This window comes from Tiliqua scincoides, chromosome 2, assembly GCF_035046505.1.
Source record: "Tiliqua scincoides isolate rTilSci1 chromosome 2, rTilSci1.hap2, whole genome shotgun sequence".
In the NCBI taxonomy this organism is placed as follows: Eukaryota; Metazoa; Chordata; class Lepidosauria; order Squamata; family Scincidae; genus Tiliqua; species Tiliqua scincoides.
The window spans coordinates 50,682,215-50,810,631 of NC_089822.1; the positions used below are offsets into that span (position 1 = coordinate 50,682,215).

General features: G+C 43.0%; 4 protein-coding genes and 1 pseudogene across 6 annotated transcripts in view; 1 reads left to right on the plus strand and 4 right to left on the minus strand.

The window, feature by feature from the left end:
- The window catches only part of TMED7 (transmembrane p24 trafficking protein 7), a 13,583-nt gene extending 4,031 nt beyond the window's left edge, over positions 1–9,552 (minus strand). Inside the window, exons 1-3 of the mRNA XM_066613815.1 lie at positions 9,452–9,552; positions 9,150–9,343; positions 1,478–1,723 (exon numbers count right to left, since the gene is read on the minus strand). Of these exons, the coding sequence (XP_066469912.1) occupies positions 1,478–1,723; positions 9,150–9,314 (411 nt within the window). The 5' untranslated portion in view covers positions 9,315–9,343; positions 9,452–9,552. The remainder of the gene's footprint in view (positions 1–1,477; positions 1,724–9,149; positions 9,344–9,451) is intronic.
- Positions 9,553–35,526: 25,974 nt separating this feature from the next.
- Positions 35,527–55,868, minus strand: CDO1 (cysteine dioxygenase type 1). The gene is made up of 5 exons (XM_066617681.1): positions 55,462–55,868; positions 46,196–46,273; positions 41,533–41,690; positions 37,510–37,679; positions 35,527–36,213 (listed from the first exon to the last, which is right to left on the minus strand). The coding sequence occupies exons 1-5, from the start codon at positions 55,641–55,643 to the stop codon at positions 36,184–36,186; spliced, it is 618 nt and encodes a 205-aa protein (XP_066473778.1). The 5' UTR covers positions 55,644–55,868; the 3' UTR covers positions 35,527–36,183.
- A 580-nt stretch (positions 55,869–56,448) lies between these two features.
- Positions 56,449–56,568, minus strand: LOC136642509 (5S ribosomal RNA; annotated as a pseudogene).
- Positions 56,569–64,171: 7,603 nt separating this feature from the next.
- Positions 64,172–71,889, minus strand: ATG12 (autophagy related 12). The gene is made up of 4 exons (XM_066616949.1): positions 71,652–71,889; positions 69,856–69,992; positions 66,078–66,140; positions 64,172–65,350 (listed from the first exon to the last, which is right to left on the minus strand). Exons 1-4 carry the CDS (start codon positions 71,839–71,841, stop codon positions 65,291–65,293), a joined length of 450 nt encoding a protein of 149 aa, XP_066473046.1. The 5' UTR covers positions 71,842–71,889; the 3' UTR covers positions 64,172–65,290.
- Positions 71,890–73,216: 1,327 nt separating this feature from the next.
- Positions 73,217–99,899, plus strand: AP3S1 (adaptor related protein complex 3 subunit sigma 1). 3 transcript variants are annotated; one of them, XM_066615249.1, is made up of 7 exons: positions 73,217–73,469; positions 76,323–76,414; positions 78,269–78,380; positions 81,654–81,725; positions 86,619–86,726; positions 89,160–89,201; positions 99,386–99,474. In XM_066615249.1, the coding sequence occupies exons 1-6, from the start codon at positions 73,401–73,403 to the stop codon at positions 89,193–89,195; spliced, it is 489 nt and encodes a 162-aa protein (XP_066471346.1). In that variant the 5' UTR covers positions 73,217–73,400; the 3' UTR covers positions 89,196–89,201; positions 99,386–99,474. The 3 variants fall into 3 exon arrangements, with proteins under 3 accessions (XP_066471346.1, XP_066471347.1, XP_066471344.1); XM_066615250.1 differs by lacking the exon at positions 99,386–99,474 and adding an exon at positions 98,973–98,992; XM_066615247.1 differs by lacking the exon at positions 89,160–89,201 and having other exon boundaries at positions 99,386–99,899.
- The last annotated feature ends 28,518 nt before the right edge of the window (positions 99,900–128,417 follow it).

Genomic DNA, 128,417 nt, shown 5'->3' on the forward strand with positions numbered 1-128,417 from the left:
AACCATCCTGTTTTCTCACAGTGGCCCACCAGCAGCTTCTAGGAACCTCACAAGCAGCAGAGAAAGGCATATTTCACCCACCATTGCTCCTCTGCAATGGGCATTCAGAAGCATATTGTCACTGAATCTGGAAGAAACACAGTTATGTTTAATAGCCATTAACAGACCTGTCCTCCATGAATTTGTTCAATACCCTTCTAAAGCCTTCTGAACTAGTGGCCATCACTACATCTTGCCAAAATTAATTCCACATAATTCATCATGCACTGCGTGAAGTAGCATCTCTTTTTGTCCTACTGTAATTTCCTTTATCTCTTTTTAAATATTGATGTTACACTGCCTACATGCCACTCCTCTGGTAGCTTATTCAAAGGAGGAGTTATATACTTGTTAGAAAATCAGCAATTTCACATGTTCCTTAAGAATTCTTGATTGGACCCAGAGATTTGTTTTTAATTTGTCAGTATGCTCTGGAACAGTAGTGCTAACAGTTTATTAGCACCAGGACCCACTTTTTAGAAGGAGAATCTGTCAGGACCCACCTGAAGTGAGGTCATGACCAGAAGCGACATCATCAAGCAGGAAAATTTTTAGCAATCCAGGACTGCAATTCTACCCACATTCACCCAAGAGAAAGTCCCATTTACTATCACTGTTAAAAGCATATACATAGTAGCCTGTTAAAAGTACAGATGCTGTACAATTCCCCATATGCAGTCACATATCATGGTAGCATAAAGTCTAAAATATTAAAATGAATGGGGACCTGAAATTGGCATGCAACCCACCTGGTGGATCCCGACCCACAGTTTGAGAAACTTTGCCCTAGAACCTAGTCTCATGGTACTTCTATACAACATGGTCCTTCAGAATCCCTCCCCAAAGTCAGATTAGGCATGGGAATCTGCCCTACGTCTTCTGTAATGACGACAGATGCAAACAATTCATTCTACTTCTCTGCAATCTCCCTATCCTTTTCACTCCCTCATATGTTTCCCTGGCAGATTTTCTGATTCTGATGTAAAGAAGTTTTTATTGTTTACTTTGACTTTTTAACTATATATTCCTCATATTCTTCTTCTGCATTCCTTATTATCTACATTTATTTTGACAAGAGTTGGCGTTCCTTTTGTTCTCCTTATTTGGCCAAGATTTCTATTTACTGAAGGAATCCTTCCTGCCTTTTATAGCTTCCTTGACTCCACGTGTGAGCCATGCTGGCATTCTCCTGGAACTGGTGGTAACTTTCCCACTCTGTGGGATACATTCTAGCTGTTATTGTGGTTTTAAACAACCTCAGTACACTCTGAAGAGATCCAATTCACTTGACTTTCTCTTTCAATTTCCTTTATTACTAGCCCCTGCATTTTTGAGTAGTCCTCCCAAACTGAAGCAAATAACTTTAAAATCTGCAGATATCCATAATTGGTTTTTTAAATTCTTGGGTTTTGCAAGATATCACTTAAAGCAACTCTACCTGAGTAAGTGCAGTGACCCTGTTTTCACTAGGAAAGAGAGGAGGATCGTCTCCAACTTGAAAGTCGAAATACACTGTTTTGTGTGTGAAGGTAGAAAATTCATTGCTGAAACAGAATTTGTATGTTCCATTTCTGGAAGCAGTAAAGGTAAAACTATCATACTGTTTCTTCATCTCTTTATACAACACAATGCCATCTGGATCCTCTAAGCGGCAGTCAACATCATAGTGTCCTCCAGTGATCACCTGTGGAACAAAAAAAAATGGTACTTGAGCCAGCAGAAAGTCAGTATCACAATTCCTGGTAAATAAGGTAAGCATATCTACAGAACAGGGAGAAAAGCTCTAAGTTAAGCATAGCTGACTCACTGAAAACAACTACAGAAGGGAAGATAAAGTGAATTTACCTGTACCCAGCAGATGATTACTGTATTTCTTATGGCTGCATTAAATTACAGAAGAAAAACTGAAAATATTAAGGCTGCAATCCTAACCTCACTTTCCTAGGAGTAAGTTCCATTGAACACAATAGGCCTTACTTCTGAATAGACCTGCTCAGGATTGTGCCCTTGGTTACAGTTACATTTGAATAAGTTGCTTTCATTGAATTTCTTTCCTAAATTATGAAGTTTCAATATGACAGAGGTCCCAAACAGCCTGATCTTACATACTTGTAGTATAGGTTGTATTGTTACAGGCACCATCGCTGTTAGTCACTAGCACTATTAAAAATTTCCTTTTTAACATTTTACTAGTATGCCATGCCTTGAACACCAGTGTGCTGGCATATGAAAATTTCATATTAGCTTTTTTATAAAAAAAAACCTATTAAATCAAGAAAAAGGTTGCATTAATCTTATTTTTAAAAAAAGCAAAAGAGACACTTGTAGCCCCTGGTGCTATGAGGACATAGCACCCTTATTTTGAGGGTGCCCTGACACACGTGCCTGACTCAGAGCTCATGCCATAGCCAAAATTTGTGACTCAAAGTTGCAAATCCAATTCAAATGACAACATTTTTCCTTGTTCAGGCCTTCCTGTGTTGCACCACCCCCATCTGGTTTACATGGAGAGGGCTTTTGGAAATTTCCAACCAGTTATCCCTTGCTCAGAATCAACTTACCTGTCCTTGCAGGACAGAGCTGTCATGCCCAGTCATTTTGGCTCCTGATGCAGTCAAAGGCCCTTTCCAGTCACCTGCAGAGCTTAGTCATATGCAAAGCTCTTGCAAGAAGGGATACTTCACTCAAATCTTACCTGGGAGGGAAGACATCACCTTTCCTCCAAATCTCCTAAACCCTAACCAGTTCCCTAAACAAAAGAATTACCCTACTAAGCCCATGAAATACAGAAGGTGGCCACTGAAAGCAATCCACGCACAAAAGTCTAGGCAAGATAGAGTCTAAAAGCGAAAAGGAATTTCATGTTGGCCTATGGACAGAAAACACAGTAAGAGGTCTGCCCATAGCCTCCCCCCCAGAAAAGTGTGTATTCTCCTTCCACCGAACTTGGTGTGCTGGAGGATTACCTATTTATGCTATACTCTCATCTCCCATCGCCTGAATACTGTATTAAGAAACTCTGTACGTAAGTACCTGTATGCATCTCATGAGCAACCCAGGACAGGTAACCAACAGCTTTGCTCTTTTTTCTGCTCCCTTTCTTGTTCCTTCCTTCACATGCCTCCCCCTCTGAATTGGACAAGCTGTCACTCAGTAGCAGCTCCCTTGTGAACCTTCCCCTGAGAGAGTGCTCACTGCCCCCTTGCTTCTCTTAAACCACACAGTCTAATGCCTCTTGATTTTGCCTAGTAAATGCTTTTTGTTGCTCTTTTGGAATTTTTTTTTCTTAAATGGAAGCTCACTGAAGCTTGACTACCTAGTGTCACAGCTCTTCTTTACATCAACATTCCTGAGACACTGTTAGAGCAGATAAAGGAAAGCAGCCCCAGTATAATTGTTGGACCTTCTCAGTAGTGGCACCAACACTATGGAATTCCCTCCCCCTTGATTTACAAACTGCTCCCTTTCTTTTAAAACTTTCAGGCAAGGCCTGAAAACATTTCTTTTTAGACAAGACTTCTGAGTTCTTGGCTTTTTTAACATTAACATCTCCTAACACTTTTTAACATCCGGTCACAGGCTTGAGGCCTTTTATAAACTGCTACTGTTTTTTAAGATGTTTGCTGTCAATGTGTTTTTATCTTGTTTTTAAGTCATGTTTTTAATTGTGTTCTTATTAATTATTGTTGTAAGCCGCCTTGGGTCCCTTCAGGGAGAAAGGCAAGGAATAAATGAAGTAAACAAATAAAATACAAATAATTGTATACCTTGTATAATTGTACCTGGTATAATTGTATACCAGGCACCCCCTGGTATAATTGTAGCCCCTGGTGTTATGAGGAGAGGTGCAGGCAGGGGTTATCCCCCACCCCCTATGCACAGGCATACTGACACCAGTTTAGTGTTTGTTTCCCCTATCTCTTTGAAGAGTCTTTCTTTTTCAGTCCAGGGTGTGAGTTACTTCTTTGAAAGTGTATTTCTTAGATCAGTGTTTCTCAGCCAGTGGTATAGGAACCACCAGCTACTTGAGGTGGTGCCTGGTGGCACTTGTGGGGACCCCTGGACACCTGCCACCCGGCAGCGAGACCAGGCAAAACAAATGACAAAACAGCAGTAGGAGGCTTGGTGAGCAGAGTTCAAAGCATGCTTTTCCACACACAAAAAAGTCCTCCCATCCACCCTGAGCCTCTTACTGGTGTTTGTGATGTCATATCTGGCCTACCAACCCAGAAGTAACTGGCAATGATGTCATTGCCAGTTATTTCTGGTGGTACTTCAAACAGGTGGACCATGTAAAGTGGTATGGCAGAAGAAAAACGTTGAGGAACACTGTCTTAGATCACTGTCTCTAGGAACCTAAAGCAGGCATTTTCAACCACTGTGCCGTTGCACACTGGTGACTTGTGAATATGTAGGTGTACCGCAGGAGTTTGGGGAGAGTCATTTATTAGTAGGGCCATTGGGAGATGTGAGCCCCTCACTGGCAGCATGGTGCGCCTTGTCAATGGTCAAAAAGTGGATGGTGTGCCTTTACAATTTTAGTACCTTGTCAGTGTGCCACGAGACAAAAACGGTTGAAAAATCACTGGCCTAGTCTTGCTTCCAGACTCCCTTTAGTATGAGCCCCTTAATCATTCCATCAGGTGGGTAAAAGTACAAACAATGGAAAACTATGTGGCTTCCCTTTTTGACTGACTGATATATTGGTTAAGAGCACTATACAACAGGGAGCGACATCCCCCTCCCATGGATGATTTCTAGATGAATAGAATTGGCTTAGAACACTCTTTACAATTTGCCTCTCACCTAGAGAGAGTGCCAATGCAGTCATCTCAGCTTGATTTCCCACTTTTTTAGCTTAGAAGACACAGTTCTCCATTCAGTGCACCCTCTTTCACCCTCCTTTTCTCCTGGGTAATTTCTGAATTCCTTAGCGAGGAACCCACCTTCCCCGTCTTGATCTCCATTTTGCACTTGCACATTACCTTCTCCTTTTTAAGAAGTTGGGCATTCCCCTGCACTCATATTCTACCTAGTAACTGATGTCAGCTTTTAGTAGTTTGAAAATTAGATACTGATAGCTTTTAAATCACTACTTGTTTACTGCAGTTTACTCTGTCTATGAGTTAGGTTGGTCACGGATACATTCAATGTTGTTCAAGTTGGGATTAACTGACAGCACATTTAGTTTATTTATGATTTTCTTCTTTTTACATTATATTTTAAACATTCTACTTAACAACATTGTTTTAATCTCTTAAAGCCAATCCATCATGTCCTGGCTACAATACCACTTTTCTGCAAAGTGGCATCAAGAAGAGAGACAGAAAAGGGGTGCTTAATGGTGCTCCAGCAAGTGTCCTCCTACCCACTTCTCCACCACCACCACCACAAAGGTTTCAAACACTTGCTTCCAGCACAAATACAGGAACAAAGGTCTGTCTGGAAGGGGAAGAAAAAGAATGGGGAAGAAAAAGTCTGAGGAAGGGGTGGATCATGGCAGTAAGTCGATTATAAAATAACTCTTTCCCCTCCACAACATCTTCACTGCAGCTCGCCTCTCAGCTGCTTTGCTGAAAAGCACAATCTAGTATGTTAAATGCCATGTGACCGTGAAGTATGTAGTTGTAGGTGGAAAGACTCAAGTCAACATTAGGAAAAATGCAGAGTAAGTAAGTTAAATAATATCAGAATTTTACCCTTCAGACTTTTCAATTTATCGCTACCTGGGTTATGTTCATGGCAATCCATATGTAATCTGCCTGGCCCCAGCTGCACATTTCCACTGCAAGGACAAGAGCAGTAACTGTCCCTACTTTCAAATCTATCAACAGCATATGACTCAATTCCTGGACTACTTCACCACTCTGGGTAGATTACACAACTCACTTTTGCACCATCCATCCTCAGTACCATTAAAAACCTGTGAAATTTCTTACTTTTGGAGAAATCACATTTCAAATCCTCACTATTTTACGTCTGCAACTTGCTTTCCTAAACATTGTTACCATGAAACGTTAACTGAGTTTCAGTGGAGTACGTCTGTTTTATGTGGATAATGATCTCATATTGCTCAATTCAAGAGCAGTAGCATGGAATGCACAATGCAGAGAACCGCGATGCCATCAGGCTAACAGTGCATTCCTATGCATGCTTCTCTGCATGCTTCTCTGAACAGAGGGCTTACTCCCAGATAAGAGTGCATAGGAGTACAGTTTTCCGATAAGATGACAAAATGAGAAAACAACAATCTAGTGTTGCCAAATGGAACAGCACCATAATGGTGATGCTCAACATGATTGCATAAGTAGTGCTTCCTTTGTTTCAGTTTAACAATAAGATGATTCACCCTTCAAGTTGGGCGGCAAAGGCATTCTTTTGACGCTTTAAACCACACCTGGCAAAAGCCTTTTAGTAACACACAACTTGACAAGCAGAGACTAAAAACCATCTGGATTGGTATCACACAGAAAACATTACTAAGGCTACATATAAGGTGAGTTCACTTTTTTCTACCATTACCTTTCAGAAAAGTGGACAATAGTGATACCCAGTTGAATGTGTGCCCCCTTTCTAGAGCAGGGGTGCCCAAACCCCGGCCCTGGGGCCACATGCGGCCCTCGACGCCTCTCAATGCGGCCCTCAGGGAGCCCCCAGTCTCCAATGAGTCTCTGGCCCTCCAGAGATTTGTTGAAGCCCACACTGGCCCGACGCAACTGCTCTCAGCGTGAGACCTCTTCTGTGAGCTGTGGGATGAGGGCTTCCTCCACTGCTTGCTGTTTCACGCCTGTGATGCAGTAGTGGCAGCAAAGGAAAGGCCAGCCTTGCTTTGTGCAAGGCCTTTTATAGGCCTTGAGCTATTGCAAGACCTTCATTCATTCATTTAAGTTCATCTTTAATATATTCATTTATGTAAACTTATGTAAATTTATTCAAATTTTAAATGTAAATTAATTATTTTTTTTCCCTGGCCCCCGACACAGTGTCAGAGAGATGATGTGGCCCTCCTGCCAAAAACTTTGGACACCCCTGTTCTAGAGGATTAAATACAATGAGATGTTTTAATTGGGCTGTATGAATAACACTACTGGCCATATACATTTTTTCAGGTAAGTCAAACTGAGGAATTTAGAATTAACATTTTCTTTCCCATATATTGCATATGTTTCAAGACAGATCAGATCTTGGTTTGACATTAAAAGCAACCTGCTACTATTGAATGATGAACAATATTTTCTGAAACAACCCACTAACAAACATTCAGCAAGAATCACATGGTAACAGTTATGCTGGATTAAGCTAAAATACATGGACATTCAAATAGCAATAGCCAAGGGTATCTTAGAGAGTTCTGAGATCACTGCAGGATTCTTGACAGTGACCTGTACAAAGCAGTTAATGGGATAGTTCTCTATCCATAAGCATTTCTGCTTACATGTTTAAAGAGTCCTGAAATGCACACATATACACATGCACCTGTAAGCAATATATCTTCCAAATTTCAAACAAATTTTAAGAATTATTTCAAACAAATAGCACCACAAGATGAATAAAGAAAATACAAAGGCAGTGCTAGGAATACTGATGATGGAGGAGTACAGGAATGAGAATATAAAGCAACATCTCAATGTGAAACGTACTGATACACACACTGCATATTGGGTTATCCTTTACTCCTCCAACAGCTCACTGCATTTACAAGGTTAAGAGCTAAACAGTGTCTAAAACAGTGGTTCCCCACCATTAGGAGCCTGTGGACCACTGAGGCAAAAATTGGAATAGTCGTGGCATGCAATGCCAGTTGTTTGCGGTCTCCTCTCTCTCTCTAGTGGTCCATGCAGAAGCATCTCCCAAGTGAGCACTCCCCCATGGACCACCAGAGGGTGGAGAATGGACCATCCACAGCTGGACCACCTTCAGTGTTTTCACCCTTACTGGTGGTCCGTGGAGAAGCATCTCCCAAGTGAACATTCCCCACAGACTACCAGAGAAGGTGGAGAATGAAATACCCGCAGCTGGCACTTCAGTCGACAGTCCATTCTCCACTCTCTGATGGTCCGTGAGGGAGCGCTTGCTCCAGCAAGACACTGGAAGGGATAAAAAGTCATTTTTTTCCTGAGGTCTCGTAGACCACTTCTCAGGGTCTTGTGGACCATCTGTAGTCCACAAACCAGAGACTGGGAACCAGTGGTCTACAAGGATTATTTCTCCCACCTTTTCGATACTACTTTTGGGAATGAGAAAAGAGCTATACACCACAATGGAACCCCGCCAAGAGCACCTAGCGACACTATTATGCACATCCCAATCACTGCAAGCACACCATTTCACTTTCACAATTATCTTGCAGAGTAGATTACTTTTCTTCCTCCGCACACACCATTACAGAAGGTGGAACAATGTACTGGGAGTGGAGGGGGAAACACATGGGTGGATAGGGCCAGCTCAGAAGCATTGCCCAAAGAAGCCCACTATTCTCCACCTGAATTCAGCAGTTATTCCAGATTAATCAAGACACACAGGCACCCACTCCCTCCTCTCCCAACCAGGTATGTTTACACCAGGGATGTGGTGGGTGGGGAGGCAGAGCCTTTCCACTGGAGTCCTTTGAAAAGTGCCGCTGCTGTGTGATGCACCCATGCCCCCCCACCATCACATCTCTCTGCGTGTGGGTTGTGAGCGCCTCACAAGGCAGCAGAGCTTTTCGAACAACTCTGGTGGGGAGGCTCTGCCTCACCTGTCTCCCCATCGACCACATGTCCCTGCTGTGGGTTGCAAGTGCTTGAGCACCTCACACGGCAGAGGCGCTTTTTGAAGGGCTCAGGTGGGGAGGCTCTGCCTCACCCACCTCCCCAACCAGCCCACTTCCCTGCATGGGGGTTATGAGTGCTTGAGTGCCTCACACAGCATTGGCACTTTTCAAAGGACTTGGGTGAGAGGCTCTGCCTCACCTGCCTCCCCACCCACCCCAAATCCCTGCACGTGGGTTGTGAGTGCTTGAGCGCTCCAGTGGGACTCCAGTGGGGAAGCTCTGCCTCACCTGCCTCCCCACCCAGCCCTCGTCCCTGGTGCACACCCAGAAGGCGCTGAAGGCCAGACGATGCCCTCACCTGGAACTCCAGCGTGCACTTGGTGCCCTGCGCGATCTCCTCATAGAAGCACTGCTTGGCGTTGTCCGGCAGCTCGAAGGTGATCTCCGCAGCGTGCACGGCGCAGCCCAGGCGCAGCAGCAGCAGCAGCAACGCCGACAGGCCCTGCCAGCCCCTCAGCAGCATTGCCCTGACCGGGACTCAACCGCCAAGCCCTGGGAGGGAGAAAGAAGCGGGGGGGGGGGTGAGATGCGAGCGAGGAAGGGCGCGAGAGGCTCTGGGGACGCCCGGCACGCACAGGTAAGTCTCAGGCTGGAGCTCACCTTCGAAAGACCCGGATGTGGACGACGTCAGCAAAAGCCGGTCTCAACCGGCGGCGTGGCCAAGGGGAGAAACAAGTAAACGGACCCGACGACCCGGAAGCGCTCGTATACGCACAGAGACGACTTCCGGGTGAGTTGTAATTTGCAGACGTGGACCTGACGGGGAGAAGCGAGGGAGTGGGAGGGGGCGTGGCTAAGACAATGAGATGGGCGGGGCTCCGCAGTCTCTAGGCTGCGTTGTGTTGCGCTGCTCCCGCGAGGGGGTTTTCAGGCGAGGCGCTGATTGGACGTTGCTAGGCGACGGCTGTTAACGGCTCGTGGTGGCGGCCGTTAGGTCCTCGTTGTGGGGGAGGGGCGGGAAGGAGGAAGGCGTTGGCAGTGCGTTGCTGTATGCAGAGGGAAGGGCAGTTGGCTCAACAGGATTGCACCGTCTAGGAAAGATGGGGAGAATGCACACGTGTCCACACCAGGGACCTGCAGTGGGGGGGAGGAGGCAAGTGAGGCAGAGCGTCCCCACCAGAGTCCTTTGAAAAGTGCCGCCGCGGTGTGAGGCACCCAAGCACCCACGCGCACAGCTTGGAGCTCAGTCCTTTTCAAAGGGCTCCGGTGGGGAGGCTCTGCCTCACCATACAGTGGCGGCATTTTTCAAAGGACTCCAGTGGGGAGGCTCTGCCTCACCTGCCTCACCTCACAGTGGCGGTGCTTTTCAAAGGACTCCAGTGGGGAGGCTCTGCCTCACTTCACACAGTGGTGGTGCTTTTCAAAGGACTCCAGTGGAGAGGCTCTGCCTCACCTGCCTCACTTCACACAATGGTGGTGCTTTTCAAAGGACTCCAGTGGAGAGGCTCTGCTTCACCTGCCTCACCTCACACAGTGGCGCTGCTTTTCAAAGGACTCCAGTGGAGAGGCTCTGCCTCACCTGCCTCACTTCACACAGTGGTGGTGCTTTTCAAAAGACTACAGTGGAGAGGCTCTGCCTCACCTGCCTCCCCAGCCACTGCACGTCTCTGCTGTGGACGTGTATTAATGACAATGGCAAGACAAAATCTTTCCATCTCTGAATAATTTTTGTTTCCCTCCTCAGAAAATTGGCAAGGTTTTGTTACCGACATCAGTAACATAGACATTCCTGAAAACATGTCTTCATTTTAGAGTTGCACTAAGAACTGTTTGGGCCTATTAGCCATGCTCTATGAAGATTTTCATTTCGCAACGTTTCGCCCACAACTGTGTTGGGCGTTTTCAAGTGTTATGTGTAAAAAAGTTGAGTTTGACTGAGGAGGACCTGAGGGAAAACTGCTGCAGGAGAGGAGGCTGCAGTACCCGTAGAGGGAAGATAGAGGCTGCTGCGTGCAGAGGCCTATAAAAGGGGTTGCACAAGACTGGGCTTGTATAGACCACCAGGGAAGCCTTGCTGAGAGGAGCTTCAAGACTGAGCTGGGAGAGACCATGCTGCTGAGAGCTGAAACCTGAGCTGAGGAGAGAGTTGCAGCAAGGAGCCCCTGGAAGAGCCACACAGAGAACCAGGGAGCAATCACCCAACCCCTTTGCCTCAAGTCCTGCTGCCTCCTGCCTGCATAGTGCCTGCCTGCCTCAGGTCCTCAGGGAATTTGGAACTAGGTTGTGTTTTCATTTGGTTAAGGTTCCATTCCAAACAATAAAGGCCTTAAACCTTTCGTTGGTGTCAGTAGTCTCTTTGGTCCTGCATAACACAAAGGAACTCCACAGGCAAGAACCACAGACCGTTCGTCTCATCCCAGAGCAACTGACAATAACTATCCACTGATCTTGTTCACTGTGTGTTCCTGGAAGGACTGCAGGTGGAGCCTGTATATCCACAGATTTTGCCCAACCTGAGGCCTCTGAAGGTGACCAGAGCTGTTCACCAGTCATCTCCTGATGCTCTTTTGAGGTCCTTGGAGGCCGCATGTGGCCTCTACAGGCCTCAGAATGACCACCGGAGGTCCTAGAAGGGCACTTCTCAGCTGTAAACTGGAAGTTCCCTTCTAGGACCTTCAGTGGTCATTGTGAGGCCCATAGAGGCCATGCGCAGCCTCTAAAGGCTCTGAACGGCTCTGGATGCATTCAGACAGTTTTTGGCTGGAAACCAAAACCAGGATAAGCTGACGCGCACTGTTCAGGATTGGGCCCTCAGTATCAGTACCAAAGGGGATTGAGAACTCTGCCTGGTGACAACCCAACAACACCCAGAAAACAGGTATGTTAATGCAAGTAGCAGATTTATTGAAGACCAGCAATATACTGAGGTAGCATATATTACCAAGTCTGCAAGTTTCAGATGGAAAAAATACTCTCTTCCCTATTCTCCTCCAACTGCTCTCTGCCCTAACTGAACTTCCTAACCCCACCCCTTTATGGAACCTTACTGTTTTCCCCTTTATGGAATCTTATTATCTTTCTGGTATGCACGGAAAGATGACATAGTTTAGCAAACAAAAACTCTTCCAACACTGTTACATACATAAAGAATGTAACAGACAGCATAGGTAGATTCTGCAGAAGGCGAATTTGAGACCAATCTTTAAGCGCACTCAGAAAAAACAGCAGCAATTATGATCAGCGAAAGATGCAAGGGACCCCCTCTTCTTGGGAGGGGTTTATAGAATCCCATGTAGTTGTGGTCAAGTGTACATAGGCATCATCAGAAGGAGTGAATACCAGGATAAAAGAACATGAGAAGCAATGTCGGTTGCTACAGGTTGACAAATCAGCAGTGGCTGAACATGTGGCAAATGAAGGCCATAGGAAAGTGCATAGCCCTTTAAGGAACACACAGTGAACAAGATCAGTGAACAATTGTCAGACAGTGAACTGACAGAGCAATTGTCAGTTGCTCTGGGGTGAGATGAACGGTCTGTGGTTCTCACCTCTCGTTCTTTGAAAATGTCCACCATAGTTGTAATCAAAACATTAGGAAATGAAAATCTTCATAGCCCATGGCCAATAAGCCTGAACAGTTCTTACTGCAACACTGACGATACCAGCCATGAAAGTCTTGAATTACAGGTCTTCATTTTATTTGTGTTTAATCAGTGGCAATACTAAAATTATGGGAGGGTAGTGGGCATAGTAATGAATTCCATTTGTCCTATCCTCTGATGTCTTGCAATTTATACCATGCCTCCCCTTGTAGACTTGTAAAAACAATAGTTAAGGGGCCAGAACAAATAGTTGGAGGGCTACACCCCCCTCCCCTGGAATTTGAGCATTGTTTAGTTGACTGAGGGCACAATCCTAACCAGGTCTACTCATACATAAGTCCTATTTTGTTCAATGGGGCTTACTTTCAGGAAAGTGTGATTAGGATTACAGCCTGACTCTCCGTTACTATCATCTGTAAAACATTTTTGGGAAAAGGAAGGGTGTTAGTACTCTGTCTAGATCATAATGTTCTGTGATTTGTGAAGCATAAAGGATTAGCCACTAGACCTAAACCACTTAAAGTTCTGTCTACTTACTAACCATTACTTGTGGTTTTACATAGTTCAATGAGCACAGATTCTACGTGTTCCATGGTTAGGTTATTCAGACACTCTTCTCTTTGCTTGCTATCCCTTTAAAATACATAAGGAATGTGGAGGCAAGGAAAAATCTTCAAAATGCATATTCACTGTCCCAAATATTCATTTGGGAGCTGTTCATTTCCTTTTACTAATATTACAATCCTATATTTATGAACTGCAGCCTGACAGCTCAATCCCTAACCAACTTTCCAGCACCAATGCAACTTCAATGCAGCTCCAAGGTAAGGGAACAAATGTTCCTTTGCCTTAAGACTGCCCCCACACCACAGAATGCAGTGTGCACCCTGTTAGCATGGCTGTATCCAAGTTAGAAAGCTGGTTAGGATTGGGCTGGCAGTGGCATAGGATATGGCATATGCCCGGGGACACTGGCCAGTGGTGGACCTGCCATTAAATCAATGGGGCAAATGCCCCAAGCAGAGAGCCTTGCGCCCCTCTAGGACCACGTGGAAGCCTCTTTGAGGCTCCCGACATGGTCTGTGCTTCCGGTTTGCCAGTAGCACAGTTTAAAGCACCAGGGAAGCTCCAGGAGGCTTCTCGGAGACATTTGGAGTCGCACAAGGCTCCGTGCACTCCAGATAAGTGGGGGGTGGATTTGTGCATGGCGGGGCAGCGGCTTCCCACAGGGGGGCCATCATGAACCTTTGCCCTGGGGCACAGGGCAGGGGAGATCCACCACTGACACTGGCGCAATCATAGTCCCACCTTTGTAGCCTCAGTTTTGCCATAGGACACACCACAGACACTAGTGCAACTACATCTAGAGAGCTGAGGCTGAGAGGGAGTGGCTTGCCTAGGGTGACCTATTAAGGATTCATGGCAGAGGTGAGTTTTAAAGCATGAAAATCCTGGTTCACAGCTCAGTCTCTTAGCCATTATGCTTCACCAGCTCCCTTTGTTTGGCCTTACTTGGAAGGCTGGGTAATGCTATTCCAACTTTTTTGAAAGTAAATCCTTTTAAACAGTCCTCAAGTGAATACATGACATCCTGTATTGTATAATGCTACAAGTGTAATTCTTAAATACAGCAGTCAGATATTTTTCTCATGGTTTTTTTTTTACAAATAAAAGCAGATTTTAACTAAGAGTTTGGTAGCCATGGTTTAGTCTCAAGAGATTATAAGAATAGGGTTTAACATGCTTGTTTATATTAAAGTCACATTTCTTTTTAAAACAAATTTGTTTGTTTTAACAAGCTTGCTTATTATAATTGAATAATGTTCTCTTTTTAGATCTATTTTTATCCTCAGTGTATAATCTCAGGCATACAAATAAAATTACAGATAGCAAACCTGTTGTGCAGTGTCCTGGAAGCCACTATCCTGGAAATGTTTACTTCAACGTAATTTGAAGAATGGAAAAAGGGCTACTTACTGCAAAGTGAGGAGTGTCACAGCTGGAGCTGTAATTTCTATAACACACTAGAGGGCGCCCTTGAATGAGAATAGCTTTCAAGTCTTAATTTCCTTTTTGCGGTAGAAAGTGAAAGCCACATTCACTTACAGCTTTGATTATATTCAAATTCCTTGGTTCAGTCACAGTGAAATCCCACAGTATTATTAAGGATATCTAGCACACAGTTCCTCTCCTCTAGTGCAATCTGAATTTGACTTCAGTAGAATGTGAATTTGCACCTTCAGGTGATGCCTTGATTGAATGTAAGCCACATTAAAATAAAGTAGACTTTTAATTGAAACAGTTAGGGAACCTGTTATGGGCTTATGATGGAATATCCTTGTACCCCCTGCCCCCCAAATGATAACGGGTCTCTATTTGTTTCTTCATATGTTTCACTCAGTCCAATCTTGTATTGGGATTTCAGGGACTTCTATTACATAGTTAATTTTTTTTGTGATGTTAATTGTAATCCATGAGTTCATAACATTGTGTTTTAGGTGAAGTGCAATAACTGTACTGCACTCACTACCAATGCAAAAAGTTTTTGAATGCATCTATTTTGCATTGGATGAAAAGTTTGCAAATATTGTTGACATGTTGACAATCAGATCCTGGATCCATCTGTTCCAGCACTGCCTCCTGTCTCTGACAATAGCTCTTCAAGGCCTCAGGCAGAGTTCTCAAGGAGTTATAGCTATGATTTGAAAACATTTGCCATGCAAGTTTTCAGTATGGAAAATGGTAGAGAAAACAGGGAGAAAATACTAGAGATTTTAGAGCCACCATGTTTTATATAAATGACTTTGAACGTAATTCTAAACGTGTGCTTTCTCTTTTATGTTTTCTTCTGTGGTTTATAAAGACAAGAAAAATAACTTGGGGGTAAACTAAATATGTCGTCCTTAGTTGTCATTTTCTAAACTCAAAAAACCACAGGATTTTTAAATATACAGTATATATCACATTTAAAAAATTATTTTTAAAAATCACTTTTTTATATACAGTACATAATATGACTGCCTCCTTTTTGACTATATGTTGCTGTTTTTTGTCTGCCTCTTCACCTAGCACTACAATAAACTTGATAGTTTGGATTCAGAAAAAAGCATTTATATTTTAGTGAACCATAAAGGCCTGATGATCAATATGCTTGAATTCGGAGGGACTAACTTCCCGGTAGCACTCATAGGGCTAGGCTGCAAAAGTGAAGTTTGTAGCCAGTTCTATGTGTATTTACTCTGAAGTTCTACCAAATTAGCATCTCAATCCTATTGGGCACTGCCACTGGAGGAAGGAGCATTTTGCCAGCAGCGACTCCTTTATGGCAATCACAAAAGGGCCTCCAACAGCTCACAAAGCCACATGCTGCCACAGCGTTGGCTGGAAGTAGGGCAGTGGGGAAAGCAGGATGGGGCAGGGGAGGGCAGAACAGGGGCTAGGAGGAGGACAGATTGGATCCAGGGTGAGGACAGGTTTGGTGGCTGCCAAATTCAAACCCCTTCCTGGACCCAATCCTGCAGCCTGACTCCGCATGGACCCACTCCAGCAATTTTGCAGGCACAGGTTCAAATAGACTCCTCTGTGCCAGGGAGTCTTACCCAGAGGAGACCTCTGGGGCTGCCCCTCCCCCTACAGGATACACAGAAGCCATGGGAGGGGATGAAGTATAGGATTGGGCCCTGAGACTTACAAACAATGGGTTCTGCTGGGTCTTCCAGCAGCAATTTAATTGGGATTTTCCATTTCTACTTCTGTGCTTCTTCATTTGACTCCTTGCTCCAGACCTTGCTGGCAAGACCTTCCAGGCCTTTCTCATTGATTATCTCAGGATCAGTTCATGACCATTTAAGGCTTATTTCAAACTGTTGTCATTGTTATTCACTCAGCCCAATTCTGAATTCAGAGACTACTTCTGAAAATAGACTTGTCACATGAAAAATTATCAGTACCCTGACAATGGTTGTGTGTGAAAAAGTTACAGTTGCTCTAAATAGCCAAGCATAACACCTGAACATGACCCTTTAAGATCTCTATCCTATTTCCTGATTGTCCAGTTTTTCTAGCTTGCTGTCATTGCTCAGAGCCACTCTTAGGAGGAAACCTTAAGGTTAAATTATCCATACTTCAATGTTTAAAAAAAAATTTCTAAAGCACTTTCTGCCTTAACTTAAGCCAAATCACAGGACATTATCTTAATCAAGGAGAGAATCTGTGTTTCATTTGGAAGAACACGTTTCCATGATTAGCTGGGAATGGGTGTTTGTGCAATTCAGTGTTGTTTCTCTGTTTCTGTCAAAAGATGTTTTGTTTCTGCTGTGTTGCTTTCAAAGGCATGTACAAGAGAAACACAAAAGCTCCATTCATACCAGTATCTATTTAGCTACTAAGCAGTGTCCACTTTCCATGTAGCTCGATGAACCTGGCAGCCGTGTAACACTGACCCTGAGGAACCTGGTGAAACCAAAGCCACATTTCTTATATCTAAGCATCTCTCACTTCTAAACTGTAGGATGCATATCTTGCTCTCTGCTAGCTTTCTTAGGTGCAGCTAAACACCATCGCACTTGTTCTTTTATTACTTAAAAGACTCCTATCCAGTCCAAATGTAACAAATTATAATTTGATTCCTAATCCACTAGTTACTTAGGAAAGGAGAAAGTTATCAGTCCTTGTGCTTGTTTGTATCCATTACTGTAATACCATGTTTTTAAAAGGGCTATGGGTAAGTATGGATGTTACTAAACTGTTTGCTCGGTTTTTGTACTGCTAATTTGTACTGGAAAAAAACAACAACACTTTTAATCAGTGCTCCAGAGCACTGGAGCCTTAAAAACAGCTTCTACAAAACCTTAAAAAGGTCTTATGTTCCAGAGACAATAAAAGCAGAACTATATTATGACCACAGTCTTTGTGTTAAGTTTAAAACTGTTGATTGCTATGGTTTTAATGTGCTTTATTTGGTGTTGGACTATCGCCAAAGTAAAGAACTTGCTTGTTGAATCTTGTCTCTGGGCTGCCACATTTACTCAAATGAATGTATGAAAAACTCATGGAATTAAAAAAATATCCCTAGTACTTGGGCAATAAGATTTAAAACTGTGTAATTTTAAATTTAGGTACATATACAAACTGCAGATGGCAAGCATCATCTGTAGCTGTGGGGGCCTCATTCAAGGGGGCAGTTCTTAAGGGAGCTAGGGTGCAGAGAGAGAGAGAGAGAGAGAGAGATTGGACACCAGCTTCCTCCAAGTTTGGTTTATTTGGTGTTTAACAGAAGCCCAGGATAAGGTAACAGACAAAATGAGAGATTCCAGCATCTTCAGTTCTCTGCTCAACCCAGTAGCTGTGCCACACCAGGCCATCTAGTCCTTTAAGTCTTTAGGTAGGAACTCTTTGATTAACCCATTGGGCCAAGTGGGGTGGGGTAATGGAGGGCTCATCTTGCTTGTCAGCTGACCTGGGCTCCTAGGTGCATGGTGGCTTGGTCTTCTCAACCTTGGAGTAAGGTTCTGCCATGGAAGTGCCCTTAAAGTCTTCTCCCAAGGTCTTGGTTGTCACAGGATGTCCTGCTGTGCTGTCCCCTCATCCAGCCAAGTCCTAGGTGAGGAGGGGGGCTCTCTTCTATCTCCTCAAGTGACTTCACTTTCCAGCTGGTCAATCCTTTCCCCTTCTTGCACCACAGGAATTCCCAATTTCCCTTTTGTCTCTGGCTTCTTCCTTTCTTCCCTTACCTCCTTCCTTCACTCAACCCTCTCTGGCTTCCTCCTCCTTTTCTCCTTGCTCCTGTCTGTCACCTTTCTCCCAGTTTGTTTCCTTGCCTCTAATTCCCTTTGCCTCATCCAGTTCCTTCTACCCATCTCCACTCCACCCCTGCTCCTCACCACCAGCACTCCTTAAAAGCTGGTACCACCTGTGCTATCCAATGGCACCAGGCAATGATTTTATCACCAGACACCTCTGAGTGAGCTGGTCTCTGCAGCTGTGCTCAGCCAGCTCGGTAGGGCCTCGGTGGGGTAGTAAACCCCACACCATTTTAATTCCCCATTTTTTCTTATAAAGGATGAATGTCTTTTCTAAAATGCCTGCTGTGGCACATGCATGTGTCAGCTAAAACAAATACAGTAAAGACTTACTGTAAAGTATGCTACTTATTGTATTGCAAGCTATTGTTCTTTCTTGTAAGTATGTGCAAATTTAATTGCTAGATTAAAGCCATTTCTGCCCAGTGTTGCATATACACAACAGGGACTAAATGCACTATGGTTCACATCACCCAGTGCAGGATACCAGCGCGTTACCCCCCCCATGCAGTGGGTAGGGCAACACCCCAGGTTCACTTGGGAGTAAACGCGACCGTGAGGCTTAGTTTCGCTTTCCATAGGGCTCAATACATTCATCTGCTTGGAGGGAGGGACTTCCTTCTGAGGTGTTTTTGGGGGCTGCATTCATTGGAACAGGACCATTATGGTGTCATTGGATTCCTCTCAGCCTGCCCTTTCTGAAGGACTAAGGCAAGTTTGCCTACTCGCGAGTAAACATGCAATACAGCTCACTTTCACTTTCCATAGAGATCCATGCATTTTTTGTTCTCCAGTTTTTTGGCCATAACCTTTGATAGAAAGGAGATATTTCACTCTGGTTTTTTGCATTGCATTCCACTCAAAATTCCACATCCAACGGTATATAGTATGATGGGGTTACTCCTAACCACCGCAATTTTAGCATGTCACCACCCCAAGTGCACGTCAACCCCCAGGCGTGTCACCCAGTGCAGAACGCACCCCCCGCACCCCCCTAGCGATGCCACTGACTAAATGTGTACACCTGTGAGCAGGACAGAAATGGGTTTTAATCATAAGGTTTTAGTAGGCCAATTAGTGAAGATTTCTTTAAACGGATAATAGTCCTAGTGATGGCAAAGATGTAACAACCAATTCAGATGTGAAGTATTGTGTAACACAAGTATACTCCACTTTCTTTACATCAGGTGCCTTATCAAAAGAAACCCAGCTGACACAGAGCTTGTATTGCATAATGGACAAACAAGGCCACCAGTTTCCTGTGCCAAATCCACCCCCTAGGTCAACTGGGAATATGAACCATCATGTCTTGGGGCACAAGGCATTGGAGAGTTGACTGCTCCGCTGCTAGCAAAACCATTACTTAGCTTTGACTGCTACTGTGGATCAAGTGGCTGCTCATGCTAGTCTGAGGAGACAGTACTAAGGCAGATAAATGGTCAAAGTATAAGCAGGTTCATATGAAAGATATGTGACTCTTGAGATCACCCATTATGACACAATTGCTGTTGCGCAAATTATCAGTATTTGATTTTACGTCAACCAAGCCAGCTCGGTCATTAACTTTTCATGTCATGGAGCATTATTGTTTTGTCCATGTAACTACCAGTCTTCTTTTGTGTAGGAAGTTTAGAGCACATTGTCTTTGTAGGCCATCCTTCTGAGTTAACATTTAAATATGGTTGTGCTGTCAGTCTTCAAAATAATGATCTTGTTTGGCATCACTGCATGAGAAAGAACAGAAGTCAACAATTTCATAGTTGTTTCCCTTTGGTGATACAAATTCTATAGCAGTACAAAATGTATATGGGCTATATGAACAAATGTTTTGCATTCTATCCCTGTGTAGTATAGAAGCCGCATTTAATCTGTTTTTGCCCGAGCCACAGTATTACCAAATGGGCTGTTTTGTTTAGGGGAATTATTACACTGCCCTTATTGGAACATAAGGATCGTAGGCTAGATAACAAGACAGTGTAATGCAGAGAAATTCCCTTTTGCTTAAAAGAGTAGACTGAGAGAAAGATAACTTTCAATAAAAGATTATGGTTTATTGCAAAGGAACAAAGGTAAACATAATGCACATGGAGAAATGATAAGGGTATTTTTCTTGGTCCCAATGCTTGAATATAGTGTACCTAGCTTTCATGGTGGTTGCATGTGAAGAGTATTTGGTGCATCCGAGGAAATAAAAAAAAGATGGGGTTTGTAGGGAAGGATTTTAGGGGTCCCTGCTATGCCAATCCCAGCTGCTAACTAAAGATGGGGATAGAAGGTGAGGAAAAAGGGGGGGTAGAAAGGAAAGAGTTCCAGGCGCAAGATAGTTACCTGTCCTTTAGAGCAGTTGGGGGAGAGTCCTGTGGAGAGGACCCTCTGACGCAACACAAATGTATTGGGCCTTGGAGAGAAAGAGAGAGAGAGAGCCCTCTCTTATAAGGGGTTGGGAGACATTGCCTATGGGCTGGTAATTTGATTGCTAACACAATGCTGGGTGCTTGGAGTCCTGTTTTCATATGTATAAGTTTGAATAGGGATCAGGATGTAGGTATGAGTTATCAGCAAAATTCAATCAAGGGGTCCTCTTCCTCTACTGGCTTCCTCGAAAGGGGAACTTAACAAAGACTGTGTGGAAAAGATACAAAATGTAGGTACAATACAATGAAACAGAAACAGAATTTCAACACCAAAATCATGGAAGGCAGTTCAAGTTTGCATACAGTAATGTAGGAGATGCTTAAACAGTGATTGGATTAAGACAGAAGACTTCCTCCCATGATGTGTGACTATGGGGAGGGGGGTTGTGTAACCATGAGCTTGTGGCTTGACCAAAGTCCTGGAAATGTGGCCTGTATGCTGGGAGAACAGTTTAGCTTGCATGATATTATAGTCCATAATAGCATAACTAGATATAGAGAGAGAAAATCACAGCTAAAAGGCAAAAAGGGGGATTTTCACGTAACAGGTGCACACATTTGATTCCTGTTGCATATATGCAATGTTGGGCAGAAGTGGCTTAATTGCAAACAGATATGATTTAATTGTTACAACAGTTTGTATGCAATGCTTTTTCAGAAAATGAGTGAATTAGAAAACAGGAAATTGATATAAATCTGGAACAATGTCATCATTGTATAAGGGTGCTCATTTTCTACAGAAGCATGCTAAGAAAACATTTTAGATATGCAATAATTGTCTGAGCAAAAGGAAAGAGAAGGAAAAGCAGCAAAATTTTTGCCCTGACAAAGTTCAATGATTGAGCCTTGTTTGGTTTTTGGTGTCATGAGGGGAAACCACACATCAGTGCAGCAGAGGACAGTGTTTGAAAGACATTGCCAAATTTGACCTCAGCTAAACCTAGGTGTACTCCCAGTTACATCAGTAGCAGGTCAGTTTGTAAAGGGCAGCATTTTATCCTAAGTGATGAAACTTCATGCCATAAACTTCAATCACTTTTACCTGAAATTTGGAAGCAAAAGATCTTCATCTTTGATGCATAGAATAGTGTCAGTACTGTTTTCTTTCCCCCCAGAATGGCTTATAAAACAACTTGAAGATAATGTAAGGCAACTCTGGTAAATTGAATTAGATTTCAACATTCATTAAGTAGATCATTTCTGTTTATCCATTTAGGCAGGTAGCCACACTGGAGGATCAAAAAGGGTGTTTGGAGGTCTGTCTGGAACCCACACTGGTTAGTTCACATTGCTGCTTTCTAATCACTCAGCCACAGCAGGCAGCATGTAAAAAAGCACTGCATGGTGTAGTTCACATCCTGCAGTACCACAAGCAGACACACCTGGTATCAGGTTCTCAAACCTTTTAGCACTGGGACCCACTTTTTAGAATGACAATCTATCAGGATCCATCAGAAATGATGTCAATAACCTGGAAGTTTTGTCATGGCCGGAAGTGACGTCATCAAGCTGTAAAATTTTTAATACCTCCCATACGAAAAACTCAAATTCCCTACAACATCCCAAAGGCTGAAATCCTATCCACACTTACCCAAGAGTAAGCCCTACTGACTATCATTGTTAAAAGCATGTATGGTACATGTTACAGATCTGTAACATTTCCCCAAACCATGGTAGCATCAAGTCTAATATATTAAAAGTAAAATACATATTGAAATGAATGGGAACCCACCTGAAATTGGCTTGTGACCTATGTAGTGGGTTCCAACCCACAGTTTGAGAAATGCTGAGATAGGCCATCCTTCCTCTGTTTCAGGGTCCCACTCTGAGACCAGCTTAAGTAAAAAGTACTAGAGTAGGGAGAAGGGATCTCCGTCTGCTAACCAAGAAATATCACTAAGGCAAAGATTTTATTTGAAGTGTATTAGTAATAGAACAGATTCTGAAAGAGAAGTGCATAGGTGGGGTTGCAATCTTCTCGTCCCAGCAGGCCTCTTGTGCCTTTGCAAGTTGTACTGCAAACAGCAGGGTTGCAAGGTGTCAGGTCTAGCAGCACCATCTGTCATGGTGTTTGCAAAGCGACTGAGGTCTGTCCGGAACAAACCAGTACCTTGCTGGGGAACAGACAAAATCATGCTCATTATTGCCGCCAGACATGCTGAGAGCTTCCCTTCTGGTTTGCAAGGCTTGCGGTGTGGAGGTTCCAAGTGTCCTAGAAAGGTTGCCTATGGAGAGCAAAAGTACACAAACAGCATAGCAAAGAAATACTTTTAATGTGGAGATATCATGCAATGCAATATTCACAGAGAGAGAGAGAGGGAGAGAGAGAGAGAGCTAGTCTTCAAACACCAGTGGTTTCTAGGCAGATCAAAAGAGAAAGTAGAAATCCTTTCATGGAAAAAGAGTGCATCAGAGAACTGTGCATTGTTACTACTCTTGGTAACCTTCAGTCTCGAAAGACTATGGTATTGCGCTCTGGAGGGTGGTTCTGGCACAGCGTCTAGTGTGGCTGAAAAGACCGATTCGGAGTGACAATCCCTTCCACACCGGGAGCAAGTGCAGTCTGTCCCTGGTCTGTCTCCCTGGCTATGAGCCTTCCTTCTTTGCCTCTTAGCCTCAGACTGTTGGCCAAGTGTCTCTTCAAACTGGGAAAGGCCATGCTGCACAGCCTGCCTCCAAGCGGGCCGCTCAGAGGCCAGGGTTTCCCACTTGTTGAGGTCCACTCCTAAGGCCTTCAGATCCCTCTTGCAGATGTCCTTGTATCGCAGCTGTGGTCTACCTGTAGGGTGCTTTCCTTGCACAAGTTCTCCATAGAGGAGATCCTTTGGGATCCAGCCATCATCCATTCTCACGACATGAGCGAGCCAACGCAGGCATCTCTGTTTCAGCAGTGCATACATGCTAGGGATTCCAGCCTGAGGCTAAGCTCTAGGCCTCCCCTTTATATGGTAGAAGTTAGATAAAACTTCTACCATAAAACTGGACTTCAAAACACACTCACATCACACCAAACCAAAGGAGGAAGGGATAGAAACATGGCATATGTCATCAATTTGATGGTACATAAGATAAAGAAGATCAATGGGGTCAATGGTTGGGGTGCTAAAGGCCAGGATTACTTCTCTGTATCTGTTGCAATGAGTCTTGCAGGGATTGGGGAGCTTATTTGCCAAGAGATAGGAGATTAGAAGGAAATAGATTGAACCTAGCTATGGTGAAGGCTCGGCGTTCCTGGGGATTGGTCAAACAGTATAAATAATTGCAGCTTGATTCTTTTGCCCAGGAGAGATGAAAAAAAAGGAGTGAGCAAGTTTTTCTAGCTATCGCTGTTAGTTCTTGTTTTTCTATATCCCACAATCTAATCCTTCCCATTTTGTATGCAGATATTAGAGGCAAGGTGCCTATCAGATCACCAGAAAGACCTAGTTATTGTATTTTTTTTTATAAAATGGGATAATCCTGGGGATAGAAAAGAATCCCTCAAGACACTATTTTTAGGAAAGGAAGAAAGACAAGGGAGCCAAGGCTGCTTTCCCAGGGGGAGGCTTCTTAGAAAGTAGCTCAGTGGACACTTGTGCTGCAGCGTGCGGTAGCAATGATTGGAAAGGATATGGGGAAGAAGAAAAGAGTTAGAAAGAGAAGAGAGCCTTCTATCCTGGGTGCTGGCTAGCACTGCAGTTTGTGGGTGGTGGAGGGAACGGGGGTGCTTAATGCAGCACTAGCCAGTGCCTGAATAATCCATGAGTGGCAGCAGAACAGCAACAGCTACATGACAGCAACCACAACCATGAGGGGTCTATGACTCAGCTCTCTATAGACAAAATCCCCATAGGCCAGCATGGGTTGCTACTGGGTGAGCTCATCAAGGTCTATTCTATTCTATTTCACTGGCCCTTGATGGTCCATCTCTTGTTGAAGATCATTGTTCTCTAGCATTTAGCACTGGGGAGGGATGCAGCAGGGGACTCCTTGATTATAGCTCTGGAGTTCTGTGGTTCAGTTAATATACAACTCATGATTGGATTTGCAATGGAGTTGGTGAAGGAAGCCAAGGCTGAAGGCATTCCTTTTGCGCTGATAGTGACCTTGTTTACCTCCGAGTCAGGCAGCTCCCAGGCTTGAACTTGCTGGCCATATGAGACTGGGCATGGAATTTTTTGAGGGCTAGATTTCTCAGAGGCCAGCCAGCAAGGGTAAGGGAGCTGCTCCAAAACACCAAAGTTTGGCTTTCTTTCTAAAGGCCTGTGGGACCTAATGCCTCATTGCCATCAGCTCAAGCAGAACAACACAAATCTCACTTGGTATGTGATGTGCTTGCTTGGCATGCACTCAGCACTACATACATGTGTATACGAACATATCAGGCAACAGAGTAGGAGTTCTAGTTGGGTATTTGTGTGTGGAGTCCTTCTGGGCAAAGTACCTGCCATGAAAAGACAAATGTTAGTCTTGACAGAAATGTGCTGAGGGAGGGCAACAAGCTGTTTGTATAAATGTCCTTCCTGGTGGTCCAGTTTCTACATTGACTTCTTATTATCTTCTTGGCACAATTCAAAGTGCTTTAGAAAGTTTGCCTCAAGAACTAGAAATGACCTGGTCCAAGCATACATAGGGGAGTATTATGTCACGTGAACCCCCCCCCCCCCATGGCAGCCTGAAGCTAGCAACTGGTAGATACTATGTAGGAGCAAAATTTCCCCATAGAGCATTCATACAAATCTGCCAATATCTTATCACCAGCATCTTTCACTACACTTGCATTGAAATGGCTTGCTTTGGGATAAGTCAGACCTGTGCGATCAGAATATAATAATAAAAAGTCTCCAGAATTTTTTGCTTGGAAACAAAATGCTAGTTCCAAAACAAACTACAAATACAAATTACTCATTTGCTTTCTTCAGTAACTCTCATTATCATCGTGCTCCATGAAACTTCAGTGAAGGCTGTAAAATTACAATCTCAGAGGGCCTTGAAGAAACAAGTCAGACCACCTTTACTGGTTCTCTTCAGTGCTGTCCTTCAGGAGATTTTATTGCCCTGGATAGGGCAGGAAAGGTCAAGCCCTCACAGTTGAGTTAGCATTTTGTCTCTGTCAAAATTAAGGGTCTTCTTTGTATAACAGTCTGTATAGACTTCTACACATAACCTAGCATTCAGCACACCCAGCATTCAGCAGCCACCAGCAGCCAGAGTCTGCTTTTAGGTGCATCTGTGCGTGCCACGCCCCCCACTTGCTCTCTACCCTCCAGAGGTGTTCTCTGAGGGCCATTGAAGCCGTGTGTGGCCTCCCTGGCCCTCAGAAGGCCATGTAAGTGATGAAAACTGGGATGATTTTTGGCCTCCAGAAGTCCTTACAATGCCTTCTGAGGGCTGGGGAGGCTATGTGCGGCTTCCCTGACTCTTGGAATGCCTCCGGGGGTGACCCTCAGATCAGCGTACTGATATTCCGCAGGGGGCGCTGCCCGGGGGGGAGTGGATGGCAGCACGGTTCTGCCCCCCCAAACCTGGTGCTCAGGGCATTTGCCCCCCTTGCCCCCCTCAGAGACTTCATTGGGCCAGACTATAAGGAGGTCAGCAGTGGTGTGAAATTTAAAATGCTGCTCACAATCATTTTCAGCAACTGACAGCTCTACCTTCACAGCATTTTGCAGGTTTTAGCAGCTACCCTCCCAAAGGAGGCCACAGTGTTATTTGGGATCAAACCAGAGATTATGTTAAATGTGCGTTTGCTTCTTGTATAATTTTTTCTTTGAAAAACAAATGCTTTCTCTCCCCCCCCCCCCTTTATCAGATGTGAGATGTTTCAGTCACACTGTTGTCTGCATTGGGTTTCCTATGGACTTTCTCCCATCACATATCAGCTTTCAGCTATCAGTTAAATTAACATTTAATCAATGCATATTTTTAAAAATGCATATAAGGAAAAGCAGTGGTCTTGGTGAAGGCAAATCAGTGAAGTTCTGATGATTCAGTATGTGGCAGGCCACAAGCAAATCATGCATGAGAATACAGAAAAGCAGAAGCGTATGGAACAAGAGAAGAGGGCCCTGGTTATTGATTCAAAAGGGACCTTGTTGGGAGAGACATAGCTAATGTCATGTTTGGTTTGTCCCTCAGTTTGTTTTTGTTGGCCCACACTTCTGCAAGGGCAACCTGTATCATTGGGCAAGGGTGGGTAGACTCCAATAGTTTGGAGCGTTTGTTGGCTGCCTCTTAATCCAAAGTTCACCAGGCAGGTCACAACGTACACACTCAGCAGCATCAAATCAGATAAAGATGGCATCAAAACATATTAAAAGCAGAATTTCTTGCTTCTTTCAAACAGACATCAAAGAGGGCCGAACAGCGAAACAGAGGAATGACATTCTGTAGGCGAGGTGCCATAACAAAGAAAGTCTGGAGCAGAACCCAGACCATGATCTTCAAAGTCAAGCAGAGTCCTTCAAGTCCAGGTCCCAGCTGTTTAGGATTGAAGAGGTTCAAACTAGCACTTGAGTTCTACCCAGAAACAACTGGGCAGTTTGTTCTAAAGTTAGCAACATGTACTCCCTATTTGTACCAGTTAGCAGCCTGGTATCATTTGTATCAATGATAGTTTCCCAAGAGTCTGCAAAGGGAGCGTCCTCTGGAATTGTGGTGAAAACAATGGATTCTAGCTAACCCTCCTGCTAGGATTGGTGTGTGCTAGTTGATTGGCACTCCCAGCTCCTGGTCAGTACCTACTTGGTTGTAAGTCATCCAGTGGCTAAACCCATTACATCATCAACTATGGGTGCAATCCTAACCAACTTTCCAGCACTGAGGTAAGGGCAATGCAACTCCCAGGTAAGGGAACAAACATTGCCTTACCTTGAGGAGGCCTCCATGACTGCTCTCCAACTGCAAGATACAGCACATGCCCCACAGGCACAGCTATGCCAGTGCTGGAAAGTTGGTTAGGATTGCGCCCTATGTGTTTTATAACATCTTGCATAAGGATGCTTGTGTATTCTGCTGGGTTCATCTTTGAAAACAGCTGCTGTTTGTTCTGCCAAAGGGCAATATATATATATATATTCTGTTATCTGTGCCAGGGATTTGTTACTTGTATCCAGAGAAAAGGAGTTTTCCAGGTCAGCTTTGCTGTCTGAGCTTCTTAGCCTTGGAAGGTGGCAGCAGGATAGTACTGTATCAGTCGTCAGTCTGATCAGGAATGGAAGCACAAGAGAGAAAGAGTCTTTGCTAACCGCAAGGTGCTGTGCCCATCTTACCTTCCTTTCTCCATGCCACTGGAGTGCACTGCAATTATCTAGATATTATCAGGGCATGTAGATCTCATTTTTCAGGAACAGGCAGAGCTGATAAAAAAAGTTACAAGCCACAATGCATTCATGCTACTCCTTGGCAGCCACTGACTACAAGTTGTCTGCTTTTGTTGCAAGCCTTCATGGTAGTGGGTACTGTCCCTGCTTATTTGCTGTTCTTTTTCTCCATATGTTGCCACATGTTTTGCAGCAAACAGAGCCACACCAATTTAGGCTGCAGTCCTATCCAGTGTTTCTCAAACTGTGGGTCCGGACCCACTAGGTGGGTCGCAAGCCAATTTCAGGTGGATCCCCATTCATTTTAATATTTTTAATATATTGGACTTGATGCTATCAAGGTATGTGACTGCATTTGGGGAAATGTTACAGACCTGTACTTTTAACAAGCTACTATGTATATTCTTTTAACAATGATAGTCAATGGAATTTATGCCTGGGTAAGTGTGGGTACAATTGCAGCCTAGGATTGTCAAAAAATGTTCTGCTTGATGATGTCACTTCTGGTCATGACATCACTTCCAGTGGGTCCTGACAGATTTTCATTCTAAAAAGTGGATCCCAGTGCTAAATGTGTGAGAACCACTGCTATACACACTTACTTGGGAGCAAGCTCCATTGAACAAAATAGGATTTACTTCTGAGTAATATGTATAGGATTGTGTTGTAAGACCCACAGGATCATTTATTTTATTTAACCTATTTCTGTCCAGCCCACAAGTATACACATTTGATCCCTGTTGAATATGTGCAACATTGGGCAGAAATGGCTTAAACAATTTCTATTGTCTTTCCTTCTTAATTGGAGCTCTGAAGGCAGAATGCAATACAGTTTAAAAAAAAACCAGTAAAATACAAGATAAGAACAAAATATAAAGTGGAATAAGTTAAAACAGTGGTTCTCAAATGTTTTGGCACCAGGACTCACTTTTTAGAATGACAATCTGTTGGGACCCACCAGAAGTGATGTCATTAACTTGGAAGTTATGTCGCAGCTGGAAGTGACATCATCCATTTAGGTTTCAAACCTAAGCCATGATCAGCCAAAAGTCCCATCACACAGTGTGCTTGGGCTGTTATGCTTAGCTTGGAATTCAAAGATTCCAGCTCAGAAGTGAAAGCAGAATGCAGACTTGGATCCTTCTTCAACCACACAGCCCTCCCCCCTTTCCAGTGACCCATCTTCCCATCAGAACTTGGAAATCTATTTCACAATGTCAAATATGGAACAGGACCATGTGAAGAATGAATATTATACATTTGCCACCACATCCATTCTTTTGAAACCCTGTATGCTTTCCATCCTAAAATCCAGTGAACATTACTAGAACTAGCTGTGTTAGATTCCAGTTGGTTACTTCCTCTCTGTGTATGGCCTACATATCCGTTTATTGCTCACTAGAACATTTCAAACCAGTTTATAATTATTTGTTCTGCTCCACAAGAGATTTGAAATTATACTAAAAAGATTCCTTAAGGCTACAATCCTATCCACATTTAACAGGGAGTAAGCCTCATTGTCTACAGTGGAACTTACTTCTGAGTAGACATGCATTGGCTTGGGCCCACAATATATTGAGACTAGCATTTTAACCCTATCTAAAATCCTAAATTCTTTTTACTAAAGTGCTAGGTTTTTGTTTCTTTCATATCTTAAATTTGTTGTTTTCCCAAATGTCTTATTTTTTTCTGAATAGTTCTTTGTCTTACCCTAGATATTTAGTACTTCTTGCCTAACCACATGAAATGCCTTGGCCACTTCAGTATGTCTTGGTTTGGATACAACATAGGACATTTCCAGAGGGGGATTGTCACATTTCATCCATTTTCTCAATGAATGTTTTACTTGAGCCAAGTGGCAGCTTAACATTTTGTTATAGTGCAATCTTATGCGTATCTACTCCAGTGGCATCACAAAGGGGGCAGGGGGACCATCCACGGCAATGACCAGGCGATGCAATGCTGCCCAACAGCTGCCCTTCAGTGATCTTCGGGCCTGGCCCAGCTGCCTTGCTGCTGATCATGTTTTCATTGCTTGCTGGTGAGAACACAAAGCAACTGGTGCTGAAGTGGCCCATAATTGCTGAAGGGAGGCGATCTGGAGGTGGACTTGCCCATTTAAACCAGTGCAAAAGCCTGGAAGGTCAGGGGCAATGTGGTGATATCATTTTGTCACCCCCAAACTTCTGGAATGCCAAGCTGCAGCAGGTAACTGCCCCCAGAGTACCATTCTCCACAGGGATATCTCTGATCTACTCAGAACTAAGTCTCATTGAGTCCAATGGGACTTACTCTCAGGAAAGTGTTTATAGGATTGCAGCCCAATTCTATTCTAGTTCAAAAGCACTGATGTAGTAATAAGTTTTAAAGAGCAGGAGCTTATCATGGCATTCCCTGTAGCCATGCCCTATTAATAATATAACAAAAGCAAATTCAAATTAAATTTCCTCAAGAGACTGTTTTAACATGCAAACAACATTCATGTGTTAAGCAGCCTCAAGAAGAAATTTAAAGTTGGATTTGAATCTCAGAGTGAGCAGATAATTCCATTTGCTGCTAAAACAAGCCTACTCATGATGAGCTCTCACTGCTTCAGTTCAATATTTGGATGTTTATCCATTTCTCATGAATGCCCAAATAAGTGTGCAGGTCAAGAAGGCATGCCAGCAAGTAATATCTGATGTTATCTCTCAGTCAATGACTGAATCCGGTACACTGATATAGAACGCTATTTGCTGTTTAATAATGCACTTGAATAAATGTTTCTGCAAAGTACATTGCGTTGCCTTTAACCAGGTTACAAAACTGTTTTGCAGGCTTATGTGATCAGGTGCATGGACCTGGAAAAAGGGAAAGCCAACAAGAAATTTTGGCCCTATTGCTATATAGAACCTAGCTAGTTAAAAATGCTATTTATTGATCAACAAAAATGTGATTTTTTTTTTTAAATTCACATTTTTCACCTTCCCACTCTCAAAGGCGTCATGTAAAAGGATGCATAAGGTCACAAGTAAAACAAGGAAAGCATATGTTGAAATCATACCTAGTGCTCTACTAGCTTACCCCTAATTACAAATACTAGTCCTAATTTTAAATGTCTGCACATAACCTGTAGTGAAATGGTACAGTTTATACTTTGCACACAGAATGTCCCAGGTTCATTCCTGACATTTTCAGGTCGGGTCCAGTCCCTCTGTGACTGTGAAGGGCTATTGTCACTCATTAGACAAAATGTTCAGATGAACCAATGGTCTGATTCAGGATGGCAGCTTCCTATGAATCTATACAACCTTTAGTCACCTTTTGACCAGTGCTATTCCATGTTTCTTGTTCTTTGTAAAACTGACCACTTGCCACATGTACAGAACTCATTCAACAAGGTGGAAGATATAAAATGAATGCAACGGCTAGTTCTGTAAACCGATTAAACACAGAGTACTTGCGTTTAAGCCAGTACAGTCTCATGCATTTCCATAGGATGATTCTAACTTAAATCCAAGTAATCCATCAAATTGGTTTAAAAGTTAGTTATACTGTGCAGGCAGCCTGCCACCTCTGAAAAAGCACCTGTGCTCAGGATAAGTAGTTGCAAATTCTCTAGCACCAATATCTTCTTGTTAACCTATACATGGTTTTCAGCATAAAGCCACAAGTTACAGTGCTGTAAGGTTTTCTTTAAGGGTTAGTTTATAACTCCAAAATTTGTGTAAGTAGAGAGAATTCAAATGACTTTATGTTCTGAAACACAACTGGTAGGTTTCTGTAGTGAATGCCCTGTGGATATCAGCAACATTCTTATACTATTTTCTAAAAACATAACCCCTGGAAAATGGTTTCTGGGATAGCAGACTGAAGAGGAACAAGACAATAAGGCAGCGATTTTCAATTATTTTTTCAGCTCATGACACACTGACAAGGTACTAAAATTGTCATGACACACTATCAGTTCTTTGACAATTGATGAGGCACACCATGTTGTTGGTGGGGGGGCTCACATCCCCCAATGTATTGGCAACCTTCAGTCTCGAAAGACTATGGTATCGCGCTCTGAAAGGTGGTTCTGGCACAGCGTCTAGTGTGGCTGAAAAGGCCAATCCGGGAGTGACAATCCCTTCCACACCGGGAGCAAGTGCAGTCTGTCCCTGGTCTGTCTCCCTGGCTATGGGCCTTCCTTCTTTGCCTCTTAGCCTCAGACTGTTGGCCAAGTGTCTCTTCAAACTGGGAAAGGCCATGCTGCACAGCCTGCCTCCAAGTAGGCTGCTCAGAGGCCAGGGTTTCCCACTTGTTGAGGTCCATCACTAAGGCCTTCAGATCCCTCTTGCAGATGTCCTTGTATCGCAGCTGTGGTCTACCTGTAGGGTGCTTTCCTTGCACGAGTTCTCCATAGAGGAGATCCTTTGGGATCCGGCCATCATCCATTCTCACGACATGACCGAGCCAACGCAGGCGTCTCTGTTTCAGCAGTGAATACATGCTAGGGATTCCAGCACGTTCCAGGACTGTGTTGTTTGGAACTTTGTCCTGCCAGGTGATGCCGAGGATGCGTCGGAGGCAGCGCATGTGGAAAGCGCTCAGTTTCCTCTCCTGTTGTGAGCGAAGAGTCCATGACTCGCTGCAGTACAGAAGTGTACTCAGGACGCAAGCTCTGTAGACCTGGATCTTGGTATGTTCCGTCAGCTTCTTGTTGGACCAGACTCTCTTTGTGAGTCTGGAAAATGTGGTAGCTGCTTTACCAATGTGCTTGTATAGCTTGGTATTGAGAGAAAGAATGTTGGAAATTGTTGAGCCAAGGTACACAAAGTCATGGACAACCTCCAGTTCATGCGCAGAGATTGTAATGCAGGGAGGTGAGTCCACATCCTGAACCATGACCTGTGTTTTCTTCAGGCTGATTGTCAGTCCAAAATCTTGGCAGGCCTTGCTAAAACGATCCATGAGCTGCTGGAGATCTTTGGCAGAGTGGGTAGTGACAGCTGCATCGTCGGCAAAGAGGAAGTCACGCAGACATTTCAGCTGGACTTTGGATTTTGCACTCAGTCTGGAGAGGTTGAAGAGCTTTCCGTCTGATCTGGTCCGGAGATAGATGCCTTCTGTTGCAGTTCCAAAGGCATGCTTCAGCAGGACAGCGAAGAAAATCCCAAACAAGGTTGGCGCAAGAACACAGCCCTGCTTCACTCTGCTTTGGATGTCAAAAGGGTCTGATGTGGAGCCATCAAAGACAACAGTGCCCTTCATGTCCTTGTGGAAAGATCTGATGATGCTGAGGAGCCTGGGTGGACATCCGATCTTGGGGAGAATCTTGAAGAGGCCGTCTCTGCTGACCAGGTCGAAAGCCTTTGTGAGATCTATGAAGGCTATAAAGAGTGGCTGTCGTTGTTCCCTGCATTTCTCCTGCAGTTGTCTAAGGGAGAATACCATATCAGTGGTATACCAGACGCTCCCCCAATGGCGCTACTAATAAATGACCCTCTCCCAAACTCCCGTGGCACACCTGCAGATCATTCGTTGCACACCAGTGTGCCACAGCACAGTGGTTGAAAATGGCTGCAATAAGGTATTCTCAGAGGTCTTTATGAAGCTTCTGGCTCTGCAAAGACACTCGGTTGTGTGGAACTTTAGCAGACTCAAATATTGATAGGAAAAGCATATACAGAATCTCCCCCACATAGGCAAGTCTGTAGTGAAAATATGCAGGAATGTTACCAACATACAACACAGCTTCATAAAAACGATTTGCTGCTTTAACCTGCTTCAGACAGCTTGTATTTGCACAGGAAAAGTGGCTATATTTTACAAGTTGCTAATCTTCCCAATCACACCTTCTGTACTCTCCCCTCCAGGAATGAATGAACCAGCACATCACTGCCTGTCCCAGTCCCATCACTGAGTGACAGTTCAAAAGAAGGCCATGATTAATAGTACAAGGGCTGCCAATAGCCACCATTGGGCCTGGGAAAAGATGCCCAATGGCCCCCCCCTTTTCCTAAATTTTCCTGCAATGTGTTCTGTACCGTGTATAGTAATTGGTTTTGTCATGGGCCGGGCTACCTGGAAGCCCAGGATTTTGTGTCACTCCCCCCCTCAGGCCTGACTAGTACTAAACACCACTGAGAGGTTCAGCAGAACCAATAAGGATGCACTCTCTGTGTTTAGCTCCCACTGTAGGCCATCAACCAGGACAACCAAAGCAGTTTCAGTTATGAATCCAGGTCAGAAGCCAGATTGAAATGGGTCAAGATTTCATCAAATACTTTTTGGAGCTCTGTTGCCACCACATGCTTGATCACATCACACAGACAGGGGAGATTAGAAACTGGTGAGCAGTTGTCACAAGTGGAGTAACTTTGGCAATCCTACGGGCAAACCACATGTTACCACCCAGACCTAAAACTTGTTTGATGAAGGATACAGGCTTCTTTGCTGTTATAGCACAGTCTGCATTCAGCAAGGTAGCCATGTTAATCTGTTGCAGCCAACAGAGATTATCTGTGCATGTTAAAGACTGATTGCAGTACAATCCTACAGGTTTACTCAGAAGAAAATCCCGTTGTATTCAATGGAATTTACTCTCAGTAATGTATAGGATTGCAGCCTAGGTTAGCTTTTAAAGAATGCTAAAAGACTTTTTGTGGGCTCTGTTTTTAAGTTGAGATATATTGTATTTTATCAAGTAATCCTAACAAGACAGGGCCTGCATTTGTCAGCTGATGCTCATTCACTCATTCTACAGTGTTGCAAGTTGAGAAAAACTGCACTCACTGAAATTTCCACTTCTGCACAACTAGTAAGAGATTCATAGTGCAATTCTATGCATGTCCACTCTGGAATAGGTCCAATCGAATTCAGTGTGGCTTATTCCCAGGGAACTGTTCACACGATTTGCATCCTCAGGAGTCTTGTTCTCAATTGCATACCAATAGCTTGTAGAAACTGATGGAAGCCCAAAGTTGCAAGCACTCATATCAAAGGCCATATTACAATATAATCAAATTGATTTGTAGTTAAGGGGGCTCCTGTTACTAGATTTCCTGCCATTACTTTCAACTTGCTCAGTACTTATGCTCCACTGATGTGACAAATACTGGATTTAGGCCCAAATCCTAACCAACTTTCCAGCACTGGCCTAGCAGTGCTAATGGGACGTGTGCTGCATCCTGCACTTGCATAGCACTCACAGAGTCCTCCTCAAAGTAAGGGAATGCTTGTTCCCTTACCTCAGTGCAGCACTGCCCTTATGTCAGTGCTAGAAAGCAGGTTAGGGTTATGCCCTTAGATAACTGGGAGCCCAATCCTATGCATGTCTACTCAGAAGTAAGTCCCATTGCAGTCAATGGGGTTTACTCCCAGGAAAGTGTGGATAGGATTGGGCTGTAATTCTTGAAATCTTTTTTTAAATAAAGAAAAACTGATGTCTTTCTTAGGTGATGCCATTTAATTTTCTACCCAAGTTGTATTAATGTGCAATCCCAGTGTCAGAGAAAATCATAATTCATCATTTGTATTTCTTGTTCCTCATATTGGTCTGATTTGGTAGAAACATTAAAAACAACTAAAAACATTAAGCAGTTATGCTAAATTGTAGAGGCAAACAGGAAAAGAAAAGCACATTTTGAAATGTGTGTTCAAACCCAGTTTTATTTAGGTCACCAAGGAAGTCTGTACAAAACCACCTTAAAAACTGGAAAGTGATCCCATTCAACTTTATTAGCAACATTTAACAGGACAAAAGCAACCGTTACAAGACATTCATTATTGCTTTTTTTGTCTGTTTTTCTACATAAAGTTTTAAAATGCACAACTATTTAAAAGTTCCAACAAATCATTAAAACCAGGGTACAAAGAGGCTGTTAGAATACAGTACTATGATAGGTGAATACAGGTTAATGTTGGCTGGAGGCTAAAAAGGTACATTATATAAAAATGATATATGCGTGGGGCTGCTAAAAGATTTAGGCCATATTTAAAAGCTTGAATGCTGAGCTTCTGTTTATGCCATCTCAAAAGTTAAATTAAGGAGGCAAAAATGCAAAAGGTGGCACCGATTTTATGGTTGACTACAAGGGGCATCTGAACGCTGCAGTGGTCCATGATGCTATCCCTCCTTGAGTTCAAAGAAACAAAAAGAGGATAAATCATTCAGGATAACTACAAGACCAGGAAGCTATCCTACTGCAGAAATTATTCAGAAACAGCTTGCTTCTGGCATCATCCACGCAATCCTTCTGCTCCAACTCAAATAATAGAGGAAGTCAAAACCAACAGGACTTATATTCCTCAGTTGTTCTCTTGTGAAACTGTTGTTGTCTAGAGAGGAGAGAGAAGGTCTTCATTGTCAAGAGTTCTCAGTTATACAGACTTGAGAGACAGAGTCTAGGCAGATTACTCACACAAATATTGAGTGGAAGCAAACTCCATCATGGATTTTTACAGCAATCTTTTTTCTACAGAATCTCTCTGGGTGAAGCCATCTTGCCCCTGGAATTCAACTCAACATTCTCACTAAATAATTTCCAATATCTGCTATTCCTTTAAAACATCCTTAAAGCAGGAGGGTGGAGGCTTTCTGGTGCAAGGAAATAGGTTCCAGAAGATATTCCCTTGCTTGCCCTTTAAGATTTCTGGTGGTAGCACAACCTGGGAATTTAAAATTTAAAAGCCCTGCAGCTGGTTTATAGGGTTAGTAGTCAATGGGCTAGGAGCCAAGGGCTTTTCACCTCTTTAAAAGTTTGTAGGATCCATGTCCTTAAAAGGAGGAGCTTCTGTACAGTGTGTTATTTTTTTTTAATGGGAAACAGAACGTTTTAGGATACTCTTAACCCATCAGCAACCTAAGGACACCTATATCCTCTATCCTAGAGCTCTTAGCCCAGTGATTTGTCTTTCCCAAGTTGCCCAGCTCCAGGAATTATTGTGCCTCAGGCAACCTGTTCCCATAAGTGTGCCAGCCAGCTTTTTTCTGCTTTGTCCCCAGATTTGTAACTCTTTAATCCCACTTTCCCCCAATAAATATATGTCACCCTGCCCCAAAAGGGTTATAATTAAAAGAGACAAAGAAAGAAACAATAGAAGAAGGGGGAGAGAAACTGAGGCAAGAGCAAATAGGGAATAAATTTGCAGTGATTTCACTGGCATGTATTTATGCTTAGTTATAGTAGTTATGGGGCCCAAGGGCTTGTGCTAAACTTCACAAAAAAAGTGGGTTTTGAGAAGAATTTGAAAGACATCTGAACAGGCATCTTACATCCTACTTATTTTTCTTACTATCCCCATAGGCAAGTGCATCCCCATAGGCAAGTGCAAATGAGAAAAGACCCCAACTCCTCCCATCTTCCTGAGCATGCCAAAAAACCTGGAGGGAGGGTGGCCATAAATAATGGCTGGCTAGTAAACTGAACCAACAATTGTGGATCCCTGCTTACAAACGTATGAGACCAAAGTGGTTCATTTGTAATCCATGGTGTGTGCAAGTTGAGAGCCATCTATCTTGGCAGAGAAAGGTGGCATAGTCAAGCCATATCTGCCCAACAAGGACAAAATGTGTACACCTATGGGCTGGGCAAAAATGGGTTAAGCTAAGGCTGGATGCAAGTTCATACTTACACATGGAGTCCTTCCTCCAAACTGACTATAGAACATCATTTTAACTTTCTGCTTGTGCCCAGTTCTTTGATCAAAGGCATGGCAGCTATCAAAGGGGGGGCTATACAAATGGAGACTAACAGCAGTTTCTGTATGGCTTGTGTTCTCCACACGATGCAGGCCAATGGAGTCTAAATAAGACAAGTGTAAAAGCATAGATTATATATAAACTCACATGAATAAGCTCAGTTCAGACAAGGCCATTTTACCCTCGATTTTGATGTCTAGCTTGCATTACAAACCCCAGTGAACCATTTTTTCCTGATCATCAGTAAAGACAGAGATCTTCATTAGTATTGTGTTAGACTACAGTTTCCATTAATGTAATTGTGTGTTACAAAATGAATTCAAGATTACTTTCTTTCCAAGGATATATGGGATGTTAACAAATGGAACAAGATCAGATTTCACAGGAAAGAGGGATTCTATATGGTTATAAGCAGGTAACAAAGATAGTCACATTACACTTATGAGCAAGGAAACAAATGGCTTCTGCTTCAAACAATTTTCTCCTATTCACTGACTCTATCATCTTAAATAAAAATATTAAAAGCTGCCTCTCTGCTCAGGTCTAGAGTCTTTCCCCACCTGTAGATTGCCACATCTCCCACTGTAGTCTCTCCTTTCCAGCCATCTTACACTCATGTTAACTAAACACCACTTCCTGCCAACAGAATGCCCAGCTTGTTTCCTTTTTGACATTTAGAGCATTCCAACCTTTAAAAACAAATGCTGCTGCTTTATGAAACTCTTACGCACAGCCCTAGGAGAGCTCATTGGAGTTCTTGCTCATCCCTCCCCCTTACTTCTGAAACCTCCTGCTGTCCCATTATGTCAGCTCCCAATACCACCATAGCCTCCATTCCACATTTATCCCCATCCATTTTTGAACAAGCACTAAAGCTGCAGTGATTATCAATGACACAGATGCAACATGTAGTAACTCTCAAGTCAAAATTCTGCTGAACCCCTCTTTTCTAATCTAGGGAATGGGGGATAGAGAACAGGCTAGCACATCATCAAAAGACATTAGTTAGCATGCTGCCTCAGGAGTCAGGAAGTCTTGGGCCTCTCTACACGTGCACATAGTTATCAAGTATGGTTTTTAAAAAAATCCCTAACAGTTTGATATGGTGATTTTGAATGGATTCAGTGAACAAAATGACAACATTCCCCCCTTCAAGTCACATGTTTTCCCTAAGCCTTCCTAGTCAAGCAACAGAAATTCTTCACTTTTAATAGCTAGTGCTTTTCTGTGCTGTATTAATGCCCTTACCATGAGAAACAGACCCAATTCTAATGTTTATTTTGGTGTGATGTTTTCATGATATAAGACATATCTGTCATTGTTGTGATGGGTGAGACAGTTCTTTTGATGCACAATGTGGTGATATCAAAGACATTTATAGCATGGACAACTATCAAGTTCTCCAAAACACAGTGGTATTCCAATGCTACCACACTGGGTTGCATTCAAAAGAGATGTTCACCATGCAATAATGGTATGCTGACATCATATGGTGGCCATTTTGCTTTATCAAATAGGGCAGGGGTGTCCAAAGTTTTTGGTAGGAGGGCCACATCATCTCTCTGACACTGGGTCGGGGGCCGGGGGAAAAAAGAATTAATTTACATTTAAAATTTGAATACATTTACATAAATGAATATATTGGAGATGGAATTTATATGAATGAATGAAGGTCTTGCAATAGCTCAAAGCCTTGCACAAAGCATCACAGAAGTGAAACAGCAAGCAGTGGAGGAAGCCCTCATCCCACAGCTCACGCAAGAGGTCAAACAGTCGCCCTCACGCTGAGAGCAGTTGTGTCGGACCATTGCGGGCTCCAACAAATCTCTGGAGGGCCAGAGGCTCATTGGAGACTGGGGGCTCTCTGAGGGCCGCATTGAGAGGCCTTGAGGGCCGCATGCAGCCCCAGGGCCGAGGTTTGGGCACCCCTGAAATAGGGGTATGATAATTAGTCTACAAAGGTTCACACAGTCTAAAGCTGGACTGATGCTATATATCGAGGGTCAGAGTGCCATGTCCCCATTCTTGATCTGCAAGATGTGAAGAGACCCACTTGCCTGTAGAGTCATCAGCAAACACTGGCACACAGAAAGTGTTCCATGTGCCAATTATGTTTTAGTCTAAAGTGGTTTCAGTAAAGAAAGAAGTTTCTTTGGGCAATGTTCGAACTCCTTTGTATGTGTGCATACACACAAAACACATTTTTGATTGCTTTCCAAATTGGAATGTTTAGGCATGAAAACTTGGCATCTTACAGCTGTAACGTATGACACATTTCAAACTCAAGAGTTATTTCATCTGTGAAAAACAAAGGAACGCTTCTGTGCTGGCATGCAAAATTCCACAATCATAAATAACCAGCTAAGATCAAATGGGGACAACTTTGATTGTGCTGCTTTGACTTATACAACCACAGCAATGCCTGAATAGTTATAGTGGCGAGGTCAAACAGAATTTCACCATTATAAAGTCTGAAGATGCACAGAGCTGACCCATTCATGAAGCAGAGAGCTGGCAGAGGCTCCAGGAGGTGCTGCCACTGTCTCCACATCTTTCCATCCTCTTCCCCCATTTGCAAAAGCTAGGCTGGCTGAGAACTTGAGGAATGAGGAAGAGACAAAGCGGGTAGAGCTAAGTGGGAGCAAAGGGGAGCTTACAAACTAATGTACTGTTTCAGGTACAGTGAGGTACAGGCTCAAGGCTGCACTGGACACTTTAGATGTCGTAAAATAAAAATAAATTAATTGAAGTAATTAAAAATGGAGAATTCAAGCAGCAAGGATAATAAGATGGTCATTTTAAAAAATTCAATACAAATTGCCCAAAATACAACAATTTAGAGATATTGCTTTGAAGAATAGTTATATATAATATAGTTTTACATTTAATACTGGTATTTCTGGCTTTTGTTTTGTCATGTCCTACATTTTCTTGGATGTCCTACATTTTGGGATACCTTATCCTCTTTTGCAGTTATGGCATCTGGTCACCCTGGGTGAGTGGCTATCCTAACTCACATCATCTCAAAATTCTTCAGCTTTGCTAACATGTTCCATACTATAGTTCTGATCAATGTCTTTCAATCTTTTTGTTTTAATATTCTCCAAGCCACTTGCCACAGGTGCTTGAATTTAGAAAGTTTTCAGCTTGTTGGGCACACCCAGCAGGGTGTGGATCAGCTTGCAGAGTCACAAAGGGTGGTTTTACAAGTTGTTCACCATTTTGTAAGATCATACACTAGAAGATCTTGAAAGCAGACTGAGACACAGTAAGTTACTTTTGGATGTTCTGAATGCAGCCATGATATGCAGCCAAAAGTCAGCCATAGTAGGACTGAATAGAAAGAAGGGTCTATCAGTTTCACTGAGTCAAGAGAATTTGAAGTATCACTGGTTGATATAAACTACAGTTCACATAGGAGTCACACATTGACTTAGGGCACAATCCTAACCAACTTTCCAGCATTGGCATAGCTGTGCCAGTGGGGCATGTGCTGCATCCTGCAGTTGGGGGGGGGCAGTCAAGGAGGGCTCCTCAAGGTAAGGCAATGTTTGTTCCCTTATCTTAGAGTTGCATTGCCCTTCGGTCAGTGCTGGAAAACTGGATAGGATTGTGGCCTTAATAATCTAAAGTAAGGACTGCTCATCTTGGGTAGCAACAACAGATTGCTGCAAAATAGTGTAGTAAATAAGGCTTTATGACGACTAGCAAGAAAAAGAATGGGCTCTTTCAAATGTTCCTATTCCAACAAGGAAGCACCAGAGAAGGTCACAGAGAAATGGAAAGGCTAGATAGGGCTAAGTCTACAATATACAGTATGTCCCCATATGACCTTTCCCTTAACCAACACATCTGAAAAATTCAGCCTTCAGCATTTGTCTACAATGAAGCCAATAATTAACATTTCTGAGTAAAGATACCTTTGTTATATGAAGTATTAAACAAAAAGGACTTACCATTAATATAGGCACACTGATTTTTTTTCAAAACCCTTTCCGACTTCTTAATCATCTCTCCAGTCCCCTTTTTGCCCGGCCATGCAAATAGCGTTTCCTTTAGATTTCCTTGAAGAATCTTCATAAAGCAGTGTGAATCTGTGTGATCGTGGATGCTGCTGTATATGTACACATACAAATATATGAAGTCAGCTGGCTGAATGCTTTCATAGTATGTGCATAGCAAGCCTAAATATACCATGAAATCCTAGATATATAGACAAGGAATATTATTGCATATCCCCAGTGATCTAGAGCTGCTGCACTTCAAATTTGCTACATTTATTAATTTATTATGATATTTATATACTAGTTGACGTTTCTCAATAGACTACATAGGTAGGCTGAACATAAATCCATTTTTCAATAAGTTTAATATTCCACGAGACACTCTCTTAGAACCCCCTTTTCTCCAGGTTTCTCCCTTCGCAGTGTAGTCGTCATCCTGGCTGCTGGCTCTTATACTTTCCAAACTCTCACAGGCAGCTACAATTAAGCTTCAGACTGGCTTCTCAAGGACGTTATCCTTTTTTTTGCCTGCCGACTCCTCCACACAAGACACAACAGCAGCCTCAAGTCTCCTATCCATGAAACCAGTCCTGCTTAGCTTTTCCAGGCAAGACAACTTCCAGACTATACCTCTTGCCTGACATCATGACACCCATATGGCCACACTATAACCACCCTATAGGATTATAGTCCTAAACATGGCCAAGATTATACAACAACAAAAATCAATCTTAAAAATTTATTAATGAGTGTTTCAATTCCGCTTCTTTCCGTTTTGAAAATTATACTTCAATATGTGGCTCCTTTCATTTCAGATTTAGGAATGTGTTGCAAATGTCCAAACATTGAAAAACGGGATTAAATGAGAAGTTACATTAGAGAGCTCATCCCTGCATGTTTACTAAGAATTTTTTTTTTCCGTAGGACCCAAGCAAATGCCTATACTTTTTATAAAAAGGGAAAGGTGGGGTAGAAATATTTTAAATAAAAATAAATGAAACATGAGCAACATATGGTCTCTCTGATAGCCCTTGGGGGAAAAAAAACAATGGCTTAGACACCAGCCTGTGCCCCTAGGAAAGACATAGCAAGCTGCCTTGTACAGAGTCTGACCATTAGTCTGTCTAGCTTACTATGTGACTTGTGGCAACTCTCCAGGTTTTCCATTACCTGGAAAGTCATGGATGGATTGTGGAACTCTCCACATGCAAAGGAGGTGATCTACCACTGAGCTTTGGTTCTTTCCAAAGGTCAACTCTTATCTTGTAGTCCATGACCCCAATGCACAGAGGCTAAATGTCAAACTCCATCTTGTCCCTTGTTTTCTTATGTTCCTCCAGCACTTTGTTTGGGTAGTACTAGATGGCCAGGGACAAACGTGGATGTGGAAAACTGTGCTGCCGCTTTCCCTCTCTGAGGGGATGGCATCTGTGCCTGATTTGTAGAGGAAAAGCAATGGGTAGGGATATTTCATAAGCACCCAGCCAATCCTCCCCACTTGATACAAACACCCCTCTGGATACCCCAGTTGGGGGGGGGGGTGGATTTTGCAAGGAAAAAGCAATCAGTGAGGGAGGGATAAGCAAACACCACAGCTCCTTTTCACTTGCAAATGACCTATCTCCCCTGCTAATTGGGTAAGAGGCACTTTTTCAAGTGGGTGCTCCTTTTTTTTAGCAGGGGGAGAGTAACTGGCCCACCTCACCCCAGCAGTGTCTGTTCTAGTGGCTGTCTGCTGGTATTCTTTTGCATCTTTTTAGATTGTGAGCCCTTTTGGGACAGGGAGCCATTTAGTTATTTGATTTTTCTCTGTAAACCGCTTTGTGAACTTTTAGTTGAAAAGTGGTATATAAATACTGTTAATCATCATCATCATCATCATCATCTCCTACAGCTTTGCTGAGGAGGAACTCTGCTCCACACCAGCTGATGAGCTGGATTTAAAAAATAAAAAAGACACTGCTCCACACCAGTTGATGAGATGGATTAAAAAAAGACACCAATATCTCTCATAAAATCCTCAGAACCCTTTAGAATCACACAACAAGAAAAGCATGGTGTGTACAGCTGAAGTATTGCAGTTGGCCTTTGATTTTCTTTCTTTGCAAGTTGATTTCTGTCCTGCATCACTGGTCAGAAAAAGGACTTTGCTGTGTGGGCAATTCAAAATTAAACATAAAACTAAATTCTGCAACAAGAACTCTAGACAGAACTTTGAAAGCAGCAGAGTCATCAAGAGCAAAGGAGGTGGAAAACATACTAGAGAAAGCATCCTAAACAAGACTGTTTGTTTCACCTAAATGCACAGATAAAGGGGCTTTGCTAGCTCTCCTCAGTGAATTTCATAGTCCAGGTGATCCTTCATAACAGGTTCAATGCCCATCTTCCAGCTTTCCAACTGCTTTCCAACTGCCACGGCATCCAGAAAGCACAAAGGAACTGACACTTTCTGCTTTGCCAAATTGCCCTTGATACTTTGAATACTTATTGGTGGTCTCAAGTCACTCATTTTCATAAAAACACGGGTGAACTCTGACTCCACAGAGGCTGCTTTAGAGGCAAACATAGCACAATGCTCTTTCAGTCAACACTGGAACTATCACACACAGAGCATTCAGAGCAAGGAAAGACCTATTACCATTGTGAGAACGCACACAAAGAAGGAAGTCACCAAATGATTCTACAGCAGCTTATTCTGACAAAGAATACATTACGTTCTGATACTGGCCTATTTTACAGAGCTCAGACATTAATTATTGTAAACTAGGAATGGACTTCTGGACGCTCCTTCCCCCCACAAACAAAACTTTGGTTTCTTTCAGTGTCTCGTGGAAAGCATGGTCTGTGTCAGCAGGAAAGCCTACCCCTCTTTGACTTGAAAAGACAGGGGTTTGGGTGACTTTGGGCAAGCAGATCCTATGCTTGCCAAGAACTGGTGCTCTCACTGTGGCTGTGCATCCTTCTACCAAAAATAGCCAGGGGCCAATAAGGAGTTTTGTGTTACCTCAACATTGGTCAACCAGAGGATCTGATAGTTACCCAGCTCAGCAGGAACTTCTCACCTGTTGTTGGATAAGAGCTAGAAATAACTAAGGTGCCTCCTTCAATTACTTGACAATTCCCTTCTTCAAAGCATGATTCTGGTGTAATTCTGATGCCCCCTTGAATTAAAGATGTGGTAGGTGAAACAAACATTTTCCTCTTGTTAGTTAAATTTTAATTGTAGGCCTTCATTTAGTTTCATTGTAGATTTTGAAACCCCTGCTTTTCAGGTAGCCATTATGAAGAGGCCACACTTTCTTCAAAGAGAGGAGGCTTATTTCACTTTGCTGACTTCACTTTTTCTTGCTAAATCTCAGGACTCTGCTACAAATGGCAAACCTAGAGCAGAGCTTTGGGGATTTCTACATTTCACTAAAAGAGGAGCTGGAGGTCCCAGTTCCCTTTGCTCCTGCCCCCCTCCCATTCTGATCACCTCATTCTGCAGGAGTAACCTTGATGAAAGCCCAATGGTGAAACAAAACATGGACTTCTTTGTGGCATATCCAACACTATGGAATTCACTTAGGAATGTGGCACACATGTCCACACTTCTGCTTGCTTTTTGAAGACAAATCCAGGTCAGAGTTTTGCAGCTGACTGGGAACATAGGTAGACAGCACTAGTTCATAAAGCGGTAACAGCCATCTCCAAAACAAGCCATTGCCACAAAAGCACTTGGACTCCTCACCTGCCAACTCTTTTACCAGTCATTGCAAAATTCAGAGGTGTCTCTAATTTACTCCCAACACATCTCTCCAAATGGTTCCTCTCTCTACCACAGACACACAAGTCACAGCCCTACCCTGGATTATAGGTGTACCTCTTGGAAACTAGAAGTTCCCATCCGTCAATGAAGCATCAACAGACCACTGCAGTTTGTTAACAAACAGTCAGATATATAAAGAGACAATAGCATAAGAGCTGTTTAAGCAATGTTTAAAATGGCAGTGTATAAAATAATGGATTTTTAAAACGTTTAATGCAGTAAGCCATCCCAAGTTTTTAGAAAACTGAGAGAACTTTCTAATAAATGTATACAATTGTTCATTTGTATGAAACAGATTGTCTACTCTATACTAGTTTATAATGCAAACGTGAATATGAACATTTTCATAAAGTGCACACTGTCTTAAAATTACTACCAGTGCAACATTCTATACTGGTTTATCTACATCAGGGGTCTCTAAACTTTTCGGCCGAAGGGCCACACCAAACATCTGGCACAGTGTCGAGGGCCGGAAAAAAAATTAAATGTAAAATTTAAATAAATACATTAGAGATGGAACTTAGATGAATGACTGAAATGAATGAATGAATGGGCTCCAATGTCCAGAATTTCTCCAAGCACCAACACAGCCCAAGAAATAAAGTACACACACTTAAATGGACCCCCATTTCCCCATCCCACAAGCACAACTCTAGTTGTGTTTGGTCAACTGGGCCAGAGGCTCTCAGGGGTTCAAAGGCTGGCCACGGGCCGGACAGAAGCTCTCCGCGGGCCGCATTTGGCCCCCAGGCCTGGGTTTGGAGACCCCTGATCTACATCCTTTAAAATGTATGTTTAGCCACAAACCTGCCATGTCCTTCACCCCAGCATAAGATCATCAGGTTGAACTTTCCATTTCCTTTATCCACAAGATTTCGTGTGTATCTGAAACAATTTTAACACAGAATTTTGTTATCTACTATTAAGAAGCAAAAAAAGCAAACATTAAGAGTGCATGTTCTTTGATCAATATACCCTTCCCCTGCCCTTTAAAGGGACCAGAGGACCTTTACAAGAGCTGGTGTGTTGCAACCCACCAGTTTGAGTACCGCTGGGCTATAGCATTTAAAAAGAATTCTTCTAAATGATATAGCCAGCCCTTGAACACCAAGAGAACTTTGTTCCAATTACACTGTGGCATGACTTCAACCGATGCCAACACAACTCCATGTTGCATACCCCAGATATGGCACAATTTCAGCAGGCATAAGACACTGAATTGCTTTCACTTCCCTTTCATGCACTTGTAAAATTATCCCACCATACAGTTTTGCTGTACCATCACCCTCACTTCCCTCTTCACCAAAGCAATGAGCTGTGTCATTGGCCACTACACAGTGTCTGCGCACATGAAACATTTCCCACTTGTGTGCACGTTAATGCATTTTGTGAAAAGTATACCAAGTTAACAAAGGAATGTACCTGGGTGTCACTACCCTCCCTCACAAACACCAAGTACATATCCTAATGTAGAGACCTAGTGTTGCCGTTATCTATCTCTTGCTACACTACTTGGACTTCTTTGCCAGTGTCTACAGGGGATGAAGGCACAAGACCTCCACATGCCCAGCCAGGCAGACCACAAGGGAAGCACACAGCAAGCCTGACAGCAGGGACCAGTGCGCTTCCAGATCTTCACCTGTCTGGTTACTGGTCTGTTTGTTCCAGACAGGCCTCTGTTGCTTGACAAACTCCATGACAGACAGTGATCTCACTGGTGTAGCCAGACCTCACCACCACATGCTACTTTGCCATCTGCCGTATTACTTGCCTAGTACAGGAGCCCTGCTGGGATGAGATGGTTGGCAATCCCACATGGGCATTTCTCTTTCGGATGCTGCTCCATCTTTGAGCTTGTTCAATAAAAACTTTGATTTGTTCACACTTGTTACTTAGTTGGCAGTCAGGGATCCCTTCTACCCACTCTAGTGGTTTCTTAGCAGGTAGGGATCCCTTCTACCCACGCTAGTGGCTTCTTACCTCCTTGGCTTCAGGGTGCAACTCCGTAGGGGTGTGGCATCTCTGCTACCAGATCTCAGAGTCTGCATCATCCCCACTCTTACTTCTTGGGCTACACTGAGGAGGGGGACAGCCATCTCAGGGATCACAAGCAGCTAGTTCACTGCTACCATGAAGGTGAATGAGGAAGTCAGGCGAGAAGGGATAGGGCAGGTCCCAGCTATGCTAAGGAACAGCAGGTGCCAGCAATGAGCCTTCCAATCAGGTATTTCTTTTAGTGAGAGCCCTCATCTCAAGTCTGAGCACACAGCCTCCACTATACGTCCTGTACAATGCCAACATTCCATAGGCACGTTGTTGTGTTCTTGCTACATATATATGGCTGCTAAAGTGCTACCGGATGCCAAATGCCCTGTGGGGTGCTTTTTTGCATTTCTTCTGCTGCAGCTGGGTAGTTGGACAGCTGGAGAGCTGGTCAGTGTGGGTTCAAGACCAGCTTCCACTTCCTATTTTGTCTCTGCCAGAGGTGCCAGAGGACAGTCATGCAAAATGACAAGTTTGGTCTCGATTCCAACACTTCTCCCAATTGAACATGAACCAGGCTTGCCCAGTTGCTACCCTGAATCTTTATAGTGAGCTACCACAATTCCTGTTTGTCTGAACGCAGCTGAGGCTCTTCTTGTGGCTTATTCAAGTTCCTTCCCTGACCAAAAACATAAATCTTCCTAGCCAATTGATTAGCAGCCTGTGGGAGGTAGTGAGGAAGCATGGGGCACTCAGCACCATCAGTTTGCCATCTCACTAGGCCTCATAGCTGGACCAGCCCTGCATGCAGAGAAGTCAGCCAGGCCAAGGTTGAAAGACCAGGAAAGAACAGGAAGAACTACCAATGAAAAATCCCAGAGAGAAAGAAAAAGTTAGCCATTGGGGGGGAAGGGAGAAGCCATGGAAACAAAAACCAATCCTGAAAAGGATACAAAAGGCAATAACAGGGAAACTAAACACACACCCTTCTCAAAGGAATGCCAGCAGCACTGTAAAAGCTTTAGAAACACATGTGCACAGTGGCTAGAGGGAGTGGCTATTGAACTTTGAATTCATAAAAGCCTTGGGTTTGACTCTTGCCGCCCCCCCCCCATCATGAGCTCACAAGATGGCCTTAGAAGAATCACTGTCTCTCAGTCACAGCTGCAGTGTTGGAAATACAGACCTACCTTGCAGAGTGGTTGCAAAGCCAACAAAGTAAGGTATGCAAGGTACTATGAACACCTGAAAGGTGTTCCACTTCTAATGAGCATGTGAAACTTCCTTCTGAGTCAAATCAGGGGTCTACCTGGCTCAGTATAGTATTGTCTGCATCAACTGGTAGCAACACTCTGGGTTTTCAGACCAATGTGGACATTTCCAATCCAGATTAAGGAGAAAGTGCTTCTCTAGAAAGCACATCTTCACCATAGCAGGAAGAGTTCACCACAACAGAGAGAGAGAGAGAGAGAGAAGGAAAAGACCCAGAACCAGAAATAAAAGCAGTAATAGGGAAACTGAACTACATTTGAAACATTTCAGGGCATGCATGGTATTTAAAATCAAAGTTCCCCTGTGTGCATTGTAGTGTTTCAAATTCCACAGCAGCTATCAGCAATCTGTTCTCAAGCCAGGTGGCATGAGACAGGTTTTGTCAAGCAAGGGGCAAAGAGGAAGGGATTTAATTTTTAGGAAGTTCAGCTCCCCCAGTCGAGGCTTTTGGTTAAAACTTCCATTCTGAAATCTCTCCTTGGCCTAGTTGTAGGTGTCATGGCTAGATGATGGGAATATTAAGATGGGCTCCAGCACTTAAAAGGTTACTACCACACCACTGCTCTTGTGCTGGAATGGTATAGGATGAATCAAGGTTGCCATTCAACCAACTGATTAGTATAGTAACCCTGTCTGATGGATTGCAGCCTTAGCTATTTTACTTCTTATAATACAACATACTGTACACAGTATGGTTGGGATATGAAGAGCCATGTAACTTGTTCTCCAAGAAACACATGGCAAAAGCCTCCTCAGGCAGAAGCAGCAACCTACCCCCCCATACCTTTTTTTTTTTTTTTTTTTAAATAACTGAAGGGATGTTCCAGTATCAGTGATACTTCAAAATACTGTTCAAAGTCAAATCATTCTGGGCATGTTCCACCTTTAGGAATAAACAACACAGCTCCTTGGAATCTAGCCATTGTCATAATTAAATCAAAGTCTTCAGTCAAATGCATGTATTTTGATTAAAGCCCATGTTTTGAAATGTCTCCTCTTACTGATATAGTTTCAAGTATTGCAAAATAGTCCAAATAAACCTGAATGTTCTAGTCGTTCAGGGGGAGAAAAGGAAGAAAGTTATCAGAGTTTGTAAAAGTTGGAAAAGAAAAAGCCATGCAGACACCTGAAAGATTTCTGAACTTACTACACAGTAAACAATATTCAACACCACATTTTGGAAAGTATACTTTGGAAAGTCTCTTTTGAGACTAAAAGGAAAGGGAGAACATAATTAAAATAGTTGTGGGATAATGTCAGTTCTGCAAGTAAATTACATAAACACAAAACAGGAGTGGTGACAAGGAAGGCAGTGACTACATCCCCATGTTATTGGTTTTCAAATGGTGCTTTAAAACTTTGTGTTTCCCCACCTATACTATCTACACTACTTTTCTGCAGGAGGTACCCATTTTCCAAGGTAGAGCATATTTTCCGTCTGAACTGCCTTCAGATAAAATGCAGGTTTGGCAGAATTCCTGACAAACCAGAAGAAACTAGTCTAAATTGCCAACAGGCAAGTGTTGCACAAGAATACAGGATCACCAATATCTTGTTATCAAAAGGTGGCAAGGATTACTGCAACCCAAGAAAACACCTCTATACTGTACAATTAAACTAGAAAGTGCCTTTTTAAACTGGTGTGGACAAATGTATTTCCAAAATGATTACTGGGAAAGGATACCTTGCTTATGAAGAAAAGCTATAATGCTTGGGGCTCTTCAGTCAAGAAAAAAAGACAACATGGGGGATGGGACATGATTGAGACAAAATTATGCAGGGGATGGATAGAGTGGATAGGGGGATGTTCTTCTCCCTCTCACACAATACCAGAACCAGGGGACATCCACTAAAATTGAGTGCCAGAGGAATTAGAACAGACAAAAGAAAACATTTCTTTAACCCAGCATGTGATTAACCTGTGGAACTCCTTGCCACAGGATGTGGTGGTAGAATCTGGCCTGGATGCCTTTAAAAGGAGATTGGGCAAATTTCTGGAGGAAAAGTTCATCACAGGTTATAAGCTGTGATGGGTATAAGCAACCTCCTGATTTTAGGATGCCAGGTGCAAGGGAGTGGCACCAGGATGCGTGTCTCTTGCTGTCTTGTGTGCTCCCTGAAGCATCTGGTGGGCCACTGTGAGATACAGGAGGCTGGACTAGATGGGCCTGTGGCCTGATCCAGCTCCTGGGGCTCTTCTTATGTTCCATGAAGCAGTGATGCCTCTCACACTTTAGCACGTGAGTGTGTGCAGGCTTGGAGCGGTGCACAAGTCCCAGCATTAAGAGATTGCGCAAACGACAAGGACTGTTCTGGGAGGAACAGGTGGTGAGCTCTCCCAACTGGATGGAAACGCCGAGGAACAGGGGCTGGTCTGCAGACCTTGCTGTGGCAACGGTGTTGCAACAGTGATGGTCCATAACTGGGTACAGGTACGTGCCAAACAGAAGCAGATTTATTGCAGTCATTCATTTCGCTTATCAGCAATCAACACAACACAAGCGATTACTTGGCAAATGGAGCAGGGTGGAGAGGGCGCAGGCGGGCAGGAGCCTCCCCGCTCCTTGCACTTCATGGGGGCAGCGATCAAGGGCCTCTCCGGGACCGCCCACCGGCGTCTAGACATTGCCCTGAGCATCAACGCGAAGGCCAGCTCCAACCGCGGGCGTCCCCAGTCGCCGCTCCCCCAGCACGCGGCGCTCATTGGGTCCACGCTCGTGGGTGTAACTCAGAGCCCGCCGTCATTGGCCGCCGGCTCCCCGCCTTCTCTTTGCCTCCTTCGCTGCGTGGCACTTCGGAGAAGCCCGGAGGAATCAACAAGGAGGAGCAAGGCAAGAAGGCGGGGCTCGCCCCCCCAGCTCCTTTGCACACAGCTGTAATTCTGCTGGACTGCCATGTATCCCCCCCCCCCCCAGGGAACTCAAGGGTGCAGGCAAAGAAAGATGGTCACTCACTGATTGCAACTGTTTCACGCAAGGGGGGGGCAAAGTTTGGAACTAAACACATTCCATCTTTTAGTTGTTGTTTTTTAGATTTGCCATAATCCACAGCGCCTCTCCTTCACTCCTACTTCCCCCTCACAACAACTCTGCAAGGTAGCTTAGGTGCAAGGCTGCTGCACACCACCCTCCCCAGGTTTTACATCTGGGTGAAAGCTTGCCAAATCCTATCCGGAACACACAAGGTCAGCACAAGTGGAAGGGCACCCCAGAACTCCTGCCAAGATTGAACTTCTTCAGCCCAGCCTCTCCATGAGCTGCACATTGGTTGTGCTCCGCAAATGAGACAGAGCATGGTCTCAGGACAGGAACTCAGCACTCAGCCATGTACCTCACTTGGTAATCTTGGACCAGGCACCTGGTCATCTTGGTCCAGAACACCTTGGACCAGTCACCGGGACAAATGCAACCTGCCTCTTATAGTGGTTGCAAGGATAAAATGGGACAGGAGAGGAAAGGACTGCATATGCCACTCTGTGCTTCTTGCAGGAAACATGGAATATTAATTGCTGATTGAGACACATTTCCCAATTCACACTCTTAATTCAGAGGCCATTAAAAATAGAGTATGCTGGGGGGGGGGGTGAGAAGCCCCTTGACAGGCAATTCTGAATTTGTTTCTGCTACCAGCAAAGAAATTCTCATTGAGCCTCTGACAAATTCAAATTGTGTGATAGCACAAGTTCATCACAAACCATTCCTGCACAGCAAGGGGGCAAAACAATGGCCAGGAGGAGGAACAAGATGAGAGCTCAGTAGAGGTCTGTTGCAGAATCATAGAATGGGCCAAGTCACAGAATGGGAATGGAATGGGCCAAGTCACACGTGAATTATCATCCAGTCATATAAAACTCCCACTAATCAGAAGGCACCTTTCTATAAAGACCATTCTCTAACCATTTTGATTATCCACATTCAAGGACACTTCGAATGCAACTGGCAGCAGATTCGTTCCTACGAGTATCTGAGTAGGTGGCTACTCCAAGAGAAGGTCATTTGGTGAAAGAGCCTTCTGGTGCCATTTTGGAAATTCAGCACACCGTAACAAACTAGACAAATCCAATGATCTGTGGGACATGACCATGCATGTGTGTTGCAGGGGCTAAAGATAGTTCAATGATTGCCTCCACCCCTCATGCACACACACACTTTGCTACTTCTCAGAGTGAAGGCACTGTCCTTACAAACACTTGGGCAGCCAGTTGCATGCAACATCTTGCTTGGTGAGAATAGACTTTTACCACTCCTGTGTTCCTCTGGATTTCTGCCCAGACAAGCTGTGCAGTGCAATTACTTTTATTAAACCACCCGCAATGGTATAGTCTCTTGGCTATCAGAATGTAAGTGGAGTGCTTTGAACACTTTAGTATTCCATAAAACACCAAGCAATGTTTTTAAAATGGCTCTTGCTACTTGGCCAGATGTGACAGACTTGCCAAGTAGTTACAGTCACACCAGGGTGAGTTGCTCCTGGACATGCAAGTTGACCCAGTATTGTACTGAATTGCAAGAAGCAGTAAAGAGATCAACTTGGCGAGGGGGGGGATTTTGTTCACTTTCACAATCCTACTTCTAAAGCAACGTGAGGTTTCTAACTGATGCTCTTGAGATAGGCCCACTCTACATGTTTTCTCATGGGTGCTGTTGGAAAAAAACATAGCGATGCTGCATGGTTGGGAATGCACAGCATGCGAGAATAATTCCCTCCTATATGGCTTGATCGCCTGCATTAGTCAAGAACCCACTGCCAGTTCCCAGGGAGAGGCACACTGGCACAGATACTTCCCAAGCAATTCAGATGACTTTATGGAATGGGGAATTTAGATGTTCCTGCAGCAATGCTGATCCCCAACTAGTCTCATTTTCTTACTCTCTGTGCAAGAGCACCACATTCCTGGATGGTGCTGGACAAAAACATCATTTGAATTGGGCTTTTCTCGGGAGCCTTGATTAGGAATCAGATCCTTGCATAGGAATGGAGGGCAAGAGTTATTCAGGAATCAATGGGACACACATGGCTGTAAGCCCATTTTACATGGCTTACATGCAGTGGCATCAGCCCTTGCAGAACCTATTTCAATCCTTCAGAAAAAATGAACAAACAGGGAGAATGGACTACATTCCCCATACCCCATTTTGCAAGACAGCTGTTACTACTACCACTGCCTTGAGCCAAGGAAAAGATACCCTGAGTTAGAGGCCCCACAAGGCACATATGGAAGAGGTTATGCTTAGACTCTTTCTGCTATCTTCAGATATTGCCAACAGGGCTTTATTGTGTCACTCCAACTTTCATTTCAGATGCAGCCCTCCAGAACTAGAATTGAAAAGACAGAGTGGCCTCCCCTTGTTGAAGCCCTACTCTGGTGCAACATTGCTAGTCAAACCAGGATATTTCACATTTTTACATTACCCTTCCTCCAAGGAGCCCAGGGTGGGATACATACAGTTGTTCCCTCCTTGTGCCCTCACAACAACCCTGCAAGGTAGTTTAGGGTGAGAGATGTGACTGGCCCAAGATCACCAGGGACACTTCATGGTTGAGTGAGAATTTGAAGCTGGATCTTCCAGGTCCAACTTCCAAACCACTACACCAGCCAAGCTCAGCCAGTGTGGCATCAATGTGTAGCGTACTTGGCAGCAAATAAAATGATATGCAAAACAGGGCAAGGAGCCTAGAGCATAAGTAAGGCAGAGACAAGAATGGATCAGCAGGGGAGGCACTGGGAAGGAGCGCAGCCACCTTGAGCCACCCACCGTGCAGGGAAGGGGCTAGAGCGAGCATCCCAAGGACTGGGCTGCATGGAACAAGCTCCCTCCAGCTCGACAGCCTGGGCGCCTGGCCAAGGAAAGCTTTGCTGCCCTACAGCTGCTGCCAAAGGCCTCCCTTCTTTCTTCAAGTCACCAGCCAGCTCCAAGCTGCGTAGCCCCCTCCCCCAATTGCTCTGATAAGCCATTCAGTTGGTCCCAACCTGATAAAGGAGGCATGGCCTCAGAGAGGAATTTTATCAGGGGATACAAAGTTTCTTTTGGGCCCCTTTGCAAAGAGGGAGGGGTGAAACACAGCAATGGAGGGTGGTGATGGGCAAGCAGAATAGGGGCAGGGAGGGGCAAAACAGGGGAGTGGGAGGGTAGAGACAGCTGGAAAAGTCATTGAGGCCCAGGTTTACCAACCCATGTGGCATCAGTAGTGTCCCCAGCATCCCCAGTCATGGCAGTGTCCCCAGCAGATAGGAAAGTGTCAGATCCCATTAAGTTTCTGGGCCGCCTCCTTTGACTCCAGGGCTGCCCTTTTGACCTTGGGCCCTGAGTACAAATTATCCCCTTTACCCCCCTCTCCTAAGCCCTGAAAGGAGGCACCAATAAGTAGAGAAAGCTCATCTGGGAGCTCCTGGAGAGGCGAAGAAGAAACGCACCTGCAACAGGGTGAAAGCCACCCAGGCAGTGGTGTAGCTAGAGGGGTGGGCAAAGCACTAAGTTTTGCAGGGAGCCTCCCCGCAGAGTGCAAGCGGCCCCTCCCCCTCTCCTGAGCCATTCCAGGCGGGGGTAGCAGAACAGAGATGGGAGAGAGAGAGCGCTTGCGGTGAGGCCCCCTGCAAAACTTAGTGCTCTGCCCCCCTCTAGCTATGCCACTGGTTGGGTGAAAGCGTTTCCAGTTGCAAAAGTGTCACGCATGCAGCAAGATAAAGAGTTGTGGAAGGTACTGGGGGGGTTCATTTCAGGAGACCCCCCCAAGAAGTTTGTGGTGCAGTCAATGCCAGTAGGCTGCACCGGCGGGGGGGGGGGGTGCAGCTGCAGGCAGGCAAGAGCAGGGCGTACCTGAACTGGTCGAAATGGGCATAGCTGCCCCACTCCTCGGGGGCGCTGTCGTAGGACTCCATCAGGGCTTGCACCTCGGCCACATCCACTTTCTCCCCCGAGAAGAGCTCGTGGAGCAGCCGCACCAGCTCCTCCAGCGTCCGGGCTTTGCACACCTCCGTCTGCAGCACGGGCTGCTCCATTCCGCGCCTCTCTCCCGCGGACCGCTACAAAGAGCTCTGGCCGCAGCCGGGGGCTTTCTCCTGCCTCGCTATTTATCCCCGCGAGTTCCAGGGGGAACGTACCAAGGAGCAAAGAGGGAGGCTCCGCCGAGCCGCCGCCGCAGCCTACTATAGGCTCCTCCGGCGCGCCGAGAAGGAGGACACCCCCGCCGCCGCTCCCCCGAGTAGTTCACACGGGCTTGGTGAAAGCCCCTGGCGGGCTTGGAGATGCGAGCTGGCTGCCAGTCGCCTCCCCGCCTCGACTCGGAAGGGGCCGCAGATTGGCTGCTCCAGCTCTGCCTTACAGCAGCTCCACTTCGGATACTCGGGGGGAATGGAGCAACCATTCCTTCTGCCTAACTCACAGCCCAAGCCTACGCATGTCTACTTAGAAGTAAGTCCCACTATAGTACATGGGGCTTACTCCCAGGGAAGTGTGGATAGGATTGCAGCCTCATAGCCCAATCCTGCCCACACTTCCCTGGGAGTAAGCCCCATTGACTCTAATGGGACTTACTTCTGAGTTGACATGCATAGGATTGGGCTGTAAGTTGCAAGGAGCAGGATCATCCTTCAAAGCTGCAATCCTATGCACATTTAGATAAGAACAGCCCCACTGGATCAGGCCGTAGGCCCATCTAGTCCAGCTTCCTGTATCTCACAGCGGCCCACCAAATGCCCCAGGGAGCACACTAGATAACAAGAGACCTCATCCTGGTGCCCTTCCTTGCATCTGGCATTCTGACATAATGGTTGGCAACCTTCAGTCTCGAAAGGCTATGGTATAAGCCTACAGCACCTGGTATTCCCAGGCAGTTTCCCATCTAAGTACTAACCAGGCCTGACCCTGCTTAGCTTCCAAGATCAGACAAGATTGGGCATGTGCAGGGTAAGAGTTGCTATCGATCCTGACATAGCCCATTTCAAAAATCAGGAGGTTGCACATACACATCATGGCTTGTAACACATAATGGATTTTTCCTCCAGAAACGTGTCCAATCCCCTTTTAAAGGCGTCCAGGCCAGATGCCGTCACCATATCCTGTGGCAAGGAGTTCCACAGACCAACCACATGCTGAGTAAAGAAATATTTTCTTTTGTCTGTCCTCCCAACACTCAATTTTAGTGGATGTTCCCTGGTTCTGGTGTTATGTGAGAGTGTAAAGAGCATCTCTCAATCCGCTTTATCCTTCCCATGCATAATTTTGTATGTCTCAATCATGTCCCCCCTCAGGCGTCTCTTTTTTAGGCTGAAGAGGCCCAAATGCCGCAGCCTTTCCTCATAAGGAAGGTGCCCCAATCATCTTAGTTGCCCTCTTTTCACCTTTTCCATTTCCACTATATCCTTTTTGAGATGTGGTGAGATGTGGTGACCTTTTTGAGATGTGGTGACAATACTCCAGGTGTGGCCTTACCATTGATTTGTACAACAGCATTATAATATTAGCTGTTTTGTTCTCAATACCTTTTCTAATGATCCCAAGCATAGAATTGACCTTCTTTACTGCCGCCGCACATTGGGTTGACACTTTCATCGACCTGTCCACCACCACCCCAAGATCTCTCTCCTGATCTGCAACAGAGAGCTCAGAACCCATTAGCCTATATGTGAAGTTTAGATTTTTTTTCCCCCCATGTGCATGACTTTACACTTACTTACATTGAAACGCATCTGCCACTTTGCTGTCCATTCTGCCAGTTTGGAGACATCCTTCTGGAGATCCTCACAATCACTTCTGGTCTTCACCACTCGGAAAAGTTTGGTGTCCTCTGCAAACTTAGCCACTTCACTGCTCAACCCTGTCTCCAGGTCATTTATGAAGAGCACCGGTCCCAGGACAGATCCTTGGGGCACACCGCTTTTCACCTTTCTCCATTGTGAAAATTGTCCATTGACAGCCACTCTCAGTTTCATGGTCTTCAACCAGGTCTCAGTCCAGGAGAGGACCTGTCCTCTAATTCCCTGACTGTGGAGTTTTTTCAGTAGCCTTTGGTGAGGGACCATGTTGAACACCTTCTGAAAGTCCAGATATATAATGTCCACAGCTTCTCCCGCATCCACATGCCTGTTGACCTTTTCAGAGAATTCTAAAGGTTAGTGAGGCAAGACTTACCCTTAGAGAAGCCATGCTGATTCTCCCTCAGCAAGGCTTGTTCGTCTATGTGTTTTGAGATTCTATCTTTGATGAGGCATTCCACCATCTTACCCGGTATAGATGTTAGACTGACTGGCCTACAGTTTTCCAGGTGTCCCCCCCCTTTCCCTTTTTAAAGATCGGTGTGACATTTGCTATCCTCCAATCCTCTGGCACTGTGGCCGTTTTGAGGGACAAGTTGCATATTTTAGTCAAGAAATCAGCAACTTCATTCTTCAATTCCTTAATAACTCTTGGGTGGATGCCATCCGGTTCCGGTGACTTATTGATCTTTAATTTATCAATGAGGTCTGAAACATCTTCTCTTTCAACCTCTATCTGACTTAATTCCTTGGTCAGGAGAGGCCGTTCGGGCAGCAGTATCTGCCCGAGGTCTTCTGCCATGAAGACAGATGCAAAGAACTCATTTAATTTCTCTGCCATCTCTAAGTCTCCTTTTATTTCCCCTTTCCCTCCCTCACCACCCAGAAGGCCAACCGCTTCTCTGGTGGGTTTCCTGCTTCTAGCATATTTGAAGCTTTTATTATTCCCCTTAATGTTGCTGGCCATGTGTTCCTCATAGTCTCTCTTGGCCTCCCGTATCACCTTCTTACATTCCTTTTGCCACAGTTTATGTTCCTTTTTATTCTCCTCATTAGGGCAAGACTTCTATTTATGGAAAGAAGCTTCCTTGCCCTTTATGGCCTCTCTAACTTGGCTGGTTAGCCATGTGGGCACCCTCCTGGACTTAGTGGAGCCCTTCTTCCTTTGTGGTATACACTTCCGCTGGGCCTCTATTACAGTTGATTTGAGCAACCTCCATGCTGTCTGTAGAGACTGGACTCTTTTTACCTTCCCTTTCAACCTCCTTCTAACTAGCCTCCTCATTTGAGGGAAGTCCGCTCATCAGAAGTCAAGGGTTTTTTTGAGAGATCTGCTTGGTATTTTTCCCCCAACGTGCATGTCGAAACAGATCGCAGCATGATCACTGTTCCCCAATGGTTCAGTAACATTGACATCTCTAACCAGGTCCTGAGTACTGCACAATATTAAATCCAGAGTCACCTGTCCTCTGGTGGGCTCCATGACTAGCTGCTCTAAGGCACAGTCATTTAGCATGTCAAGGAATCCAGTCTCCTTTTCGTGACCAGAACACAAATTGACCCAGTCATTATGAGGATAATTGAAGTCCCCCATGATTACAACCCTGTCCCTCCTTGTCACCTCCCTGATCTGTTTCCTCATTTCAAGGTCCCCTTCTGATTTCTGGTCTAAGAACATAAGAACAGCCCCACTGGATCAGGCCATAGACCCATCTAATCCAGCTTCCTGTATCTCACAGTGGCCCACCAAATGCCCCAGGGAATCGTCTGGAGGACGATAGTACACCCCTAGTATTACATCGCTCCTCAGGCCTGGTAATTTAACCCATACAGATTCTATGGAGTCAGACCCGCCTTCAATCTCTACTTTGCTGGATTCTATCCCTCCCTTAACATAAACGGCCACCCCACCTCCAACCCACCCCTCCCTGTCCCTCCTGTAGAGTTTATAGCCTGGGATTGTGGTATCCCAGATTCTCCGCATTCCACCAGGTTTCCGTTAAGTCCACTATGTCAATGTTTTCCCTTGTCACCAGACATTCCAGTTGTCCCATTTTTGCTTGGAGACTTCAGGCATTTGCATAAAAGCATTGTACACGGAATGCCCAAGGATGGGTTGCTTATTCGCTCCTTTGTCTCCGCATCTTCTCATTGTGCCAAACCGTCTATCACATCCCATCACGCTACCATTCCCAATTTCTTCTCCTACTCTGCCTTTACCTTGTTGTTCTCTAACCTCCCCATCCTCATAGGGATCCTCTAACCTCCCCCTTCCCATAGGGATGAGGAGTCCCAAACCGGATGCTCCTCGGCTCCTGTCGGCTTTCCCCCAGGGATCAGTTTAAAAGCTGCTGTGCCATGTTTTTAATGTCTGGTTCCATTCTGGTTCAAGTGAAGCCCGTCCCTCTTGTACAGGCCCCGCTTCTCCCAAAACAGTCCCCACTGCCTAACAAATCTAAACCCCTCCTCCCTACACCACCGTCTCATCCACGCATTGAGACCCCTGATCTCCGCCTGCCTAGCTGGCCCTGCGCGTGGAACAGGTAGCACTTTCGAGAATGCTACCCTTGAGGTCCTGGCTTTCAGCTTCCTACCTAATAGCCTAAATTTGGCCTCCAGGACCTCCCGGCTACACTTGCCCAAGTCATTGGTGCCGACATGCACCACAACCGCTACCTCACTATCCCCAACACTATCTACCAGCCTGTCTGGATGAGAAGTGATGTCCGCAACCTTCGCACCAGGCAGGCAAGTCACCATGCAGTCCTCACATCCGTCACAAACCCCCTTCTCTCTGTTTCTAATTATCGAATCCCCCACTACAAGAAGCCCCGGAACCCCCTCCCGCTGAGGAGTATCCTGAGTGCGTTCAGATATGGGCCCGTCCCCTGGAGAAGAGGTCTCCCCTAGGGGATTGTTTCCCTCCTCTCCAGGATGACGTCCTCCAGCCCCAAGACTTCCCACCTGGGCAGCTGAGGAGCTGTGCGCCTGAGGTTGGGACGAAGCCTGAGGTTGGGACGAAGCACCTCCCCATGGTCCTTCTCTGCCTTCCTCTGCTTTTCCAGGTCCGCCACAAAGGCTTCAAGGGAGCGGACGCGTTCCGAGTCCCTGGAGCTCCTTGCACCGAGGACACATGCATGACATGCCCCAGAGGCATATAGTCATACATGTAGCACTCAATGCAAAACACTGGATAGCCCCCATCCTGCTGCTGGCTGTCTGACTGCATAGCTTTTTTTATTGTTTTTGTTTAGGGGTACTTAAAAACCCTACACTGGTTAGCAGCCCTCTTCTCAAGGGAAGAGAAAGGGCGCTGTCTGGGGCCCTGGCTTACTCACCCTGCTGCTGAACTCGCACAGATGCTAAACTCGCGGGGCCTTACCTGGCACTTTGTTCCAGAGGCACTGGGTTCCCAGAGGCCACACGTGCTTCTGCTGAGAGGCTCACACAGTGGCAGGGACTAGCTTTATACTCCTAGCTAGCTCCTCCTCCCTCCCTCCCTCCCTCCTTGCTTTGGGAGGGGCTGGTCTTCCTGGAAGACATTTACCTGGAAGCAAATCCCATTACACTTTCTATTTACTTCTGAGTAGACATACATAGGCTTGCAGTTAGCTTCCCCCTTTCTTTCTACACTACCCAGCTGAGAGGAGGACAAAGGCTCATATAGCCAAATTCTTTGCCTGTCTCCTCAGAAGAACATCCCATTAAGTGCAATGAGACTTATTCCCAAGTAAGAGTGCACAGGAACACAGGTTAAGACATTTCTGCTCGACTTTGCATATACACAACAGGGGCCAAACATATACACCTGTGGGCAGGACAGAAATGAGTTAAGGCATCTCTCCATGTTTGAATGCTTTCCAAGTTACACAATCCAAATCAGTATTATGTTGCCTTGCATAATGCAGCACTTTTTACAGTGCAGTTCTGAGTGTGCTTACTGAAAAGTCTCACTATGTTCAGTGGAGCTTACTCAGGAAATGTGTGCATAAGGTTACAATCTGATTGCCCTGGGAGCAAGCCCCACTGAACTCCATAGGGTCTACTTTTGAGTAGCCATGCAATGCAGAGGATTGTTTTGTAAGTGCCTTGGTTAAAAGTCAGGGTGGATACAGAATGGTAAAAAAAGCTGTGAGTGCTCCCATCCCTCAGAAGGACCTTTGTCAAGCAAGGAGACATTTTTACATCTCAAGTTGCAATCTGTAATCTGGAACAGGGGAAAGTTATTTTCAGCAGGTTTCTATGGAACTTGATTTGTGAGTGGCTTAAGAGAAAAATGGGTTTATGAGGTTGCCAGAGCAGGTGATATGAGGCAAATGCAGTGTTTGATGATCTTATCCAAAAGCAAGAACTCCAAAGTTACCAAAATTCAACATGGAATTAAGTGCACAGATGGAGTCAAGCATTGGTTCAGAACCTTCTGTCCCCAGTAGATAAAGAGAAACCCCATTTACATCATGCGTATTTCTAGTGCAGCAGTTACAAATACAAGCTAGAAATCCCCAGTTCAGTCTAGGCATCAAGCCACATAATATTGCACAGTAGCAAAGGTGTGCTTTTTATTACACATAATTGTTCTGGAAAATAGCAATCAATTCTGGCTAATTGGTGCATGAGCCATGTCAGAAACACTTATCTGTTGTGAGATGACTGAGCAACCCTTGTTCTCTTCTATCCTGCATAAGGTTCAATAGGAAAATGGCTTTGGTGAAATTCTTGGAAACCGGCACCATTGCAGAAAGACCACATGGCCAGATAGATAGTTTCTTGATTGCTTGTCTTTATCATGTGAGTCCACCGAGAATAACACCCTTGCCAGGCCTCCGGCTGGAGCTGGCATGTCCTGGGTAATCAGAATCCAAGCTCACCTACCCGTATCGGAGCAGGTAGAGATACTCAGGTAACCATAAACCATCTAATCAAACAGACCTTCTGCTTCATTGGACTAAGTTATTTGAGCTTATTTACCTAAACACAGTAAACTCTCTGGCCCAACCAGGGATACCCATCTTCCCAAAATGTGAGGAAATGCAGCACAACCAATCTACAGTGGTTGATCAAGTTTCATGGGTCCAAGTTTGATGTGGGTTAAGTATCACACAGCACAGGAGAAAAGCAAAGCCACCATCTTTGACACAGTCATCTTCTGTGTCAGGCCTTTGGCATCCCAGGCCCTGAACTGTTGTAAGCCAGGAGGGGCCTTGATGTCCAGGCCCCTCCTGCCAGGTGTGAAAAGGAAACAAAGGAACACCAGCACTGTACATGTATGTGATTAGCAATCAGATGCACCTGTGTTAGGTGGGAGCCATGTGACCTGGGGAGATGCGTGCAGAGTGGAGTGGTGCAATGCACCACTGGATAGCCAATCAAAAAGGCTCACAAGACAGTCTTGTGACAATGAGGTCGCCCCATTCTGATTGACTGGCCCCAATATATATAGGGGCAAGAACAGACACCAAATGTGGGTGGTTGTGGTGGAATTTCTGTGTGTCGTGCTGCTGGTTTGTTCTGTGACTTGCTGCTTATCCTGACTGTGCCCTGCTTTATCCCTGACTTCTGGACCGTTTGACTGACTACTCTTCTGCCTGCTCCTTTACCAACACATGCTTCTGTAACAAACAAGCCTATCTATGCTTCTTTGGCTCTGTTTGGGATCGCCTGCTTCCTGTGCTATCTCCCTGCTCTCCCATGCCACTCTGCTACCTGGAAAGCAAGGGCTATCCTCCCCTGCTGCCCTGACATTCTGAATCTTGCCCTCTATGGTAGCTCAGCATTTCTCTCTCTCTCTCACCTCTGGACCAGGAGACAGATTTTGCCCTTACTAAAGTGCAAAATCTGGGCCCAGACAGTTCTTAACAGTGGCTGGGGAATGATCCTCCAACAATTTTTGAATTGTTTCTAATGGACTAGCACAGCTATCTGCAATTTTTGTCTTAATTATTCAAGCATTCATATCTCCTAAATTTAACTATTAATTATTCCGGTTTACAAATTATCTTAAGTTTCTCTTCATTTGTCAGAACGCTTGCCATGGTTCGTTGAGTATATATCTCAATAGTGTTTTCAGCCGAATCCTATGCAGTTCCTAGGCATGCAGAATATCACTGATGTCAGCAAGAGTATGCTTTCATCTAGTTAGCACTTTCTAAAAACATTGTGTTCAAGTTTGTCTGGTAACACTATTCCTTAACTTCAGTTGGATCAATGTTGAGTTACAAGAGGGGTTCCAAAACTTGACCACAAAATGGGAGGGGTTCCAGTGGGCCACATCCAACCCACTACTAATTCATTTTTACTGGCCTGCTGAGACCAGCAGTCACATTTGAAAAACAGCATGCTATTGTTTACTTTTTTGGCAGGTTTTTTAAAAATAAATAAATAGAAAGTTACTATTGGTATTGTCTGCTTTGAATTGTCATTTTACTTTGTGAAGTTAGGATAGGGAAAGTTAATGTGTGATCTCTGGTTTCCCAAGAGGTCACTTGGGTGTTGATAGTTATTCATTCACCTAAATGATGTATATAATAGGAGCTAGTAGGTTCTACTTGAAGCAACCAGTTGGAAAGGACACAAGACAAAAGTCTAGTGACTATAAAGGTCAAGGGCTTTACAAGGAAATAGGGGAACATCTGAAATATGCATTATAGGATTAACGTATGATTACAAGTAAGAGCACAGGTAAGCCTCCAGAGACAGAAAATGAATGCCAGAGAGAAGAATGAACACATTTGTTAAATGAAATATCTTACTCTGAATATCAAGATACTCTCACGTTTATATTTTTGTAGTTCATTTAATGCAGTGGTTGGAGTGCTAGAAACTCAACTCTAGATGAGTGGGTTTTCTGAACTCCACTAGCAGAACAAAGCTGGCAACCTTGAGCATGTTCCATTTAGACTTATCTTGCAGGGTTACTATTTGGATAAATAAAGTTATGTTCTATATACATTAACACCCTTGCTAAAGCAGCATGCCCATTTTAAGATACTTATAAAATATACATCGTATTAAATTATTTTTCATGTTTTAAAAATATTTTTTATGTTTTGTTGGTATACTCTCATACTAGCACTTACATACTGAATACAGCAAGTCTCAGTACAGAGGATTAGTATCCTTAAAACTTTTAAAGATTTCAGCATGTATAATATATTCATTCTAACATAAAGTCACTGCACAGAAAAAATATTGAACCTATTAAAATAACTAGATTGTCTAAGATGCAGACAGCTCCTAAAGGAGTATAACCATGTAATACTTTTTCTTTTGACTTGCAGACACATACCCCCCAACCCTAAGCCATAACACAAACTGCTCTTGGAAGTCCATTTTGAAATCAAGGGGAGGGGAAGGGAGAGAGGGATTTGAAGGATGCTGATTGAGAACGGCAATTTCAAAACTAGTTGAACACCCAGAATCCAGTCCTATCTATGTATAAAAGCATGGAGTCAAAGACAAGAATAAATGGAAAAATGTAACCATTTTATCTCAGATGCTGTACCCCAGATGCCCAAGTATAATAAGCATCCTCATAAGCCTGAGCTGTTAAATACCTTTCACATAGCCTGATGAAATGACAAACTATACCTTCCAAGTCAGAAGATAGTATCCTTCTCTTAAAATAGAAACCTGGAACAAGGAAAGGCAGTTCAATTGTACAGAATTGTATAATAAATTCAATTATTTCCACAAAACAACTTAACATTCTCAAATTGAGAAGCCTGTGTAGTTTTTGTCCATAGCTCCAACACTGACATGTATAGGAAACTTGAATAAAATGAACTCCATGGGCAACAACGCAGACATTTCTTCAGTTTGTCCATGAGGAGTATTCTGAAACTTATTATAGCCCATTTGCTTTCTTACAGTCCTAAGTAGTGGTAGCTCTTAATTCATCCCCAGGCCTGAGATTTACAATAATGCAGCACCAGTTTACCATCACTGCCAAAGCACTGTAAGGAAAGACAGACAAAAAAAAAGAGAAGTTAAATTAGCAATCAGGTAAGCAATTCAAATAAGTCAAGCACTATGGGCCCAATTCTGTCTTCCAGTGCCAGTGCAGCCACAACACAGCCCCAAGGAAATGGAACAAACATTCCCTTATCTGGAGGAGGTCTCCACGATTGACCCCAAACACAGGATGCAGTGCATGCCCTACTGGCATGGCTGTACCAGTGCTGTAACACTGGATAGGATTTGGCCCTCTATCTCCAAATGATTACATCACATCATCTCCTTGTTATACAGACTACTATACAAAAAGTTAGCATTCTACTCAACTTTCAGATGAGAAGATGTGTTTGTTGTTTCTGCTGCAACTACAGCAGTGGCACCATAAAGACTAACAAAGTTATGGTAGCATAAACTTTGAGACTACAGTTCACTTCATCAAATATATAAAGTTTATGTACCTGGGGAAGTATTTATGAAAGCTTATGTTCCAACACTTTTAAGTCTTTCAAGAGCCATAAGATTCTTTGTTCTACTCAAGTTTTCTTATGAAACACTGCCACCTGTTGACAATGCACTTTCCCATTTCTTTGCATAAAGATGGTAGTATAAACTTTCAGGGACTGAAATTATATTGCTTTGCATACTGCATTTCTTTCATGAAACCAGCCTCTTATATGTCCCAACATGACAAGCAGAAAAACAAAATACTTAAAAGTTCATAATCACCTCATACAGTGTTCCAACTTCCTGGTCTGGAGAAGGTGCAAAGGACTGATTCACATAAATAAACTGCATGGGGGAAAAATACATGGATAAGCTTGTGTTGATGAGCTTTAGAGTTATGTCCTCTAAGCAACAATAAAATATAACCACAGCACATGATGGCAGCCCATGAAGGCTACTTTTCAAATGCCCTCCCCAAAGAGGAGAGGAGTGAACAAGCTGACATACATGAACAAGTTTTGTAATCTTCCATGTTTGCACTGAGACATGGGCCAAGCTTCGTCTGGCCCTGTAGGCAGGAGGATGACAACCATGGGTGTAAAGCAGCTGGGCTGCCTCATTGTGATGACACCATCACAAGACTGAGAGCAGTGGTGAACCACCTGTACAGAGCTTGGAAGTGAAGTGGGCACTTGAAGAGATGGGGCTTCAGCAGGGTACTGCACTAACATTTATATGCCACAGTGTAGCATTCTCCTTCACCTCATATGCAGCTTGAAGTGTGAAAGGAGGTAAGAAGCTATGAAGGATGGGCAGCCAAGACTCATACACTCTTCAAGTCTGTATGCAGAAAGTAGGCTGAGTGGTTTAAATGATTTACTGAGACAGGAGGAATTGGAGAGGTAGAGCTCATCCTTGGTCCCTTTTCTGTAGGTTGGCCAGCCAGTAACTGAGGTGGGGGGGATGGAGCTGCATGGCTCTGAAACATGCCATGTAAGCTGCCCCTTCCCCTCACTCTCAGAGCCTGTCCAGGGGCAAAAGCAACATTGAGGAGATGCCTCTACATTGCTTTCATTCCTCAGAATAGCTGCCTGAGAGCAACGGGGAGGGGCAGCTTACACAGCAAGTTTTGGAGCTGTGCAGGACTTATAGCTCTGCCCCCTCCACTACTGTGGCCAGCACTACTGACTGTCTAACCACTGCTGGGGAGTGCCACAGGAAAGGCAAAAACTGTGTAAAAGCAAAATATAGGTCTCGGCTTGAAGCAATGTTAAATGCTTGTAACCATGCTAGCCAGACACAGCTGTTGTTACATGAAAATCCCCTTTTGCCTTTTAGCTATGATTTTCTATATATCTGGTTATAATATTATGCAAGCTAAACTGTTCTCCCAGCATACAGGCTGCATTTTCAGGACTCTGGTCAAGCCACAAGTTCATGGATACACAACAACCCCCCCCCCATAGTCACACATTATGTTAGGAAGTCTTGTGTCTTAATCCAATTACGGTTTAAGCATCTCCTACATTACTGTATGCAAACTTGAACTGCCTGGTGTTGCTGATTCATTGCATTGTTTCCACTTAGTCTTTGTTAAGTTCCCCCTTCTAGGAAGCCAGCCATTGACCCCATTGAATTTTGCTGATAACTGATTCCCATTCAAATGTATACATACTCCAAGCACCCAGCCCTGTGTTAGCAATCAAGCTACCATACAGCTCAGCACTGTCTCCCAACCCCTTATAAGAGAGGGCTTCCTTTCACATGCTCTCTCTCCCTCCAAGGCCCAACACATTTTTTGTTGTGTCAGAGGGTCCTCTCCACAGAACCCCTCCCCTCCAACTGGCTCTACAAGAACAGGTAACTATCTTGCGCCTGGAACTCTTCCCCTTCTTCCCCCCTTTTTTCCTCCCCTTCTCTCCCCATCTTTAGTTATCAGCTGGGATTGGCATAGCAGGGACCCCTAAAATCCTTCCCTACAACCCTTCCTTTTTCTGAGTTCCTCGGATGCACCAAATACTCTTCATACACAACCAGTATGAAAGTTAGGTACATTGGATTCAAGCATTAGGACCAAGAAATATATTTCTCCATATGCATTATTTTTACCTTTGTTCTTTTGTAATAAACCATAATCTTTTATTGAAAGTTATCTTTCTCTCAGTCTCCTCTTTAAGCAAAAGGGTATTTCTCTGCATTACACCATCTTGTTATCCAGCCTATGATCCTAATGTTCCAATAAGGGCAGTGTAATAACTCCCCTATACAAAACAGCCCTTTTGGTAACAACCTGTTAGGAACATCTTTTGTCTTAGTTCTTTTCTGGCCTGTGGGGCCTGAGCTTTGATCACTCTGTTCCAAGCTGGACAGACCCTGACTGCAGCAAGGCCAACTGAGATTTATTGATGCAAGACTTTTAGTATTAGCGTTAGGAGTTTTCATTATTTTAATTTTGGTGTGTATTGTATGCTCTTTTTAAATTCCTAAATCTATGCCAAAGTAAAGTGCCTGTCATGTTATTTCTGTCCTTTAATAAATCCTATCTATTTACAGCTGTGTGGATTATTGGAACTATGGAAGGGGGAAACTGGTAGTAAATGGAACTGGCTTCCAGTGACTTGGCCTTATGCTACCTTAATGCCCAGTAACTGTGCCTGGCACCCTGCTGCAAGCCAAGTGGGGACTCCGGCTGGGAAGCCAAGGCTGTGGAGGACAAAGTGCAAATTGACCTGTTGTATGGTCTGTGGGCTCCTCAAGTTGAGGGAGCAATTAACAGGGAGTAGAAGCTGGTTGGGTGATGAGGTTATTGCCCTGCTGATTGCCTGATGTGAAAAGCTTCTGCCCGCCTTCTTCTCACAGGGAGAGTGGCCATGTTGTCCTTGAGGGACTACAAGCTCCAAAGTGTCCTCCCTACACTGTATTCTAACTCCCTCTAATACTAAGCACTATGATGTACTGTAATTTCCAGTTATCATGACAACCAGGATTTGTTAAGTTCCACACTTACTGACTTACAAGATTTTTAGCCCACTTTTCCTCTGCCAGAGCAGATGACTAAGGAGGCTTACAATTTCCAGTTCAAAAATACAATAAACATCACAAAACAATTTATAAAACCAATTGGAGAAAGGCTAGCTATTTACAACCAAGATATTGCTACAGAGGCACAAGAGGAAGACAACCCATCACCCAAATGCCAGACAGAACAAAAACATTTCAGCCCTCACCGAAACATCATAAAGGAGAGGGTAGATCTTAATTCTCTTAGCAGAGAATGCCATAATTTACAGATTCATTTGGAAAGAGCTAGGCTGGCTATGTATTCAAATAAATATTGGCTCTATGGTTTTAATCAAACACTATGCATGAAACTAGGAGCAAACTGATTTTTAACATTATTTCAATTTAATGCCTAACCATTATTATAACCTCTTTAATTTCAATACAACAGTCACTTCAGAATGACTGGGTTAGAATGTGCTAACACAAAACACCTCCACACACGTAAACTGTAGATGCCTTTAGCATCTATACAAGAATTTCAATGGATGTTTTCTCATGTATAAAGTGTCATAGTACTTTCATTCTCACAACAGATCACCCACAGTCTGTAGCTGGAATCTTACATTCATGTTGCTCCATGTCAATTCAATTTATATTTAATATCAAGTTAACTATGCATAGGATTTCAGTTCAAATCTAGCCACAGTAACCACTATTTACTGAATAAGCAGAACAAAGATGGTCAGCTCAAAATACCACATAATAATTTATCTTATTTTTTTACGGAACAGCTCTGGAAAAGTCTGCCTATCTGTATACCTATAATTTCCAAGTCCCAATAGGCACCATTCTTAGTACAATCAACAGGTATATATTGAAGAATCCTAGACACAAACAAGGAAGGGCTGCTGCTTTGATGCCTTGCTTGTGGGATTCTTAGCATTTGGCTAGCCACCACTGGAAAAAGGACAAGGGACTAAGTGTCTTTCTGACATAATTCAGTAAGCACCTCTTATGGTTCCATCTTCTTAACTGGAAATGAAAGTATATTACATACCAACTGTTCTGAAGCCACTAGTTTGAGAAACTTTTTGATAAAGTCAATGAGCCCCTGAATTGTGCGGGTTCTCTCTACAGTCCATTTCTTGGTCTTCATTATAGGGGTATCTCCAACAGCCTTCAGTAAAACATCAACTACAAAGTAGAGAATATTTAAAATAAGCAGGACGAAGACAAATTCAAAGGAATAGACCACATAACATATGGTTGAAATATGGTGAAAGTGAATTAATCCTAAAAATCCTAATCCCACATAACCTGATGGAAGTGGGGGCAAAGGTATAACCCAAGCAAGGGTTTACAAAAGTTAGGAGACCCAAACCTTGGGGACAGGGAAGGATATAAATCCATAAGAAGAGTTCGCACAACAATTCAAAAGAATCTAACAGAAAACCAAATAGCAGTTATAAAGATCTATAAAATCACTGGCAGTTGCAGGTAGCAGCATAGTATCTGGAAGTAAGAGGTCCCTCAACTCTGGACCAATCCATAAGAAATAAAAAAGGCAGGTGACTGTGATGGTCCATTCGAAAAAACTGATAGTAGGGTAATATCTTTATTAGGACAAACTACTAAATCCATAAAACATACAGATTAATCCCCCCCCTTTTATCCAAATCAGGTTGGATAAGACACCTTTCATGAACTTGAAACCTGATGGCCCATGTAGCAGAGTGGCTAAAAAGTTGCCAAGACTTCTTCAGTTTGAATCTTGCAGCAAACTCATTTGCTGGCCTTAGGTGAGTCATTCCCTTGGATCCTCAACTCTCATGGTGCAATATGGGGATACCTTAGGGCAGTGTTTCTCAAACTGTGTGTCAGGACCCACTAGGTGGGTCGTGAGCCAATTTCAACTGGGTCCCCATTCATTTCAGTGTGTGCTTTATTTTTTTTAAAAAAGGAATAGGATTACAGCCTTTGGGGTGTTTGGGAAATTTTTTTTTTAACAGATCAGCAACTGATCGGGAAGGTTAGGAGGGTTCTCTTTATTTTAAATCCATTTAAAAACTTATACTAGCTGTAAACTTTTAATTTACTTAATTGATTTGTTGATTTGACTTAATTTGAACAGATACTGAAGCTTAAATACTTTGGTCATCTCATGAAAAGGCAGGAATCTTCAGAAAAGACCCTGATGCTGGTAAAAATTGAAGGCAAAAGGAGAGGGGGACAGCAGAGGATGAGATGGTTAGATAGCGTCACCGAGGCAATGAACATGAATTTGGACAAACTCTGGAAGTTAGTGGTAGACAGGAAGGCCTGGCTTGCTGTGGTCCATGGGGTCACGAAGAGTCGGACATGACTTAACTGAACAACAACAAAGGCACTTTGCATCATGAGATGCTTTCCAGGAGGGATAAAAGATGTAACTTTGTAGAAAACAATGTGAAAGAAGATGTCAGACACGACTTAACAACAACAACTTGGTTGTACGGGGCTGTTAAAAATTTTCCTGCTTGATGTCACTGCCGACCGTGACATCACCCCCAGGTTAATGACATAACATCCGGTGGGTCCAGACAGATATTCTAAAAAGTGGGTCCCAATTATTAATTGTACTCTTTAAGGGGGGGGGGGTCTTAATTAAGGTATTTCCACCACTTCTGGGCTTTGGAGTAGCATCAGCTGCCAAGCAACTAAGGCTGCAGTCCTGTCCACACTTACCTGGGAGTAAGCCCCACTGGCTACAATAGGGCTTACTTCTGGGTAGACATGGACAGGCTTGGGCTCCAAGGCCTACTGTTGCACCCACAGCCCCGGGGACCCTCCAGCAGCCCCTCCCCGCCCGTTTACTTTTCTTCCGAGTGTCTCCAGCAGGCTCCTCGGCCACCGGGGACAGGGCTGAGGGGGGAGGCGGCTCCAGCACTCCCGCCGCAGCCGCACCCCCGCCGCCTTCCGCGGCCTCTTCCCCGCCTTCCCCACGGCCACCGTCCTGGGGCAAGAGAGCAGCCGGCAGCAGCTGCTCCTCGCTCGCCTCCGACATGGCGAGTTAAGAGCGGAAGCCCGAGAACGGCCAGCACCCTTTTTATAAGCTCGCATCAGGTCACGTGACTACAACTGCATGCTGCGCACTTAGAGATAGGAAAGCGCTAGAGTGATACGCTCATGGTCTGAGCAAGACTTTGAGGCTATTTTTTTTCCTGATTCCCAAGGCAAAAAGGAAGAGTTTCCACAAAAATCAAAGAGGTTCAGGATTTTGATGCAGCTGTGACTGGCAGCAGCGGGTCCACCAAGAAACAAGGGGAAGATTTTCTTATTTTCCTTTATTATCTTATCTTACAGCCCAATCCTAGGCATGTCTATCAGAATTAGAGTCAATGGGGCTTACTCCCAGGAAAGTGTGGATAGGATTGGGCTGCCAGTCATTTCTTGTATTGTAGAAGAAATCTTAGTCTTGTATTGCAATGCAAATGTATTTTAAAAAATCAAAGCTCTTAAAATTGCCATTGCCCAAATTGCTCCTCATTGCTATATTGCTGGGGGTGCAAGATCCTGGTTTATCACAGCCCTAGGGCCCAGTTTTCCAGTGCAGATGCAGCAGTGCCAATGGGGCGTACACTGCATCCTCAAGATATGGCAGAGGCCTCCTCAAGATATGGGAACATTGGTGCCCTTATCTTGAGGCTGCACTGCGGTTGCACCAGTGCTGGAAAGATGGAAAGGACTGGGCCCCTACCCTGCTAATATTACATGTTAGAGGTAGCATTGAGGTGGATTTGCAGTGCAATCCTATGTGTGTTTACTCAAAAGTAAGTCCCACTGTGTATAGTGGGGTTGATTTCTAAGAGAGTGTGCAGGAAACTGCAGCCTTGGATTCCCACATCGCTCAAGCAAGGGCCAGTAATGGCTGTCTCAGGCTGTAGCAATGGCTTCTTAGGCTGCAATCTTGGCCACACTTAGGAGTAAGCCTCATTCACTATTGCGGGAGTTACTTCTGAGTAGACATGCATACGATTGGGCTCTCAAATTGCTTCCTCACACCCAGCTCAAATCCATCCAGTCCAGCTTCCTGTATCTCACAGTGGCCTACCAGATGCCTCAGGGACCACAAATGTCAACAAGAGACCTGCATCCTGGTGCCCTCCCTTGCACCTGGCATGCTGAGGTAGCCTACTTCTAAAACCAGGAGGTTGCACATACCCATCGTGGCTTGTAACCTGTAATTTTTCCTCCAGAAAATTGTCTTATGCCTGCATATATCCACTGCTTGTTTCCTAGGAGCAGCTGCCACTTTCCCCCAGGGGAGGCACCCTCCTTGAAAAACAATACTATTCGAGAACCCGGAACCTAGCAACTGCGTGTGAGTCTAGTCATTAGAATTCTTGTGCCTACGTGGTTTGTCCCTCGCGCGCCGCCGTCTCCGTAGGCAACATAAGTCAGGCGACTTCTTTCCCCCACCGCACTCTCTTCGCGAGCCGCAGAAACGGTTCTGTCTCGAGCCTCAGGACCGAGCCGAGGGGAGGGGCCCCTCCAGAGTCAAGCGCGCGCCTCGGAGGGGGGAGGGGCCGAGCCCCCCGCCCCACCACCCCCTCCCTCCTCGCCATGATCAAAGCCATCCTCATCTTCAACAACCACGGCAAGCCGCGGCTCTCCAAGTTCTACCAGCGCTACGTAAGAGGGGCCGCCGTGGGGGGAGGGGCTGCGTAGGCGCTGGGGGGGGCCTGGTGAGCGGCCTCCCCCCCCTCAGGCTTTGCTTGTTGCGGCTGTGCTCGTCTTGGGGCCCCACCCTGCCCTCAGCAGAGCTTGGCTGCCCTGGGCGCCTTCGCCAGGACAGGGAGGCCCCTAAGGAGGGAGGGAAGTGACGTTACCCAGCAGTCAGTGATGTCATCCAGAAGCCAGTGACGTCGTTGAGCGGCTAGTGACGTCACCAAGCAGCTACTGGCCAGCAAGAAGCACCTTGTTCTCCCTAATTGGACGCAAATAACAGAAGAGAAAAATGTGCAAATCTTAAAGAGATGAGCCAGCCCAATAATCATACTGGGAGAGCCCAGTTATAATGGGGGCTGGATAAATTGCTACGGGGGGGGGGCTGCATTTGGCCCATGGGCCTTGTGTTCGTCCCCCCTGTACCAGCTCAGTTGCTTCTCCAGGCTGTTCTGGGCGCTTTGGCTGCGATAAAGCAGCAGCCTCCCCTCTAGGGATATTGTTGCAAACTGAAGCAAATGTAGTGGAAGAGAAACTGGGAGAATGTGTGTCGGCTGCTGGCCAGCAGTGCTAATACGTAGGTACCCTAACAGCACAGTCCTATGCATGTTTACTCAGAAAAGTCCCATTTTGTTCAGTGCAGCTTGCTCCCTGGTGAGTGTGCTTAGGATTGCAGCCTTGGATGCAGAGAGACAAGCCAAGGCTTTCCAGTGCCTGAGTGGCATGCCAAATGCCTCTCCCCCCCTTTTCATGGTACTGTGCCAGGCTCTCCTCCTCCTACTCCTTGGGGAAAAAAAGATTGGGAGGGAGAAGAGAGCAGCGGGCCAACGGTGCTTTAGCCCATCACTGTCGTCTTCCTTCCTCCACACTTTCTCAACCAGTGGTGTCTGAAGGTACTTACAGGACCTCTCAGAGTCCTGCCACCCAGCAGTGAGTCCAGGAACGTGACTCAACAAACAGCAGTTGGAGGCTCTGCTCCACGGGCAGCGCTCCAAAGGATGCTTTTCCACACTCAGAAAAGCCCTTCCTGAGCCTTTTATTGGAGTTTGTTGCATCATACCTGGCCTCCCAACCCAGAAGTAACTAACTGGTGATGATGTCATCACCAGTGACTTCCAGTGGCACATCAAATAGATGGACCGTGTGAAGTGGTACAGTGGCAAAAGTTGAGAAACACTGTATGCTCCTCTTTTTCTTCCAATTCAGAGAGTGGAAGGAAGCAGAGGAAGAGAAGTAGAGGCAAATGAATGGGCAAATGTTGGCACCCTTTGGCCCACTTCCTGAGTTTACCACCTCAGTTAGCTTTATGGATGTACCAACCCTAAGTGGACTCAGACCCTTGGTCACTGTCCCTGAGTGCCAGCTGCTCTTGCTCCTCAGGGAGCCGCTCTCCAAGGTCCCAAAGGGGCTTTTTTGAGCCCTACTGCCTGAAATCCTTTGAACAGAGGATGCAAAAGATACATCTACAAGAGATGTAAAGCAAAGGCTGCAAGGGTCCAAACCCGAGGCAAAGCATCTGTTCCCTCCAAGGGAGAAAGACAGGATAGAAATATAATAAATAAAATAAATGACCTCCCTGATCCCTCTTCTTTACAACCCTGTGAATTTTGGGTACTGTAGACAAGAAAAAGTTGATGGCTAAGAGGTTGCTTTGCTCCACCTGAGCTAACTTGATTGGAGAGACAAAGAAGGTGATAGATGTAAAGTTCTCTTTGTGGAGTAAGATGAGAAGCAGGAGACTGAATGTAGGTGAATTCTCAAGTTGCCAGGTAGCAGAGGCTCTTTTTCCAGCTGGTGACATCCAATACTTTGTTGTCCTTTCACATAAGGGTAATGCTGAGCAGTCTTGGTACTATTTTTCTGTTAATTCCAATATTTATGTTCTCTCCAGTAGGAGTTCAAAGTGGCTTACAACAAAACTTAAAAACTACAAAATTAATAGTTATTCCTGCAATTTTCATTGTAAAAGCCAGTTGATTTGGTGCCTTTTGTTTTTGTGAAATGACGAGGGAAGCAATTGTTTCAAAAAACTGAGTGCTAGCAAAACATGCCATTTTCGAACACATACTAAAAATCTTAGCGAAAAGATGAATAAGATACAGCCACAGCATTTGCCAAGTGACAAAACTGCAAATTCTGTTTAGTTTTTAAGCTGATGAGTTTAATTCATTTGAGGAAATCATAAATAATCAATAGCTATACCTAGAGGTGTTTGAAAATTTTGTTACAGTGAGTCCTCCTTATCCACAAGTTCGGCACCCACGAATTTGACCCAACACAGGTGCCAACCTGCACTAGAGAGCCTTACATGACCTCCTGGACATGAGCAGAAGTGCCTTCCAGTCAATGTCCAGGAGCTGATCTGAGATTCGTGGCCTCTCCAGGCCTCAGAGGCATCCAGAAGGCATTTCCAGTTTTTCAGACCCAGGAGATTTGATTATCCACAGAGATCGGTATCTGCATGGGGTCCAAAACATCCCTCATGGATTCCAAGGGCCCACTGTATTTATTTTCCTCCGAAGTAAGATCACTGTATTCAGTAAGACTTGGGCTGTAATCCTGTCTTACTCACAGGAAATAAACACCTCTAAATAGTCCCCTAATTAACTCAAAGGGTTATCTTGCTAGTGCTCACTCTGTTTTTTGGAACAATTGCTAAATGAAAAATAAAAAGACAAGATGTACATATCTGTTTAGTAAAATACTGATTTTGTAACATAAAAGCTTGGCAGCAATGTAGTTTTTATGCTATACAATACTTGGAAAATTAGACAACACACTGATGCCTTACTACCCTCATTTTTTCTTTCCCCCCTCCAGAGCGAAGACACACAGCAACAAATTATCAGAGAAACATTTCACTTAGTGTCCAAACGTGATGAAAATGTCTGTAACTTCCTTGAAGGAGGCTTGTAAGTATGATTAATTGCAGTGGAAGTTGCTGTGCCTAGTCCTGAGGTTCACTATCGAGTTTTGTAAGTGAAATAAAGAAATGTTGTAGCTGCTGCTTCGGCATCTTAACAAGTATGAATGCAGATAATTCAGTGGCTGTGTCACACTTTGAAGACTTGTCATATTACAGGCAGGTTAACCCTTATCCAAACTATTCCAAAATCCAGGCATTTTGGGGGGCCGAGGCTGTTTCCGTGCCTGACCAACTTCACACCACTACTCACCCCACAGAGGAAGCCAGCAGGACATTTCTTTTTTTCACATTCTTCGGGTGCTCACCACAACCCAAGAACAAAGCCTGCGGGACTTCTCTTACTTTCCTTTTCCTTCTTGCCACAGGGCGGGTCTTCCCTATGTGTCAAATTTGAATTTTGAGTGGTCTCAGCACTGTGCGGCAGTACAGTGTGTTCATTCTCCCTGTACAGACAAAGTTCTATTCTTTTGTTGAAACTCAAGACCAGTTCTCTTCTTTGTGGTGTACAGACTAAAAGATCAATTCTTTGTTCTGTGGTGTCGGGGACTCCAGACAAATTATCTTCTCTGTGGCGTAAAGACTTCATTGAAATAGATCAGAGGTCAGCAGATACCCCTATGGGTAACAGTGAAAAGAGAAAGAGGGAGCATTTTTGCTTATCTGTTGCACAGAAAGTCCAGCTGCTGGGGAAGCTGGACAGTGATGTTAGTGTGAAACATCTAGCAGAGGAGTACAGTGTTGGAAGGAGCACCATATATGACCTGAATAAACAGAAGGACAAACTGCTGAAATTCTGTGCTGAAAGTGATAAACAGAAATTAATGAAAAATAGGAAAACATTGCATCAAGTTAAAAATGGAGATCTTGATCGGGTACTGAAAGAGTAGATCTGTCAGCATCACAGTAAACACATGCTGCTAACTGGTATGCTGGTCATGAAACAAGCTAAGCTCTATCATGATGAGTTGCAACTGAAAAGAAACTGTGAGTACAGAGCAGGATGGCTGCAGAAATTTAAGAGAAGACATGGTATAAGAATTTTAAAGATCTGTTTTGATAAGGCATCTACTGACCACAAAGCTGCAGAGGTATTTGTTGTAGAATTTGCCAAGGTAACAGCTGATGAAAATCTAGTGCCAGAACAGGCTGACAATGCTGATGAAACAGTGCGGTTTTGGTATTCAACCTATTGACAACTATGGAATTACTTTCAGCGCAATTGAGATTAATTAAATATCTTATTCAGTGACTGAAGAGGGTGGGCTTTTGCATAGCTGATTCAGCTGTGTACATGGCTGGTTTTATTTCTTAGAACAGAGTTTCTCAGCCAGTGGTATTAGTACTACCAGTGATACTTGAAGTGGTGTCTGGTGGTACATGTGGGACCCCCAGACCTCCACCACCTGAAAGCAAGATCAGCAATACAGTGCAACAAGCAGCAGTAGGAGGCTTGGCGGCCAGAGCTTGAGTGTGCTTTTTGTGCATTTGAAAAACCCCTTTGTCCTGAGCCTCTTACTGGTGTTTGTTGTGTTGTGTTTGGCCTCCCACTCTGAAAGTAACTGGCAGTTAATTCCAATAGTTAGTTCTTCCAATAGGTGGACCATGCAAAGGGGGACAAACGTTGAGAAACGCTGTCTTAGAAGAAATCACTGCTGGTGAATGTCTTGAAATGGTTTTAACGTTAATGTATTCATGTTGATTCAGTGTACTTAGCTACTCTGTATCATAGTTACAATATTTTATCTTTTGCCAATGCAAATAAAGAACAGTAGTCTCGAACATATGCAACCTGGAATGTTGCTGCTGTTTGTTACTTGATACTTGCCTTATTTTGTCTTAGATTAATAGGTGGATCTGACAACAAATTGATATACCGACATTATGCAACACTGTACTTTGTCTTCTGTGTCGATTCTTCAGAGAGTGAACTTGGCATTTTAGATTTAATACAGGTAAGTAGTGCATAGAGGAGACTGTATAATTTTTAAAAAATTGTTCTTTGTCAGTATATATTTTTCAGTTATTTGATAGTGACATAAAAGGTGATGAGATCTTGAAGGTTTTTTTTTTTTTTTGCTGAGAACTGTTTTGATGGGCTGGTGTCTGGGAGCCCAATCCTGGGCTCAGTGTGCTGGCTCACTGCTGGCACACACTGTTGCAAACGTGCTGTAAGGCTAGTTTGGAGGCTCTACTGCCAGATGAGCTGCCAGTGGTAGCCCAGTGCTGGGCAGGTGTCCAACCTCTGCCACTTGGCGGTTGCGTAGACCACCAAGCAGCATAGATCCATCAAGCATGCATCTAAAAATAATTGTTTAATTAAGTACATTTTAGTCCAGTACTATAGAATACATTACCTTTCAGATAAGTACAACAAAACGTATCACCACCCCACCTACATGTACCAGTTGCCCAAAATTGGAGCAAGAGAGGCATGAAGGCAGCAAACAATGTATTAAAAAACAACACCTGTGTAAGACTTACATGCTATGTAAGTTTTAACTGATACTTGGCATGCATTTGCTTGAACTAAAGTTTTGTCAAGTATCTCTCCTATATTGGCTCAATTCAGATAATATTTTAAAATAAGCACCAGAGGGAGCAATTCACTGACATTTAGAATGCTTGATTGCAACTCTCCAATTGCTCTCTGAGGTTTAGTGTCCTCCTAATTTGCTGATACCCTATGACATATGGGAGCTTTCTTTAAAAAAAAATCTGTAATTCAAATTTTATTCTGAAAAGGGACAGTCATGTACCTTTATACTTATAAAAGTAAGATTAAACTTGCTTAATTTAAATTTCTCTAATCTCTCTGACAATGTTCCACTTATACTTCTGTCCCATTGCTGGTAGCTCATAAAGCATGCCTACATAAAGCATTGTGTTAGATCTGCAAACTGGTGCACCTTTAGTGCCAGTAGACCAGAGAATGATGCATTTTAGAGGATAATCTCTATCATGGCTTAGATCAGGGATGTCAAACATAAGGCCCGCAGACTAGATATGGCCCACAGAAGCTCTTTATCTGGCCCCCATTATAACTGGGCTTTCCCAGTACCATCATCAGCTTCTCTCAGCTGCTGAGATGCGAAGTGATTCATTGGCAGAAGTGGCACTGCTGAAGTGGTGGTGATGGAATAGCCTAATTATCATGCAGGCTGCCCTTTCAGCAACGCCACTTCTGCTGAATGTCACTGCTGAAATGGCATCCTGTGTGATCATTGGGCTCTCCTACATCATTAGATTCTTCTAGCAGTGCTGCTTGTGCGAAGGCACTGGGAGGGAGAGATGGAAGGAGGCCTCAGAAGGCAAGTAGCTGTACAGGAGGAAGAGGCAGATCAAAGGGGGTGAGAAAGGGAGAAGCTGCTGAGGCTCTGGGAGAATTCTGTTATATACAGGATGCCTCTTTAGCAGCACCACTTCTGCTGAGATGTCACTTTGCAGAGCACCTCTCTGCTGCTCACCTGCTTAAGTGACTCCTCAGAACAAGCGGTGCTGCTGAAAGAGTGGTTGATGTCATAATTGAGCTCTCCTATATTGTGAAAACATGATCAAGATTTGCATATTTTCTCTTGTCATTTACAGTTAATAATTCCTAAGTGGAAAAAAATGTTTATTTTTGGTCATTACCTGCTTAACATCAGTTCCTGCTTAATGGCATCACTTCTGGCCCTTATCAGGCACCATGAATGCTATTCAGCCCGCCGTATGAAATGAGTTTGACAACCCTGGTTTAGATTATAGTGAATCGACTGCAATGACCCTCATTTCTTTGCTCCCCATTCCCATTAATACATCGGGGGCCCATATCCTTGGATCCTGTATCTGTAGAGTCACTTATTTGCGGAGTGGGTCCGCGGGGCCCCCTCCAGATCTTCAGAGACTTCCCCGGGCCTCCTATTGCCTTATAAAGCATTAGAAACATCTGCAGCCTCTGCTGGGCTCAGAGGACTCTCTGGAGGCAAGGGGAGCAGAGCTTCCCTTGGCTCCAGAGGCTGTGGGGTGGGGAGGCATTTGCCCATATTCACAGTTTCACTTAACTGCAGGCACACACCTGTATAAATTTGTTAAATTTTCAAATATTATGAAAATAGTTTTACCCAAAGTATTTCTGAAATGTTTGGGAACTCAGCCTAGAGCAAATACCTAGTTTCAGAGAACTTTGTTGCCGTGTTTTATGTTCTTGTAGCATGCACTCACTATAAATGTGAATTTCAGTACTAGCTTCCTTAGTCAAGAAGGGAATAAAGAGAGCTTCTGTCTTCTTAAAAGGCATAATCCATATACTTTGGTGCATGTTTGTGGCAGTGGGTTTCTGCTCCTGAATAAGAGCAGTATGAGAAGACTGTTTATATACCACAAACTGTCTTCACCGGAGGCAGGGGTTAATCAGTTAACTGTGTAGGACAGTGTTTCTCAAACTGTGGGTCCGGACCCACTAGGTGGGTGGCAAACTCACTGTTTGTCACTGTTGAGTCCTCATTCATTTCAGTATTTTTTTTTAATATATTAGACTTGATGCTACCATGGTATGTGGCTGCATTTGGGGAAATGTTGCAGATCTGTACTTTTGACAGGCTACTATATATATGCTTTTAACAATGATAGTAAATGGGACATAATCCTGGGTAGGTGTGGGTAGGATTGTTAAAATTTTTCCTGCTTCATGATCTCACTTCCGGTTATGACATCACTTCCAGTGGGTCCTGACAGATTCTTATTCTAAAAAGTGGGTCCTGGTGTTGAAAGTTTGAGAACCACTGGTGTAAGACTTATCATGGGTAATGTGATGTTCAAGCGACATCAGTGTCTTGGTGAAAATTGACTGCATGGTACATTGGTACCACTCCCACAGCTGCTTTTTTGGGTGGGGGGTGTAAGCATTTTTGTGTGTTTGTGTACATGAGTCTCAAAATGTAATAGTAAAGGTTTTAGAACATTAGAAAACATGAAGTATTTTCATGATGTGAATTTGAATGTTGATGTTAAAATTGACTAAGCAATAGGAATGCTAAACTTTCACATTACTGAAATCTGATTTTCAATAATTCACTCAGGTTCGGCCAAGATAATTCACCATGTTAACCACACATGTTGTGCAGACATATTAAACATCAAACCCTGTATGGTCTTCTGTGTCCTGTTTTGCCACGTTTGCAGTTTTTCTATAATGGAATGATTGAGTTGCTCTTAAACTTTGACTCCTTGCAATTTTTTTTCCACAGGTTTTCGTAGAAACACTAGACAAGTGTTTTGAGAATGTCTGTGAACTGGATTTAATTTTCCACGTAGACAAGGTACTGTGGTGAGCTACTGTAACATAACTGAGAACACCCTTGCTTGACAAGAAACATTTGTGCTTGTATCTGTCCAGATGGTGAAGCGTCCAACCCTTGTTGTTCAGACATCACCACTGTTATATCAACTTGTCTTTTTTTTTTAGCTTAATGTGTATGTCCTGAAACATGAAGAGAAACACTTATCTGTAGTTTTGAAATACTTTATCTGGGTATTACTTGAGGAATTGCAAAGTCAAAGGCCTGACTTTTCTTTTTCTGATGTAAAGAAGCTGGTGGCATCAGGAAAACTTCCTGATTACCCTTCTGTTCAGAGAAGAAAATGGTGTGGATAGATAGCAAACAGTAACGTTTCCCTCAATTGTAAAACAACATGATGGATATTCAAACAATATGGGGGTGGTGTAGTGGTGGATCGTGATGGTGGAAATGGGATACACTGCTTAGTTTCTTGCTGTATTAAATGATAGAACAAGACAGAAGTTTACGTACAGAACAATAAGTTGCTTAAATAGTTGGCACAATTTCTTCCATACGAATATGGCATTGCTAAACATCTGTGGTGCCAAGTTTATAATAGTTTGGCAACTATAATGATGGTTGGACAACTAAAGATTCTAAGGAGCTGCTAAACTTTTCTAAAGGCTTTAAGTGAACTTGTTCCCTTGGTATGCACTATTTTTTATCCTGTACTGTTTCATCTCCTCTGATAGTTCCTCTGGGAGTACCTGTTTAATGTCATTGTTCCCGTTTGCCTATTTGGAAGAATCTGTTTGTTTCTGAAGACTAGTAAGAATTCATCCAGATACTCTTAAGAGAAATCTTCCTCCTTATTAATAATGACTAATATGTTTGTACATCTGGGTTTGGAAGAGGAGAATAAGGACCTTACTCTTGCAGTGATTTAAAGAGCCTAGCCATCAATATCTCCCCCTTTATGGGGAGACACATTGATTGGTCCACCAAATGGAGGGCTAGACAACCTCTGGCATTTCTCCTCAGGAAGACTCCTTCAGTGTTAGATCTCCAAAAGCTGGAAAGGCTGCCCAGTATGGGAAGCCAGGACCGTTTTCTCCTTTACTTTCACCCGAATAGTGTTCCAGGATTGCTTTTTGCGCAGGCTCCTGAGTTAATTGGCTTTGGGATCAGGCTATAATGACACTTCTATGATTCCTCATTACAGAAGCTTGCTCTTCCAAATTTCAAGAGAAAAGAAAAGGGCCATAAGGAAACAACTGAAGATCTGACATGCACTTCAAATGAAAAATCTAGAGCCCTATGGAGTCTATTCGATCAATCTGCACTATTAGATCCATCTTTGCAAATGGATCTGACTAATGCAAAACTCTTAAACCCTCCTGCTACTCTGATTAAGCCACCCCCCCCTAATTTCTAATGATGAACTTGATAAGACTGACTTTAAACCTGGCCTGACAGAAGATGAGATGGATGCTAAACTTCTGTCTTCTTTTGGTTTCCTATCTCCTGAAGAACAAGACACTGTGATCACACAACCAGTATCATTGGTTTTCTCCCTTAAAGGTATCAAACAGTCATCTACTGCCAATGTTCACCTACCTGCTTCCAGTTCTTCTGTTTATAATCTGTCAAAGGAGACCCTAAAGAATAAGGAACTGTCCTCTGTGGAGGGGCCTCAACCCCAGTTGGAACCAACTGTTATAATCAACAGAAGGGCATTAAGGTGCAGTGTGATTGTTTCGTCAGATGACCCTGAACTTTCCATGAAAAAATAAGAAAATAACACTGATCAACAGCAGGAAGAAGCAGGTTCAGTATGACTGCACAAAGAAAAGTCTGAATTAAATTTAGGGAAACCTTTGGAAACTGCTTCCTGGAATATTGCAGGCTGGGCCTGTTGCAAAAGTCAGGGTTCTTCCTTTTTCCACCGGAATTATGATATAATCCTGCTTCAGGAAACTTGGACAGCCAAAGAACTTAGGGTTTATGGTTACCATTCCTTCAGCAATGGGGCAGTCCCAGGGGTAGGGTTAGGGAGGCTGAAGGGGGTTTGGGTATCTTGGTCTCCACTTCTTCATGCATTAGATGCAAAGAATTACATCCCTTGGGCAGTTAGGCCATGGCTGGTTGCTTTGAATTAGTTGCTCAAATAGTCTTGGCAGTCAATATTTATCTCACTCCTCAACAAACAAAAGTCTGTATTAATAAGACTTGGGCTGACTTGGAATAGTATGTTGAAGATTTAATCTTGGATAATCTGGCAGATAAATTTCTTTTGGAGGAGATTTTAATGCGTGTACTGGCTCAAATGGACATCCCTCGAAAGGGAAGGCTGGCAGGCATGTGGTGGACCAGGGCGACAAACAAATTAACTTGCACTTTCCACGTCTTTCTAAGGAGAGTAAAGCAAGTTTTGCTGGTTCTCGATTAACTATGGTAAAAGATTGAACCTCAATATTCTGAATGGGGCCATGCCTGGGGATCACCCAGGGGAATTTACTTTTATGGCATGAGCAAGGTGTAGCACAGGGTTGCCCAAACCCCGGCGTTGGGGCCACTTGCGGCCCTCGAGGCCTCTCAATGCGGCCCTCAGGGAGCCCCCAGTCTCCAATGAGTCTCTGGCCCTCCAGAGATTTGTTGGAGCCCACACTGGCCCAACGCAACTGCTCTCAGTTTGAGGGCGAGTGTTTGACCTCTCGCATGAGCTGTGGGATGAGGGCTCCCTCCACTGCTTATGGTTTCACGCCTGTGATGCAGTAGCAGCAGCAAAGGAAAGGCCTGCCTTGCTTTGTGCAAGGCCTTTCATAGGCCTTGAGCTATTGCAAGACCTTCATTAATTCATATAAGTTCATCTTTAATATATTAAATTTATGTAAACGTATGTAAATTTATTCAAATTTTAAATGTAAATTAATTCTTTTTTCCTCGGCCCCCGACACAGTGTCAGAGAGACGATGTGGCCCTCCTGCCAAAAACTTTGGACACCCCTGTAGCACTATTGATTACATCTTGGTCTGCAATGATTTGCTTCCCTGGGTGGAAAGCCTTCAAGTATCCCCTGATTAGATAGTGACCATCTACCCCTTTTACTGAGGTTGGCTTTGCCATCCCAATCGGTTCACTTCTAAGTTCTGTGCATAACATCTATTAAGTCCTCAAAATGTGAGGGATGTCATGTTAAGTGTACCTCCTGGCTTGATCAAAAGGCAAAGGCTTTTTTGGAGTATGGGAGTATGGTAGCATTTTGGATAATGTGCCATCAGGAATAATTCTGGGGGAAACAATTTCTTGTCCCCATATGAATAAATTATCTAGAGATTGAAATCTTTACTGGCACTGGAGTCCAGTTCACAAGTTAATCAAGTGCAAAGGTACTACAAAAGGTGGATCGACCCACAACGATGCAACTTTGCATTTCCTTCTTTCTACTTCTGATAAGTCAATTTGCTGATTATCTTTATACTGCAGAGATGCAAAGTTAAATCTGCTGTTCCTCATAGAGCTATTAATATATGAGCTGTGGAAACCTCCTTGTTAGGGGCAGGCCATTTCTGTTCTTTGTTTGCTTACTTGTATTTATGTCTATGCCTAATAAAGGTTAATGATGATGATGATTTAAAACTTTTTTTGGAATATGAGCTTCTGTCTGTCTCAGAAGCTCACAGTCTTGAGGTTTGTGCAAGGCAGTTCTAGATCTTGTTACTCCTAGACTCAGCTTCCCTTCTCTCTCCCCCCCCCTCCCAGCTCATGACTGCCTTGCAGAATATTCTTTGCCAAAGTGTTTGGAAAGATGTAAAAATATTGCTGTTGGGGATAAATAAATCATGTAAGCTAAGTACATTTATTCTGATTTGCGCAACTTCTGAGCATTGAGCCCTAGTCAGAAATCATGACGAATGCAGAGTAGTTTTAAAGTCGCATTTGAAATGCCTTTGTGATTGCATATGCTCTTTCTGCCTCCACTTTACTATATATTAGCTAAAATATTGGTGACACTACAGAACTATATTCTGCTAATTGGGTAAACCCTTGCTAATTGGGTAAGAGGCACTTTTTCAAGTGGGTGCTCTTCTTTTATTTAGCAGGGGGAGAGTAACTGGCCCTCCTCACCCCAGCACTGTCTTTTCTAGTGGCTGTCTGCTAGTGTTTTGCATCTTTTAGATTGTGAGCCCTTTTGGGACAGGGAGCCATTAGTTATTGGATTTTTCTCTGTAAACCGCTTTGTGAACTTTTGTTGAAAAGCAGTATATAAATACTGTTGTTAATAATAATAATCAGTTTTAATCAGGGTATCCATGTCAGTATAGGACTAAAGTGTGTGAAGGCTCTTGATTTTAATAATTTAATTTCAATTTTTTTTGAAAGTGTGAGATCTGCTGCCTTGCTGTATGAATTTTTTTGAACACAGCAGCTCCTAGAAGTGGAACAAAATATTTTGAAAGATCACTGTTTTAATCTCAACTTTCTTTTCTACTATCAAATGCAGTTAGGAAAATGTGCTTATGATGCTATATAAGCCTTGAAATTTGTATAGCTATGAATGAAAGTATACTATACAAACCTAATAACCCTAGGAGATATAGAGAAGGATGGGCAGTAAATTGCATTCTTTATGAAATATTTGTGAAACTTACTAAAACAGATTACTGTTTAACTCCTCAAAATTCTGTTTCTATTTTGATTGCAGTAAGAATTTCAGTTTCTTACACATCTCATACATTAACTGCTTTATATTTCAAATTCAAATTAATATGAATAACCAGTGTTAGACCTGTGTAGCTTAAGTATTTGATACTGCTAATGTTACTTTGAAAAATGAATGTACTTTAGGGGAAATAGAATTTGTGAATGTTGAAGCTGTCAAAATATTAGTGATGTACTGTGTGTCTTTTATTTATTTTGTGATCTTTTTAGGTTCATAATATCCTGGCTGAAATGGTGATGGGTGGAATGGTTTTGGAGACAAATATGAATGAAATTGTCACCCAGATTGATGCTCAGAATAAGCTGGAAAAATCTGAGGTATGTATGTAAAGCATTAAAGTCCATTTGAGCATGATCATACAACCAGCATGATCTAAAACTTTCATTTATTTTTTAGTATTGCTTTATTTAGCTACTCTGTATTGCTACAAATGAGCATTTAGTATGTGGCATGTTATAGTCTTTGTTTGCTTAAATAGCTGAGCATTCTTTTTCCTTCTGTCAGAACCACATCTGCCATTGACATCTATGTACAGTAACATTTCTGAGCTTCTTTCAGTCAAGGCTTCTGACTCACATAGCCCATTTTTTCTCTTTGTTAGAAGTTCATATTAATAACTTTTTAGAAGGTTGTGTATTTATTTAACAGTGATAATAATAGGATGAACTACCTATGCAGTGGCCTAAGAAGCTTTCGCAAAAACGAAGGAGCCTGGCCTGGGTTCTGAAGAGTTAAATAATTAACTTGCTGAATGTGGTATCTAGTGCCATTATGTTCTTGAACTATGCAATTTTTTTGTCCTTTGCAACAATGTAATCAGATTATGCAATTCCTCTCATACCAAGACAAGGACAGTATTTCTGTCATCTCACTCCATGGGTAGCCTCACGTGCATAATTACACATGGAATCCCCCCAAAATTTCAGATTCAGGGGCACTCTAGGGGTTGCAGAATGGATGAGGGGATTGGAATCTTGGTTCTCTAGATTCAACTCATTGAGTTGTGCATCTAGAAATCGAAAGTGTTGCCTTTTGCTTCCCACAGTTATGAATGAATGGGGAATATTAAAGGCTCTATAAATTGACAAATTTGGGGAGTTTTAATCGGTATGTATGACAAAATACAGATTCTCCTTGTGCTGCTGACAACATATGTTGATTGTCTAATTACTGCAGCCACGAAATTGAGAGGTTTCCTAGGTATTTACCTAGTAGGTCCTTCACACTGTTGCTTCTAATTTGCAATTTGGTTGGACATTCTCCTTCCTTTTAGTTATCTAATTACTTTCCAATAAAAGAGCAGCACAGCATTGGCTGAAAAGCACAGAAATTGGGTAGGCTATGGTATGGCATGGCAATATGCTAGTGTAATAGCATTAACGAAGATACTCAAAATGTATTTCAGTTTTCTTGTATAATTGGATAAACTTGGAATCAGGTATACATTAGGTAAAATTTAGTTTCTATGAGAGGCTTGAGAACTCACCTAAAAAGTATCTCTCATTAAAGCATAGTTTTCAATCTATAAATGTAGTATCAAGAAAAACCCTGAGGTTTAAATAACTGTTTTGTAATGATTTAATTCACAGGCCACTTCAGTGAAGTAGGCCACTTTGACTCTAATTTCCATTATGTTATCTGCTCAACTCTGAGTGATTTTCTGAGCATGTAATATAAAACTTGCTAGGAGAATAAGAGACAAAAATTGGATCATAGGGGCATTCGCTGTGCTGAGTACCATTGCCTGTTACAGAACCAAAAAAAAAGCCAGTGAATGACAGAAGGCTAACTCTCTGAATAGCCATTGGTCCTGTTAATGCTCATTTTATATTCTTTTTGAGTATTGACTTCTTTACATGACAGCTCCTACTTCACCTGATCCAAAGTGTCCCTTCTGCTTACTCATGGATGTGTTTGTGTGTCACTGATCCTCCTCCAGCTGCAGCCCCCAAGCCATATTGCAGTTAACTCTGGAGGGTTCTCTAACTCTTGGAAGCAGCCTTTCATAGGCCATGAAGCGCTGCAGTGGGAATGTGGAGCAGAAAAAAGCCATGGTGAACCCACAATGCAGGATATGGTTCTTTGGATCATAGCCATTTCACCTATTTATTAATTTAATATATAATGATCACTTTCCAAAACTGAAAGTTATAAACTTAACTGGAATTGGCTCTGTTTATTTTCCAACACAGGGCTTTGAGAAATGCCAAATCAATGTAAATTTTGCTCAGCTTTTAGGCAGTCCTAACCTCTTATTTCACATCCTGTTTACTCTTAAGTGGTTTTGTTAAAAGTGAATGAGCCTGCTTTAGAGTAAATGGGTTGTAGTTTATCTTGGAAATAAAGCACAGACAAATCAAGTATTTTTCAAACTACAGACAAACTGAATTATAGGATATGGATATTGTGGACAGTAGCACCTACTGTTTCTTTCCTTGCAAGCAATGAGCAATGCTAGTTGTCCATTTCTGAAACTTCTTACACAGGAGCAATTAAAATCGTGATTCAAAGAAAATTTGCCTGTAACTTTGATATGGCTTCAGGCCTTTGGTAAGAGTAATTAAAGAGGGAGAGTTTGGGTCAAGGTTTATCAGGCACTATCAGTGACATGGAAGCTGTCCTTTGGAAAAACTGGGATACTTGTGTTGTACGTGTAGTGTTCAGCTGGGTGTGAATTTGGTCATTTAAGTCAGTCCTCATTTTTCCAAACACCTGATCTTTTCTAGTTCTTTCCATTCTTCTCTTTACAGACCTTTATCTTTCAGTCTCCCAGACAGGACAGGTAGACAAAGGTATTGCAAATTTCAGAAAAAATGTGCTTCTTAAAATAAAGGGAAAGCAAAATGATGTCAAAGGCAATAAATAAATTAGGCCAGACTCAAAAATTATGTGTTGATAAACCCATATTAGTCTTTGTAGCCTACTTTTTGTGCTAGTTTCCCTCATCTTTTATTGCCTGTAGTGTATTTACTAGATCTGTCATTGACTTCATATATTTTTATTTTTACTTTTCATTAGTGGTCAGCTTTAGAATTGATATATATCTTTTTGAAATAGAGTTCTCTAATTTATATGCTCACATTACAAAGAAATTTAATTGACTGGTGGAGGCATAATACTCCCAGTACTTTAATTGTGGTTAAACAGTAAGAAGCAGAATGCAGGGTCATGTGCTCTCTCCCACTATTTTTCTTCGATATTTAATTCTTAGGCTTCATGACTGTTACAGTATTAATGCTAGGTATCCTGCTTAACTGGGTTCCAGTCAACAAAGGCTCCAAGCTGATTTCAAATAATAGTTAAGTAGGAACACTGGCTTGCTATAATTGCAGTTAATGTCATTGCCACCATGACACTTAAACATGGAAAACCAGATAATTCGTGTTCCAAAAATGGAGAGGAGGCATGATAACAGATAATCCTATGACCCATTTTCTTAATGTCTGCATAGGACCAGTGACATCTGTACCTCTAAGAAAGCAGCAATATACATAATGCACATTTTACATTGTATTGGTTCATAAGCATGAATAAGTTTGAGAAAGACTTGAATCCAACAGAGCCCTTTTCTAAATGAAAGGCACTTCCATTTGTGTAGAAGGGGGTATGTTTTACATTTCTCTGTATTCTCCCTCCCCCTTGCAGTAAGAGCATCTCTTGTTGATTTGAACATGTTCTGGATAATAATAATAATAATAATAATAATAATAATAATAATAATAACAACTTTATTTTTACCCCGCCTTTCTCCCCGAAGGGACTCAAAGTGGCTTACAACAGGTTAAAACAGATTAAAAACATAATTTAAAAACAGATAAAAGCATATTAACACATATCATAAAAACAGTAGTCAGATAAAAAGTAGTAAAAAGAGCATAGAGCAGCAAGTCATAAAAGAATCAGGCCTGTAAAAAATTAAAAGATGTTGAAAAGATGTTAAAAAGGCCAAGAACTCAGAAGGCTTGTTTTAAACAGAAGGATCTTCAGGCCTCGCCGAAAAGTCTCAAGAGAAGGAGCCATTCTTAAGTCAAGGGGAAGGGAACTCCATAGCGTTGGTGCCACTACTGAGAAGGTCCTATTTCTAGCCGCCGCCCCACGTACCTCCCTAGGCGGTGGCACTTGTAGAAAGGCCTTCTCTGATGACCTAAGAGGATGAGCCGGATTGTACGGAAGTAGGCAATCTCTAAGATACCCTGGCCCAGAGCAGTCAGTCAATCCTGTGGACTGGCTTCCCAAGTAGTGTAGCAGGAAGGAGGCAGGAAATTTCTGCAAGTGAAATTTCTCTTGTAGTTCTTAGAACCCAAGACTATATTTTTGCAGACATTCCCACAAAGGAATTGTTTGAAGATTCTTACTTGATGGTGGCTCAGAGATTAATGTTTTGCATATTTTCAAGTTAATCTTAATGATGGGCTTACAAGTGTGCATCTTAAAAATGCAACCGAGATCCAGAGAACCAAAAGCTGCCCTACATTCCTGATTGTATTGTGGATGAATGCATTAAGTAAATAAACGCAGCCCTAGTAATCATATTGAGCTGTAGTGGAACAAATTGCAAAGTACTGCTAGATATATCACTTTAATTTATCTGCAGACACTAGTGTCCAGACACATGAGTGTCTGGGTAGCATTTACAGTTTTCACTCATACAGCTTACTCACAGTTCCTCCTGTGGCTTCCTGGCTTCCCTTTATTTCCCTCTCACTCTGTAGCCCTTCTGTTCTGCATCCCATGCTGCTGCTAAAAGTCTCCCAACCTTCAGCAGTGACTTTTGGGGAGATTCAAGGGCTTTATAATAGAGAGGGGTGGAGTGGGGAAGGTGGCTTGCACAAGTGTAAACTGTAGATGCTACTCATATTTGAGAATTTAAAACTTTGTAGGTGTTTCAAGTAAGAAATAATACAAAAGATTTATCTATCAGGGCTAAGTGAAGTGAAATATCCTACTTGACTTTGAAAGACAACTCTGCAGGCAGTGAGTTTCAGATGTGGAGATATTGTTAGCCCAGGGCTTTTCAAACTGGGGCTTCGTGATGCCCCAGCCTATGGGCCCTGGCCTGTTTCCCCTTAAGGGGCGGGGGCAGCCTGGAGTCAGGGAGGAGGCAACGGCGCGATCCCCAGGATCGCGCCGCTCAGGGGGGCTCCAGGGGCTTGGGTTCACTTACTCAAGCCTCCTGCAGCCTCGTGGGCGTGCGGGGAGCCCTGTGCACCCTTCTACATGGCTCCCTGCAGCTTTGAAAGCAGAAGCTGAACAATTGCCCTCTGCTAAAGCAGTTGCTCCACTTTCATTTCTGAAGCTGTGGGGAGCCCTGCAGAAAGTCGCACAAGGCTCCCTGCACCCCCGGGAGGCTGCAGGAGGCTTGGGTAAGTGTACTCAAGCCCCACCTTCCCTCCCACCCCCGCTGCCTTGCCCCTGCCCCCAAAATAACTTAGAGCAGCTCAGACACTCCCTGAGAGTTTGAAAACTGCTGGAATAGCTCATCTAGGTTCACTGTTGGTGGCTCATAGATCTGAGAAAGCTCTATGGCAATCACCAGTGATCCACGACAGCCAAGGACAAAAAGAGCCTGAAAAAGTAGAGAAGTTGCATTCATAGTTCAGAATACATCAAATGTCAGGCAAAACTATGTCTATGTTGGTAACAAAATATTGTGACAATACTATTTTATTTGAAAGGAAATTTAAAGTACTTGTTCTAATTGTATCGCATTTTAATATGATTATACTCTGAGAACTGGGTCATAATTTTAATATTTAATAGCTAACTATAAGTAACGTCATCTAATGAAACTAAAAGTAGAAATATTTAACAATATTAAGTATTCATCCTAAAAAAAGACAAGAACCAGAGCACATCTTATTATGAGATATAACTTAATGAACAATTCAATAAGTTATTTGCCTACTTCTCCAAACTGCAAAAATGTACTGCTATATAAGAAAAAGGAACTTTATTTTTTTTCTTTTTATGTAATATTGCTCTATTTTATTTTCTGCTTGTACATGTTCTGTTTTTATTTTTGGGTCTGGCAACTTAAAGGATATGACAAACAAAATTTTTTAAAAACCATGCCCATTCATTACTATCGCTGTGATCCAAGTGCTTGAAATTTCCAGGAGTATGTCTAAGTCTTCTATCTGTTTGGCATTTTGATATACTTGCAGACTTCATTTTGTTTTTTCTCTAATTCTGTTCATTTATTTAACCTCATGAGAAGAGAACATGACCATTCTTTTATATTCTGTACTGCATCCTTCCATTCTATTCATAACCCTGCTGCTTTGAATCATACTTGTTCTGGGAAAAAGAGTTGATGCAAAACACCAGCAGCTGTAATGTTCACCATGCAACATGCTGGAGGAGTGTGGGTGGGAAGCTCCTCTAGCAGGCTGCGATTTCATTATGAAGGTAGTTCATATAAAAGGAACCTCCTTTTCAGAAGCTCTTGGGAGGCTAATCTTTCCATATGCCATGTAAGGCTTGGAAGGTTGCTGGTTTTATCATCTGGAGGATAATTAAGATTAATGAGTGAGCTTAGTTAAAGCACTTTTTTTGTTAATTAAATACATGTAATGTGCTATGTATTCGAAGGAAAACCATGTACAACTTCCATATTACTAAATAGTGTCCTGAAATTGTATCTAAAACATGCTTTAACTTGTCCATTTTTGTTGCTAAAGGAAAACACCTTCCCACTTGTGTTACCTGGGAAAATGTACTAACCTTGTTCTTATTCCCTCCATCTTTTTAAAGTGCTCAATTTTTGGCCACAGGACTTGATCACTGAAGACATGAGTAATATGTCTTTCATGACTTTGGATATGAAATGTCAAACTGCAATATGCTCATTTAAACTTACAAAGCAGCTGGGGAAATACGTTGTCTGGTTTATTGTAATGCCAGCTGTACTTCTAAAACCTCATGGACATGCTTAAATATTTTTATTCACTCAGCATAATCACTTGCTTCATAACTGAGAATGTGTTTTAGGCTTAACGTAGCAAAATGTCCCTTCTAGTTATTGATTGATGAAGAACCATAGTAACTTGCTCTCCAGTTGCATCATGGAGAATGTTTAATTCTTTTTCTATATTATGAAATAAAGGTAGCAATTTGCTGCTGTAGATACTAATCAGTTTTTTATATAGTCTATTAGAGTATTTGACTGAGGGTTCAATCAGATACGACCCTCAGTTGAAATTCTAAAGTACTATACATGTCACATATAAAGCAGCAGGATAGAGTGGGGTCTGTTTTTAATAGTTTAAGAGCAGGACTGTGAACCCTTACCCATACCTTACTTCCCTTCCATTCATTGTTTCATCAATTTTCTTCCATTTCTTACTGTGGTACTGAAAGTAAACCAGGAACAGAGAAGTGGCAAGCACAATGGACCCCTCTCTTGTACATTCCATCTTTAGTGTTAAGGACAGGCTTCCACCCTACCACTTGCTTTATATGAAAATACATTAGGCACATACAAAGAAACCTTATCTCTGCCAAAACTGGCTCTCAGTGTAGATTCATTTTTTAGTAATGCATCCAGACATTTATAAGCATTTTCCCTCTAAAACTGCCCATTGTGGCTTAGAAGTATGGTGTGACATTTTCCATGCTCAAAGTTAAGATGTTTTTGATAAGTCGGGCATCTTGAAATGGCAATTTGAGGTCTTGACACTCTTAATTTACAATTATATATGGATAAATACGTCAGTTCTGGCAACTGTCCTGCTTCTCAATAAGAGCACCCCAAATGTTTGAAGGTTTTCTTCCAAGGTTTGGTCATGGTCTCAAAAATCAAACCGACTAGTAGCCCGTCATGGTACTCAAAGCACCAAATGTCTTAATTTTCTTGGTGTGGAAGAAATTTTTTCTAGGTGAAATGAGATAGTTACAGGTTGGTAAAAAACAAATGTTTTCCTTTTTCTATTAAAGCTAAAACTTTGCGTAAAGTTGAGAGGTGTGTGTTCCTCTATGATTCTTGGATTTTGTGCCAAGTTCTATAACTTCATGTCATTTCAATGGTCACATGCACAAAACGGATAGATATTGAGACAGAGACAGGGTTCACACATCAAGGAAACCCTTGTGCTCAGAGCACAATAGTCGTACTCCCATAGGAATCCATTCTTCTTGCTGCTATATGTCAAGATATCAAGTGCTGAACAACCAAATGGTATGTCTGCCTCATTCCAGCTCTCAGGTATGTCTTGAGGCTATCTTAGCTGATCAGATGAAATTAGTTATCTACCAGGCATTGGATGATCATGGACTTTATCTGCTGTATTGTCTGATTCCACACCCACTCTGTTTCTGTTTTCAGTTCCCAAGTCTAATCCCCCCCCCCCCCGTTTTCTCTGGATAAATTGATAAGTGTGGTGCCTCATTAAGACCTGCCTGCTACTGTTTCCTCTGAATTTCATTTGGTAGATTCTTTGGTCCCAGTCCAACCAGAATTCCTAGGCTTTCAGTTCTAAGGCCATCACTGAATGTTAAGAGCCCCACAATTGTAAGTTCCTGTCTTCTGGCACCTTTAGCTATGATTCCATGAAATCTTCTAAGATTTGGAGCACTTGAGTTGGATGGATTTTATAGGAACTTTGTGATCTCATCTCAACCATAGTGTCCAATGGAAAGAGAATATATATATGGTGGAGAAAAGGGGACTTGAAGAGCAAAAGTTTTCAGACAATTTAAGCAAATGAGACAAGACACAAAAGAGTGGAGAGACTGTCAACTATTGAATGAGACTAATGGGCTTTGGGAAGCATGAGTAGGTAGTTATTCTGTTTTTTATACAGATAAGTTCATGGTGGATTATAACACGTTTTACATATTCTTAGGTGATTGTACTCTGAACCTAGGGTTCTTGTAGATTACATGTACAAGTTATTCCAAGAGAGTACATCATCCAGCTAACGATTCCTCAACATCCTGGTTCAGTAGGTGAACATATAATCATAGCCTTAGCCATTAGACATCAATTTTCCTCATCTGCTTTCATCCTAATTCAGCTTAATTGGAAATAAAAGAGATTGTTAGTGAATTTCAAGTATTTTTGTGTTAACCTCTAGCTTTAAGGCTGTAAACCTATGCTCATTTACTTGGAAGTAAGTCACATTGAACTCAGTGGAATTTACTTCTGAATAAATATTTACAAGATTGGCTTGTATTAATCATGGTTGAGATGCAAGGCATCTCTTAGGCAATATGGATATATTTGCTTATGTATGTTTTCCCCATATCTCTTAGTTTGTTGCTTTCATGGTCATTTCACCAACCATAAGGCAGCATTTACTACATCATTTTGGAAAATACTGGAGTCAGTATAGATATTTCAAATTCTATATGAGCTTTTAAAATCAGTTGTGCGATTCTGCCATTTTTACTGCTTTATACTAAAAATACGTATGGAATAAGATTTTACTTACAAATTGTATATGATATGGAAACAACCTCTTTTTCTCTCCGGAAAAGTGGACTTCAGCAAAACATCCAAGACCTAAGGTGCCAGGTGTTGAGAGAATGTTGACTGACTTTTGCTGGGATGGAGCCCAATGTCAGGTTAACTTGATATGTGGGTTTCTTCATGTTTGCCATCTCCATTTAAACCTGGATGGTGACATGTGGCTTCCATGCATTTGTGTAAAATGATGCATGTAATGACTAAATGTTCTTGCCAAAAACGAATATTTATTTAGTGGAGGAGGCTAAATATTATAAGGAGTTTAAGGTTGCATGTGGATAAATTTAATAATTTAATGCAGAAGATGAAACAAGTAAACTGTTCTTAATTTTCTCTTGGCTCTTGTTAACCATTCAGTCCTCAGCATATCTATGGTACTTAGAAGTAACACTTGATAAATCCAGTGGGTCTTGTGTTCAAGCTGAAGTGGTTAGGACATTGGTTTGATTTGTATGCCATCTTTCAGGTTGAGGCCTTTCATAGTAGCTTACATGCAATTAAAAACAAAACAATCCAGTTCTTGTTTCGCTGTTGAGCTGCAAATGTGAGAGCAGCCCCTACCTGCTGCCTGTTCTTTTCCACACAGCAGATAAAAGCAGCAACAAGGTCTGGGGGGTGGACGGGTGATAAAATGGAAACAGTTCACACCTCAGCCCAAATGTTCTGATGGCTGTTGGCTTCTGAGGCAAACCTGATTTAAATAGCCGCATCAGATTGGCTACCAGGAGAATCTAACAGATGACATTTGTAGAGGGCATTTCTTCGACACTGTTGAGCTGCAAATGTAAGAGTGGTCTCTGACTGATGCTAACTCTCCTTGCACAGCCATAAGTGGTAATAAGAACTGTGGGTTGAGATGACAACAGTTCTTTCACCCCAGGCCAGTTGTAGCCCAGGATAGTGCTGTAAGTATTGAGACTTCAAATACCATTCCTCATAGAATGATTACTGGCTTATAGCCTATCTGGATAAATACTGAGGGTGTCATAGGATATGTAGAAAGATTGCAGATTACAAGAAGGTCACAATATTGTGATGCTTACTTCAGTGAGTAGTTTTTCAACTAATTGATGAGCCTTGCTCATAGGTAGACAAGTGTCTAGTCAAAATGAATGAGTCCTTTGTTATAGATAACCCTAAGGTTATATTTGTGCCAGAAGCAAATGACACTGCATGTCTTGTAGAATAGTATAGTAAACTATCCTGTGAAACAAAGTATTAAGCTAAGCTTGCAGACAAATATAAGAACGGTACTAGCCTGTCTGCTTGCCTATACTTACATGTCACAGAACAACCTGAAAGGCAAGTGTGGCACGAACTCTGCCAGAAGGAATTATTTAGCTACCCTAATTAATTTCAAGAGAGTATTGGCAACCTTCAGTCTCGAAAGACTATGGTATCGCGCTCTGAAAGGTGGTTCTGGCACAGCGTCTAGTGTGGCTGAAAAGGCCAATCCGGGAGTGACAATCCCTTCCACACCGGGAGCAAGTGCAGTCTGTCCCTGGTCTGTCTCCCTGGCTAGGGGCCTTCCTTCTTTGCCTCTTAGCCTCAGACTGTTGGCAAAGTGTCTCTTCAAACTGGGAAAGGCCATGCTGCACAGCCTGCCTCCAAGCGGGCCGCTCAGAGGCCAGGGTTTCCCACTTGTTGAGGTCCATCCCTAAGGCCTTCAGATCCCTCTTGCAGATGTCCTTGTATCGCAGCTGTGGTCTACCTGTAGGGCGCTTTCCTTGCACGAGTTCTCCATAGAGGAGATCCTTTGGGATCGATGCATCAAAATTAAAACATTTAATTGCTTTAGCAATACTGAATATTTTAAGAATAGGTTAGGGCTAAGATTACTTGGTAAGTTTAACCAAGTTGGAAATTGGAAGTTGGAAATTCAGCATAATCCTGGTGTCCTTTTTTCCCTCCAGAATACGTCTAAAACACCACACTTCAGCAGGGACAGAGTGGTCTGAACAACTCTTGTACCTAGTTTTATATTTCATCACAGAATGAGTTATATATGGAAGCAGTCTATGGTGTGTTACTGCAGATACAATGGCAAGCTTCTATTTGCTTAGCTTCATTTAAGAATGAGGGCCCAATTCTATCCAACTTTCCAGTGCTGATGCAGCTGTGCCAAATGGGCATGTTGGGGGTTGGGGGCAGTCATGGAGGCCACTTCAAGGTAGGAGAACATATATTCCCTTACCTCAGGGCTGCATTGTGGTTGCGTCAGTGCTGGGAAGTTGGATAGAATTAGGCCTGAGTGTAGTTGATTTCAGTCCTTTAGAGCAGGGGCCTCCAAACCCTGGCCCACGGGTCGGATTCTGTGTCCCAAGATTACCCATAAGGGTACAATGGTTGCAAAGGTTTTCTGTTCTGCAGCCTCCAGACAAAGGAAAGCGATACGTGCTCAGCAATTTCTTTCAGCTGTGCGGGACTTCTATTTATAGCTGTGTGCCTGCGAAGGTTGCAGGGAACAGTGCCCAGCAGTTTTCTAATATCTGTCTCTTGTCTTGAACAGTAACTTAGTTTGGTTATTCAAGTATTTGTTTTAAAACAAGACCCATGGAAATTAATTGCATACTGTGTGAAGAATAATTTTGAAAATAGGACTCTGCTTTCATAGCAAAATAGGACAAATGAATTATAACAGTTGACTTAGGGAATCTTGGCTTGGGAACATTTCTCTTGCTAAATTTGAAGGCTGGACAGGAAAGAGCCAACAAGTTTGAGAGGAATTGAAATAACTATATCATGTTTTTGTTTAGCATGTACATTTAAAATTGCCAAAAATATGTATTTGGTGTATTTATTTTATCCTTTTGCAGGTTCAGATGCAGCAAGCACCTATATAGTCTAAAAGTGCATGTGTTAGCATTTTGGGCTTCAGTCTTTGAACATCTGAGAACATTTGAAGTGGGGTAGCATGGGATAAAGACCTAGAGGTCATACTTCATTCACTGTGACTAAAGGTTTAACACAATAGATGACAAAAAATTAAAATCAGTGTTAACAGTTCATCCATCATATTTGTATATGAAAGCATTTAGTCAGATGCTCAATACTAAGAAAAATAGTCATTGAAGTTGTTTATATCAATTAAAACTAGGTGATGGTCAGAATGTTTACCAATTGCAGATGTCAGATGACTGGTGCAGGGTATGTACCATATACACTGCAATCCCTGGAAACAGTAAAAATCAAAGACAGCATGAGCCTTAACTTTAACCTCAGTCTGGGTGTTTTACCAACTACATGTTAATTTTTCCTGTACGTTTTTCATTGAGTTGCCATTGCACGTGTTAACCATATTTTAGAATTTCTGTGAACTATTTTTTTTCCTCTTTCTAGTTAAATATTTCAGAATAATCCATTTCATTCCAACCCAAGTGCCATCTGGTTATTCTAATATTTAGTGTTGGTGTCTGTGTGTATAATTTACTGTAGTAAGCTTCGTCTTAGTGGCATATGATTGATGTTAATGGGCATCATCTTAATGGTATTTTTTTCTTCTGTATGCAGGCTGGTTTAGCAGGAGCCCCAGCCCGGGCTGTGTCAGCTGTAAAGAATATGAATCTTCCAGAGATCCCAAGAAATATTAATATTGGTGACATCAGTATAAAAGTGCCAAACCTGCCCTCTTTTAAATAAATTGTGCACTCCAGGTAAAAATGAAGAATAACTAGAAGTTGATCACATAAATGTTTATCAATCCAGTGTTTTGCTGTTTGAATAAAAGCTCACGGTACTCTATGAAAATCCTTTATAAAACTCTGAAGTTGATTGTGTTTGCTTAATTTAAAAGATTATTTGTGATTTCCAAGTAATATTCTAAAGCAAGTAATATTCCTGAAAGTAATTGAAAATATGTCTTTACTTTGTATGACCTGTTTTTGTATAGTCTCTAAGTCATGTAATTAGTGCAGCAGCCCTGATCATATTACAGCCAGTTGTTAAATATTTTGATATGTATGTTGCATGAAAGCACTGATCTGTACTTTCTCTTGCTTTTGAAATAAAGTCATAGTGAACTGGACTTTAAGCACTTATTTACATAAGGACAGCCCCACTGGATCAGGCCATAGGCCCATCTAGTCCAGCTTCCTGTATCTCACAACGGCCCACCAAATGTCCCAGGGAGCACACCAGATAAAAAGAGAACTGCATCCTGGTGCCCTACCTTGCATCTGGCATTCTGACATAGCCCATTTCTAAAATCAGGAGGTTGCACATACACATCATGTCTTGTACCCCGTAATGGATTTTTCCTCCAGAAACTTGTCCAATCCCCTTTTAAAGGCGTCCAGGCCAGATGCCGTCACCACATCCTGTGGCAAGGAATTCCACAGACCAACCACATGCTGAGTAAATAAATATTTTCTTTTGTCTGTCCTAACCCTCCCAACACTCAATTTTAGTGGATGTCCCCTGCTTCTGGTGTTATGTGAGAGTGTAAAGAGCATCTCTCTGCCCACTTTATCCTTCCCATGCATAATTTTGTCTCCCCTCAGGCGTCTCTTTTCCAGGCTGAAGAGGCCCAAACACTGTAGCCTTTCCTCATAAGGAAGCTGCCCTAGCCCAGTAATCATCTTAGTCGCTCTCTTTTGCACCTTTTCCATTTCCACTATATCCTTTTTGAGATGCGGCGACCAGAACTGGACACAATACTCCAGGTGTGGCCTTGCCATCGATTTGTACAACGGCATTATAATATTAGCTGTTTTGTTCTCAATACCTTTTCTAATGATCCCAAGCATAGAATTGGCCTTCTTTAATGCTGCCGCACATTGGGTCTACACTTTCATTGACGTGTCCACCACCACCCCAAGATCTCTCTCCTGATCTGTCACAGACAGCTCAGAACCCATTAGCCTATATGTGAAGTTATTTTTTTGCCCCAATGTGCATGACTTTACACTTACATTGAAACACATCTGCTATTTTGCTACCCATTTTGCCAGTTTGGAGAGAATGATCCAAACCATTTTTTAATTGCCAGTCTGCCGCTTTTCACCTCTCTCTATTGTGAAAATTGCCCATTGACACCCACTCTCTGTTTCCTGGTCTTCAACCAGTTCCCAATCCAGGAGAGGACCTGCCCTCTAATTCCCTAACTGTGCAGTTTTTTCAGTAGCCTTTGGAGAGGGACTGTGTCGAACACCTTCTGAAAGTCCAGATATATAATGTCTACGGGTTATCCCGCATCCACGTGCCTGTTGACCTTTTCAGAGAATTCTAAAGGTTCGTGAGGCAAGACTTACCCTTACAGAAGCCATACTGATTCTCCCTCAGCAAGGCTTGTTTGTCTATGTGGTTTGAGATTCTATCTTTGATGAGGCATTCCACCATCTTACCCGGTACAGATGTTAGACTGACTGGCCTATAGTTTCCAGGGTCCCCCCCTTTCCCTTTTTAAAGATCGGCGTGACATTTGCTATCCTCCAATCCTCTGGCACCTTGGCCATTTTGAGGGACAAGTTGCATATATTAGTCAAGAGATCAGCGACTTCATTCTTTAACTCTTGGGTGGATGCCATCAGGGCCCAGTGACATATTGATCTTTAATTTATCAATGAGGTCTGAAACATCTTCTCTTTTAACTTCTATTTGACTTAATTCCTTGGTCAGGAGGGGCCATTCGGACAGCGGTATCTGCCTGAGGTCTTCTGCTATGAAGACAGATGCAAAGAACTTATTTAATTTTTCTGCCATCTCTAAGTCTCCTTTTATCTCCCCTTTCCCTCCCTCACCATCCAGAGGGCCAACTGCTTCTCTGGTGGGTTTCCTGCTTCTAACATATTTGAAGAAGCTTTTCTTATTCCCCTTAATGTTGCTGGCCATGCGTTCCTCATAGTCTCGCTTGGCCTCCTGTGTCACCTTCTTACATTCCTTTTGCCACAGTTTATGTTCCTTTTTATTCTCATTAGGGCAAAATTCTCCTCATTTACGGAAGGAAGCTTCCTTTCCCTTTATGGACTCTCTAGTTTGGCTCGTTAGCCATGCGGGCACCCTCCTGGACTTAGTGGAGCCCTTCTTCCTTTGCAGTATACACTTCTGCTGGGCCTCTATAACTGTTGTTTTAAGTAACCTCCATGCACTTTGGAGAGATTGGACTAGTTTTACTTTCCCTTTCAACCTCCTTCTAAGCAGCCTCCTCATTTGAGGGAAATCCGCTCATTGGAAGTCAAGTATTTTTGTGAGAGATTTGCCCGGTATTCTTCCCCCAACGTGCATATACCTATATTGTTGCCATTAATTGATCTTCCTTATTAGTACACGCAGTTAGTACATGTCTGAACCAAGATTAAGCATACTATGCTTAAAAAGAATTCAAACAATTTGCCAAGTTAACCTACATTCTGCATTGAGCACTGATTTCTTTACATCTGTTGTGTAGACTTGCTTGCTTAATTCATTCTGCTAGTCATGGGGAAGAATAAAGAGCTATGTGTGACCTTACTACTCACCACTGGAAATATTACTATGCAGGTGTCACTGCCATTCCCCTTTCCACATCTGGTTGTCAAATCCTCTCTTCTTTCTGCTTGTAATCTATCATGCCTTTCCAAGCAAAAGACTCCCCAAACATGGTACAATTTTCCATCTGCTCTCACTTTGTTTCTATATCCTGCTACCACTAGATCTATTGCTACCTTCCTTGATCTCATTTTGTTTGCTACACAAGCGCATTTGTAGAAATGTAGTGAAATCCCCTGCTTTTGCAGAAGTGATGGACTTTGCAGAACTGACTGTATACTAACAGTGAGTATCTGACTATGTTCCATTTGAATCATACCATCTATTAGTACTTGAGTTGCATGATATTTTTCTTCAAATACATAGGTTTGTTTTACTGCATTATTCTATTTGTAGCCTGTTCTATAAAGGTGCTCTGGCATTATTTGGAGCACCTCTTTGCCCTAGGTCAGAGGTTTCCGAACCTTTTAGCACCAAGATCCACTTTTTGTTGTTGTTGTAACCTTTATTGGCATATACTTACATCAAAACAATATACGAATAAAATTCAAATTTATATAAGAAGATGGCTCCATAATCCATAAATACATGTCACACACAGGAAAAATCCAATAGACAATAGTGCCCCTTTAGCTGATCTCATAAAGGGCTAAGCTTCCAGTCTCCTTTCCTCTGTACTTATGACTGTAGCGATAAAACAAGAGATGTTGATAAGAGTTTCTCCCTTCTCTACTGACAAAAGTGCTTGTAGCACATCTGCCTCTGCCCATCCCCGGAAGCACACTAGGATGGGCATAAGATGTTTCTGATGTTGGGTCTTATACAAGGGACAAAACAACTGAGTCAGTTCAACTGACTCCACATGGTTCAGATCACAAGGACAGAGCCTTGTGGAAAGAGGTATTCCTTTAAACCAGCCCCATAGAAGGGCTGAAGGAAGGGCATTACATCTTGCCAGCATGAAGGCTCTTCTTAACTGCGGATTATACAGCTGGGATAAATAAAATGGCATCCTGCCTAACTGGACGGGTACATGAAAGTGCAATGGGGAGCAGGAGGTGTTGGCCAAACTCATTAGCTCTTGACATTCAATGTCCATGATTCTCTCCCTGACAGCTCTATATGCTGCTGTTTGACACAACATACCCAGATCCACTTCTTGAAATGATGCTCTGTTGGGATCCACCTAGCTTTAAAAGACTAAAACAAAGTTTTACCTGACCAGCTATTCAAGTCGGTTTTTATCCTTTTTACTATGGTGGAGGGCTGCCTTCTGGAGCATTTGTTGAGCTCCATGTTCATAGAAGCAGGACCATTCTGGTGGCTTTCTGTTCCCCTTCACCTGGTATTCGATAATTAGAGTCAAGGTATGTTCATCGATTTGTGAGTAAATGCAAATGTGTGGCTCAGGTTCGCTTTTCTTGTCAGCTTGAGGATGGACTTCCTTCTCACGAGTTTGGGGCTTGTGTTCATTGGATCGGGACCATTCTGGAGGTGTTTCATTTCCCTTGGTCTGCCCTTCAAAGTGGGCAGAGGCACATTGGCCTATTAACAAGTAAAAGCACACATGCTGCAACTTTTCAGTTTCCATAGTCAGCTTGTCAGTTTCGCAGCCCTCCCCCCCCCCAAATCTGGTCACTACTCATTGGTGGGTCCCAACCCAAGTTTGGGCCTAGGGGCTAGGCAGAAATGGCAGATAACTAGAGTTATTGAAATTCAAAAGTGTGCTTAAGCGTGAAAGTTTGATTATTTCTAACTTAAGAACATAAGAACAGCCCCACTGGATCAGGCCATAGGCCCATCTAGTCCAGCTTCCTGTACCTCACAGCGGCCCACCAAATGCCCCAGGGAGCACACCAGATAAAAAAAGACCTGCATCATGGTGCCCTCCCTTGCATCTGGCATTCTGACATAACCCATTTCTAAAATCAGGAGGTTGCACATACACATCTTGGCTTGTAACCCGGGATGGATTTTTCCTCCAGAAATTTGTCCAATCTCCTTTTAAAGGCATCCAGGCCAGATGCCATCACCACATCCTGTGGCAAGGAGTTCCACAGACCAACCACACGCTGAGTAAAGCAATATTTTCTTTTGTCTGTCCTAACTCTCCCAACACTCAATTTTAGTGGATGTCCCCTGGTTCTGGTGTTATGTGAGAGTGTAAAGAGCATCGCTCTATCAACTCGATCATTCCAGTGCATAATTTTGTATATCTCAATTTTGTATGTCTCAAATAATTTTGTATGTATGTTTATCTCAAAAGCAGAAACCTGCACTTACTGGAAATAAGATTGTTTCTTAACGTTCATTGTCTCTAAGCCTGTTTTGTATAAATCATCCTGTCTGAGTTTTACTGGATCTAAAGATCTCTTGGAAACTCTCTCTCTCTGGTCTGCCCACCCTTGGAAACACATGGATTCTATTCAGTACCAGTTGACTTACTTAGTATTAGGCAATATGTTGCATGAGATGTTGGGTTTTTGGGTATGTGAGGTATTTGTTTTCAGCTGGAGTTTCCATAACAAATACTGAAACACTGTATTGTAATGCTGTATCACATTTATATTTGGATTACAGCTGAAATGCTGCAGATATTTTGGGGTGGGTGTCAGGAGTGGATTGAGGTCAAAGTTTTGAATATGAGCATCGATTGCATGACAGACATCTGAAAGGAAAACAGTTACATTTGGAAATAATTTGTTCTCTTATGTGTTGTGCTTGTATCTAAACAAGCTCGTGACAAAGAACAATGCATTTATAGGGTCTAAATTCAGATTAAAGTCTTGTTTTTATGAGCTCCTGAAAAAAAAACTCAGGAAGTTTGTGCAAATACACTTTATACTTATATGCAAATATTATTTTAGACTTAAAAATAGGCACCCAGCCTTGTAACTGATGCAATCTATCACTTTCATAGAGAATGTTTTAAAGCCACCGCTGTGTTTAATTCATATAATTAAAATACTAATTTAACAAAGTTGTTTTTTCTGCATTGTCTCATAAAATAATTATAGTAGGATGTTTGGACACATTAACCAGAGATGATGGGAAGCAAGTTGTTATTGGTTTGTATTGGCAGAAGAGGCATGAATTTGGTTATAAGAGTACAGAGAACTTGCCTTCAGTGATCGTGTCTCTAGGCCCTCCATTGTTTTCCATGCTTTCTTTACAGTGCAGGAAAGAATTTGTCCTCTAGCCATATTTAAAATGTTGTGCCCTAGGACAGAAGTAATATCATTTGTGGAAGGGAAAAATTGAGAAATAATTATTCAATTATTCAATTACTGAAGGAGTAGTGGTTCTGCTTTACTCTGCATTGATCAGACCTCACCTGGAGTACTGTGTCCAATTCTGGACACCACACTTTAAGAAAAATGCAGCAAAACTGTAGCAGGGTCAAAGAAGAGCAATGGGGGTTATCAGAGCTCTGGAAAACAAGCCCTACAAAGAAAGGTTAAGAGAACTTGGAATGTTTAGCCTGTAGAAGAGGGGACATGGTAGCCCTCTTCAAATACCTGAAGGTCTGTCATATGGAAGCAGGAACACATTTGTTCTCAATCGCCTCTGAGAGTAGAACAAATCCAACAGGTACAAACGGCAAGCGAAGAGATTCTGGTTGGAAATTCTTGATGGTAAGAGTGGTTGGGCAGTGGAACAGATTGCCGAGTGAATTGGTGGGTTCTCCCTCTCTGGAGATCATCAGAGGCTCAACAGGCACCTGCTGGAGATGGTCTAGGAGGATTTCCTGCATCAGGCATGGGTTGGACTGGATGACATTGTGGGTCATCTCCAACCCTATGGTTAACATTGGTGTGGCAAAGAGGATGTTTAAATGGCCTTTAACATTTTTTATGTCCCTAAATGAACCACCAGTCTTTAAGGATGAAAATGTTGTCCCAGCCCAAGAAGCTGCATGGGATAAGGTAGGCCTCTTCCCTCACTTTTCATCTTCATGCCATTTCCATGTATGCTAGGAGATACAGATGTTAAGTTAACATTAGCCATGGAATGTTCCAAGATTTATCACCCAGCATAATCATACATATTGGGACTACTGTAGTATTAAGGCTATATGAACAGATAATAGTAATTGTATAGAATTATGGGTTAATTTAAAATGTTGATGTTCTGGTTTTTCAGCCAGCAATATGGTGGTACTCACAATGACTCACCCACAGACTCAAAAGTGCTGATGCTGAATGCCAGGTCAGTTCATGAAAATACTAGCATTCAATACTAGATAAGTGAGTTAACTGGGTATATATTACTGAAGGCTGACTGGCTGAAGCAAATGGGGTTAGCCTGACTTGTCATTGTGTTCTATCCTAAGTTTAATTATAAGTGGAAATCAACCCTATGTCTTTGTTTTTGACAGACATCAGATTATTCTAGGACTAGGTGATCAGGAAAATGGCACTGCTATGCTTTACTGAGTTTCATTTCCCTCTATAAGATTCAGGTCCATCAGAATCACAGTTTTGGGAATTTGTACCTGATATTGGGCATGGATTTGTGTGTGTGTGTGTGTGTGTGTGTGTGTGTGTGTGTGTGTGGACGTACACATGTATGTTCTGAAGGATCTCAGCATCTACACTACACATCAAAGGCCTCCTTGAGTGGTGTGGCTCTGGGCTTTGACTGCCATGGTAACAATGACACCCCTAAGCTTGTCTTCTCTCAAGACTTTGGCACCTAGTGATTAAATTCTAAAATATGTAGCTTTTATAGTGTTTTCTGGGGACTCACAACACTTGAATGTGCTTCTTACTTTAAGTTTGATTTTCTTCATTGTTGCTTGGAGTTTATTCATGTGACTTTTATATTGAATTGCTTTTATCATGTGAGAGCTGCACTCCTGCCAAGGTTGAAAGATGGGATATTAGAATAGGTAAGTATAATTTGGGAAAGAAGAGTGCTAGCCTGAAGAAAACATTCTACCTAGTTAATCTTGGCCATCCCAAAAAGATGTGGAGGCTTTGCTTTTCAAAAGTAATGAACGTGGAATGAGTTGATGACATAACAGCCATATGATGGTGGGAATACTTACAATGTTTCCTAACTTCTTGCCTTACTATCTTGTGGAGCAGTTTGATTAAAGTGCACAAGACGTTGTTTTGACATCTCTTGTGCAGGCCTGCTTGCCTGCTGAATCCTTTTTCGAGACTGCTGCTAGATCTTTTCCTTCACCTCTCCCTGTCTGAGAGTATTAATTGCTTCTTGTCTTGCCCCCAGGAATTTCTTCTTTTTTTATTTTCATAGTCCATCACACTGGGTGGCTAGAATAACAAACCTGCCTTAATTAGCTTAGTTGGAAAAAACTGAAGTACTACACCCTTAATTTTTGTTTGGCTTCCTTTGTCTCTTTATAGCCCTAACTGCTTTTCTTGTTTGTAAAGCTCCAAGGGCTTCCTTCGCATCCTTGTGTTGCTGCCCATCTCTAACAAAAAGAGCCCAGAAGGATTTAAATCACTTTTCAGACAATTAGTGGTACAATTCATGTATTTTAATGTATTTTATTATTTTTAAATGTTGTTAGCTGCCTTGGGTGCCCTCTGGGGAGAAAGGCGGATTACAAATCAAATAAATAAATAAATTCAGATATGTAGGAGTCAGATATTAACAGACTTGTCTCAACCCACAGTTTGAGAAACACTGTCCTAGAAGATTTCACGCTAGGTTGCATTTGTTGAATTGAGAACTTGCTCCATCAGGAAAATGGCATTCCCATAGCCATGTGACTTTGATTCATATTTGTGTTTTCTAATGGTTTTAGTAAAACTTGTAACTGGAAGCAGAATTGCTGAAATAAAAGTGGTATGAACCTAAATAGAAATAACAGAATAATGGTCTTAGAACTAGAGGAGAATATTTGAGGAGAAGAAAATCTGTTAGGTTCTGACTCATCTGGATGCACCAAAATGCTTGTTATGGTTTCTCTATGCAAACTGCAATTACTGCTTTTATAACAAGGTTAGAAAAGGACAAATAAGGATGATTACTGTACTTCAAAGTACCTCATTGTGTTCTTACTTTCATTTGTTTACACCCAGTGTGGTTTGCCCTTGAGCCAATATAATGCATACAGCTGCATGACCCTGTTGGATTTCCTGTGAGGAGTAGGTTAATCACTTTAAGACTAACAATTGCTCTTTTCAGGGCAGTTTAAATGTTGCTCCTCTGTTTGCAAATACTCAAGTTCTTGGTGATTATAAGCAGCACAGTGTGCTCAAAACAACAACAACAACAAAACATCATCCTGTTGGAACAGTCTTACGTTCCAAAGAAGAGAAAGTGGACACCTGGGACATTTGTTAGGATCCACTTCCAATAACCACCTTCTAGCAGATCACTAGACATGTTAAGCTTTGTATCTGATGGGTACAAGGGGTCCCTTTTATAAATCAGGGTTATGGACCAGAAAACTTTGATTTATAGTGAAATGACTTTTAAGGAAAATTTTCTTCCATAAGAGGCTTTAGAAGTGAAGATAGTGTCTGTAGCAAAGAGCATACAGGCACATAGCGAAATGTAAATATCTTTGAAGAGCTTGGAGGAGAAAAAAGCCTGAAGGCACAGCAGATAGGAAAATTCAGAGCTGTTTTAAAAACTCAGAGGAGGAAAAAAAGAGTGTCCAAGAAATAAAGGACGTAAGCGCAGTGGCAATTCTGGCCTCTGTGCCACCCGGGGCCAGGACCACAAAATGCTGCCCACCCCAGTTGAGTGCCTCCCACCAAGGCCTCAGAGAGCCGCGTGCAGCCTCCTCCAGCCCTCTGATGCCTCCAGAAAGCCTTAAACATCACTTCCGGTTTTCAGTGAAAACCAGAAGGGTGCATTGCCCTCTGGAGGCCTCAGAAGGCCTCCGAAGGCCCGTGGAGGCTGTGTGCAGCCTTCCTGGCCCTCCAAAGGGTGCTAGGAAGGTGGCAGTTGGGAGTGAGGAAGGCACTACTGCCCCCACAGACATGGCACCTGGGGCTTTTGACCCCCTTGCCCCCACAGGTATGCCACTGCATACATGTGAGAACTGTACATGTGCGTACAGTCCTGGAACGTGCTGGAATCCCTAGCATGTATGCACTGCTGAAACAGAGACGCCTGCGTTGGCTCGGTCATGTCGTGAGAATGGATGATGGGCGGATCCCAAAGGATCTCCTCTATGGAGAACTCGTGCAAGGAAAGCGCCCTACAGGTAGACCACAGCTGCGATACAAGGACATCTGCAAGAGGGATCTGAAGGCCTTAGGGGTGGACCTCAACAGGTGGGAAACCCTGGCCTCTGAGCAGCCCGCTTGGAGGCAGGCTGTGCAGCATGGCCTCTCCCAGTTTGAAGAGACACTTGGCCAACAGACAGAGGCAAAGAGGCAAAGAAGGAAGGCCCATAGCCAGGGAGACAGACCAGGGACAGACTGCACTTGCTCCCAGTGTGGAAGGGATTGTCACTCCCGAATTGGCCTCTTCAGCCACACTAGACGCTGTCCCAGAACCACCATTCAGAGCGTGATACCATAGTCTTTCAAGAATGAAGGTTGCCAACTAACATGTGAGAAATTTTAATGTCCACATCCTCAAAGTTGCAGATTGCTGTATTCATAAACTTGTAACAGGGTACTTATGGGAGTCCCTCTACATCACCCAAACAGTCTAAAACTCCAAACCATTTTGTTTCTTTCATGTTTCTGTTGCTACTGTTACAGAGAGTGGGAGGAGGATCAATGAGAAGAACCAAGACTAGGTTTAGGAAAATCTTGATCCTCCCCATGTAACTTTGTAATACACACATTAATTTTATGCTCTACTTGCATGAGTAGCTTTTTTTAAAGTATATTTAAAAAATAGAAGCAAATTTGAAAGTGCAATAAGCAGGGAAAAACATGCACATAAAAATAAGCAGTTACATTTTTGCAAAATGCAAGATATACAGTAGAACCTCCAAAATTGACCACCTCTCTATAATGACCACCTCATTAAGTTGACCTAATTTTCACAGTATGGACAGACACTCCATATACACTATGGGAGACCAATGTCTCTATATTGACCACCTCCGTAAGTTGTATCTTGAACACTTCGACCATTGCATAGAGTATTAATTTACTCTCCATAAGTTGCCCACTGAATGCAATACTGCTTGTGCATAGTGAAGCTACTGTCCTTTCACTTTGGTTCCCATCACCAGTGCATTACTTTACACTTATATTGAAACACAAATGCTATTTTGCTGCCTTTTCTCCCAGTTTGGAGAGATCCTTCTGGAGTACTTCACAATCCCTTCTGGTCTTCATCACTCAGAAAAGTTTAGTGTCATCCACAAACTTGTCCACCTCCCTGCTTATCCCTGTTTCCAGGTCATTTATGAAGATGTTGAAAAGCACCAGTCCCAGGACAGATCCCTGAGGCACTCCACTTTCCACCTCTCTCCACTTTTTTGGTCAATTGCCCATTGACACCCACTCTCTGTTTCCAGGTCCTCAACCAGTTCCCAATCCACGAAAGGACCTGTCCTCTTGTTCCCTGACTGTGGAGTTTTCTTAACAGCTTTTAGTGAGGGACTGTATCAAACACCTTCTGGCATTTAGTGAATCTGAGGAGACCCAGTGGAGGCCAGGCAGCCTGAGTAAAAAAGTGGTATTTTTTTTTTAAGCTGTTGGGGCTATGTAACATGCTACATGCTATGGGCTGGCAAGCGATAGCATTGGTCTGTCTGCCTGCTATGAAACCAAGTATTTTTTTTTTCTTACAATTTTTTTTAAGCTTATGAATTTTCAGGGTTTTTTTTAAACACTGATTGTGGGCTGTTTATTCTCTGTCTCTTGATATAGATATAGATGATATAAATAGTAAGCATCACAAGAGGATCAATTCTCATTGACATTTGCAATAAAACTTTTTAAAAATCCAATCTAAATAATAACTTAGCCTTGCATTTGTTATCCTGGGAGCTAAACATGATAATATTTAATTGCCTTTTCCCCCCATATGTTGACCACCTCCCCATGTTGACCAATTTTCTCCAGTCCCTTGGGCGGTCAACTTAAAGAGGTTCTACTGTACTTCTGAACTTAATAAAACATAGTTAGATATAAGCACTGAAGGAATGAAATCGGTAGAACGATCCACTAAATGCAGCATGGTGAATGGATACCCTATATTCTTCTCACAAACCAGAAATTTGGAAATGGATCAGTACAACCATATACACGTTTGAAATGTGAGAACTGGTCCTGACCACACATCATCATCATCATCATCATCATCATCATACAGGTAATACCTCCTTTCTTGGTTGTCAGATTTCTCCTCAGACTTTATTTCAAGGCGGTTTACATAGGCAGGCTATACTAAATCCCAATAGGGATTTTTACAATTGAAGAAAGTTCTGTCTTTCAAGAACCACAACATTTCAGATGGATCTTTAATGATCTGGTATCGCATTCTGGCCTCCATTTTCCTCCCACACAGGCTGACAGCGGCCAAAGAGCAGGTGGAATAACTCAGCATAACTCGGCTCGGCTTGTCAGCTGCTTCAAGGTCTCTCCGTTCACAGTGCTGGTGGCCTCGAACTGGTGACCTTCAGATGTTATCTTCAGGCAAACAGAGGCTCTACCCTTTAGACCAAACCTCCTGCACACATGCCTGGAAAAGAGACTGTTGAAGATTGTGATGAATGTTCTTGTCCATCTCTCAGGCTGGACCATTGAAAAAGCAATGATAGAGAAGTTATCCTCAAGTGTCATTTCTCAAACATCTTACTTTGAATAGTTGCTCCTAAAGTGAGCCTACATTTAAGGAAAGCGGTTTGAGGATTGTTTAACTGAGTTTAGTACTGTAGCCATTTTAGTTGGACAGATCTATCATGTATGTTGAGTTAATAGATACTTGTGCACTTGAATGGCTACTCCTGGTTACAGCACAAACTGACCCCTTTCTCTACCCCCAAATGTCCTCTGCCTCTTCTTGGACTTACATCAGCAAATTAGGTGGAGTAGGTTCGACGAGATCCATCAACAGCCAGGTGGCCTATGGAGAAGTTAGGAAAAATATTTTCACTTACTTACAACACCTCTCTGAGGCTGTCTGCTCACCACCATCCCCATCTTAGCATGCAATGTGTTCTCCCTCTGAGGCACTGCATGCTATGGACCGGTGGGGAATAGAGGATTGGGTCCATAGTTAATTTTGCCAAGCATGCAGTCTCCTACTTTTCCTCAAGCCACGCATGAAAATTAGGGAATTTTTCAATATGTTTAGTAGAAGATCTAGGCAATCACCTCCATATAAGGCGTAGGAGGCATTTCAAAGTCAACAAAAACTGTGGCTTTCTGGGATGGCTGAAATTACATTAAGCACTGAAATGATATCATTTAATAAGAATGCTTTTTAAAAACTTGACTGGAAAATGTAACAAGCCTTTATGTAGTCATAACTATTGCAAAACAAGCCACACCCTATTTTTTTCTTTTTTTTCAAACAGAACCACAAGAGAATTAAAACGGGGGGAAAATACCCCCTAATTTAAAAAAAAAAAATCATGATTGCAGCATTATATAGAAAGAGTATAGAGGTTTTTTTTAAAATGCTGTTTCTGTATATAAATGAAATGGCACCTTAATTTCATCTACTCATTACTTAGATTTGATTAGAAGAGAGTCTGATGTTTACAATACTGTTTACCACTTAGGTTTTGAAGCTATGGTTGATAAAATGTAGTAACAGTGCAGTTCCTTAGACTTATTATGTTGAAGTATACTGTCAGAATTGAAAACATGTGGTTTATGTAGCCAAGTCACTACAATCGCAAGATAACTTTGCAATTAAAAAATGTGCTGTTTCTCTGTCTCCATCAAAAAGCGGCATTAGAGCTGGGTAGATAAACTGCTTAAGGGCGCAATCCTAATCACGAGTTAGGCTGGCTTAAGTCCCTTGCACCGGCCTAGGAGGGTCGCAAATGTGCAGTAAAGCATGTTTGCACATCCTCAGGAGCCAGCTGCGCCAGTGCACGGAGGCTGCATCCAGCCTTTATGGCGGCTTACAGAGGGAGCCTTGCATCGACTGAGCTCGGCCCATGCAAGGCTCAAGGAATGGCGGGGAGGAGGCAAGAGGGAGTCGTTCCGGGGTGAATGGAGGGTGGTCCCGGGGATGAGTGTGCGGGGAGTGGGAGGCAGGGCTGGGATTAATTTGTTATTCCAAATCCTAACCCCTGTTCCTGAGCAACATGGAGTGGCTTCAAGCCGCTCTGCTGTCCTTGGACTTGTGCCACCTCCGGAATCACTAAACACAAAAAGTGGAACTGATTCAAAATACAGTGGACCCCCACTTTATGATGGGTTCACCATGCAATCAAATCACTTTGCAGCAGACTCTCTGGGTTCAGTATATGATGTTATTCATATTATGATGAGCTCGTGATTGCTGCCAATAGAATTTTATCGAGTGATAGTTAAGCCAATCACAGATGTGAATGCATTTGGTTGCATCTTAGACAATAGGCATGTTTTTAATATTGTGGCTATGCGTATGGAGGCAAGGATATAACCAGTGCAAACATTGATGTAAGAGCAAGCCTTCTAGGTAGCATCTCAGCTGGTAGCAGCATTTTTAACATTGTGGCTAAGTATATAGGCTAGAACCTTGTAATTTGTGCTTTGTAATTACAGCATTGTGAAAACTGATAAACATGCCCCCTAAAAAATGCAGTAGGCACCTTTTAAAAATAACCTCTTAGAGAGGGAATAGCTTAGTTCTGTGGTGGAAAATTCAACTTATGAGGTCTTGGAATGAATCACACCCCCCCCCCAAAAAAAAAAAAAAACATTAGTAAGTTCACATGACATATTTTTACAATACAGTACAATGGTGTTTCTGGAACGGATTACTGTTGTCAGGCAGGGGACCACTGTAAGTGATTCAATCATCTATATGCCTAATAAAGGTTTGTTGTATGTTGTTGTATGTTGATTCAATCATCAGGTTCATGTTTTAGTTTGCTTTCTTTAAAATTTTGTTGCATGTATTAAACTTTTTTTAAAAATGAAAAAATAAACAGTTTTAAAATAATTATTCATATATGAAAATTAAATAATTATTCATAAATTAATGGTTAATTAATTCATATTAAATAATTATTGTATTCATTTTTATGGAGTTATATTGCAAGTAAGAGAGGTTGATACTTTCCAGTATGAAATTTAGCTGATTCCGTTCAAAACTGGTTTGAATGGTCTGAGCTGCTTGCTGAACCACTTTTTAAAGTGGTTTTAAATCTGAATTTGAACTGAACCACAGAGTTAAGAAGTACTGATGAAACTGAACTGAGACTGAACCCAGATTTGTAATGGTTCACTCCCTGACTGAGAATCTTTGATCTGATTGCAGAATACAGGTGGAATCTTGGTATCCACTGATTTGGCATCCACCGATTTGACTCACCACTGATACTAGAGTCCAGGGCCAACTTTTAAGCAATTGGGCAATTTCACCCAGTTGGGCCCTACGTATGGTGGGGGCACCGTACTGCTCTTCCACCCACCGCTGCTTCCAGTTGGCCTGAAATTGGTGCCATGCAGGTGGCAGCATGTGCACCTTGCTGTTTCTTGGCCCTTACATCTCCCAGCACCATCCTCTACCTGTCTTGCTCCGGAGCGAGAGTTGGGGAGCACTGTGGGCTGGGCATGCCCTCCCTCCCTCCCTCCTACACAACCAATCCATGGTGGCGTTTGCCTATGGATGCCTGATGATGTCTACAGCAATTGTAGGATGAAACATTGCTTTTAGTTAATCAAACAAAACTAGTTGTTTTGGAATTTTACGACCGGTATACCCAGAGGTTTTAACTATGAAAAACTATGTTGTTCAAAATAGCTTTTTCCAAGAAAAAGAGAAACAACCACCTATCTCAACTTCCCTCATAAATGAGGAGAGATGTTCTACAACAGCAACTTCCTGCCCGTGGGTCTTGTGGGTTGATTTCTGGCAAAGAGTGTTGGTAAAATGAAGCACATATGTTATGATCTTCAAGCACTTCCAGATGATATGTCCCCCATCTACTGAAGCAGCATTTGCAATACAGATCTGGAAGTGAAAGTGCCATCTGGATCTATTAGTATGAGTGGCTGATGCTATAATCAATACTTCCCTTACCTCATCAATTACTGCTTATTCACATGTGAAGTGGTACTGCTCACTGCAGCAGTGTCTGTGTAATCTTGTGAATATTGGGCACACTGGATTCCAACGTGTCCAGAACTCCCCCCCCCAAAAAAAACCCCTCCAAAACTACCTGGAAGCACCAGTGCACTGAGATAATTGCTCACAGAACTGAGCATAAAGACAATCCCAGTGCTAACCCAAGAAAGCAACCTGTGTTAAAGCAGAGACTTAACCTTAACTAAAGTGTTGACATAGCAGCAATTGGTACTGCTATCTTCCCTCTCCTTTTACTGTGTCAACTGCGCCCACTTAAACTCGGCCTCAAGGCTGTTCATGAGGTCTTGTGTTGGGAACAATAGTCAGTCATCTCAGAGATAGCTCTGCTGCTATTTTTGTATTGCTTTTGCTGCCAGGGAAATGGGGCCCTCAAAATGGGTGCCAAAGCAACGCTAACTTGACATTAAATATGGTGCAATAGTGCTAGAGTGTTGTGGCTAGAGTGTTAGACAGGGATCTGGGTTCCCTATTTGCTCACAAAGCTTACTGATTGACTTGGGCAAATCATGCTCAGTGCATTTGCCTCACAGTGTTGTGAAGACAAAAGGTGAAAGTTCTGAGCTCCTTTAAGGAAAGGCAGATCAAAACATTATTATGTTTGTATATAGGGCCATTTATTGGTAAAACATTTTTTAAAATGTGTAGCTCTCAGTTCATCATTGAAAGATAAAAGCAGTTCTCATGTAAGAGACAAGCAACTTTGGTTCACATCTAATGGTCAATTCAATTTTTTGGCATCTTCTTGGAGTTCTGAGCTAAACTGATATCATCCCTCTATTCTGAATTGCCAAGTGAGGAGGAGAAAATGTGACTTGCACCAAGATAATGTTGACCAATATAAGAGTGACTACCTCATTTGATAAAAGAGGACAAAACTTGACTTTAATCTCCATTTCTGAGCAAGTGGTATTGGATGCAATTAGAACCCCCCCCCCCCCCCCCGGCAACTGTTTGTCGCCACTTGGAGAACTCCATTCAGATTTGGATGAATGCAAATTTTAAAAGATAATATTGAATCCTTACCCTGCAGTTTAAAACATTATGAATGACTTTGGAAATGGTTAACCAGATATCACCTGACAGTGATTGATCTGGGGTGCCATAAACAGTTGTACATGCATAATGTTGGTCTCAGTGATTTGCATTTATAAAGCATATATTAAACTAGATATTAAAACAATATATTAACAAGAAAATATATCATATCAGCAGCCTGATCCTCTTCCTGGGCAGTGCTGGTTGCACACACTCTCCCCGGGCAACAGCTGTGACAAACATGCCGTAAGGCATGTTGAAGCAGCTGAGAGGGGGAAGGCGCCACCAGGAAACCAGTGTCAGTCATCACTGGGCCTCTGTGCTGGCAGGAGAATCAGGAGAAGCACTCCCCAGTAAAAGCACCTGCTAAGCAGCGGGAAGGTGTTTCAGGGGGAGGGTGGGAGAAAGGCAGGGAGGGGTGTTTCTGGTTGGGGTAGGGTGGCCTGCAGTGTGGTTCAGGCCTGAGAAGGGGACAGGGATGGTAGCAGGAGCTGCCACTGGAGCCTATCCCGCTGCCACACCTGAAGCCTGACACAGGCTACTTGAATCTGCAACAGTGATTTCACTGGTGCAGATCTGAGTAGACCCATTGGGGCTATAGAAAGTGTTGTACAGGGCATGGGAGCCAATGTTCCCTTACCCTGAGGAGATCTCCAGCTGCTACTCTGACCCTGCAGGATACAGCGGGGGCTGTTTCAGTGCTGCTGCACTATGTGTGCCAGGACAGCATAGGATTGGGCCCTTGGTCTTGTCTTTAATGTTGGTCTGCTTGTTGTTATGGTAAAAATACTTTGGGTGCCCTTCAGGGAGAATAGCAGAGCACAAATCAAACAAAACAAAATCTGTTAATCTTCACATTTAAATTGACCCCTCTTTGTGAACCTGGAACACAGACAAGAAGGCTGAAGCTTCTCCAAGAGGTTTCAGTTAACACTCAAGATTATTGACAAATTTTGTTTCAAGCATGGATCTGGACAAAGGGGAATTAATTACAGGGCAGCAGTTGTAGCAGAATATCGCATGGTACTGTATGGAAAAGTCCTCTCTGACACCACAGCCAGAGTCTTGCATGAGAGAGATCTGGATTTGGCAATAAAGTAGAGAAATGTTTCAATATGTGAGATATGAGTAGAAAAAACTTGATGAGATTTGATCCTCATTTATAAAATTACGCTATATGGGTCTGATTGAGCATTGTATCAATACTTATGTTATTTGCTGTGGCAATCTCTCATTTTCCCTCCTCTTTTTCCTTTTATCCTTTTTTTTTTTTGAGTCAGGAATTGTGGAGTGGGTGAAGGTTCTGTGTTTGTGTATTACAACATTTTAAATCACTTTTGATTTTTTAAAAATAATTTGCACCTCTTGTTTAATCACTTTTCTTTTTCTTCAATTGTTCCTTTAAGGCTTATTCATAAGACTTTTGCAAATAATTATCTACAGTATTTGTTCATTCCGCTTATAATCACCAATACTTCCAACCATTGTAATTGGCTTGAGCAAAACAAAGGAAACTTTCCACAGGGTTCCACAAATGGGTAAGTACACCCTCAAACCTACCAGGACCTGACATCTGGAGCTAGAAGGAGACCACATTCCGCACCACAGTATTTTATCAAAGGCAGGCAATTTTATAGGGAAGTGAAGCGGAAAAGGCTGCCTGATCTGGATGTGTTTTAAGTGGGTAGCTATATTTTAGCAGAAATATGTTCAGGAATTACACTTGAGTTAACTTATCTCATCATTATCGGATTAGTTTATCATGTTTAGACATTGCCCAGGCTCTGAACAGATGGGTTTGCTATGCAGCTAGAAATGCTCAAAGGAATTTTTATTAAATACAGATTGATATAGTTTTATAGGATAGTCATCATTCTTGAGGTTTAGTTTTGGCAGTAAGTAAAACACAAGTACAACAGAAAACACAGACTAGTTTTTCTTATAAATGCTGTCTGTTCTGAAAGTTGCATGTCCATCTTTGTTTTCATCTTACTGGGATCTTGGAGTAAAGTGCTGCTGCTTTTCACATACTGGTTTTGCTGGTTTAAGGACAAATTCATGTGGTTGTTGCAATGGATAAGCAGTCTTCAGGACTATACTTCAAAGCATATTTTGAAGTCAGTGTGATGGGCAGTCCAATCCTACCTAATTCCCCTTCACACTGATGCCGATGAGCCAATGGAGTATGTACTGCATCCTAGGGTGGGGTGGGGGCAGTTGTCAAAGGTCTCCTCAGGGTAAGGGAACTTTTTGTTCCACTTTCTCTATTTATTATTTATAAAAAAATATTTTATATTTTTTTTCAGGTCTCCTTGGTCCTGCACCAGGTATTTTGCTGGCATGGAACTGAGGAATGAAATAGCAGCAGAAAGGGACTTGTGTCCCCTTACCCCGAGTAAGGTCCCAGCCACTTTAATGGGGCTACTTGGATCTGCACCAGCTAAATCACTGGCACAGATCTGAGCATCCTGGTGTTATACCCGGCTGATCAGGAGGGGGATTACTGGCCTGCTCCCCCTTACCATAAAATGCCCCAGTTCTGCTCCCTCCCTGCCCTCCCCACACCCCCATGCTGGCGCAAACTTACCTTCCCAGGGAGGTGCGAAGACTGGATTTGGCCTCTGCAAGCCACTCCATGCGATGGCATGAGGAACTAGCACCAGCCTAATGACTCTTCTGGATTGCACCCTTAATTACATTTATAAAAGGGGAGATTTTAGATATGAATTTCTGAACGTTCTGCAAATGATCACAGAGTTGGAACAACTGGTTTTCAGCTGGAAAAAATAACCCTGGAATAATGACAAACACCTGCCATTTCTTTATCATCCTGGGTTTTTAATTAAAGGCAAACAAAGGACTATTGATTCAAAAATGAAGAAAGAATTAGTTAAGATAGAAGTCTATTCCTTATGGACTGCATGATTCAAATGGGCTTTACTTGGCAGCCACCAAATCTATGAAATTGCTTCTATTCAAGCCAATGAAGACGGAAATGCACTTATCAGGACAGTTATTTGCATGATCAACACATTTATATGTAAACATATCATTCCATTATTCAAACAAAATCTAAATTCTAATAGCAAATCTACTGACAGCAGATCCTAGAAATATATTGAAACAGTATTTATTGTGGGACAGGATAACATGTAGATATGGAACTTGGAGTAAGATCATTAGCAGCCTCTTCACAGACACCTGAATTGCACATTTGAACAGGTACTGCTAACTGCAGTCTAGCATTGGGCCACATGGTCAAATCATCCCCACAGAGACACTCTTAAAGCAACCTCCCTAATAGTTTCACTTATTCTGGGATTTACCATTCAACCCCATTAGTGTGACTGGTGACTTCATTCTCAGCAGTACAGAGGTGAGCTGGGGGAGGTTTCTTTGGAGGTTAGAAATGAATGGCACCAAGTGAAATTAGGTTTTGGCTTTTCCAGAATTATGGGGTGTCCACCAGTGACACACATACCCATCACTACTGTCATCATAAGTACTTGCCTTTCCTCCACAGACCTAGAGGGTTGGTTGTAATATATAAATGTAACCAGTTTGATGCGATAGTCTTAAGGGCTGTTTTTCAGGCATCACTCCAAAGCATGTTTTGGAGTGATGTCTGAACTGAGCCTAAGACTCCCTGAATGCAAACAAAGAAGAAAAAGCTATTTGAATGCAAGTGAACCAGCGGAATCATCCGTAACATTATATGGAACAGACTGAGAAATGCCTTTGTCCAAGGCAGCCAAATAATTATCATTCATTGTAATCCTACTGCTGGGCACATCCCTAAGTTATGGGACCAAGAAGACTGTTTCTGATTTCGCTACACATTCCATTGTTTGTTGTTCCTAAAAAAAACTCAGCACTGGTCAACTATTTGAAGGTTTTTGGCACAATAAAAAGGCCTCAACTGACGTAAGGCCACAGTTTGTAAGAAACAGATGCGGTGAAGAGAATCTATATGGGAGTGTGCCTAATGGGGGAGGCAGTCAGGAATTTGGCTTACTTCTCTATATTAATGGATACTTATTCATCCAAACTTGGAAATATTCCGAGTTTAGGGAGCTAAAAATTGTGCGTGCATGTACACACATGGGGGGAATTGTATTTTCAGGTTTCTTTCACTCATAATTTTTGTCAGTCTCTCCTCTGTAACTCCTGAGTCCTAAATATCTACTCTAGAGGGTTCCACAACCCTGGGGAACAAATAAAGGGGGCTGCAGAGGGAACAAAAGTGAAAAACTTCCCTCCCCCTTGTGAAAGTGGAACATCTTCCGTGACTGGAAGATGACTATACAACCTCATATTGTCATATTGTTTTTAAAATGTTAATCTATAAAAATATTGATGGCTTCACAGAAGTGGGACATCCAGACCTACTGTGAAAGGCTGTGATAAAAGAGTGTATGTAGTAATGTAGTGACACTGATATGATTCACAGCATAATGTGCAGATGAACTGGGGGAAACACTTGAGATGACTAGCAAAATCTGAATGCAATCTCAGGCCAGGAAATAATCTGAAGCAAATACCTTGGCACTTCCAAGTCATGGTTTTAAATATCATAAAAGCCATAATTTGTCTACTGTTGCCTACATTGCCTTCTGCTCTAAGGCTCTGTTAGTTAATAGAGCTCTTGTTATGACTGGATTTTTTGTTTGTTTGTAAGATAGACTACTTGTTGATAGCTCAAGATCTCTGAATGAGGATTTCTCAATGAAAGAGATCCCTCTTGTGTGTTTGTTGTCAGAGTATGGAGGAGATGAAGTGATCCCTCCTCCCAAGCTATAGGAAGGAGTTGGTGTAAGGGGTGTGTGTGCATGTGAGTGTGCGCATGAGTGAGTGAGTGAGTAAGAGAGAGAAATAAATGAATGAGTCAACAGTAGTTGGCTGTTTGAGGAGAGAAAACAGCTAAGAGAGAGCACTGAAAGCACTTTGTTTTGGGGCAGCTCATTCCTAAGCTTGGCAGTGTCCAGGGCTCCAGCGATCCAATGGGCACCAGACTAGCACCTTCTTGGGGAGACTTTTTGGGGAAGGGAGGATTTGCTTCCTTACCTCAGGTAACACAGCCACAGCGCCAATGGGTCTCCTTAGATCTGTGCCCACTTTTGAGCAGTTGCAGACCCAAGGAGGCCCATATTGAACTGCCTGGGCTGGGAGAGAGGTTAGGATATGGCAGCAGAGCTTGCCACCATCTCTGTCCCCCTCCCAAGCCTGATCCCCCACTCCCTTTGCCCAGTTCTGTCCACTTCCCACCTCCCCCCCCCCCCCCGAAGGCTTTCTGCTGGCTGGAGCTGGAGGAGCACTGGCCATCCATCCACATGAAGCTGAGGCCCAGTGCTGATGACCCCTCCTCTCTGGGTGCTGCGGACATGCCTTATAGCACATTTGCAGCACTGGCACTAGGGCTGGTTAGGATTGGGCCCTAAGAGTATGCAGAGGGCTGACCCAAGCCCTAATGCCTCAATGCTCAATGATGTGCTTCTTCCACTCTCTAATGTTCAGCACTCTTTTCCACTCCATGTTTCCTCTTCTTCTCTGTCGAGGTAGCCATTGACTTCTCTGTCGAGGTAGCCATCGGGTCTTATGACCGAGAGTATTGAAGGCCACTGACTATAGGCTGAGTGTATATCTGAAAATCCCAGGCGATACACTCCACACAAAATTGATTTTAAAAGATATTGATTCTACAAATAACTTTACAAAGAGAGAACTAAAGGTTCTCAATAACTAAGTATAAAGATAGGCACAGAACTGGTAAAAAACTAATAAAATCTCTAAAACTGACTCCCTCCTACCAGATTACTCAAAAACTACCAACTCCAGAGTTCAGTGGAATAGGAAGGGACAAACAGAAGAACAAACACTGGCTCCCAGACCCTTCCTTTTATACCTCTTCCCTTTCTCATGAAAGTGTGATCTTAACCCCATGATTCAGCTAATACTCCAGTTGACAACAATCTTGTTCTTGTTGGTATCCTTCAGTCTCGGAAGACTAAGGTATCGCACTCTGAATAGTGTTCTGGAACAGAGTGTCCTCTTCAGTGCGCGAAGCCTGGGTAAAGTAGATATGGAGGATAGACTGTTACCCATGCAGCAAATCCCCCCTCTCCATGTCGCTGAAATGGTCCAATGGAAAGGTGACAACAATCACCTCCCTATAAAACAGTAGGACAGAAAGAGGGCACCAATCTCAAAAACTTACTGCTCTTCGATTTTCCTGATATCTTTCTACATGATCCTGCTTGTCAACCTCATACCTAATTCCTATATCTTTACACTCTCTGTTCCCTTCTTTTCCAATCCAGGGAGTGGAAGGAGGAGCATTGGAGGCAAAGCAGGCGATGAGCACCCCCACCAAGCTTCTGTCTGATGTGACTGCTACAATTGGCTTCATGGAAGGACCAGCTCTGTGCATACTCCTTGTCTCCACTTGAATTAAGCAGTGGTCTTCAACCTTTTTTTTGTGCCAAAACCCCAATATGTAAATAAATAAAATATGAGACTGGGGACCCCCTCTCCCAGGACCCTATCTACCCACCCACCCCTATCGCCACCCACTCCCTGCACCTGTAATGCCTTTCCAGCAACCAAATACTCTTATTAAAAGAGCCAAAAAAGTTGCCATGAAGACTAGCACTAGAGAAAGCTATTTTATCACAATTGCTATTTATTTTCATCACAATTGCTGGTAACCTGAGCAGAACCGGGTTACAATCTTCTAGTGCCTGAAGAAGTACACCAAATGTTTTCCCCTTCACCTGGTGGTGCTCTAGTTCAGTGGTATTCAACCTTTTTCATTCCCATAAGTTGCCATTACCCCACAGCTAAGTCTTCATAACCCCCATTGGGGTTCTGACCCCAAGGCTGAAGAATACTGGTTTACAGTATTTGCAAGCAAAACAACTCTTACTAAAACTCAGAAGTCTCCAATGCTGTCTCCTCCAAAGAAAACCAAAATCTAAGTACCACGGCTATTCCTGGAACTCATCATTCAGGGTGGTGGGGACTACTCATCACTATAAAGTTGTATCAAAGATGGGCCTTTTCTTATTAATATTTGCAACCAGTTTGCTGTTAAAACAAAAACAAAAACCAAATGTCCTTAATCACCCCTCTGTACAAGCAAGCCATTCTTCATTTAATATGTACAAAAACAACCCCACCCATCCTCCAGCATTATCAGTGCCAGATATTATTTGAGTTGTATAAGTCCAGTCACAGCCATTAGGTGCATTCTTGAAAAGGAAATTTCAAATACACCAACAGACATGGAACTGTTTATTAATTATTTATTTATCCTCCCCCCCCATGAAATTTTTCCAAACTGCCTTGTGAACTGCTTTTTGTTGAACAGCATTATATATTCTTAGTAATAATAATAATAATTCAATGCACTTTTGAAAAAAGATAATTTCAAATATACTAACAGCAGGATGCAATGACATACCTCTGCTTATTTCTCTTAAGCACTAGATGTTGATCACAAACCAAATAGCCAAATGATGCCAGATGTTGCTGGGAATCTTCTTTCCTCTTTTCAGTGATTTTGGTATACCAACATGAACCCGAGAATTGTCGTGAATAGAGCAAAGGTCCATCAAACCAGCACTCTGTTTCTGAGCCGGGAGAGACAGAACTTTCAGGGAAGTCAGCAATGAGGATCCCTGCTTATTTTCCCAAGTGTGCGTTAGAAGAGGAGTGCTTGCTTACCAGTTATTTCTCTGTTTCTGATTCATTAGATATGAAGATTTAAGGAATTGTACTACTGAGAGATGGAAAAATGTGGCCTGGGGTGGTGGGAAGGAAGTGGCACTGCTCCTATTTGCAGACTGTGTCCATCAAGATATGCCCACAGCTGCATCTCCTGTAGTGCATATTGGTACTGTTGTGAAGATGACACACTATAGACTGCAGGGTTGGATGTCTGACCCATATCTAAACCCTGAAAGACTGTCAATGCAGGTGGACCACAAATCCACAGAGTAGCTGAAGTCCATTATGAAATGAGGATGTAGAACAGGGGTCTCCAAACTCCAGCCTAGGGGCCAGGTGTGGCTTATGACAAGCCTCTATCTGGCCCGTGGTAAGCCTCTGGTCCCGTGCAAGCCTCAGGCCCACTCAATGGAACGTGACCAGAACTGTGCTCCAGTTGCATCTGGAGGGTGTTCTGAGGGCCAGGAAGGCCATGCACCTCCCCTCAGAATGCCTTCTAAAGGCCTAAAAACATCATTTCCTGGCTTTCCTGAAAAAAACAGAAGTGACATTTTTGGGCCACCTGAAGGCCTTAGGTTTTCTGAGGTTTTCTAATGTATTTATTTTTGTATTTAAAATTTATTTATTTTTCCGGCCCTCAACACCATGCCGGGTTTTTGATATGGCCCTTTGGCTTAAAAGTCTAGAGACCCCTGATGTATGCAGATAGAGCTCTACTGCTTTTCACCTCATGAGAGCAAAATTGAATGGCCAAGTGAAGCCATTGGAGAAGTCAGTAAGACCTTCAAAAGGTTTAAGTAATAACCAGTGTTACTCAGTTTGCAGTGAGAGTCAAGCATCAAAATGTTTTCAACGAACTAAGGCAAGATGTTCTGCCAGGAATGAACCCTGGGATACAGACACCGTTGGTTTCTGGCCAGGTTTAATCACCGTTGACATTCAGCCATACTTAGCAGTGAGACACAAAACTATTTGTCTGAATGATAAAGCTTATGCCTTTTGCATCCAGGAAACTTTTTTTCATAATACAGGAGACCAGAAATTTAGTAAATTTAGTTCAGTAAAGTATCTAGCTGCACTCCGGTTGCATCAGTGCTGAAAAGTTATAGGATTGGGCCCTCAGTATGCATTATTGAATTTTTTTCTTAATCAAATATTTCACAACTGCTTTTGATTATTGGAACATTTATTGACATATTGATACAGCATTTGAAATTAGCATGATACTTTTTCAATTTTGTTAAAAATAAGTTGAAAAATGCTAATCAGGTCTAGCTGATTTAGGGAATCACAAAATTTTCCAGTTTAAAACCTAGCAAATTCACACCACTGTTTAATATGAGCACTGGCAATGTGGTAGCAATGCATGCTGGAAAACAGCTATATGCTCCAATCCTATTCATGTGTACTCAGAAGTACCAATGTGTTTAATAGCTTACTCCCACATAACTGTGAATAGGATTAGTCTCTTTAGCTATTGGCTACACAGCTGTAACTTCCTATGTACCTGCAGTTTCCTGGTGATAAACTGTTTTTGAGGATCAGTGTAGGAATGTGCATTTGTGTATCTGAGAAATTTAGCACTCTAGCCTTTAGGCACATTATGTAGTCAAGTCCCACTGATTTCAATAGAACTTCATGAACATATATATGGTCATATATGGAGCATCTGCTAGACTTACAGTGTCCATCTAGCCCAGTGCTTCCCAAACTTTTTAGCACCAGAATCCACTCTTTAAAACAACAATCTATTGCAACCAACTACATACAAAAAGTGATCTAGAAATAAACTATATTTTATTTATATATTATTAATTAATAATAGGGTCCTATACTCCTGAGGCTGCTAGAGACCTTACGTATAGTAAGTATGTGTAGACATCTGCTAGACTCTCCCTAGAAATGGATTTCAAGGACTGTTCCCCCAAACCTTTATACTCATTCCAGAAGGCTGAGGTGGAGAGCAAGACATGCAGTTAGGGACTTCTAGGCCAGAAAAAAAGGCTGACAGGCTGACACAACATGCAAAATGTGACTTCACATGTGATTTACAGCATGCCAATTACGAGAGAACATCATAAAAGGTGACATTTTTATTTGGTGGATTGAAGAGTACCTCATACCACAGTCTTGCATTCCCGCTAACAATCTTCTGAAAACCAGGCAAGGTTGCAATTTTTTTTAATCTTTCAAAAACTTTTTGTGACCTACCAAAAATCAGCTTATAACTCACTGGTGGCTCCTGACCCACAGTTTAGGAAACACTGATCTAGCTCAGTAGTGTCTCTATACTATCTTGTACTGACCACAGCAGAATTCCACAGGCCGGAAGAGGGCACCTGAGGGGAGCTTAGTCAAGCAGGTAAGATCAGGTGTGTGCTTCAGGACCTTGGCTAGCACCTGGAAGACAATTTGCTGTACTATATATCTGGTGCTCAATTGAACCATTGTGTGATTCCCTGGGTCTGATTACCCCTACCATGCTCCATCCTGAGGAGAGGGAATTCTTAAAGGGGTAGCCTAACACTGCCTGAGCTCTCCCTAGCTGGGCCCCTGATGGGGGTATATGCAAGGGGAACATGGTACAAAGCCCAGTGTCAAAAAGGGGCTCCAGGAGCCAAATTCACATTTGAAGGGAGAAGGGGCCAAATAGAAACTGTGTACCCCCTGATAAAATTCCTCTCAGTGGCTCTGCCCTTTAGCACATCTTCTACAGCAAGCAGATCTCAGGGAGATCTCCAGTGCAGTGAGGACCAGCTTCTCAGAGAATCAGGTTTAAGAGGAGGCTGCTGAGGGTTTTGGTTTAGGAGTTTCTAGCTTAAGGGTTTTCTCACTAACTGGTTTACAGCCCAATCCTAGGCATGTCTACTCAGAAGTAAGTCCCCATAGAGTCAATGGGACTTACTCCCAGGAAAGTGTGGCTAGGACTGGGTTGTAAGGCTCTGTTTGCTGGCTTAAGCTATCTGTGCAGGACTACACTAGGGCAGGAGGTCTGGTCTAGAGGGTAGAGCCTCCATTTGCCTGAAGATTAACATCCACAAGGTCGCCAGTTCGAGGCCACCGGCACCGTGCAACCTTGAAGCAGCTGGTAAGCTGCAGCTGAGCTGTTCCATCTGCTCGGAGCGTGGGAGGATGGAGGCCAGAATGTTAAACCAGATCGGAGTGTAACATCTTGAATGTGGTGGTTCTTGAAAGAGAGAACCTTCTTTCAATTTGTAAAAATCCCTGCGTGGATTTAATAAGCCTGCCTGTGTAAACCGCCTTGAATAAAGTCTTGAATAAAGACCAAGAAAGGCGGTATATAAATACTGTATATTATTATTATAGATAAAGTCCTGTCGCTGATTCAGGGCTCAATCCTAACCCGTTTTCCCGCACTGACATAACGGCAACGCAACTTCAAGGTAAGAGAACAGACATTGCCATACCTTGAGGAAGCCTCTGTAACCATCCCCCCCAACTGCAGGATGCAGCGCATGCCCCACTGGCACAGCTATGCCAGTGCTGGAAAGTTGGTTAGGATTGCCTCCTCAGAAAGTCTTTCTAGCTGGTCAGCTCCTCCTTCCTCTGTTTTGGAGTCCTGAGGACATGACAAGACTGACTGGCAGCTTCTGTTCACATTTTCAGATGTGGTCATCTTTCCCAGCTGTATCAGGAGATGCCATGGACTGAATCAGGGACCTTCAGACACATGACCTTCACACAGGGACCTTCAAAACACATGACGCATGTGTTTTATCATTGAACTACGCCACATCCACATATAATGACCCCCAATCAGATGTCTTCCATATTATTCATATGCACAGCAGGACAGTTTACTGCCAACCCACAGAAACAGCTCTCTCATGCTACATTAAAAATAATTTTTAGAAAGCTGTGTGCAACATAGCAGGTGAGGAGAAATCTGTGCTTCAGAAATTACAATAAATAGTTCCACTGCATGCACAGTTTTGGCATCCATCCCCTTATCAATCAGTCAGTGTAATTAGGACTGTGATGTAAGATGATGTGCAGCAGCTGGTGTCCTTTGAATAAGAAGTGTCTAGCTATCTGTATGAACTAAACCTGGATAAGATCACGAAAGGAAATATTTAAGATGGATCTGTAGAAT

Bases quoted from the DNA above. Each gene is read 5' to 3' on its own strand.
- ATG12 (XM_066616949.1), bottom strand. From the start codon at position 71,841: ATGTCGGAGGCGAGCGAGGAGCAGCTGCTGCCGGCTGCTCTCTTGCCC. The intron at 69,993-71,651 runs GTAAACGGGCGG...TCTACTTTGTAG, and splicing joins TGGAGACACTCGGAAGAAAA to TTGATGTTTTACTGAAGGCT. The intron at 65,351-66,077 runs GTGATTATGAAC...CTTTCCTTACAG, and splicing joins AAGTTGGAACACTGTATGAG to TGCTTTGGCAGTGATGGTAA.
- CDO1 (XM_066617681.1), bottom strand. From the start codon at position 55,643: ATGGAGCAGCCCGTGCTGCAGACGGAGGTGTGCAAAGCCCGGACGCTG. The intron at 41,691-46,195 runs GTTTGTGGCTAA...GTACATATACAG, and splicing joins TGGGGTGAAGGACATGGCAG to CAGCATCCACGATCACACAG. The intron at 36,214-37,509 runs GTAAGTATGAAC...TCTCCTCTCTAG, and splicing joins TTGGAGGAAGGACTCCATGT to ACAACAACAGTTTCACAAGA.
- AP3S1 (XM_066615247.1), top strand. From the start codon at position 73,401: ATGATCAAAGCCATCCTCATCTTCAACAACCACGGCAAGCCGCGGCTC. The intron at 76,415-78,268 runs GTAAGTATGATT...ATTTTGTCTTAG, and splicing joins AACTTCCTTGAAGGAGGCTT to ATTAATAGGTGGATCTGACA. The intron at 86,727-99,385 runs GTATGTATGTAA...TTCTGTATGCAG, and splicing joins ATAAGCTGGAAAAATCTGAG to GCTGGTTTAGCAGGAGCCCC.